Source organism: Struthio camelus, chromosome 1 (genome assembly GCF_040807025.1).
Source record: "Struthio camelus isolate bStrCam1 chromosome 1, bStrCam1.hap1, whole genome shotgun sequence".
NCBI lineage: Eukaryota > Metazoa > Chordata > Aves > Struthioniformes > Struthionidae > Struthio > Struthio camelus.
Window position 1 is genome coordinate 89,777,358 of NC_090942.1, and position 144,179 is coordinate 89,921,536.

Here is a 144,179-nt window from a genome sequence, read left to right on the forward strand (position 1 = left end):
GTGGAAGTAGCATCTGATCCATCCATGCTAGTCTGGGATTGAAAGTTTTTCTGTCTTCATTTCAGTCATGTCTGGGCTGTGAATGTTTACATTTTGGAGAAGATTTTATAGTTTTGTTTGTTTGTTAAGATGTGGCAACGTGCCTAGTAGAGGAAGGTTTCAAGAAGTGGAAATATTTTTAAGCATATAATGCACTCACTGCAAAATCCTGCAGCAGCAGCAGAGAGAGAACATTTAAATGCTGCCTTAAAGTTAATTCTCAATGCAGGATTCACCATTATCTCCCCTTCCAGCCAGTTAGATTTGAAACAGTGGGTTTGGATGGTGCATGTGTGTGTGTGCTGTAAGCCCAGGAACTTTGCCCAAACTTCTCCATTCAGAGCTGCAGCTCTTTAACTCTTGGCTTCCATTCCACAAGGAGGAGGAGGTTTGGGGGGAATATTCCATTACCATGAAGGGGAGGCACTGTTTCTGAAGCTATGAAGCTACTGAGCAAAGTAGCTAGTGCTCTTTTTTCCTGCCTCCAGCCCTATGGTAGAGCCTCACTCCTTTCTATGGGCCACATGCTCCTCTTGGTAGTAAAAAGAAGAAAAAAGGAAAACATACTTCAAAAATTTACTACAGAACTGAGCAAGGGCCAGATGCTGAGAGGAGCTGAGTACCTGAAATACCTCCTGAAGTCATTTTCTTTCAGAATCAGGCTGTGGCAGGGGCGGGAGGAAAGAGGTTTGTAGTAATTGGTGTCTAGAAACCCCCAGAGAGAGGATTAAAAAAGAAACTATGCTGTCTGGGAAGATGTAGGGACTTGTGTTATGCTGCATATATACAGAATTGCTAGAAGAGACTGTGGTATATGGAAAATAGCCGTAACTTTTTGAACTCAGAGATGTGACCCCATCTACAGTTAGTACTTCTTTTAAAAGAAAGTTAATGCATTCTTCAGTGCAGAGAGATGGCTAATGTGCATTTGTGCACGTGCATGTTTTATGCTGAAAGGAATCATGGTCGCTTTGTATTGTGAAGCTCATACTTCAAACCAAAGGAAGTTACCTTGGGATTACAAACCCAAAATTCCACTCTTTGCTATAAAAAAATTTTCTTTTGAAATTGTAAGCCACCGATTTTTGCCATATTTCCCATTCAAGCCTAGGACATGCTCTGCTTGCACTGTAGCTCAGAGCAGCTGCCATTTTCTGTCATTTTTCCATGTTGCTTGCTTTGCTAGTCAGGAGGGTAGGCAGAGTCAGAAGATAATAATGCATGCTTTTTCTAGCATCTCTCCAGATGCAGCACAGTGACATTTGCAGATTGGGTAGGTGGACTCTTGTTTATGGGCTTCCGCTAGCAGGAGACAGGAGTGACCCAGAAAGATGCTTCGAGTCCTTCGTGTCCCTACACTGGAAGCAGGGGTACTCTTCCAGAATTTGCCTCTTCCTGAGGATCCCCAGTGCACATCCAGGCCATGGCTGGGAATTAAGGCAGAGTGGAGGTTTGTTAGTACCTAAAAGCAGAGAAGCACCTCGCCTCTGTGACACTATCCTCAGCACTTTGGGGGTGCAGCATAGGTAAATAAATGCATGCTAACTTTAGTCTAGGTCGCCGCAGAACAATAGCAGATACCATACGGCAACATGGATGTCAGCAGTGCCACTGGAGACCCGCCAAGGATCACTAGTCCGTGCGGTTACTCCTGTGCTACAGCACTGAAACTCCTTGCACGGTCCCGTCAGGTGAGGCAGCACGGGCACCCTGCCAGTGCTACAGCTACACCCTTGCGTGCCCATCGGATTCCCCACCAAAACCGCACCGCAGGAGCACTGGGGCCCAGTTCGGCCCGGCAGCTCGGACTCTGCGTGGAGGGAAGTCCCGTCGGGGGCTCCCCCGCGGGAAGACGTTGGGGTGGGAGCAGCGGGAGCGGCCGAGGCATGAATCGGCGGCGGAGAGGGCGTGGGACGGGGGCGGCTCGGCACCCGGCTCCGCCCCGCGAGCCGCTGCTGCTGCCGGGGCCGGGAGAGGGGCGCCGGGGTGACCCCAGTACCGGAGTGCCTCCCCCTCCCCCCGCCGAGTGCGGAGTCTTGCAGCCGCACACGCTGCCCCTGTTCTCTCGCATGCTGCGCTAGCCTAGGCCTCTGCACAGGTCGTGGGGGGAGCACAGCGAGGGGAGGAGGAGCGCGGCGAGGGAGAGGAGCCCGAAGAAAGGGAGAGCGGCGGATCCCAGTGAGCGGGGAGGGAGAGGCGAGGAGAGGAGGGGAGGGAAGAAAGGATCCCAAAGAAGGGACTGGAGAGGAGCTAAAGGATTAGGGCTGCTCGCACGCCTCAGCCTCTGCGAAAGCTGCCGCCAAAGGAGCGCGGGCGGCGAGCGGGAGCCGCAGCCCCGCAGCTGTGCCCAGCGCCCGGGGACAAAGCGGCAGCGAGCGCCGAGCGAGGGGGCCGGCGCGGGGCCCCCGACATGGCGTAGCTCACACGGCGAGCATGGTCTTTGTCCAACTTTTCTGATGCCGGGAGGCAGCGCGGCACGGCTCTAGCGGGAAGGGGTCCTGCCAAAGCTGAGCAACACCGGGAAGAGAAGGAGGTGCTGCTGGAGCAAAAGGTACTGCACCGTGAGCCCGGCCGAAGAGGTGTGAGGAGGAGAGCACATCGTCTGGGATATCCTCGGGGCTCTACCGCCCTAGAGGGGGGAAGAGAGAAGAAACCAGGTACTGCTTCTGAGCACAATTAAAACTCCTAACGTTGTGGGTGTGTTTGGTTTTTGTTTTTTTTTTTTTTTTTGTTCGTTTGTTTTCCTTTACCGATGTCTGTGCTGTTTTAAATCTGTGTTACTGGGGCTCGGAGTGTCCAGGGAGCCCCTCCCCAGCCCACCCCTCCTGTCACGCTGTGTATGAGCAATGAGAGAAGAGCTGTATGAAATCAGGTCATGGCTTGCTGCTCGTGGAAATTACTACCAGAAGCAGACACTGTTCACGCATGCATGGTTTGTTTGGTCTGCTCCTTTGCTTTTTTCCATCTCTCTCTGACTCCTTTAGGAGCAATAGTTAAACACTGCTTTTGCATTCCCTGAAATGAGGAGGCAGGGATAGATGTGCACTGTGGTGTATACTGTTCCCTGATCTTGGTGGAATGATAGCAGGACTGCTTTGTGGCCCTTTCTATGGGCAGGGTTGTTTAATGCTTTTGTGGGGAACAGAAGGCTGCATGAGTGTTTGTGGCAGAGAAAAAGCTATGCTAACCTGTTTTCAAGGAGGTAGTAAAAGTTACTACTACCAACGCTAAATAAATCTGTGAATGTGGGAGGGATTGCTGTTGCAATGGGTAGTTTTAGCTTTGCCTTTCATGGATCTACTGAGGTGATTTCACTTACTCTGAAGTCTCCGTTGCTAACATCGCACTGATTTAGTTGAGGAGAAAAGTAAATTTCACCTGCCTCCCGCATAAGTTCTAGGAATAAAAAGAGTAAAGATAGCGAGGCAAATCTCCCAAGGTCAATGCAGGATGATTCTCCAAATCATCTTTCGTTAGCGGTGATACAAAGTTATGCAGATCGATCAGGAAGGAGAGTGAGAGGGCAAATGGAAACAACAAAGTGGAGATGGGGGGAATGGAGTAGCTGCTACCAGTCACATCTGTTTCAGAGACAGATTTGCTGCCTCAGCTGGGTTGAACAAGGGAGGCTTCTTTCCTCCTTGTTCTTACATCGATCCTTACCAGAAGCATGGAAACTGGACATGGCTGCACGTGTGTTTAATCACAGCTGATCCACCTGCCCCTGAGCCACATTAATACAGGATTGTACTGACTATTTTCAGTTTTTTAGCTTTCTCTTTTCCCACTTTGAAATCATTCCAGTGCTGAGGTTCCTTTAGAAGCAGAGAGGAGGTAGTCTGCAATCTAATAATCCTTTTTGTTAGATGTTACCTGATCTCTGTCCTGGGGAGAGAGGGAGAAAAAAAAAAACTCTTTAAAGTTTAGTTCCTAAATTCCCAAAATCCCTTGTGCCACCTTAATTTTGCTAGGCTTTTGGCAAGCCTCAGACAACTGCAGGTGATTGCATCCTTTCCTCTATTGCCTTTTGCACATATGCACTCTTAGGCCTAAGTTAGACATATGCAGTTTTTAATTCTTTGTCATATATTAGTCTGCCTCTCTAGCCTCTAAACATTCTTTCATGCTGTCTTCTGAGTTCCTTCCTATTTGTTAACGTCTTCTTGCACTGAGCTACACAGAACTGTAGGTATGGCCATGTGTTTTGATACTAGGGCTTTTGATACTGGCTTTTTTCTGCTGGGCATCAGACCTGTGAATCAAGCAGAATTGTGACCTCTTTAGCTTGAGCACTAAAACCTTGCAGAGAAAAACTTGTATCTTGCTTTATTCTGAGGTGCTCAGCTCTTCCAAGCTGTTATCTGGCAAGAATAGCTTGGGTTTATAGAGACCGTTTTTGGAGGGGCGTGAGGGAGGGATGGCTCTTTTCATTTCTTTTGCCCAGGGCTGCTACTGTCCTCACCTTGTGTCTTTGACTTGCAGGCTGAATCGTGACATGCTTTTGGGGGGAAAAGCAGCTGGTGTCCCCAAGGAGGCAGCTCCTTACTCTCCAGCATGCCTTGCCCCTGCAGGCTACCAACATGTGTCTGACAAAGATACCTGTTCCCACAGTCTGCTGAGGATCATCATCTTCATGCCTGTACAGCTTTTTTAGGGACTTTCCTCTTTGTGCCCACGTGCAGATGTCTGCCCCTTCTTTGAGATACTGAATGTGCACAGAATCATGCAGAGCTCCTCGTGGTTTCTCTCCCCTTACCTTGTGTGTTTCCATCAACAGAGAGTCCTTCTGTGGCCAGTTTGTCCTTCAAATAGTCTTCCCTGGCTACCTGCATTGTTAGGAGATTTATGCATGCTTTTCCTCTGGCCTCATGAATGCTTCCCTCTGTAGGACTGCTCCCCCTAAAACCTCCTCTTCCTTGTTATGCATACATTATCCTTCTGCAGCCCCTATGGGGAAGCTTCTCTTAAAGTTCCTGCAAATGAGTGCAAAAGTACTATTATTGCACAGCTCAGGTTGCACAGCCTATTTTAATATCTCCTTTCTGTGGCCATATGGAGTCCTATGTGTATATTTACTGCACACGCAAAAAACAGAAGATGCAAGAAGCAGAAGTTGGTATGTATGGTGAAACTTGATCTTTATAACACATTTTTGCCACACAAACCAAAAAAGGATGATATTGTAGAAAAGTGTTTATTCAAAACTCTCCAGATTGGGTGCTCCGTCTCATAAACATAAGATCATTTTTTTCAGAAGACTGAAAGAGTATTTTCTATGAAGAGAAAAGCGGACTAAAGAGAAGCTTGAGGAGGAAATTGATGAGCCTTCCTCATCAATTTTGCCTTTATTTCCTCTCACTTTTATTTTTAAACCTACTTTAATATCATGCTACTCTTGTACCTTGCTGTTAAAAAAGAAAATCTATGTTTGATCAGGTGCCTTTATATCATCTTGCAGCAATACAGGTTAAGAACATGCTTTTTCTAATGAGTGACTCCACAAATTCAGCAGTTTTCCAGTTCTTGAAACCTTACCATTAAGTTTCTGCATGTCAAGCCTTGGGCCAGACATCTCTGTTCTCTCTGTATTTGCTCTCTTTGGCAACTGCGCAACCGTATGGACTTCAGTGGGTGTGTATAAGTCTAACTTATAGGGGGTTATAGTAAGTAGTTTTGTTGATGTTGCACAAGCAGAAAACTCTCTCTCTCTCTCTCGAGTGGTGCAAACTGTGCAATGCAAACAGACCCCAAAAGAAGGGGGAAAAGGTCCTTAATTACTTATGTCAGCCACTGTGCTCTGACTCATGAAGAGCAAATCTACTATTTTATGTGGTCACTCTTCTCGCATTTGATTGATACCAGAAGTTGTATGTTTAACAAAGAGAAGTGAACCCACGCTTTCTTCTCAGAAGCATGGATTGTGCTTTCAAGAAGTATTCCTCTGCCTCCAGGAATAGCACTTTATTTTGAGTGCACTATTAATACATGTGCTGTTATAAAGGCAATTACATTTTGTAAAGATACTGGTGCAGTATTTTTTTAGTGGAAAATGCTGTCTTGCCTCAAAAAAGTCAACATGGAGAAGGCTGATTTTCCTATCAGGGAGGTGCTACCTGAGGACTGTTCTAGAGACCACTTCTGAGAAAAGCAGCAGCTTTGGGATTCAACTTCCTCCAGTCATTGGTTTCAAATTTCTAGGCCTTCAGAGACCCTTGAACAGTCTGATGCTCAGGGCTTGCATATCAAGGAAATTTTTGATCAGACCATTCATGCATGCGCACACACATGCACACGTACAGACACACAGTTAAAGAGGAGAGTAAAAGCACTATCCTGGGAGTAGAGAAGATGCTGGGTAGACTGAGAACACACCACTGTCTGCAAACTGTGTTTGCAAACAAGTGTGCAAAACTAGCCTTACATATGAAGCATAGGTCCTTAAGGTTTTGGTTTGCTTTAGGATGTAAATTCTCACCTGCTCAGACCTGTATATGGAAACATACACCACTTCATTTCCAGACAATCTTTTTGTTTTTTGTTTTTTTTTCTTTTTTTCCTCTCCAAACTTGCCATGTAAAAGAATCCTCTGCTGATTCGGCAGTTTCTAAGTGCAATTTTTCTCTGTACCATGTCTCTGAAAAATATTTCATGTGTGTAAATCGTGTAATTACATGCTGTAACCTACAGAGTGAAGACTACTAACTCTTTCTTACTTATTTCTGTTTTAACAAACTTTTGATTTTGCAAAGTGAATTGTGGAGTACTGATGTTCCTCCAAGTTATTGCAAGGCTTTCAAAGCTCCCTAAATGACCTGATCTTCCTCCTGCTTACTACAAGCACCCCTGTGATACGAATCTGTTTGGCCCAGTTGACCACTTTAGAGGTGCTATGTGGGAAACAGAAGCCTGTTTGGGGCCCTTTGTGTTAGGCTTACCACAGGTTCCCCCTCAGATCCTAAGGATGTCCACAACTGGAAGCAGGGTTCCTTGGCGGAACTTATTTTCTTCCACACAATCCTGTAGGAAAGTATGGAGTTTCACAAGAGGGGGGTATTATCGCAAAGAGATTTCTGGACAGGTTTTAGTTTGGAAATCAAAGCTTTGGAAAGTTTATCAAAATTGAACTTCCAAATGTTAAGTTTCACTCACTGCTAGGATCAACTTGATCTCAGTAAGCAGGATCAGAAATACTTTCTGAACCAGGGAAGCTGTTTTAAATTACTCTTCCTTGGCTCTAAGCCAGAAAGAAGAATTGCGAAAGCACAGCCGGATTGTGCTGCTTGCCTGCAGTTGTCTCCCAAATTGTCCCTTCCCTTGCTAATGTCAGTACGCTTTGAGCTGGTGCCAGCAGCAGTGGGAATACAAACATATACTAGCATTTTCACTTTTCAGTGAGTTTGCTAATTCTATTTGGAGCATATGTTGTTCATAAAGGGGCCAGAATATCCACAGTTATCAGTGCCATCATTATAGTGTCAGGAATGGAACAGGTCTGCTGGGGAGTGTTCATTTAATTACTGGTGGAAACAGGATCTTGATGGCCTTTCTCTCTCCAGTACCTCTCTGAGCAGTCCTCTGTGTTAGAAATCAGCAGAGTTGCAGTACGGCACGTTGAGGATTTGAGAGTCAGAAGAAATTGTGCTGACCTGTGTATATATTAGCAGTTAGAGGCTTGAAAGAGGGAGTTTTCCATAATTTGCATTTGTCTTGGCGTTGTGTTCTGCAGGGACACAGAGGTGGAGTTAGATGCAGAAAATTAATTTGCTTTTGGTGTCTTAGTATAGCACCTTTTTGCTCAGGGCCGCAGGCTGTACACCAAAAGGGCATCTGGTGAAGAAATGTAATGGGAATGATGCATGACCTGTGCTCCTTGTTTCAGTCAAAAGTCCTCCTAATGCTAACTTGAAGCATCAGCTTGGCAATTGCATATTTCTCATGAATAATTTTATCTGTGTTGAATTAGAAGCAGCTCTGGATGGTCTCAGAGAGAACTGCAGGTTTCTGAAACTCAGGAAATCAAGTCATTGACTAAATACATCTAGAGAATGGCTTAATATATAATGGCTTAAATACTACTAGAGAATGGCTTAAAAAACTGTTTCCTAAATAGATTTTTTTGATTTTTATTTTGACTCTTGAATTAATTACCAAAAAAGAGAGGGAGGTAAGGAAAAGAAATTAATCTTGGAAAACAGAGTAAAAATGAAAAAAAATTATTCCTTTAAAAGAAAGAATTAAGCTAGAGTGAGTTTTCTGGTCTTTGCTAAAAATGGCATCTACTAGACATCTCTTAACTGAAAGGATCAGAATAGAAACACCGTTGCAGCTCTCGTGCTTCTCGTGACTGGCTTTGTATGCCAGTCCATAACATCTTTCTGACTAATAGTGTTATGAACAGCTATGGGGAGAGAAGCCACAGTAGGAAGAGGGAACTTGGCCTAAAACCTCAGAAAGTTCTTTTAAAATGAGTTTTTAAATTATTCTCTTTAAAAGGCTTTGCTTTCTTTCCCAGATCATAACAGGTCAGTCTAGTGTTTTCTGCTATTTTTTCTGTCATGCTTCTGAACTGTGGTATTGAAATCAGACGGTCCCTCTCTCTGTGGCACTAATGCAAATGCACCTGGAGTATTTGTATTTGACTATGTGGACTTCAGTGTCAGGAACAGTGATGAATTGGGAGCTCAGTGAAGAGCAACAGAAGTGAGTAGGAGACTACACAGGGAGTTTATGACGTGTTATTAAGAGAGCTGCAGGTATTAGCTTAATGATGACCAAAAAAACACTGGTCCAGAGTATCTGCAGCACCTGGGAGACTGACTACTTATGGGATCCTAGGCAGTCTGGTTAAAGTAATAGAACTGACTCAAATTGCTCAAAGCAGGTGACTTCATATTCAATATTGAGGAATGTTTTCTTCCAACAAGGGACTAAGGAGATTGTAGAAGGTAGCCAAGAGGAAGCGGTGGAAGCCCGGTTGCTTGTGTCATTTAAAAATATGATTAGCAAAGCTCTAAGGAATACCCGGAGAACAATTCTGCAGTTGACTGGGAACTGTAGGCCAGATGTCATCTAAATAAAGATGCCCTTCCTCCTCTTTAGTTCCTATTATTCCCAGCAAGTAGGGGGAGGGACTACCATCCTGACAGCAGATCTGTCTTGGATCTGCTTTGTAGCAATCCAAGACTGGTAACCAGGGAGAGGAAGCAGTGTATGTCACTTAGTTTTGAAGTTGGATGTGACTAACAAGAGCAGTGAATCCCAGCATCCACAGTGAAATATAAGTGAGCCTTTGAGATGCAGAGGAGGCAGGATGAGCTCTTGAGACTTATACCTTATTGCGTTCATCCCTGGCACTAAAAATAACATGAACATGCATCAAAAAGATGTTACAAGCCTGAAATACCTATTTTTACCTTAATCCACTTGTTTCTTCCCTCTTCATCTTAAGACTTGTCCTATTCTCCCTAACTATTAGTGACCCATAATGGTCTCATTCCCTAAGGGTGGAAAGAATGAGCTAGAAATGCAGGATGAAGGAGGAGTAGGAGGGAAGGACCTGAGAATGCACTTGGCTGCTCTGCAGGCTCTTCCAGCGGCAAGTTCAAATTTTTAGTGGGGCTCTCTAACCTTCCTCCCCTACGCATGGGCTCCCTATGATGCTTCACTCAGCTGAGCTACTTGTCACACCTAGTCGCTCCTTTTCAGGTCATCTCTCTTTTCTTAGCCATCTTGATCTCGCTTCTCTTCATCTAGCTGCCATTTCTGCCTCACTGCTCTCTCAACTGTCTCTTCTTAGACATGAGCCAATTTTGGGCAACCTGATCGTCTAAATTGAGGTGGGAGTCTGGTATGAGCCTTCAACCAGCATGAATCATTAATTTAACCCTTTAAATAAATATATAGATGTCATTGATGAAAGATAAATGAAAATAAGACAAAGTAACTTGTTTCTGAAGTTGAGTAGGACCCTCATATTCTCTGTACTTGCTGCTCAGTTCAATAATTTGAACAATGAGATCAAGGTACCATGTCGGAAAGAAACTGAAGATTTTGGACTTGGAGACTAGAGCTGGGGAGAGGATTCCTGGAGGAATCATCTATTTTCTCACAGTTTTCCCAGAATAAGTAGTTGATTTCACAATCTCTGGCTCAGCGTTCTTACTATGCCCTGAGGGATTGCTACAGAGGAGTTAGCTCACTGGTTGTTGCTGCACAACACCATACACCTCCTCCAAAAATGGTTGTAGATAGACTATAGTTAGTGCTGGTGTGCAGTTCTGTGGCTCATCACCATGCAGTGCAGAATTAAGCTGTAGGGCCTTAGTGCCTAATGGGAACGTGAGGCTCTTACTAATGGTAGAGCAGAGAGAATTCCCATCTTGGCAAGCAGTGGTCATGTAAGGATGCTAGCTGCACCATGGGACTTTTCTTTGAGTCATTTTCTCCCTCCCTTGGAGCTTCCTAGTTTTGTGTATATATTTCCACATCAAACACTCTAATTTACATGCCACAGCTAAAGCTTGTGTATTATGTAGCCTGTTGGTGCAGTCAGCAAAATTTAAGGGAATCAGTGAGACTGTTATGTCAAGATCAGGGTAACAGCAAGTCAATGAAGAGGTTATGCTTCGGTGCATTCTGTCTTACTGTTTCACAAAGAAGCGTTTTGTTTGCTTCTCTTAACATGAATAGAAACAGCAGTGATAAATAATGCTAATAATTATATAGTTTTAAAAATAAAACTAGCCTCTATCTGCAAATGCTTGCGGTCAGCACTTCGAGAACCAAGCCGTATGATAGCAAGACATAAAGCTTATTAACGTGCAAAAAGCAGGTTCTCTGGAAAGCCTAGAACTGGCTCCTTGGAGCCAGAAAGGTGAGCTCTTTAAGTTTATAAGACCAAGCCTTTCTGTAGTCAATTTTGAATTATCAGTTTCTCTGTTGGAATGAAAGGCAATTTCAAAATGCTGGGACTCACCCTGCAACAGGAACATTATCTTTTGGCCAGCTGCCAGTGCTACCACCAACTCCTAATGGACAGCCTACATTTGAATACTGTGAATATGAATAACACATACATACTGCTTATGCCAAATGCTCCTTCCTGTAAAACTCTTACAGAAGAGTAAAATATATATATACATATATATATATATATTTAAATGAGTATACTTTAATACAGCTTGTTATACAGAGAGAAGCTAATTTAACTTTCAGAAAAACACCTGGTTTCCCTTTCAGCCGTCTAGTGTGTTGTATGTTGTTGGAATCTTAAAATACATCCAAAAGTAAGGCTTACAAAAAATCCTTATTAAAGGGCTTTGCAAACTTTTGTCCACAGAGAGCAATTTAAGTAAAGAAAGATATTCTCAGATATTTTTCCCCTCTATTGTATTTTTAAGTGCTTGTACATAGACCTTGGTTCATATATTTCCAGACATGCTATGTAAGGCTATAGTCTTAATTTAAAAGGAGGAATTGTGGAATGTATTAATATAAAATATTCCCTTTTTTAGGCTTGTAAGCTTTCATAAACCAAATCTTACCTTTGTAAGCCCTCCTCCCTCTTCCGGCCCCTGGTTTCTTTTGCAGGTCCTTGATAGGGCTTTTAAGGCCCTTCTGCATCTCTGCACTTGATTTGACCATGCAGATTTGCAGATGATATCCCAGACATCTACAGCAGACCTCAAGGTTATTTGTCTGATTTGTGGCATTGCTTTTCTTGCCATTACAAATGCTCTGCTTGCCATCTTTTTCATTTTCCATCCATCAGCAATCAGAGTTTTGTAGATAATAAGACATTAATTTCAGGGACAAAAGAAACAAAATCAGCATCACTGGAGAGATCAGAACATGATTTCAGAGATTTGTACTCTTTACGTCAGACTCCTTTGTCTGAATATTGCTTGTGGAAAAGTTTTTTCTTTTCCTTTCTTAAAGCCAAGATAGTATGCAAGTTTTTTGTTGGTATTTTCAAGCTTGTTCATATTATAAATTGTAGGTGTCGTTACCATACAATTACTGTGAAAAATGTCAGTATTACTTACACTTAGTTCTTGCCAGCTGTACAAGAAAAGGAAATGTCAATTTTCAAAGAATTTTCACTACCACAGAATTCAACTTCTTTTTACCTGGAAGTTGATAATGGAATAATTAAGTCAGATCCCCTTAACATAAAGTTCTGTGCTGAGAATTTTGAAAATAAAACCTTTTACATGCTACCTGAGAAAGATTTAATGCTGTGTCCAAAAGGCTGTAAATTACCCATTTTTTCCTCTCGAGTCTCAGTGCCCTCCTTTTGCATGTATGCTTTGACCTGTGCCAAAGGTAAATCAGACTTTAAGCTGAAAATGTCATGTTTATTTCCACTTAGACAAAATTACATTTCAAGGGCCTGTGCACTGTTGTATTGAGAGAAGTTTCGTGAGAAACATTAGGGTGGAGTTGATTTTTAAGAGCCCAGTGGAGCCATAGCCAGTAGGTACAGCTGTTATCCACTATTTCCATCAAAGAAGATAAATGCAATGGGCAGCTGCTTGTTCTTGTCCTCCCTTTTCTTTGGACAGTCTCCTTTATTTCTTATGTGAAAATTCAAATGGAATCCATACACTTCCTGTTATATTATAGGACAATTTCTATCAGGCAGGTGATGGATGATGTACACAGCGGTGCATTTCTTCACATATTTTGCTCTATAACATGTTCAAAGGTCTGGGGCTGGGGTTTTATTGACAGATTTTAATATTAAAAATTTTGATATGATTACTGTTTTTTTTTTTGAAAAAATATGTGAGGCACTTATGAATCATGATTTAAAAAAACTATCTAGTAAGTAAAATCCTCTTGAGGTGGGAAGAGATTTTATTTAGGAGCTTCAAAATATATTTTATTGTATTTAATATGCATTTCATTCAAATACCTAATAAGCATGCAGAAGAAAGGATCTGCTTTTGAATCTTCAGCTAAAAAAGAAAAAACACATTATTTGCTTTGTTTATTGCAATAGTATCAAGAGATCGGTGTCTGTCTTAGGCATGGCAGAAACATTTTGGGAGGTGTCAAGAGTGTCTGAGAAACATAGGGCAGCAGTGAAGCAGTATTAGCTAGGAAGATGAGCTGGGGCCATGCTCCCAGCTGTGAGGCTTGTCTATCCAAGTGTACGTGTCTCAGCAGAGAAGAGGAATTTAAAGGAAAGCAGTGTGGTTAGCTAAGTGCTAAACTGGCCACCTCTCTATTTATAGGGTGGGTTGGAAGAAAACACAAAGGCTGAGAATTGTCCCACGTAGCTTTAGGCGACACCTATGGAGTCACCTGGAGGGGGGAGTTTAGCTGTCCAAAGCTTAAAAGTTCATTAAAATAAGCACCCGATAGCTAAACTTAAAGATATTATTTCTTGACAGTGCAATTCATGATAAATTTCCTCTAGTTTGTTTGATCATTTGTTACAGAAGATCTGTAAAGGAAAATGGTCCTATCTGTGTCTTTTGGGATTCTTTAAAGTTTATAACAACAATCCAAATGCTGGTTTTGAATGCTCTCTAAAGGACTAAATGATCAAACAAACACATTAACTCCATAATATTACAACAATGATCAGTGTAGGGGGAAAAAAAAGTATGTTGTTATCCCCCCATTGGCTTCCTGTTCAGAGTGCGGAAAGACAGAAATAGCAGTTACTGTCATTATGGTCTACAAATGGAAGCGTAAGAGCTAGGCAGTGTTGTATCTGCGCTCAAAGTGTTTCACAGGCATTGAATGACAGTTTTTCACAACAGTCTCACGAGCTGTATAGATAAGATTTATCCTAGTGAGACTAGTGGCCCAGAGCCACAAGGGCATTTCAGTGGCAAAAGAGCAGTTATAGTAGGAGAGAACTGGAGAAAAAATAAAAAAGGGCCCCTGACCTGATGTATGACATTAGCATGATTCCCTGTTTATCCTCATGATAAAATGATAAATGATGAAATATTAAATCTCTTTTTTTTTTCTATTCTGCCTAAATACGATGAATCAATGTGCAGCACAAATTAATTGGCATAGTAGCTTATTGACTGCCCTAGAGGATGTGCTCATTTATCTCTTTTAATGCTCTTCACTGACAGTAATATTAGGCTGTTAAGAGTCACGGTGCAAAACGTGGAAGAGAAGACAAGACTGTGCCAGTAAAGTCTTTTAAAGCATTTTCTGTACCCTGAAGAGTTTTTGAGTTACCTTTCTTTTGCATCTAGATGCTTTGTGTGAGAAAGAAACATGACAAATATGAAGGAGGTATGTTGGATCAGGCATAGCAGAGGGAGGCTATGATACCCCTGTAATGATTTCTACTGGGAACTAGTCATAGAGGGATCGCAGTTAACAATGAATGGAGAAGAAATACTGCTCCTATGGATGGAAATAGGGTGATTTTGAAAAGTTCTTGGGATAGTTTGGAAGAACAGGTGTAGTAAAGAGTTCAGCATTGCTAGGATTTCACTTTCTACTAGTTGATCAGTTTAAAATACATAAAAGTACTTCGTTACGGAGAGTCAGTGTTTGTTTGAAATCAGTTGCCATGGAAGTGTATGTAGAAAAGCATCAGCAAGTTCAAAAAAAATAAATTCATTGCTCAAGCAGCCCTAGTCTTGTATTTGTGGATGCTGGAGGAGTACTGGGTGAATATACCACAGAGAGTGGCCAGACTTGCAAGCTTTCCCCAAGTATCATCTCTTCCTGCCACTGCTGGGCATGGAAAACTGTGTTAGATGGACCCCTGTTCTGTGCAGGGCTTTTCTTATGTTCTGAAATTACTTTGCACAGGAGCAGGAGAACTGTTAACTCTGTTGGCTTCACAGCCAAAAATACAACTAGTGATCTTCCTTACCAGGCTGTCAGGAACTCTTTTTTAAGAATTGATGGTTTCTTCCGTGTGTTGCCAGCCGTATTGTTTCCATTTGCCTCCCTGTCTCCTGGGAATGAGATACTTTGATGAATCCTGGAGCTAGGACTTCTACAGAGGAATGCAGGATGATAACCCCTTAGGAGCATCCTCTGCAGTGGATCTGTCAGCTTTTAGGGAATGGAATAATGGAGCTGATCTTAGGTCTCTTATAGTGATAGGTGGCTATGGGACTGCCAGTTCTTCCTGCTGCCTCTGTTCTGTTCTGCTAATTTCATGGGGAAATAACAGAACTCGAAGAAATGGCCACATGCCATTCCTGGGGAGGAGTCACCTGTCAGACCCTCATCTTTTCTCCGAGAGACTTGTGCAGTGCCCGAACAATTTTTGCTCTTTTTTTCATCCTAAAGGCATACCTAAATTCCTCCTACAGAACCCAGATAGGTGCATGGTTCAGGTCAGGGTTTGACAGCTATTGGTGTTGTCAGGTTCTGCAGGGGGTGTCCGTCAGAGATGAATAGGAGCAGTGTGGATTGCTTTTGGAGCTGTGGCCTCAGGTTGTCTGCATACTAGATTAGAATGTGCTGCAGCAAAGGCCTATCTAAATATTTCTGGGTGCAATCAAAAGGATTAGAAAGTGAAATGTTTTCTTTAAAGCTTAGTTTCAACAGAACCTGGGGCCAGCAGAGAAATAATAGAGTATTTCAAGCTATCGCTATCGCTGTTCTTGATCAGTCTCAAGAGTCCAAAGCAAACCTAGAGGACTAAAAGCAGTCAGTTCTGAGGAAATCCCTCTCAGATTTATCACGTGCCATGCTTTCCAGATGCTGTGTGGTTTTCAGCACTTCTAAAGTGTTGGAGATTCTTCCATTAGCCAAGGATGCTAGTGGAATTCCACATGCCCAGAGATGATTTTGAATCACTTATGGACGGGTTAACATAAGGAAGACTGACAGCTGGTACATGACTGGCAAATTCTATGTGATTGGAAAGGAGAGGAAGAGAATGAGACTTAAGGAATTTTGTTGAGGGATTGTGTCCACGGAAGGTATATTACTTCCTGGTTGGATTTGGAGGAGAAGAGAGGATAGGTGGATTCTGAGATGAGGAGAAGGGAGGATAGATAGATTCTGAGGTGAGGAGAAGTAATCTATCTAAAAGCAATCTTGGAAGAAATAACAAGCTGAGAAGGCCACAGAAAGGTGCCTGTCTGGGCAAGAGAGGAGGGCAATTTACAATTTAGAATGGATTGAGATTTCTGTTTAAGTAGTCTGTGGGGAAGGAGCAATAGGGGAACCAAGCAATGAAAGATGAGTGACTCTGAGTGTAGTCAACTCCTGCACACATCAAGTACTGGGGGGGAAAGCAGGGCAGTGGTTAGCAATTCAGGGGCCTGGCTCTCTTTAGTTCAGAGAGGCTAATGTTTCCCTCCTGCTCTCCCCTAAATGCTTCCATAATATTCTCTTCTACCCTTCAGGGCAAGCACAGTTTGGACAGCATCCAAACTGACAGATATTTACCTTTCAAACTGCTAAAACAGACCCCATTTTTTTGATTCAACACAATTTATTTAAGGAAGAAAATAGTTTTCCAGGCTAATCCAGACCATGGGTCTGTGCTGCCACATGAAGTGCAGTGCAACTTCACTGGGAGACAGGACCTGGCAGGGTAAACCGGACAGACATTTTAAGAGGGATGTGTGGGTAGAGAGGGAAGGAGAACAGCTGATTTCCTAAGGGCCAGAAATGATTTTGTGGATACTTCTTGGTAATAGGGTTTTATAATTTTATCTATCTTGTAATAGCAATCTGACTTCCTATTACCTAGCAATTTGAAGACTTAGACTGAGATCCAGCAGCTAGAGCATACCTGGGTTCTGTTCCGCGCTCTTCCACTGGTATGTTATGTGTCAAAGTCACTGAATTGTGGATTGTTTTCAAACCTTACATAAGTGAGTGAAGTCCCATTGACTGAAATGGAATTTTTCTTCTGTTGATTTGGCCTCTATTTCTGCATTTACTGGCCTTCAAAATGAATGTTTAAAAGTGCTCACCTCTCAGGATTTGGCTAGCCTAAAAATGGGCTTTTAGCTCATAGTATTAAAGATCAGGTGGGAGCACAGATGCTGAATATTTACATCCCTGTATAGAATGTTCATGTAGACATTAGCCAGTGTAAGCTCAAGTGGTTCAAGGAGTAAGTCTTCTGCCCTTTTCCTGGAGGACACTGTTCTATGCTCTGATAATTCTCCCTGTAAGGAAGGATTTTCTGATCATTCAACCTGAAATGTTATCCTTTTCATAGTTTCATTTTGTGGTGTTTCATTTATTATGTGGTGCTTACACCCTTCCTAAACTAGAACGCAGTGTTACCTCCAATTCTCTCATTTAATCTTTGTTTTTCTTTAGTCATACGTAACTGATTTTCTGTCTCCTCATAAATCATTTCCCTGAATCAAATTTGTTGCTTCTTCCTGAGATCCCTTATGATCCCTCCCTGAGTTCCTTATGATTTTCTGATATTTGGGGTGCCCATGGTTCATCTGTACTTGGTATTCTAGGTCTTCTTTAGGGGCAGTGGAGGAGAGACAGCAAGGCCTATCCCACTCTCTCCAGTAATTTATCCCTCTCTTCAGTAACATAAATCAAATTCTACTCCATTGCCTTTTCTCCTGCTCCCCAGAGAGCTTTCTTTTCTGCTTTTTCAAACTTACCTGAACTCCCGTGTGCTGAGTTTTCAGATAATTGCAGTGAAGCTCCTCCTTCTAATTACAACTCTTCCCTCCCCTACGTCGGCTGAGTTATTAAGTGATTTTTTCTTGATCTTGCCTGAGACGTTTGTCTTTCTCCTTAGCTACACCTGACTGTTATCCCTGAAGTGTTTATAATGCACAAAGAGCACCTAAAGAAACAAAACATACTGTTTTTCACATAACCTACATACTACCATAATATTTCTCTGACAGGCTGGGGACTGGGTAGATGGGCCCAAAAATACCTTGCTTAGCAAAAGTATTGTGCTGGGTTGATCCAGTTCAGTGCTGGATTAGGCTCCCTGCTCCTCTAGAGACTGTGAAGCCAGGCTTTGAAGTCAGGTTCTTAACAGTGTTTTGCTGTTGTTGGGTTTTGTTGTTGTTTTTTTAGTTTTTTACTTAAGATAATAAATTCGGGCTTAAGTTCTTTTCCTGGCTATAAAACAGACTTCCTTGAAAAATGCTCATCTATAATTTGTTTCCTCATCTGTAAGCATATTTATGGAAATAATGCTGTCCAGCTTTGAAAGTGTCGTATGGCCAGTTGTTTGTAGGGACGAACACCTACATCTGAAATGCAGTTACTTCTAGGGTGAAGTATGTTAGCAGTAAAGATATGTATTACCATAAATGGCAAGAGCTCTCCTGTCATGGATACTGCGCTGAAGAGTCCTGAACAGGTAAAGTGCAATTATGAGAGACAGAATTTGGAAAACCTGCAAGGGATTTGGAATGGAGACCTTCCAAGGGACTTTGCCAAAGCTGCAAAGGGTCAGGACTTAAGCCATTCAATAAGAACGCAGCTTATACTGTGAGTTAGATTAACATTGACCTGGGGAACCCCACTGCCACTAATGCCGTGAATGTCTCTGTTTGCTGGCAGCGTACAAAACAACTGAGACCGAAGGCTGGGGTGGGAGCATGTATGAAAGCACTAATACGATTCATACTGGGTCTGTGCAACTCTCTCTTCACCTGTAGCTCAGAAGTTGTATGAGGCGGTTGTATAAAAACAGCCAATTCTATATTATTGTGACCTGATTTCTGTTTCCACCTTCTGTCTTTTCTTAACCAGCGCTTCTGTGTGAAGACCTCTGTGCTTTAACTTGAGAAGGGATTGAAACACCCCAAGCAGCCTCTGAAGGAAGTGGGCTGTGATTTTTTTTTTGGAGATGGTGGAATCCACAGATAATCTTCATGGATTCTAATGTTGCCATCAGTGCAAGAAGAGTGGCGGGAATGGGTTGGCTGTGGATGGTCTGCTTCTTTCATCTAGTCACCTCCCTGGAAGGTAAGAGTAGATTTTTTATAATGTATCAACTTTCCAAACATCTTCTGCGGAGAAAAAGACGCATTCTCTAGTGTTTTTATCCTAGCCAGATGGGCTTTAAGTTAAACATCTTTCTATTTGATGGTTGCTCACTGTCTCATGAGATATGAAAGATATTAGTGTTGTTTCTAGTGGGACAAACAACCCCTTATATGAAGAACTTGTCCCATTAATGAGCATTTATACTAGTTATTTCAGAAGTGAGACAGTTTTGGAGAATAAACTCTTTGCTTCTGGCAATTAGGTGCTTCTTTATGCTTTGCATGTGTCCATTACTTGCGTTCCTGTTCTTGTACCATGTTTGTTTTGTGAAACAATTTCTGAAGGTTTATGCTGTTCTACATGGCAGCATCCAGTGGGCAGAAATAGGGAATTTTTGCATCTGCCATCTGAACCACTTGCCCCATATAATAGATATGAAGAGAATGCTTTGCGTGAACTAGAAGAGACAGTTTGTGATGAGCTAGCAGAGGAGAGGAGGGAGAGAATAGTGAAGACAGAGCAGAGAAAAGATAGGCTGGGAAGAAGAGAGGCCAAGAAAAGGGGAGAAGGGAGAACAGGTGGTAGGAGGGAAGGCAATAAATGCAGGAGCAGTAAGAGGGGCAGTATGGGAGAGAATTAGAGGATGGTAGAGATATTGTAAACAACCCTCTTGTTTGTTCCAAGAAATATCCTTGCAGCCACATGTGCTCACTGAACTGTACTGCTTTGTGATGAATGTTCATCTCTCCTTTTTAGAGGCTTTCATGTATGAAAGGAGGAAGGGAGAGGAACCCGAGGGAATCAGGGAAGGAAAGACCTGGAGGGAGGGAAAGGAGAGCAGGGGGAGTGGGGAGATCTGGAGAGAAAGAGGATAGAGATTGGGAAGAAAAAATGTCTTTTTTTTTCAGTAATTGAGAGGCAAGACTGTGGTTAAAACATTCCTTGCCTTAATAGGAAGGGAATAGAGTGGAGGGAGCTTGGAGAGAAGATAATCGATTGAAGGAGATTTATTATGTGTTTATTATGTGTTTCTTCTGAAATGGTAATAAAAGCCTCAAGAAGGGGAAGGAAGTGTATCTTTGCACTGAGATCCAGGGCTGTGTCACCAGACCTTGCCATTCATGATTTATCATGGAGCAAGAGGTTTCTTGTGGCGTCTTCAGGCCATAGGCTTCATGGGCTCATGAAAACTGCTGAAAGTGGATACCGTTGTAGCCCCTTGGCTTAACAGGGGACAAGCAAGTGTTATATATATATATTTTTTAATTTCTACCTTGTAGTTCGTGTCATTTCTGTGGGAGTATAGCATATAAGATTGTAATTGAAATCCTTAAATCTCTGCAGCTCTATTTATTGCAGAATTTTAAATGGTTTTTCAAAATACTACAGGTGTTTTTATGCCTTAGTGCAACTGATGGAGAAACTAAGATACAGAAGGGAGGGAAAACGCCTATGCACTCCAACTATAAAATAACTCATTTCTGTAGAAACTGTCATTTTCAGAATTCAGTGATCACTCCTTCAAGTTTGTAATGATGAAAGAATTTGGAGAACGCTGCATGATACAGCTTCACAGATCACATGCTTGAGTTGCTTGGATTAGAATGGGAAAGTGAAATTCTGCCTAGAAATCAAAAGGTACAAGTGCCTGTGAGCTACTGAATTGTGTTGGGGGGTCACATCTTTGCACTGTGACAGCACTGCGTGGTCTTAAGATAGCACTCCAAATCTAATTTGCATTTCAGAGATATTTGTCTTTGTTGTGGTCAGCAGGCAATGAAAAATTCTGCATTAGAAGGAAAGGAAGTCTGCTGATAATGCTGTGAAGAGCTTAGCTTTGCTGCAGACTTCCCCATAAGGGAACAAATAGGCCAATGGCCATTTTGTTGATTCATGATTCTGTATAATAGAAGTGTGAAACTTCAGATTTGGATTTAAGTTGAAAAATATAAGGAATATCAAGTTTGATCTTTGTTTTCTGGGAGGTTTCTTAGAAATCTTAGATGGTGCCTATAATATTTCTCACCTCTGAAGAGGATTGACACAGTGGGAAAAACCAGTCCAGATAATTTTTCTTGCAAGTGTTTCTCAGGCATTAGAATTTGATTTGGACGGTCTGAATGTATATCACTTTTTCTCTCAAACTGAAGGGTTTTTTTTAATTTTCCAGCAGTGGAAAAACAATACTGATAAAACCTTCATGTAAATGGTTAAGAAATGAAAGCAGATGCATTGTGGAGGGGGGAATAGCCAAAATCTGCAAAACATATTTCTATACATTATAAAGACAGAAAAATACTTCCTATGCAGAACACTTTCCAGGTGGGGTGAGGGCAGGACGTAGTGGGAGTTTAAACCTCTTCATGACTCAGAAGTAAAGAAGTTCTTGTAGGCAGTTTAAAATGAACCCTGGGGTTTGGGGGGGAGGGCAGTTATGCATAAAAAAGAATCCTTAGGCTGAAATAATTTGATACAGATCTAGTATTTGCATGTACTGATTTCACTAGGAATGAGCACGTCATCCAAAATTTTCCAGGTACGATTTTTAGACTAGAGAAAAACTTGCATGGGAAGAATGAAGTAAAACTTTTGGAAACAGAAAACATTTGTAACCTTGTTATTTTGACTTATATAAAAGGAAGCAATATTGCACAGCACTTCTCACTAAAACTATATTGCCCAAGTTTATGACTTTGTTCAAGAGTTCTTAAGGTTTTAGTTTGGGGGGTATTATTTTTGAGCTACATACTAGGTAAAAAGATACATTTTCCTGTTTTTGAAAAACATGGAAAGGCACAGAATTTTAATTTCTGTAAGGAGCTAAATTTGCATGTTATTACTGTTTACAGTTTAGCATTAAAGATTTTTGCTAAGTTAACTTTACTCAGTGTAAAAGGTAGGGAAGCATAGAATTTAAGAAAGTCTGAAGGGCTACAGGCAAAATAGCTGAAAGCAAGTCGTAACTTGCTAACGAAATACCTCTTACTAAGGCACAGTGTTGAATTTTCCTGTGGAATATTAGTTTTGGTTTGACTGAGTTATAAATGTTTACAGTTGCAGACACAAGCTGAGTTCATTTTGCTGAGCTTGTTAAATATATGCCAAAGTAATGATGTGTTCTGCATGTCTAAGTGACTACAGTTGTTTTACAGCAAACTGTCTAACCTGCAGAATGGCTGGACAGCCTTTTAAAGAGTCTTCTGGAAGTTCAAGATGTAGCGAAAAAGATATTTCTGCTGCTTCAGTAGCACCTTTTCCTAGTAAAATTCCCCCTTGGCAAAGGGGAACATGCACAGGAAAGATTGTGAGGTCAGGCAGTTTTATTTTAATTTTTCCCCTTCCTCTTCTATTAACTAGTTGATCATCTTGGATGATTGAAAATAATTTATTGATTGCTGGAATTGGCTTGGCACTGAAGTGGAGGAAAACCTGTATATTTTTTTCTTGAAGGTAATCTTCAGAGTCAAATGTGCCATTGCCTTTTGTTTTGTTATATGCAAATAAAGTTGGAAATGGATATTACTTCTCTTCAAAGGGAAAAAAAAATTTTACTTCTCTTGCTTGTGATTCACATGAGTTATTAAAATCCTAGCAGAGCTTTTCTGTTATGTTCTGCCCGCTTCTTTCCTGACACCACTCTACATGCCAAAATCTTTGCCACATGCTTGGGAAGAGGAAACTCCAGGAGTAGACAGATGGGAGATGGATGAGACTGGGCTGGATAGACTGCTTGTTTGGAAGGGGAGGAGCATCCAGGTTATCCCAAATGTCTGTCTCAGCAACTGCAAATAGATTACTGTAGTAATCTGTAGTTCCTGTGCTAGCACATCCTTGTTCCCAGGTATATGTCATAGCTCAATAATGAAACTGCTCAAGAGTTGCAGGATAGCTCTCACTGCTTGGAGGACAATAGAAGGCTAGTCAGGATGCTACTAAAATTGTTTATATTCAAAGCCAGGGAAAAGGAAGAGCTTTTCAGTTAAGTTTTGCATTCTTATAATAAGCAATAGCTGGGACTATGTGTTTCAGTAGAACTGTGGCAGACCCAAACTGACCTTTTTGATGTTTATAAAGCAAAAAATAAGCAGAAAAACATAAATAAACTTTAAAAATCACATCGTGCTGTCATCAGAAGCAACCAGTTTGATAGCAGTGGAATTATGCAGAAGGGTAAATTCTAGTGGTTGTTTGCACAATGAAGCCCTTAAGCAGGGAAAGAAAATATATTGTATTTCCAGAAAAGTTGTATGTCATTTGATTAGGTTATATATGCAAAGCTGAAACTAAGCATTTAATATCAACTTTTGTTATTCCGTGATTTCTCCTGCCTTAATTTAGCATTTCCTGAAGGATATAAAAGAATTAAGGCAGCACTTAAATCCTCTCAGTTTCCTAAGAACTTTAACAAGGGAGTAGGGAAGGCAAAGAGAGAAATGGATAGTAATTCACCAAGCTTAAAAGCTCTGCTACATTGCAAATAACTGTACCATTCCGTATCTTCAACCGGTTGGCTGACATTACTGTCTTTGACAGATGGTACATAACTCCTGATTGGGGTGTGAAAATTTCTCCATGCCGATGACAACTTTGATGTTCTGATAGTGTCAGCATTTTTCTCTGACATAGCAAGTAGTTAGAAACTATCATGGAACTCGCTAAATACATGTCCCATTGACTCCAGTTTGCTTTCTTGTTAACTGCATGCGAGTACAGAACTGATGAAGGAACATGCGTTACAGGAATGACTTAGCAATATTCTGCAGAAGATTTATCCTAGAAAAAATTCAGATTCATTTATCTCAAGTGGGTTGGGTTTGTATATGTGCTGTTACATAAGGAGGTATATTTTATAACTCAAGCTTGTTTGGTCATGTTAGATCATAGCTAAACTATAAAAAGATGTTTTTGTTACATAATTAAACAGCAATCTTTATATAGAGTAAGTAGGAACAAGTAGGGATTTTGAACTATACACAGCTAGTTTGGCTTGTTTTTTACTTGTTTAGTTCACTCATTCTTGAAAAATGAAATACTTGTTACAACTGCCTATGTCACTGCCATTGATATATTTATTTATTTCACCATGTTGCTGTTTAGTTTTGTAAGAAGTCTAGTATGTTTAAGGCTTCCCAAAGGTTTCTCTGTATTCTATTACAAGTGACAGCCCAAGTATATATAATTATATTTGTAAGGTTATGTGATAAAAGGCTTGTCTCAGCACACCCAAAGGAGCACCCAGAGGACCAATGATAGGTGTGGGAACCTGAATAACCAAATCATAGAAATGAGTGCCCTGACCTAGATTCTCCCAGGGCTACCACAGGAGAGTGATCGGCCTCATTTTTGGGGGATGAAATCCATAAAGATGAGTCAATGGGAAATGCTCTCTGGAGCACCTTTCAGACTGAGGGCGGTTACTACCCACAGGGTTACAGAACTTCTTATGGGATTCAAGGAAGAGCATTTGGCTGGCTGTTGTACAAAACTTACTATGGGTTGTTTAGGGGACAAACCATAGGCAGGGAGAGGAAGGGGTCAAGGTGGTTTGGGGAGGAACAAGGGTAGGAAAATAGAGGGATAAGGGGATAAAAGGAGCCAGTTGCTTGTAAACAGCTTGCTGATCAGTATGCTTGTCTTACAGTGCCCTATGCTTGATCGGCATAGTCTGTCCTGTCTTATTAAACTCAATTTTGTAGCCATTTTCCAGCCTTCTGCATGAGGGGGCTCTGTATTATGTGTGTGCATGGAAGTCTAAGTGCCAGCCACTGGAGCTGGACCACAAGTCATAGGGGCTCATGTGTCTACGGTGCAAGCAACTGGAGCAAGTGAGAGTACATATGTCAGTGTGTGATTGCTAGAAAGTATTGAGTCAGACTAAATTGGTGAGCAGGCTAAGTGCCTTAGGAAGCTAGGTAGAGACCAGAGTGTCTGTGAGCTGGCTGTTGGAGGGCCCAGGAGGTTCAAGCCAGCTACTAGGGACACTGAGTGTTCTGGGGGTCAGCTGAGAGACCTGTTTGTATGCATATGTCTCTGTTATTGAGCCAGTTGGAAGAGTCAGCTACTGAGGGGGACAGGAAGTCAAGGCGAACTCCTTGGTAGACTCCAAGGTCTGGCAGTTGATAGAGACACCCATTTGTATAAGTGTATCTCTCTGCAACTGGCAGCAAGACAATCCAAGGTCCAGCTAGGGGGTAGGCTGAGAGTCTAAGGCCGGTTACTGGAGAGATCCACATTGTATATGAATGCATATGTATCTCCTACTAACAGACCTTCATCCTGATCAGCCAGAGAGGGAAACGTGATGAGGCCATTGTTGCTCTTTGTGTTTGCATGACTGGTGAGTGTTTCTGTCTGTGTCGGTCTGTGTGGCTGACTCTATGTGTTTGTATGTGTATTGTATACATATGTTTGTGTGTGTGCCTATTGTGAATACGTACTCAGCCTCGCTACTGGTTGGTCCTGGGGGCATGGAGCAGCAGCAGCCTCACTTCTGTTGGGCTCCTGGATTCAGCAACCCCTAACAATGTGATTGCAGAAGCTCAGAGAATGTTTTGTCTTAGAAGGCATGCTCAGTCTTCCCCATTGCACATGCTTGAGGCATGGTTGTACAAGAGAGATACCTAGTAATATTTCAGTTCTTTTCAGGCACTCTTTTAAGCCAGAGGGTTTTGCTGCTCAGGACATTCAGCTGCATAGCAAAGCAAACTCTCTGCAAGTTATCTTGTGCCACTTGCAAAGGCCCTATCTTCCAGTGTACCTGTGTGCTGTAGATATTCAAAATGCAACTGGGCAAGGACTTGAGCAACCTGTTGTAAATTGGCCCTGCTTTGAGAGAGGTGTTGGACCAGATGATCACTACACCTCTCTTCCAGTGATTTGGTCATTGTTAGCACCAGCTTCTGGTCCCACAGACAAAGGGATTCTTTCTTCATCTTCTCAGGATCAGCTTTCTTCTTGGTGGCTCTTGTTTGGCTAGACTTGAGTTGTATGATTCCGCTTTATACTGCTCCACTGAGATGTGGACTGATGCTGAGGACAAGTTTTCTGCAATCCAGAAAGCTGGTAGGCTGTCTTTGCCTTCATAGAGGTTATCCCATGATTAGTCATCCTTGTGCATCTTGTTGCACCCAGGGAAACATTCTGCCTGTAACACAGGCACTAAAGTGTCTTGCTGAAAGTATGGTGTATCCAAGATCTGAAAATCATTAACATGTCTATCCTGGACAACCTGGTCTTAAAGTGGTAACTTTCAACCTCTGTCTAGTTAAGCCTTGTGTTGACATCACAGTTCAGTGCAGCCCAAGAGACTGGTTCATGGTATGACTGTAGCATGGTACCAACACAAGTCTTTGATATTTTTTTGTCCATCTTTGGTTTGAAAGAAGAGGTTCACTGTGAAATGAGAGTCAATTTTGAGTGTGTTTAAGGTAGAGTGTAAAGAATCCATTTGACTCACTGCTGTACGAGATCTTGTAGAAGAATTTAGGAAGCAAAATAGGGGAGAGTTTCGCATCAGCTTTTTTTTTCTCTAATTTCAACTAAAATAGCAGTCTTAAGAAAATGGATCTCATCATTCAAAAATGTAAAGTTAAAATGGGAGTCAAGGAAGAATTTTCATCATTTCGTCTATTTAAAGTCTCCAGATTGCTCTAATATCCCAATTATTGCTCAGTTTTAAGCTAGGGTGGAATGCTACTTGGCTGATGCTTTCAGGTCACCTGGTATTGTCTCTAGCAATACCAAGGACAGTTCTAGTCCTGGATCTGATCTAATCTCCATACCTTTCATTCTGAGAAAGTCAGAAAGGGTATAGTCCATTTTTCTTCCAGGCTAATAAATTCAGCTGAAGAGACCATTGCTGTTTGCACTGAAGGGCAGCAGAATTCAAAATGATCTGGCCTAGGGCACTGGGGATATGGACTGCTCCATCAGTACATCTGAGCCAGCTATGTGCCCTTGTGGCCAGGGGTTGTGTTAGGCAGAGTGTTGCCAGCAGGTCGAGGGAGGTGATCGTCCCCCTCTCCTCAGCCCTTACGGAGGCTGCATCTGGAGTACTGTGTCCAGTTCTGGGCTGCCCAGTACAAGAGAGACGTAGCATTACTGGAGAGAGTCCAGCGGAGGGCTACAAAGATGCTGAGGGGACTGGAGCATCTCTCCTATGAGGAAAGGCTGAGAGAGCTGGGCCTGTTCAGGCTGGAGAAGAGAAGACTGAAAGGAGATCTGATCAATGTATATAAGTATGTGAAGGGAGGGTGTTGAGAGGATGGGGCCAGACTCTTCTCCGTGGTGCCCAGCGACAGGACAAGAGGCAACGGGCATAAACTGGAAGACAGGAAGTTCCATCTGAACATGAGGAAAAACTTCTTCCCTGTGAGGGTGAGTGAGCACTGGAGCAGGTTGCCCAGAGAGGTGGTGGAGTCTCCTTCGCTGGAGATATTCAAAACCCATCTGGACGCGATCCGGGGAAATATGCTCTAGAGGACCCTGCTTGAGCCAAGGGGCTTGGACTAGATGATCTCCAGAGGTCCCTTCCAACCTTGAACATTCTATGATTGTGTGATTCTGTGAAAGCGAATCCACTAGAAGATCGATGATGATGACTAGGTCATCTTCCTAAGCTCCCATGAACATTTGGTTACAGAGCTGGAAACAAAGGTGTCCTAGCTTTGTGTCCACATTTATACTCGTAAATGAAATGGGCAAGTGAGGCCCTATGGGGAATGGCATAGCCTGGTACATGCCCATATGACTTATCTCTCTGTCCCACCCTTTCCAAAGAGAGGGGAGCCTCACCTGTCCTGCTCATTATGAGAACTCTGGCCCATGCTGTGAGCATACCTACACACTGCCTGCGGGAGTTTTTGTCTGACCAAAATCATGCCAAGCAGCTTGCTAGCTAGAGCACAGCATGACTATATACCAGTGCCCAAGTCCCTGTCTTGGCCCTGCTTAATTTACTAGTATGGATATAGCCTGTTATACTTATCTCAAAGCATGAATGTGTACTCTGGGTATATGGAAGTCCTCTAGAAGAGAAGTACTTTTTGTTTTGTTTTATTTTCTCCAGAGAGTCTTGTGAGGGACAGATGAAATTTTACCATGACTTGGGAAGGCGCAAAATACTCTTTTTATTTAATTATTTTTCAATATAAACAGAAATACTTCTGGATACCACTGGAGAGACCTCAGAGATTGGCTGGACCAGCCACCCTCCTGATGGGGTAAGCATTTCCCTTGTCCTTTTCTTGCCCCCACCACTGGTGGGAAGGCAAGTGTGTAGCCAATGAAAAAAGAGAGATGGAGCCAATGAGGCTTGTTTTATATTTTCTGTGCATCTGAATAATCTGAACGCTGTACATTGTGCAAAAACAGATTGTTAAGAGAGAAGATTATTGGGTGGGATACTACGGCCTCCTCCTTGCCCTCTTCCTTCCCCCCTAACCTGAGAAATACTCATGAGACCTCCAGTGTCCCTGCACACAGCCTAACTATGGTAGAGTGGGGTAGGAGGGACTTGTGCTGTAATATTTTGTCCAAAGGATAGTCTCTTGTTTCTGTTTCATTTGTTTGTCTTTTGTGTCTTGTCTCTGGAGATGGGAAAGATGAGGAAGGAGGGGTGAAGATGTGAACATCTGACATTAAGATCCTGCCATATGACAGGTTTGCATGGAAGCAGTCCTTCCTTACAGCCTTTAATAGCCCTTCTTTACAACGTCATACTTTGTCTTGTCTAGAGTGTTGTACTACATGTGCCAGCAGTGGGCTCAAGTCCTGTCATAAGTGTGGAAACCTTTTCCTCTAAAGGGAAGAAGAAGGCCTGTCCTGCATTTTTGTCACAGTCAAACACTGAATCTCAATTTTTACTATTTCTTCTTCTTTTTCTCCCATATATCCATTATAGTGGGATGAGGTAAGTGTCCTGGATGACAAGAAGCGCCTGATCCGAACCTTTGAAGTTTGTAATGTGGCTGAACCAGGTCAGAATAACTGGTTGCGTACTCACTTCATAGAGCGGCACGGAGCCCACCGAGTACATGTCCGCCTCCGTTTCTCAGTGAGAGACTGTGCCAGCATGCGTACTGTGGCCTCTTCCTGCAAGGAGACTTTCACGCTCTACTACCACCAGGCAGAGGCTGATGTAGCCTCTCAGGAGTTGCCAGAGTGGCATGAGGGCCCCTGGACCAAGGTGGATACTATTGCAGCTGATGAAAGCTTTTCCCAGGTGGACAGCACTGGGAAGGTGGTAAAGATGAATGTTAAAGTCCGTAGCTTTGGGCCACTCACCCAGCGTGGCTTCTACCTGGCCTTTCAGGACTCAGGAGCCTGCATGTCCCTTGTGGCAGTTCAGGTCTTCTTCTACAAGTGCCCAGCTGTGGTGAAAGGATTTGCCTCTTTCCCGGAAACTTTTGCTGGAGGGGAGAGGACCTCCCTGGTGGAGTCACCAGGGACATGTGTAGCAAATGCTGAAGAGGCAAGCACAACTGGGTCTTCAGGTGTTCGGCTGCACTGCAACGGAGAAGGCGAGTGGATGGTGGCCATTGGACGATGCACCTGTAAGGCTGGCTACCAGCCTGTTGATGATGAACGAGCCTGCCAACGTAAGTGACTTTTTCCCTATCCCTTAGGCGGCCCATTCCTTGTTGGATCTCTATGTTAGTATTTGGTATTTGCCTAAAGATGACAGATCTAGGAAGTAAAATCATTTCTCACAGAGAGCGCTTAGTAACAGCCTCCTCTCCTAAAACTTTTAGTGCTGCAGACTGAAGGTAGAGGGACCACTTCTTGGTTTTGAGAACATGGTTAGAAACTCCATTTAGGCCTTAGTTCAGGCTGTGACCAGAGAGAACCTTTTGGGCTACATCTGCAGAATGGGCAAAAGCTGTGACTAGCCAGCTAGTAGCATGCTTCCGCTTCTCCTCCAAGCTGCACCATCCTTAGAGAGGAGATGCCGCAGAGTGTGGAGCTGAGCCCGGAGCTAATATGTTCAACCACCATAATTGGCTCGGGCCCTTTGCTAGTACTGTTAGAACCAGTGGTAACAAGAGAGAAGAGGAAAGCCTGATCATGGGACAGGGAACATTCAGCAGGGATCTGTGAGACTGGGTGGGTAAGAAACAGCGGTGATAATGCTACTATCGTGAGACCTGTAAAGTGCTTTCTGCCCTGGGGCACATGGCGTTTTGTGTGAAATGGCCCTAGGAGGAGGTAGAATCAACTGCATATCACCCAGTAACAGTATAGGGCCAAAATCTGGCCAAACTTGAACAGCCGATCTAATGTCATGAATCTCTACCCATTTCAAGCTTAAGACAATCCATTAGACCAAACTGCTTTGTATGGTGCTTGCATATATATAATTTTGGGTATTGCGTGCTTCTGGTGATTCCTCAGTTTTGATACACAACTGTGATAAGACATCACCAGGATCTCTTAGCAGTTGAAAATATTGCTCCACCATGATTCAGGACTCTTAAAAATATTAAATGTAACATGGAACCCCGTTTCAGCTGCTGGGGCAGTTCTAAAGATGGAGTGTAATTTATTCAAATAAAAATATACCTAGGATGTTGAGAAGTAAAAATATTCTGGTTAACCCCCTCAGTGAAAAATATACAGTATAGTTAATGATTGTCTATATGTTGCCTTAAATTCCTTTTTCATTAAGTGATTGAGTCAAGCAAAATAACATTATTAAAGCACAGTACTCTGAAAGTCATGGAGTTCATTATGCTGGAGACTTACAAAGGGAATTAAATTTATTAAGTGCTTTTTATTTGTTTGTGCTTTAAGAATGGTTAAAATGTGTGTGCCTTTTTATCCTACTTATTGTTTTAACTTAGAAATAGCTGGAATACCAAATTTCATTTTTTCTTTCTCTTGCTGGAAGGCTTCTTGGCTGATTCAGGCCTTTTGTAGATCAATATACGTAATGCTTAACTTCAGTTAGTCCGGAGAAGTTATCTTAATTTATTTGAAACCTCCTTTGGGTTTACATCACCAATTTGGTTACCCCAGTCTCTTTCCTGTCAAATAATATTCTTTTCATTCTCAAAGCCTTTATAGCATAGGAGTTGGCTCTGTGCTTGGGATGTCCTCAAGGACCTAAAGCAGTCTTTTAACAGAAGTAGCTTGTCTGTGGGTTTCCAGAATTGGTGCTGGATTTGCTTGTTCTGTGATACGTGCCATTTATACTTGCCTTTTGTTGAATTTGCCATCTGATCTTATGCTGTCAGCTTCTTGCAAGTAATCTTCAATTGATGGTCGGTTTGATATGTGTAGCTTCCCAAATAATACTTTATTTTGCATCAGAAATGACCTACAATATCATTTGTGTTTCTAGAGAGGTTTAACTAGAGGGGCATGGGGTGGTACAGTGACATTTCTGCTCTAGTCAAACTGTGGAAAACAATGGAGCAAGTCATTTGGAGTGTGGGCTTTAAACACTGCCTTGAAGCTCCAAAGAGAAAGGGAGTAAAACAGTAGGAAACTACTGTCCACGAAAGAAGGAATCTGTTCTGCATGACTTTGAAAGACTTTTAATTCTTATTTTGTGCAACCGTACTACAGTTTGCAGGAATCCTGCAAAGATGCAGCCTCAGCTGAAGCACACTCAAACCCTGGAAAAAATCTGGGTGCAGGTGGGTACAGTGGTAGTGACTGAAGACTGAGTCTGCAGTGAAACCTACACTTATTATGTGAAACTGTTTCTTAGAATACTATTTAATGTACAGCATAGAACGGATGAATTTCTAGTAGCTAGAGGACAACTTATATGAACTGCAGGACCAAAATCAAATTACTTTAGCAGAAAGGTGGTCCCAATAGCTCCATTTTCTTTGGTATTTTTCATATATTCATAGCACACAAGTGGAGGAAACCACTGGAAGAAGTTTTTCAGTTGTCATGGTTAGTTATAAGGAAATTATTTGGAATTAGAAGGTACAAATTACTCCACAGCCTGCAGGACATTTGTTTATGGATCTTTCACTTTGAAAATCTGGTCTGCGAAATATTTTTGGTGTTTCCATTGTTTTGGTTTTTTTCATTATACTCTTTTGATAAGCTCATTAATTGTATTTTTCTTTGTTCACATAATTGAATTTCTCCTAGCAAAACCTTTGGGATCTTGTTGTTCTTTAATGCTTTAATGCAGGAGAAAGCCTGCTTAAGATTGTTATTTTTTTTATTTTCTGAAAGTATGCAGCCATAGTTTTCAGTGCACTGTGCATAATAGTATAGCAACTTTCTGAAAAGGGGATGCTTAAAATAGGATTCCTAGACCCATATTAAAGTACCTAAACATGCAGTCAACATCTGGCATTTGTGTTGATGCTGTGATATGCTAAGCATTTCTGAATTCCAACATGTTTGTTTCAGTGCTGCAACAATTTGACTTGCCATCAAATAGTTGGTAGTTGGTTTCTGTTTTGGATGCTGTTCAGACGAAGCATGCATTCCACAAGCTAGAATTTGATAGGGTTTTAGATGGGACAAACTGCACCTGCAGATTGTGTTATTGCCTTAAGAACAGTTGATTCACTTTAATATTTTCTTAACATGTTTTATTAATAATTATTTCTGTATTTTAGGTAAAGTATATGTAAATGTGTAAAACCTTAGGATTTTATGAATATAGCTTATTCTTACATCTTTCTTCAAGTAACCCTTTTAAGGGTTCTTCTCTGTTTTTAAGTGTTTATCTTGGGCAGTTTCAATGATCCTAAAATTACTGCTCGCTAAAGAACTTGTTTCAGTTTTTCATCACCTGAAACAGAAGCAAATTCTTTTTTGTCTTATTTTGTTTTTTATGTGTGGTTATTCTGCTCCTGAAATGATGTGTTGGGGCAGCTGTGGTTTATCTCAGGTCCTTGCAGATTTGTTCATTAATGACTTCTCAAGCTAGACTTCAATTAATGTATTTAAGAAAATATGCATACATTCGTAAAACATTGCTTTTTTTCCAAAATAACAATATAAAGAAAAACAGTTGCCATGTGCAGTATTTGCTTATATGCATTTCAGAAAACTGATTGATTTAAGTATTAATGATAGGTTTGCATTTTTTGAAGTTGCAGGATAAATATCATGTTGTTATTAAGCAAGCATTGATCATGTTGATGAGATAGCAAATTAATATATTTATTGTTTTTAATCTCTGAAAATAACAGGACACACTTGTAGGGAACTGGGTTTTGTCTTTCTCATTGGTTGATACTCAGGTACTTTCTTCCTTGCTTTCCTATACAGGCCAGTAAACCACTTCCACAGCAGGTTTAGAGAAGTTTCTTAAGATATCATGTGCTTCTTTGGACCTGCTTTTCCTGGTTTGCACACTTTTCTAATACCATCAAACTTGGCTTCAGCAGGATTTCTGACTGAATCCTGGAGTTCATACATTTTTTTGGTGCTCTGCTATTTCAATATTTCAAGCACGTTGGGCATTCTTGATGCCGCCCCTTATAAGGGGCAACAAAGAAAACTTTCTCTTTGTTAAACATTTCTTCCTTGAACTGTCTAAAAGTCCACCTTGCTTTTACTCATCCTTATATCTGCCTGTATGGCATGATCCCATACCACTGAATTCAGTGGAAGTTTTATCACTGATTTCAAGCTGCAAAATCAGGCAATTACAGAGGAAAGGATACCGTCCCATGCAGTGAACATGTGAGAGAGAAAGCGGACAACGGTCATACTTTTGATGGTAGATCATGTCCTATGTTATCTTCTCAGTGTATAGTGTTAAGAGCAAAAAGCTCAAACATACTGTGAAAACTTTGTATTGCAGTCTTCTGTTTATGTGCTTGACTTGCGTATTGCTTGTTGGTGTGGCCTCATGTAACCTTTTATGTCTGCTTCCACAAAAGAAAATCTTTTCTTCCTGAGCTACCTTCTAAGCTATTGCAGTTACACTTTAACCAGTATGCCCTCTGTGAAACAATTCGATCTGGCCTCCAAAAACAATTTTTAACCTGGGTCAACTCAAAGCAGAAAGTGTGTACTTTGGGTTATTGCTGCTGTTTTTTACATGATATGTCACTTATTAAGGACTTCTTGTTGTAAACATAATATTATAAATAAGAAATAAGTAGACTATTTTTACAAAATGTATTATGATTTGTATCTGCTTTCATTAAGTCATCATGCTCTTTCATTAGGATGGGCCAGATTAAAGAACAGAGCATTGTCAATTCTATATTGTTTTGATTATTCATACCGAAATATATGGCTTTTATCATATGATTTCCAAAATGCATGGTTTGGGGTTTGTTTATTAATTGCTAGACAGCTGCTGAGTTAGGACAGAGAATCTATAAAACACAGAATTTAATCTTGAGAGGCTTAGCCTTTTAGATGTTTGTCATCCCAAAACAACAAATAAGTCGATGCAGATCCACTGACTCGTGTGAAGTAAATGTGTGTCAAATCATTGGTATTGTACAGAGCTCATGTTCCATTCTTTGCAATGTGGGAGGCCATATGACTGTGTTTTCCCTCTGTTTCTAAATCTTAGCATGAGAGAGTAAGAATGAGAGGATGTCTAGAGTTGGAGTAGGTTCCACGTGAATTGTGTTCACTTTGGATACAGGCCCAAATGTACCCAAAAGTCACTTGAGTCCCCTGACGTTAACTATTCTCAAGGAGTCTCCCTAGAGACAACTTATAGGTTATTTTCCCTTGATTTTCCTCTGTGAGACCAGGAACTATTTTTGTATCTCAGGAAGAAGATAAATCAAAATCTCCTGCTCTGTATGCTATCACAAGTGAGAAGTGCATCTTGATATCAGTTTGCAGAGTCCTAGAACCTGCATCCCATTTTTTTTGAAAAACATCCATTTAGCCCAGTTCCTATCTCCATTTGTGGCTGTAAGTAGACACTTAGGAATAAGAGTAAGACCAGAATACACAATACTTCCACTGAACACTCCCAGCTGCCAACCAGGAACTTCCCTCTTTTTCCTGTGGCCATTTAGTTTCCTTAAAAGTCTTTGAGGGGCTTTTTCAATAGCTTTCTGGAACTCCAGGTACACAACATCAACTAGATTACACTTTTCCAGCGTGCATTTGACCCCTTCAGAGAGCTCTACAAGTCTGCAAAGCAGGGCATACCTTTACAAAAGCTTTCTACATTGACGTTGTATTTATTCAGCTGTTCTTTAATCCTACCTTTTGTTATTGTTTGTACTAATTATTCCAATACAGGCATCAGGTTTACGTGCCTGCAGTTGACCAAATCTCCTGTGGAACCTTAAAAAAAACATTTTAAAAAAACAGTATCACACTTCTCTCAAGAATTTGGGTATTGTTAGGACAGTGGTTACCCCCAACCATCAATAGTTATTTATTTCATCCCGGAGTTCCTTTAGAAGCGCCGGATGCATCCCACTTAGGCCCAGCAATGTGTCACTGCTCATTTTATCTCTTTGTTCCATTTTCTCTTCCACATTTGTTTCTATTTCAGGCCAACAGGAACCTAATAAAATTCCATATGAACAAGTGAGAAGTCCTGCATCTGGCAGGGACTAAGCCACTGTAGCAATACAGGCTGGAAGATGACTGCCTGTGTAATGGCTGTGCTGAAAAGAACCCAGGAATCCTGGTGGACAATAGTCGAAATGTAAATCAGCATCATGCCATGGCAGCAAAGTAGGCTAATTATGGCATAGCTGTTTCTCAAATATAATTTCTCCCTCCCAGTTTTACAAATAGCCAGTAAATCTGCCTGTGACTGTCTTGCATTGGAAATCTTCATGTGTTTCATAGATAACAAAGATGACAGCTCAGTTTATTGTTCTTTAGATTTCTTTGGCCTCATTTATAAAGTGCATCAGAAACAGCATCATATGTAGTGCACAGCCACATACATGAACACGGGAGATCTTCAGCTCTGCATGAAGGATTTTTATTTTTATTTTTTAACACTCCTCCATCGTCATTTCTAAAGGTTAGCAAAGCTCATCAGCTGGAGTAGCTAGCACGTATGCTTTACTGGATGATATGATTTACTTCGGTTCAAAAAAATATTTTGCTGTGCTGCAACAAAGATACTTACTGCCAAGCAGAGGGAAAATGAGAATGAGTAGGTGAGGAAGAGTGCTATCATGTCTCTGACAGTGGTCATTTCTATCTATTTCATGTAAATATAGAGGGAAGCTCATAGCTGAGCAACTGTTCCTTTCTGAACATCCTAGTGGATATTCTGTGTTATAAGGATTTAAGCATGAAATTAGGGCTTTATTAAAATCTGGTGAAATTTCCACTGGTGTAAATGGAACCAGCATTCAGGCTTTTATCTTTATTATGGCAAGATATATATCATTACAGATGTAACTCCTTTTATGTCAAGGAATTCTACAGGCTCAGCCTACAGAAGTCATCTGCCTCATCTTCTCTATTCAGTTCGTTATCTCCTATTCCTGCAATATTGGCCCCTGTGATTCTCACCACTTTTCAAAGTCTGTTCTGATTTGTCCTTCATCTGAAAAAGAAGTCTGCATGGTATATTTCAGCCAGGACTTGTAAATGCATTTCATACTACCGTGCTTCTTCTCAGAGATGGGGTAACTACCACTAATTAGTATATGCCAAAACACCAAATCCACCATTTTTTTTACATGTTCCAAAAGGACTTTTAAACTTGTGCTATACTTGGTTGTTAGACTACTCAACAGAAATTTTTATTTTCTTGGCTTTTAATTTTTATTTAAATATTCAGGATAATCTGAGTGCTGGGCTTCTTGCTGAGATGAGCTTAATCATCTGTTGGGTTAAGAAACTCAGATGGCATTTTGTTTAGTCCTACTCAAGTAAGATTGGTTTAAAAAGGAAATGCTTATTAATCTACTCTTTGCAATTGTGTTATCTACCATTTCATGTTGTGGTGATAACTCAGTATAGTTGAAGGCTTCAGTGCCTTTTTTGAAATTGGAAGAAATGGCAGAAGAAATGGCTGAAGAATGCTGAAAATGGTCAAATAGTTTTCAGTATGTGGAACTGTGTTTTTCTGACTGCATATAGTTGCTTCAGCAGTACCTCTTTTATGTGTTCCTTTAGGGGATGTACAGAAACGATTAAAACCATGAACATTAGGGAGCATTTTTGGAGAAATAACAGAATGGCAGCATCAATCCTGGTGATTTCTCTAGGGTATTTTTTAAGAAGTAGACACACACTGTGCCTTCATCATAAAATACCAGTATAGAGATGTTTAAAATTCAAAGATTTCTGACAGTGAGTGGTACAGATTATTTTTCAAAGAAAAGGATAAAAAGATGTTTCTTGGAACTTTTTTAAGGTAGGGTTAAGTAGCTCCTGAGCAAAGTACTACAGAGAATAGTCTTGCGTTGCCTCCAGAGAAAGGAATGGGATGATTTAATGAAAGTTATGTTCTGACCATCAGAAACTATCAAGGAAAGTAGTATGTCAACAGATCATGTTATTAAGTCTCATTGTTCCCCCTTATGATGCACCTAACTATTATTCTTGTCAGTATGTGAGCATTATAAATAGTTTTTAATAAATAGTTTAATTTCTTTTTAACATTCTAAATTTGATGACAAATTGTATGAAAAACTGAAGGCTTTATTCCTAAAGCTAATTGTTTTCTCCACTAAAATACCTTGAACTCTGCTGAGGAATAGTGGGCAGCTGGTGCAGATCTCAGGTCATGGATATTAAATATTCCTACTATAATAGAATCACATTTTATTCTAGCTATAACTCCTGAAATGTTCATGATGTTGCGCCTTTCCAAGCAACGCAATTTTGTTGCAACAAAATTCTTTGAAACAACAAAGACATGAAAAATTATAGCAGCATTTATTTCTTAAATCTCTTTTGGCTGACCATTAGTGTTTTGTGGGAGAAAGTTAGTACAGTAACTTCCTGTTACTTGGTGTAGTGGGAACTGAAATACACTGCATAATTAGGTGGGGAAATGAGGAGAAGCAGCTAGTGCAGATACTGCAGAGAACACAGCAGGAATGCTTGAATGCATGGAGCCAGCCCAAGATCAGTGTTGAGTCCAGCCGAAATTCCAGCTAAACACAGGCAGACTTCTGCAGTGCCACTGATGATGCCACAAATGATGTGGCTGCAAAGCCACATCATGTTTCTCAGTGATCTGGAGTCTAGAAGGACATAGAAGTTTGGCTTCATTCACACATAAGTATTGCTAGCTGGATAACTAGCCATGCAAAGTAGCCCTCAAAGAAATATAGCTATACTGTTAAAGTGCTGCCCCTGAGATAGTAAGCCCAGCCAGACCTAAGGCAGGTCTGGATGGCACTAGCTTTGTCTGCATCTGTTGCATGATTAATCCACAGTCCAGAAAAAATGCCAGTAAATAGTTCAGTATCTGCTACTATTCTTAAGCACTCTTAAAATATAGAAATTAGGCTTAGGAAATAAATATATATATTTTTTAAATCTATCTTTTAGATTCTTTAAGAGTCTCTTTTTTGTTGTGTCCAAGGAAAGCTGATATTCCCTTGCAGCCCCATTTTTGCAGGAGCTGGACAAAGATGAAAATGGCAAATAATTTATAGTTTGTAACTGAAATAATGAGAATCTACCAAAGTGCCAAACACGCTCCATCAGTTGCTTCCTGAACTTCCATGGGCAGCTTAGAACAACCAACAACAGCCAGTGAACCTGAGTGTTACAAGACATTTTTTCTCCTTGTGTTTTTCATAAACTATTCTGGCTTGATCCCCATTCCTGATCTCTTCTCCTGCTAAAAACATGTTGCTGTTCTGTCTGAATGGGGACACATTCAGCTAGGGTAGCCTGTGCTCTTGCATTTGTGTTATCTCAGCAGGGTGTCCTTTTCAGGACTTCTCCTCTGTGTATGTTCTCCCTTCCTAAGAACAGAAGGACACTGTGATGCATAGTTGCTACAATGTTCTGTATGAAATACAGAGCAAAAGTAATAGCCTGAGGGCAGAGCTCTACTGAAGATCCTACAGGGAACTGTTCTTAATAGTAGTAAGACTGAGGAATGAACCAGGGATAGGAGAAGAGACAAGTCCCTGTCTTTTTCTTCAGTAGAAGAGTGTGTGGGCATTGCCTGCCCCCTCACCATATGGATGCCTGTGGAGTCCTTCCTGGACCAGCTGTTACCTCTTTATCTAGTACAAAGAATCTAACAAGAAGCATTCAGGGCAGAGAGAAACCCTTCTTCTTTCCTGCCCCCTACCACAAATTAACAAATCCTTTTTCATTAGTTTCGTAAGTCTGCCTGCGGTATCTTACTATATGACCAGTTTCCCCAGCTAAATTTAAGAGTGAAACAACATCCAAGAGCAGTAACCTATCTAGGTGGTACAGGTTATAGTGTCCATACACTTTTGACTCTATCTGAGTAGCTTTTTTGTCTTGCAGAAGAGCCAGAAAGGAAAGTGACAGTTTACAGAAGAAAGAGGAAGTCTAGGGGGACTTTAACTCATTTTCTTCCTATAGATGTGTACAAACAAGCCATGCCTTGCCTTGCCTTGCCTTGCAAGGTACCCTGCAGCTGTAAGGATTTTTCATACAATGGGCCAGGAATGGAAAGTTCTGGGTGATTAGGCATCCTAAGCCACTGGTTTCCAGATTCTGTACTCGTAAGCTGTTCTCCCAAACTTTCTCACAAAGCTACCTAGGTTACTTACATGAAAATAGTTGTTCCTGGATTCCATGCCCACAAACCATTTTACTATGTAGTAAGTTTCTTGGGAATCACTGGCGACTGCTTATCATGGTCATTTCGCTAGAAGTCACATGAGATTTAAATTCTAAGTTACCAGATGCTTTTGAAAAAGGTACTTAGAATTTGTAATTACTGAAGTATTTTTAAAAATATTTCAAAAATGAGAATGTGGGGGGGAAAGAAAAAAGAAAAAAAGAAAAAAGAAAGACTACTCAATAAAGTGCTAGCTGACACTTCCAAATGGAGAAGGTGAGCCCTTAGTCTGAAACCTCACTGAAATAAAATTATTAAATTAATAATACAGAATTTATCTTTTTCCTCTCAAGTCCCAAATACAAATTAATTTCAAATCAGTTCCATCAGCTGTGTTCCATGTCTTTCTCCTCAGTCCCATAGCACTATCCGGTATGTCCTTTGCCTCACATCACTGAAAATGTGTCAGTTCCCTGTCAACGTACCACTACATCTGCCATTTACCCTTCAGCTATCCACCTGTTGTTTCTGTTTGACTTCTCCCTTCATCCAGCTGTGATGTCTGAGGGAGAGATAACAGCAGGAGTGTAGGAAAACCACAGCAAACTTGAACCGTGTTTAGAAAGGATGGAGAGAAGGGAGCTATTCAGCTTATGATGTTGAGGGAGGGGAAAGGTGCTTGTTCCTTTGTTGAAGGGATACCATAGACACTTCTCTTCCCTTCTTTCCCCAGATGTTTCTAAGAGTCTTGAGGAAGCAATAGATCTGCCTGTCATCTGTAGTAGCTGTAATTAGCTCTTTTCTAGGATGTAGGCGTGTGCGAAGAAGTCAGCTGGAGAAGAGGATTCTGTAAAATTGCCCTTCCCCTGTGGCCATACATGGTCCTTTCTGGTTGCAATAGGGACACAAAGCTGTATTGCTGGGAATTGCAGGAACTACTGACAGTGCACACAGATGTTTGAGGGCTCATTAAGGAAAATATTGCATGATTGTTTTTGTGTTATGAAAAGATATCTTTTCCAATCAGCCTAGTTAAAATTACTACTATTTTTTTAAATATATGCCGTAAATTCAATGTTAACATCTATACTGGGGCATAAGTTTCAGTAGCCTGTTAAAATATATACATATACTGTTAGTTAAAAAAATGCATGATAAGCCCTTGTTGAATTTTTATGAATTACAAGATGCTTCCTTTATGTTTGGAAGGGACCTGTGGAAGTCATTGCACTTAAAGCAAGGCCAACTTGGGTTAAGTCACTCAAAGCCTTTTCTAGTCCAGTTTTGGTTATTGCCAAGGAGGAAGATTCCACAGCCTCCCAGGGCACCTATTCCAGTGTTTGACTACCTCTACGGTGAATTTCTCCCCCCCCTCCCCCAGCATATATGAGTAAAATTTATCTTATTAAAACTTGTGTCCATTGCCTCGTATGCTACCAGTATGCACCTCCAAGAGGAATCTGGCTACATCTTCTTTATACCCTCCCATTAGGTGGTTGATGTTAGCAATAAAATTCACCTCCAACCTTCTGTTCTTAAAACTGAACAAATGCAGTGCTCTTAGCCTCTACGTGGTGAGAAAACGTCTTTAATTTTGAGGTAAACTCACATTTGATAATAATACAGTTTTGTGCTAGATTACCTATCTATCTGTCTATATGTATATATATATTAATTTCTTGTTCTTTTCATCACCTTCTAGCCTTATTCTGCCCCGGCCCCCCCCCCCCCCCCCCACACACACACATTTTGGTGCTTTTCAAGGAACTTGCTTCTTTTTCTAAACCCAGTGTTTGCTTTCTACTGATAATCCCTCCTTTCCCTACCCAAATCTTTCTTCTGTTGTTTTACCTTTTTTCTTCTCATAGCCCATTTCCTGGCTCTTCTCCCAGTAGAAACCTAGCTAGTAATTGTTCCATCTCTCCCTCTTTTACCTAAGAATACCATTCTCAGCTGGAGAGGAAATTCAGGAAATTCAAGCTGCCTATGTCCAACATCTAATTGCATGAATGTTATGTGATCTTCTACCAACAGTTCAGCAAGAAACAGTTCTCAGTCACTTCATTTGTTTTGCCTCACTTGATTTGATGCTCTACTCCTTTTCTGTTTAAAAAAAAACTCTTCTTTGTGTTTCATTAATTTTCTGCTGTCTTTTTCCCTCTTGACCAGCTATAGGAACTATGAATCTCTAGAACAACACAGGGCACTGTCCCTTCACTATGCCCTGCTTCTAACTCTGGCTAGTCCCACCTCATTCAGAAGGAGATGCAAGATACACAGTTACTGTGGAATAGCATGCAGAAGTGGGAAGTTACTCCTATTGTTCTAAATTAGTCATTGGCTTGTTTCAGTGGGGGGGAAAGGTTTATGTAAAAGTTCTTTTGATTTTTTTTCTGGTATGTTTTCTGCATACTAATTATGCCACCTTGCATTATAAGACAGTCATTTCTAGTCATTTCTGCTATAGTATTAAACCCTTCCCATCATCCTGCCCTCCATCCCTCTTTCTAGGTCACAGAATTGCAGAATGGTTGAAGTTGGAAGGGACCTCTGGTGATCGTCTAGTCCAATCCCACTGCTCAACCTGGGTCACCTACAGCATGTTGCCCAGAGGGCTTTTGACTATCTCCAAGGAAGGAGACTCTGCAGCCTCTCTGAGCAACCTATTCCAGTAGAAGGCGGCTCTCCAGGGGAGAGCACTGGGTGTTGTCTACCTTGACTTCAGGAAGGCTTTTGACACTATCTCTCATAGCATCCTCATAGGCAAGCGTGGGGAGCGTGGGCTAGATGCACAGACAGTGACCTAGACTGAGAACTGGCTGAATGGAAGAGCTCTGGGGGTTGTGATCAGTACTGCAAAGTCTAGTTGGAGACCTGTAGCTAGCGGTGTCCCCTGGGGTCAGTACTGGGTTCAGTGTTGTTCAAATTATTCATCACAGAGTGCACCCTCTGCAAATTTGCTGATGATGCAGAACTGGGAGAAGTGGCTGATACACCAGAGGGCTGTGCTGCTATTCAGAGGGACCTCAGTAGGGTGGAGAGATTGGCAGAGAGGAGCCTCCTGAAGTTCAACAAAGGCAAGTGCAGGGTCCTGCACCTAGGGAGGAATAACCCCATGCAGCAGTACAGGCTGGGGGTTGACCTGCTGGAGAGCAGCTCTGCAGAGAAGGACCTGGGTGTCCTGGAGGATAAGTCGACCATGAGCCAGCTATGTGCCCTTGTGGCCATGGTGGCCAAGGGTATCCTAGGCTGCATGAGGAAGAGCATTGCCAGCAGGTCAAGGGAGGTGATTCTTCCCCTCTGCTCAGCCCTGGGGAGGCCATATGTGGAGTACTGTGTCCAGTTCTGGGCCCCCCAATACAAAAGAGACATGGCACTACTGGAGCTAGTCCGGTGAAGGGCTACTCAGATGATTAAGGGCCTGGAGCATCTCTCATATGAGGAAAGGCTGAGAGAAAGGCTCAGCCAGCTGTTCAGGCTGGAGAAGAGAAGATAGATTACCTATCTATCTGTCTTATCAATGTGTATAAATATCTGAAGGGAGAGTGCAAAGAAGTTGGGGTCAGGTTCTTTCGAGTGGTGCCCGGCAATTGGGCAAGAGGCAACGGGCACAAACTGAAACATAGAAAGTTCCATCTGAACATGAGGAAAAACTTCTTTACTTTGAGGGTGACTGGAGCAGGTTGCTCAGAGAGGCTGTGGAGTCTCCTTCCTTGGAGATAGTCAAAAGCCATCTGGATAGAGTCCTGGGCAACATGCTGTAGGTGACCCAGGTTGAGCAGTGGGATTGGACTAGATGATCTCCAGAGGTCCCTTCCAACCTCAACCATTCTGTGAATCTATGAACATCTTTGAGGGACGCAAAATTGGATGTAGTGTTCTAGATATAGTCCTAAAAACAGTGCCTCTCTGGCTTATATTACCATAACTGGAAGGGTTTCATTTCTTTCTTTTAATTCTACAAATATAGCTGAAATGAGAAATCTTTCCAAATTAGTGAATGTGAAATCTTTATCAAGGCTAATTGATCCTGTTTACTCTTTATGGACCCCCCTTTCCACCAGATCTCCCAGTTGGGTTATCCTCTAATCCTGTTGTGCCCTGCCTTATACTATAGTAAGAGACGGAAGCAGATTGATGACTTGGAGAGAACATTCTGAATAAAGCTGTTAAATCACCTCCAATAATCACCCTTCACTTCCCCTTATTCTGCCACCTAAACCTCTTGTGCTGTTTTCAGCGCTGAGAAGGCGGCTGTGGGAAGCATGCGTATGTCTGAAGGAGTTGGGCAGCCTTCCCTATACATCTGGAGTTTTGGAGGACCAAGAACTGCCCAGATGTGCCACTTCTTCCCTTGCTGCCTTTTTTTGCATATTGGTTTTCTCTCTGCTTCATAGACCAAGTAGCTTTGGCAATTTAGCTGCTGGACTGTTCTTCTTCCTATACTATAATCAAAGCCCATCATCTTTCCCATGTGAGTCTGTTGCTTTAGAACTGATTACTGGCCAAAAAAACTCCAGATTTTGAAAGGGAAACGTATTTTTCCCTAAGGAGGTGTAGGAAGGAAATTCTCTTTGCTCTTGTCACTATCTCAGTCAAGCGGAGAAATATTTTATACTCTTGTAATGCCCTGCTATGTCCCAGCTCACCTCCAAATCATATCTGGGCACAAAAAGTAACAGTGTTACCTGCATTCCATACACTAAAATGTCTACTGGGAGTACAGGAAACTCTGTTTAAGCCTCTGTCTGCCCTTCTTCGTCCCTCTCTCTTTGCTGTATTGTATTTTTCTCTCAGAAGCTTTCTTCACTGCCCTTATCATCTGAGTAAGTTTTCCTTTCTATCTCTTCCTCTCTCTTGACTTTCTTGATTCCTGCTCTGTCCCCTCCCCATTTTCTTCATCCCCCTCTCACATTCACAGTCCATGATTGCAGCACTTTTCTGTGTCGTCTTTGTCACTCTTAGAAGCCTTTAGAAAGTACTCCTCTGGCCTCCCAAGTGGGACTTGTCTCCAGTGAGCAAATAAGCAAACATCAGCAACACAGGGAAGAGGGCTCTAGGGTGGAGCTGAGGAAAAGTGGGTCAGCGTCTCTGAGATGAGCTGTGCCCAGCTGAGCTGTAGTGGCACTTTGACATCATGCCAAGATACAAAAAAAAGACCAAGAAACGCTGAGAGAAAAGCTTTTGCCCACTCCGTACTCTGCCTTCCCCTTTCATACTAGCCTTGACTTAATGGGAAGTGGCAGCTTGCTCTGCCCCTTGAGGTGCTAGCGCTGCAACCCTTTGTCCTTGCATTGAATATTGTGAATCAGTGAAAGCTAAATCTGTGCTTTCTTGGAAGGTACTGGTGCCTGGGGAACCAGTCATGCTATCCCCAGTGAGAAGGCCTGTGGCTTAACCGGTGCTGGTGTTTTGTGTGAAGTTGTTCTTGTTCAGGCTTTCTCTGGGATGGTCCCAAGACGGTGAGGTTCACTAAAGGAATACATGCTAGTTCTGGTGAGGAAGGTGGGCTCCCTCCAGCTTCAGTCTTCCTCACGACTGTCTCCAGTGAGCACAGAGCAGAGACTCTAGGGCCACAGAAAGCAAATGTGATATCCTGATCTGTATTAAGAAGAGAATATAAGGCAAACGAAAACTGAAAAATCTCATTATGCTGTGAAATAAGGCATTTTGCAGAAACTAGTTGAGCTGGACTCTGTGCGTGTGTCCACATGTGAGTGTCCACATGCGCGCACACGTGTGTGGAAGCACAGCTCTAGGCTCACTGTAACTGCTGTACTATAAGAAGATAGCTTGTAAATATTTAATTTGCCAGTGGATTTTTTTTTTCTCCTGTTTCCTTCAGACTTAACCTTTGATATCCTATTTATAGAGTGATTGGATTGAGGCAATGCCAAAAAATGCTCCGCCTCATGGAAACAGTTATTTTTGCCATCTGTGGGCTAGTCATAGAGTCCTGAGTGCAGTGAGCTCTAGTAGATCTTACACAGTTTTGGAGCAAGGATAGAGGTACTTGTGCACATAACCAGCTCCCTGACTGAATGCAGAGGCAGTATCTCTTCAGCAAGGGTCAGTGTTTGGATGGAGGCAGAAGGTGTGTGACAGCTCCTGCCTCTGCCCATAGATGCCATTCTTTGGCTACATGGAGACCACTGTAGTCAGTCCCGCCTTCCTCATCAAGGTTACAAATGAAAAATATAAGTTGCTAGAAATTGTAAGTCATGGGTTTTTTGTTTGGTTGGGTTTTTTTTTCCATTTTTATTAGGAAGGTGGGGAAGATGGCACGTCTGTGAATCATCTTTAAGCTCTACCAATGGCTTTGCTTATCCTATGCAGTATAATTCCATTTTGCTGTTTTTCCTCTTGACTATAGGAGGAAGATATTCAGGAGAGGGGGCAGAAGTGGGGATTTCAAAGCCTGATCCTTTCTCTGTGTTTGCCACCCCTCCTAGAAATACCAGTATGAGCTCACAGACTTATGTATAACAGGGCAATCATTAATTTATGTCACTAAGCAATAGAAGAATAATCGTTTTGGAGAGATCTCTCTTCCTAAGTTGCTCTGGATTCCAGCTTCGATTTCTGTCTTACGAGCTGAACTGGCCAGGTGGGTCTCTGCCCTACTGGTTTTCTGTCTGTCTCCTTTGAACTCCTTTCCCAGGTAACTCCCTCGAAGAGGACCTGCCATTCCCTTTCTCATCTCACTTCTGAAATGAGATGTAGCATAGCAGCAAGAGCTTTCCCTTTCACCGTTTCCTGTACTTCCACAACCAGGTACATGTGTTGGAATCTCTGGCAGTGGGGCAGCCAGGATCTAGGCAGTTTGATTTGCCCACGCCTAGGGGAAAGTTCCAAGTGTAGCAGTCATGGATGTATGAAAAGTCTGTGTTCAGTGCCCTTCACAGAGGGCCGCAGACTTCTTTCTGATTCAGCATTAAACAGCGACCAGGACTTAACCGACTTAGCTCATACAAAGTGTATTTCCTTTCTGTTATGATTTGATTTAATGTAAACACCACAAACACCAAATACTGATGTGGTCTCTAATGTCTGTATGTATTCACTTAATATATGCAGAATCTAAAACAACAGAAGGCAAAATAGTGTGATCCCCACTGTCTGCGCCTTGCAAGACGTGATTTTGTTCTGTGTGGCAAACAGAGCCTGGCTTAATAGGCAAGGTGCAGGCCTGGGTTTAGGAGGGCTGTATGTGTTACCTTCAGCACTTTTACATCTTACATTATAGCTTGGGAATAATGCTACAAATTTAAATGGTTTTGAGATAGATACAGAAAATTTGCCAAAAGCTGTCTTTACTGTGAAGCATTTAGCTGTACAGGTGATGGTTTCTTTAGAAAGCATTCAAATGATTGATAACATCACCTAAACAAATTCCTAGAGATCAACAAAGATTTTCGTCTAGATTAAATAAAAAAAAAAGTGTTTCACTTTGCCTGGCCCTCCTCATTCTGTCCTCAGTGTTGTGCAAACATGTCTGAAGAGAGGATTGTAGCTCCTTTTCAAGTAAATGTGAGAACAGAAACCATTGTTACTGATTTACTGATTACTCTCAAATTATTATCTTAATCTCAGGGGTCAGTCTGAGATGGTTTTAGTGACAGGCCCTTTTCCTAATGCCTGTCTCCACTTTCATTTTAAATACCAAAAAATACTGAACAAATAAAATACAAATAAATACCATGCACCCCCCTCCCTTTTTTTTTTCCTTCCCTTGCCTTTTCCCTGTTCCTTCCCTGACTTCTTGGTTGTGAAAGTGGCCTTGTAAATCTGAAGTGAATCTTACTGAGTTGGTGGTCAACCAGACCACTAACTATTGGTCAGCCTGTGAGGCTGCTTGACTTTCTGCTCATGAGCTGAAGTATTTCCATGCTGTTTATTTTAGAAAGCTACTGCATGAGTAAGAACTTTCAAGGACAAAATGTTGCCTACTAATTGCTTTTTTAAATCCAGCTTTATTCAGAACTGATGCCTGTTTGTAACTAACTCATCAAATTCCACAGAAGTCAGGCTATCATCACCATAAATACTGTAATGGATCTTATGGCCCAAAGTGGCAAGGATTATCACTACTCTGTATAACCATTGAGAACTTCATAATTACAGTAGGAATTGAACTGTTATTCACTCCAGATGTCCAACTTAAGTGAAACTTCTTAGTTTTTATGGGACAGAGCATGCACAAGAGAGACCACCAGGGAAAACTAGGGCAACTATCCAGTCATAGGAAGTTCATTACACTGTAGAGTAATTTTCTTTTGTAGATTTCATGCAAACTTTCTCTCTAGTTGGTTTGCAAAGTTAAATACAGGACAAGGGAGTATTGAGACCTGGAGACACTACAGGTTCTTTAAATGAAGTCTAGTACTTTGCTCTCAATGGCAACCGCATCACAAAATTGCTTTAGAAACAGACCAAATTCCAGCCTAAAAGTTGTTAAGGTTTTTTCATCCACGTGTATTGAAAGGCTTTCTCAGAAGCCTGCTGCTTTAATAGGTAGAAGCAGTCTTCTTATTCAAACCTGTGAATAGTCATTTGTTTTCCTGCTGGTATTGCTCTTCAGCTTAAGTAACCAATTCCTCATTCTCTAAGTTTACATTTCCAGGATTACATTCAAGAACAGATGCTGCCTCAGCAACTAGGAGAGGGGATAGATAAAAAGAAAGCACATAACTAGGGATGCATGAAAAGCCTATCATTCTGTGCAGTGGCAGGGGAGGCAATGGTAAATTGTCTTTACCTGTTTGAGATAGCTCTTAATATCTAATAGCGGGCACAATGTATAGGTGCAAAAATTAGATTTACTCAAGCAAATTCCAAAGAATAATTTTAAGTATTTGATCTCTAGTTTGTGTTATGTGAGCAACTTTTCCAAAGCGTTGTCTGTACTATTGTACGGCATCTGTGGTATGAGCAGATCTGTGGTATAGCGTTATCCATTAGCAGACGCCATGTCCCCAGACATAAATCTGTATTCTTGCTGCATTGGTTGGTCGATTTCTTTTTGTTAGCAGTTGTTGAATGCTTCTGGTCATTTGGAGGGATTGTCCACAGCACTAATGAAATCTTGCATGGCCTTTTAAGTAATGTACATGCTCTGCCTTACATAAAATGGCTTTCTGCACTGAGACAGTGGTGCTATCACCACGTTCATTCCACTATATAAAATCTACAACACTGCATATTTGCTTAACACTTCTATCTGACCCCCAACAGTGTGTCATCTCTGCAGACCTCATCCCTACATCCCCAGGCTTAACAGCAGGTCACTGGTAGTCTTCAAAGTAAACAGCTGGGTTTATTTTTAAATAAATGTTGTTTACTAAATACCAAACAAAAATACTCTCTTCGTTCACAGCTTTGCCCAGCTTTCCATTTCCAGCTTTGCACACTAGGACTGATTCTACCTGAATTCTCTCAACAGTATTTGCAGGGCAAATATGTTTTTGTATCATGGGAAAAAAATCTGTTTCCTCTAAAAAATTCTGTTTAGCGTCACACAGACTGCAGGCACAGACTGCAGGCATTATCATCATCTGCTCATTTGTGTATTTTCACTACTGTGACTAGCAGCAAGGTCATTGACCAACTTGATGTCAGGCTCTAGGACTGAATGATTAAGAAACAAAACCATTCTCCAGAGTCTACCTTGGCAAGTGGAATGAAAAATGTCATTAGTTCCAAGCCTTGGCAAAAGCTTGAGAACATCTCTGATGCAAGAAAAAAATAGGTAAGATAAAGTATCTTGAAAGAAAATAAACATATTCACATTCAGTTCAGTATTTTCATGTTTATTGTAAATAAAGGAAGATCTCTGAAAAGTTGGTAAATTTTGGACAGGTTACTCTATGCAGCGTTTTGTGTGAGAATCACCCATTCATAATACTCATAGTTTCCGTACAGGTGCATTTGCCAAGAAACATGAGAAGGATATTCCAGATCTCTAGCTGTTAACAGAGTGTCAAATTTGAGAATGAAGGGGATATAATTAAAAAAGTGGAGAAGATCTTGCATGTTTTTTTTTTTTTTTTTTTTTTGTACATAGGAACATAGGGTCAGATTTTTCCATATGACCATGATTTGCCTTTCTGATGGATAAAGGCCTGAAGGGCAAAGGCAGCTGCTCTTTCCTTACCATCATCCATCACATGCAAAACTGCACTATCTTCTCCCCCCTTCCTTTCCATATGGCAATGTGTCACAGTCTGGACATAGTCATTTTCTGAGTGTTGGGAACAATCGCTGTCTTCCTGTCTAATGACTCGTTCACCATTATTCAAGTCCCTCTTATGATCTGACCTGTTTCAGGACTTCCTATCACAGCACGTGTGGAGGTCACTGCAGCCAGAAGACTTCCAACAGCAGAGATGAAATAATAACCTAAAGCTGATTGGACTTCACAGATGTTTTTTGGCTGTTATGCCTAGACTGTGGCTGTAACCTTTTCAGCTTTGTCAAGATTTACATCTCTACTGTGCCCACAGTATACATCAAAAAAATCCAGGATGGGCTTTGAAAACAGATGTTTCTCCAATTCCGTTTAGACAGGTTAGCAGATTTCCTGAGGAGCAGGTTCTCAGTCCGTTAGTCAGTACTAAATTTTTAAGCAAGGAAATAATGGGTAGGTTTGGAGAGGTGGACTTACCTTCGAACATGGTGTGGTGTTAGTAAGACTGTGGAGTTTTAGTGTCTGCAATTGAAAAATACATCTGGCCGGAGTACTTTTTGTCAGAAAATATTCATTTATTGAAGATAAACTTCTGAAGTATCAGTTTTGATAAACTTTTTTAGTCAGGAAGGCTTTGCAGATACAAGATTTAACTTAGTAGGATGCAGTGAGATTGGATTAAGGTAAAATAGACAAGAGCTAGACAAAGGGAAAAAATAGCCAAACAGAAGTCTTATCTCAGGTTTTAGATTAGATTACTGGTCTGATGTGGGAGATATGGTTAAAGTGCCTGCTCCAGAGTGTGCAGAGATTCAAGTCTGTCATATCTGAAATGAATGCCAGAACTACTCTCTTTGTGAGAAATAGTTGCTTGGATGCTTTTGTTTGCATTTTTAATTCCTTTCAAGAAAGTTATCATTCTAGATCTTATTCTGTAACAGAACTTCAGTTTTTTAAATGAAGATTACTAAACAGGAGTCATGAGATGGGGCAGGAATTGTGATTCATTTTCTCTGTCGTGCAGATCTAAACTGCTCCATTGAAAAGGGTCCTTCTTATTCTAAAATCCTTGAAACTGTGGTAAATGTCGTTCTGGTATCAACTGACATTTTAAAAGTAAATCCCAGCTTGGGAAACAAAATACATAACAATGTATGGTCCAGAGGAGGGGTTTTTGAGGAAAGGTGTCAGAGTCTTGAGCCTGAGAGCCTGGGCAGAGCTTCCAGAGCTGGCAGTGAAGAGAAATGAACATATACAAGAAGGATGACAGATAAGCAAGCAACTCTGTTTTATGTTGTTATTTATTTGCAAAGAGTGATGAATCAATGGCCACTCAGCATCTACATGATTTAGAAATATTTCCAAAGAATTATTTTTATCAGAGGTGGATGCTTACTGTCCTTCACCACACCCTACTTGCTTACTCCCGGATGGGTTAATTCTGCAGCTCTTGGAGTGGTGTGCCACTTTGGTGAATTCATTACATACCCTAGCTTCATATTGACATCTATGTAAAATAGTCTTCTCTTACACATTTCTCTCCAATATGTAACTTATTGGTATTTCCAAAGTTTTGAGTTGTTCTGCTTAGGATAATCACTGGAAGAATTCTTCTCTTGAGTGCAATGAGCAGCATTCCCATGCGTCTTCTAGAATCAGACACTCATCTGGGGTCTTTCTGAAAGTTTCCCCTTCCCTGGCGTTTTTCTTTATTGTGAACTAAACTAAGTAAAGGTCGGTCCATGAACTTTCACCTGAGCTGATTTGTTCATAAAATATTAAAGAGGTTTATCTATTTATATAGAAGAGCAGCTTTAGGAAACTTTATTAAAAAAATTGTAAAAGCTGTATCTCATCCTAGCACTTCAGTGTAAGATCAGAGCACCTTATGTGAGGTGATTCAGCACAGCATCTTTGCTGACTGTAGAATGTGCCTTACTGCCGTATTGTTAATAGGATATTATTTTTTCTGCAGTGTGTATTTTGTTCGTTTTCTTTCCCTGTAGGATGGATTTTCATCATTGTTTCAGCATGTTCCATAGGCATCTGGAGATTTAATTTGACTAATTTAGGAGGCTTCTATCCATTATTGGGAATTTCCAGGCCTACAGAGAAACAACATGATTGCTGAGTGCTACCTCTTCATTTTGATGCAGAATCTGCCATGGTAGCATCCATTACCTTCAGCAATGAGGCCATCTAAGACAGCATGAAAAAAATCCATTTTTGTGACTCTTCTGGGTGGAGGGAAAGAGGTGTGAATAACACCTGTAAATGTTATGACTGTTTTGAGACAGGTCACATGATCCTGCTCCTTGCCTTCTACAATAGTAATGCTCTTTGATGAGTAAGGAGAGGACAAACACTTCAGACTGCCAAAGTTATTTCTCTGGACTGATGCTTTTTCATCTGCCAGTGAATCAGCTTAAGCACCTATTCCCTTCAACAGAATAAAAAAAATAGTTTTGAAATTTTAACAGTACATCCCCTAGCCCAGAGCTGGCATCATCTATACAGCCATAAAGCAACCAAACCTGTAGCAGCTTCTCTATGTAAGAAGTTCTCCCTACAGCAGCAGCACGAGTTAGATATAAATAAGATCACATTCCTTGTGGAATCTGAATTAAATGGTTTCCTTCTCTTTCCTGTCTCATTTTCTTCCCCTTAGCCTGCCCCCTTGGTTCCTTTAAACTATCTGTGGGAGATGACCCCTGCCATCTGTGCCCTGCCCACAGCCATGCTCCAGTGCCAGGCTCCAGTGAATGTGTATGTCAAAACCGCTACTATCGATCTGCTTCTGACACTTCTGATGCTCCCTGCACTGGTAAGTATTTGGATAGAGTGTTTGAAAGCAAGGAGGAGGGTGATTAATGGCAGGGAATGTGCTTGTACGCTGCAGGGGAGTTCCGACTCATCCCTTCCCATGGTCCTTGAAGAAAGAGAGCAAAATTTCCCTTTGCTTCTTCAGCTAACTGTAGGGTATATCCACTCACTAAATGTAGATGAGAATCAGAAGTACAATGCTGATACATTGGTGACACTGTGAGAAATACTGTGATGCTGCAATAACAAACACTCGAAAAAAGGCGAAATTTAAGATGACACATGCAACCTTAAATGAGTCATTGCAAGTATGCATAAGATGCAACTTCTGGTGAGAGAATGTAAGAATACTAACTTTCTCACAAAATGCTAACCTCATTTCATATACAGGGTAAATGTGTTTCACTAAAGGAGTTGACCAGTATTTTCTTTTCTTTGCTATTGAAGGTGTGCACACAGTTCAGATATTTCTCTGAATTTTATTTATGGGAAATGATGAATTTTCTCATTGGCTTAGCTTTGATTCTCATCAGTTATGATTTTTTCAAAGTAAAGGTACTTTCTCAAAACCCTATTTGATCAAGAAGGAATAATTAACCGCAGAAAATGAAACAGGATAGATGATTAGCACTCAAAAATCTAGTTTAAATAATGCGTCAAACATCACGCATGAACTTTGGAAGTGACAAAGAAGGAATCCACTTCTTAAAGCAACTTGCAGTCACATTATGGCTGCAAAGTCAGATGCTCAGAAATTCAGAAATATGATCACTTTTCTTTCTGTAATCCCTTACTTTATATAGTGCACAGAATCAATCTTCAGCATCATCAAGCAAGTAGTAATATCTTTACTTCACAGCACTGATTTACTCCCTGAGCAGTTATTCATCCTTTGCACTAGGAAAACCTAGTATGTGATTATGCAATTAAAAACTGTATCATGGTGTAAATGCCGAGTGCCCAGTAAAGCTCACAAAGGCAAGCTTAATTCTGGCATTGCCTAACAACCAAATGCTTGATCTTATAACTATTAATTTTTCTTTTTTTTTAACAGAGTCTTCTGTGTGCAGTTTTTCCAGTATAATTTATTTTTTTAGCAACACTGGAAGTAAAGAGTCCCCAAGAAATTATAGCAAGTGAAAATACTGAAATGCTCCAGGAATGAAGTAGATGATTGCAACCTGAGAGATCCCCCACAAATACCTCCTCCACTTGCAATAATAGAGGGTGTCATCCATTACATTAATCAGCAGTAGGCAGAGAAAAGGCTTTGCCTGTAGGTTTCACAGATACTTGCTGATAATAGAGGAATGGTGAGAATGAGGATTCTTGGATTTCATTTCAGCCTCTGGAAGGAAACGTTTTGCTCATGTTTCTCTTGTCCCTCCCTGCTACTAAGCCCAGCCTCTCTATTATCCCTGTCCCTGTCCCTTCCAGTCTTGCCTTGTCTCCATGCCAAGGTTTAGCAGTGCCACACCGCTGATGTTTTGGTTTGAGTTGGTTTTTTTAACCTTCCTGAGCCTTTCCCTTTCTAAACCTCCAGTATCTTGTCCTATTCTCATTCCCATGCTATCTTCTCATCACTCTGCCCATTCCGCCTTCTCTTCACTGTCCATGTGCCAGCAGGGCAAGTGTTGGACACGCAGAGTAGGCAGTTTTCCTGCTCTCAAATTTTACTCCTGATGCCCCTCAGGAATCTAGCTAATGGCAGGAATAATCATAGGGGAAGAGCTGCTCAGCTTCTGCAATAGATGCAACAAGCTGACTGATGTCTAAGAGAATTCAGAGAAGTTAGGTGCCAAATGAGAGACTTTTAGAGGTCTCCATAGGGCAAAACCTTTACTGAGCTTGTGTAAAATTAAAACTTTGAAAGGTCTGGAGATTCCCTAACTATTGGTGTTTCTTTAAGGGAAAAGTAAAAGCCCTGCCCTTGAAACAAATGACACTTCTCATCCATTTTGTGTCCTTAAAATGTAATAGTGCAGTTGCACCTCAATGTCTGTAATTGTATGTTCAATGTAACAAAGAGTATGTTTTTCCTAACCTTGTTCTGAGACACAGCTGGAGAAGAGCAAGAGTGAGAAGAAGCAGCAACTTGTTCTTCTGTTCTTTTTCCCCTGCTTTATTTTCTACTCCCTCAAAATGCTGTCCCATTCTTTCAAAGGATTTTGATATTTCATTCTGTCTTCTAGGCATTCCCTCTGCTCCCCGTGATCTTAGTTATGAAATTGTTGGCTCCAACGTGCTTCTGACCTGGCGCCTCCCCAAGGACCTGGGTGGCCGCAAGGATGTTTTCTTCAATGTTATCTGCAAAGTGTGCCCAGCTGGGTCTCCAGGGCCATGTGTGCGCTGTGGGGACAGTGTACAATTTGAACCACGCCAAGTGGGCCTGACGGAAAGTCGTGTGCTAGTCTCCAACCTGTTGGCCCGTGTGCAATACACCTTTGAGATCCAGGCTGTGAATTTGGTGACTGAGTTGAGTTCAGAAGCACCCTACTACGCAACCATCAATGTTAGCACCAGCCAGTCAGGTGAGGAGACCCCTTTATCTGAGTCCCATTGTTTCCACTTCTGTGTCTCATATAATTTGCTTTTGTCTTTCACATCTTGCAACTTTGCCTCCTTGCTTGTGTGTTGTGCCCTTTTTTAATCTTGCCCTGCTAGTTCCGTGGTTTCACCTCTGCCCTTCTCTCTCCTGGTTCCCCCCCTTCATGTTGCTTCATTGTGTGAGACAGGGGACACTATCAGAGCTTGATGGGAGTTTTGTTAGCACCAGCTTGCCAGAGCTCTTAGAGAGCATTTCTTCATGCTTTCATCTTCTCTTCCTCTTCTTTATCTTCTACTCTTCTCTATTTTCTCTTCTCATACTTTGCTCACTCTTTCTAGCATTTTTTCCTCAGTTCTCTGTTTACTTTTCTTCCTTGTCTTTCTATTCTTTCAGTCACTCTTATTTTTCCATCCTCTCTTGTTCCTGTGCAACATGTCCCATTCTCCTTGTTTCAGTTCATATTCCATGGCACTTTAACAAGGGTATTGAGTGATTCATCAAATCTATCAACCTTTGCCTTACTGTATATCAAAGTAAGGAGATGGAAGATAAAAAGACAGACAGGCACTGTATGACGAAAAAACAATGTTCACATTTACTCATCACTGAAATACACCTGACCCTGGGATGGCACGTGTTAATACAGTACAGCCCTTTGAGTCATAATGGATATGAAAACTACAATTTTCACAACCAGTGGGGAGGTGTTAGCCTAGAGTTTGATAAAGGATCCAGAAGTAGAGTCAACGTTACTGTTTTGCTAAAGTTGTCCTGGGTTCTTCCACAAGCCATATATTTCCTTATTCTTGCCTTTTCAGCCTCACTGTTCTGATGAATGATCTTGGAATATTGTTCTCCTGTCAATATGAAAGGGGGATTTTTTTTTTATCTTTTACATGGTAGAAGTATTAGAATGTGTCTTAGAGTTGTAACAAAGATGTTGTGATGCAAGTAGCTAGGAACTAAGCCACATGGATGACTAGGAACTAAAATACTAATGGCTTGTGTGGACAGACAAGGGAGGGGAGAGATTAAAGGATCGAAGAGCCTGTCAGACTGATGGATAAGATACAGGAAGCTTTTATTATGGGGGAAAAGGGAGAACACTGTCAAGTGAACTCTGAATTTCTGTAAATATCCTATACAAGGACTGACTTACTGAGGCACCTGGAGAAATCCAGGTATGTATGCCTGGAGCATATAGGCGTACAGTTCAGCTAAATATCTGCAATAAGAGAGCGGGCATGTGTTATTCTTTACAAGCATGTATGAAGTGTAAGGGATGGAGAGGAATCGTATGCGGTTTACTGAAGAGGTTAGAATGAGATGTAAAGTGATGAAGAGGAGAAAGGGGGAGCAATTTAAACTGAGTGACAGAAAATAACTGTAAATATTTACAGACATGTAAACATTTAACTCATCCCTAATTAGATTCCTCAGTGTAGTTGTGGAAACTGCAAAACTAGGCTTCAGTAAAAAGCTCAAGAGAAATGCTGCAAAGCCAGATGTGAGCTGAAATAGTAGACCTAGTCCAGAGCTAATATCTGGATTCTGCAGAGTGTAGTGCTTTGGAAAGAAGGTGGAAGGAACAGTGCTGTTTGAGGGCAGGGAAGTGTTACAACTGGATCAGGATCTCCATTAAAGATCCTTCTATTTCTTCTATGCTATGGAAAGGAAGGGAACACGTATGCCAAGTAATTTCCTCTTGTTAGCAGATGCAGGATGTTTGACAATGGAGGTTTCATCCCTTTGGAACACTACCTGAGACACACTGATTAGCAGGGCATGGATAGGATACCTGGTCCTGTAAGAGGCTGCCAACAAGTGGCTGCTTTAATTTTGTTTACAGTAAGAGATATAGTTGGGTAATTCCTGTGGTAATTCCAGGGAATTTCTCTGGCTTCTGTTGGAGATAGACAGGTGTTCTATTAACATCTTAAAGAATTCTCTTTCTGCATGCTTCTCATCTCAGCCTCCTTCATCTATATCTGAGGTGAGTTAAGCTGGAGTAGCTGCTTCCTCCTCCTGCCCTGGAATCATCAAATCTACCCTCTTCTTTTGCTACTACTGGACTTTTCTGTCCTCTTCTTTGGCCCCTCCTGTTCCCCCTCAGTATGTGAAAGTGGTCTCTTGTGCGCTGAAGCAGTCTCAGGGAGGATAGCTTTCTGAAGCAGCAGTGTGTAACGAATGGTTGTTGCAGCTAGGTTCTTTGTGCGTGTGTGTGTGTTCTTGCTCTTCCCTGAGATCATTAGGCGTGAGCTTGAGATGAGCTGTCCTTGATTCATAGTGACAGCTCACGCTAACAAGGCCTTGGTTCCTCCATCATGTGGCCTGTCTCACTCAAGCCCCCCTCCCGTTCAATCTCTTCAGCAGCTTTTCACTTTAGTTTAGCTTCTTCCTATTATTATACATACAGAGATGGACACTCTGGGCTCTTATGTTCTAACAGAGACAGGGAGGGGACTGGAGGGCTTGGGGAAACAGAAAAAGAAAGCTGGGGAATGACAAGCTTTCTGAATGAATGGCCATAATATTACTTTGCTCTCCATTCAATTAAAGATGACCTTTCAGCCCTGGCAGCTTCTGAATATTCCTCAGACTCCTGCATCAGTCAGAGTTCTCTGACCTCTTTCAATTGCTGATCCATAAAATCCTCCTCCCCATCTTCTACCCCTTTGTTAGAGATATGTTGAGCAATATTTTGTCCTGAAACAGTTCTGCATCTTTTTCACCTGTTCCCTATTCAGTCTTCTTCATCTTTGTCTCCAAAACACCATTCCTCTAAGACTTTGCTTATACCTAACAGCCTCCTCACCCTGCTTCAAAGTACAATAGGATCCCTGGGTTACACAACCACATTTTTCTGTGATGCCTGTGTATGATGTCCCTCCTCTTCAGTGACTATGTTTCACAGCAGGATAAGAAAGGCTGGCACAGAAAAACTTGCTTTACTGCCATAAGACTTTCTCAGACTTGTTTGGATAATAATAATTTGACAGGCTTACTAAGGTAAATTACAAGAAGAAAAACTCTCCAGAGGTGAAATGAGAAAAAAGAGTTTCTTTCAGCTCAGATGTGACATGCCAAGCGTGTATACCTAAATGTCAGGATATGTGGAAAGATACTAGGAAGCCATTCCAGAGAGCATGAGCTGCAGGAAGGAAGGCTTTTCTGCAATTGTAGTGAAGTTATGCTTCTTGACAGAGCGGGAGCCTGATGCGGAGAAGCAAAAGGACTTAAAAAACAACTGTCATATTATTAAAAAAAAAGTGGCTATATTTTAATGGATTTTAACATCTCCAAGTGTATTAATCAGGGTAAACATATATCTTTTCTCCTGTCTCATGATATAATTCAGTTTTTCATTTAAAGGATCATGAAAATACTTCCTACGTGCGTAACTGTAACTGCCTGTCCATCTTTTTTTTCTTCCACTGAAGCATGTATCAGTGTCTTTTACCAGAGACATACTATTTGACTTATTCATCCAGTTAGTTATTACATTCCCAAAAAGCAGAGGGGGAGGCAAAGGCGCCAAAGGCTCAAATGTTGGAGCAAGTCCATGGAGATTTTTAAAAGAAAGCTTTTTTTTTTTGGGGGGGGGGGGGGGGGGATTGAATCCAGACCTTATAAGAGCTAGTGGAGGTGTATGAAGTTAAAGGTAATATGGCCAGGCTGCCTTGCACATGTGAAAAGGATATCTTTATACATAGCAGCCTTCTACATCAGCTGGATTCAGAGTAGTGAGGCTTGGCAATACTACAGATCTGCAGAACCACAGAAATCAAAGCTAGAGAGTGTGAAGACATGTATAAGAGGCTGGGGTGTAGACAGGGACAGCTATAGGTAGCGCCACACAATTTAAGAGAAGCTGCCAGAAGATTTTTCAGTGGAATGGTATGAGAGGAGGAAAAGACTTTAATGTCAAGTATTGTGTTGAGATTACGAAGGCAAATGGCTGAGCTGATGAGGGAAATTTGCTTGAAGATGCTTAGTTTCCAGAGTGAGGCACAGCAGTCCAATAGACTTACTTGACAGGAGCAAAGACACAGGCAAGGTATTTTCTTGATCAAAGAATAAAAAAGAAAGCTGTCAGAACCTATATGCCTTTGAGTTTTACCAGATTGAACATCCAGTAAAGCAAATGGAGTGTGAGCTCTCTGTCCATTGTCCATTGGATGAATTACACTAATTTCTAAAGTAACCATCTACTTGCTTATTTTTGATTCTGATTGCCAGCCCTGAGCAGTCACCTAAGGGCCCTGAGAATTTAACTGGATTATTTTCTTCTTGTCAACCTTATTGTCTTCAGTGGATTTGCCTAGGTGTGACTGGGACTTAATAAAAATGTTTGTGATCACTCCAATATAAGGATCTGTTCCAGTTTCCTCTCTGTAAGATGTCCTGTCTCTGCAGCATGAGCAGAGAATGAATGTGCTTGTTTTCACATTTCAGGTTTCAGTGATTGTTTAAATGAAGACGGAAGCTTTCTGACAAAGTGGAAATAGGAGGTATATAGGAAAAGACAGCACCTTGTGGTATAAAGGAAAATTCTCCATTGTTTATTAGGCATGATTGGAACCCCAGCAGAAACAGTAAGAGTAGAGATAATGATAGTGAAAATAACTAACCAATTTGCCTTTCTAAAGCACTCTTCATCTACAGGAGTTAAAGTTCAAGATTATGTTGGAGGAGAACCCAAGAGACTTTTACAGGATGGAGGTATTTTAGAGAAAGGGGCAAAACTAAACTGAAGTCTGTAGTAAAGACACACAGAGGGTAGTTTTAAAAAGAAAGAGAAGATGTTAAACGTATGGAGAAGGAAGTATTTCTGCTGCATTCTGACTGACCTACCCTCTTAACTTAACCAAGCTAAGATCCTCATGCTGTTTGCTGAGAAGATGAGGATAGGAAAGTAGCTGAGGATGTAAACATGGAGAAGCAAGAATTTGAGAGTGGTAGATTTAGGGGCTAGTATTAGAGAGGAAGGAATAACCGAAGGTGATCACAAAATGAGGAATATAGTAGGAGAGACAAAATTAAAGCAGGAGTGGGACAAGGTGGTTGTGTAAACAATTTGGATGTGAAAGAAGGGAAAGAAAAAGCATAAATACCTATAAAGGATTAACAGACTCTTGGTCTGAAGGGACAGAATTCAGTTTAAATCCCTTTTAAGCAACCCACCGTGATCCAGTTGTCTGAGCTCTTGTAGTTGTCCGTGAAGATCTAGTCAGTAGTGCTGAGTGAGTGATTCAACTGACCAGTCAGCTCCATTCAATTGTCCACAAGTAAGCATTTAGGGCCATCTGAGACACCCTAGGGTATCCAAGACATCTGTCCAGGGCAAGCAGGTATAACGTAAGAGCACAAAGAGACCCAGGACCTACTGGTATGGCATCTGGAGGACAGGTAGAATACCACAGGCCTCTCAAATATGTGTGCAACTGAACTGCACCTTGAGCATCTGCTTTAGAGCAAGCTGCATTGCTCATTAGGTTCCACTCAGTGTATTGACTAGCAATGGGATTCAGCTGCATGATCATAGGTAAATAGTGTCTTTTCAGGCACTGTTGCATAGCCTCTCTCCGGCTAGCTCTCTAGAGGGTTACTGGTATCCTGGAAGTCCTGTGTCAAATCAGCCAGCACCATATGGATGTCCTCATTCTCAGAGGATATCTCGAATAGCATTAAATGCCTATTTGTAAGAACTATGTTAAACCCTAGATCTCTGCTGACTGCAGGGCAAATTCAAATAGGTAGCATATAGGGAAGACAAAGAAATGTATTTTCAAGCTGAGCCCACTTAAAGAATCAGATAGCCAAGAGACTTCAGTGAGAGGATTCTTAGGGGCATCAACGTGCCTTTCTCAAACCTCACTGATGAAGGTGGAGAAGTCACACGTGTAGGGGAGAAATGAGTTGTCAGACATGGAATACAGAGATAATTTGAATAAGGAAGGTGAAAATGACATGATCAAAAAAAGGAGAATGTGTGGAAGAGAAAAAGAATTTGTATTTCACTTGAGTTACTCTGCCCACCACTACTAGTTTGTTATTTCCATGCTGAGTGTGACTCAGGAAAAGAATGGAGTAGAGGTCAAACAGAAAGGAGTCTGAGGAAGTGTTGCAGCCCAAGGTTCTATCTTAGTAGGACTGAAGCTATTAATTTTTTCCTAGCTTTTTCAGTCTGGTAAGATTAAAAAGCTACAGTAAACACGTAGGGTGGGTTTTTTTGGTTCTTTTTTTTTTTTTAGATCTACTAATTTCCTTAAGGAGGAGTTGTATGTCTGGAGCAATTATTTAAGCAATTATTTAAGATAATTTATTTAACTACTTTCAGAAAATCAGAATATAAGCTCCAAGTACAGATACTGGCGTAGAATGAACACATCCTTCATCAGAGTACTCTTGGTCATCATTTGTGAATGCGTTTTCTTTGTTTTAGAAAGGTTCTGCAATGTAAAATCCCTGGGTTACTTGGAGAGTCATTGATGTGAACTGGAGATCGTTTTGCAAGTCTTAAAAAAAGCATCTTCTTATGATTTCTGTTAAAAAAGTAGACCCAGCTGTACTTTATTTGTGCAGTAATTAAGTTTTATGATCCCACTCAGTGTTAAAGTAGCTCCTGGGAAGTAAAGACTTTGTAATTCATCCTGTGGAAAAGATGTGTCTATCAGGTCTACAGGCAGGTAGCATTTGTGTACCACCTATACTGATAGTAAGTAATCTTTTCTTAAAACATTTTATTCTTTATATCTTCAGTACAATTTAGTAAAAAAGGAAAAGTTTTCATAAACACCTTCATACACTGGTGAATTGCATTCATGAAGCTAAAAAACAAATGATGAATATGACCTAGTTTCCTTTGAACTTTGCAGAAGTCCCACTTCTCTCCCATCAAAAGCTTAATTCTCTCCTGGACTTATTCTCTTACTTAATGCTTGCAAACCTGAACTATATGGCCTCTTGGGTGATGGAGGAAATGCTGAGGGAGCTCAGCATAGACTTTAAAGCAAACTTGGGTTGTGTAACTAGAGCTATATTCATAAAGATTAAAGGGCAGCAGATGTATTGATTTAAGTGAAGATCTATTCCAGTGAACTTCCTAAATCTAGGGAATGCTGTTTCTTCTCAAGAATCTTTGGTGGTCTGCATCAGTGGGCTCTTCTTGTGCAACAATGAAGAAGCAAAAGCAGAGGAGGAGGCGTCCCCCTTCCCTTCAGATTCCTTCCTTCCCTAGCGTGCAGATTTTTAGGGTTGCAGGCACATGTTGCTGATCTGAGCAGATACTACCGTCACAGACATCAGCGTTAAAAGAAAGCAAAGCAGAAACTTGTCAAACCTTAGTAACGCAGAGAATGCAGCATTTTCAAGGTACTCAAAATATCTTAAATCCACCCCCGTATACTACTAGAAAAGATCCAGGAACATCATTGTATTATGTCCATCCATGTAGGAAAGTTGCAACCCAAAGCCTACAAAAAGTAGAACCCAGGAGTCATATTTACCTAGTGGCTGGACTGCTTTACAGCTTCCATTAGATGTTATATGTACCAGAATTTTCCACATATTTACTTAGACAAACAGAATACAAAAAGCAGTCGTTTTCCAGTCTTCCTTAGAAGTCTTATCTCACATGTTGCTTGCACTCAGTGAATAATAAAACCAGGCCCTGTGATTTCAGCTCTCAGCCAAATAACCAAGTGTCACTAGACATAGACCTAAAATGTCTCCATTGATAAATCTCATATGAAAAAAATAAAATGGCATGGAAGTGACCAGTGTTCTGTGATAAACGTTGTTAATAGTCTGCATGCCAAGAAAGAAAAACATTCATCTAGCACTTCTGTGGCAGCAGAGGTAGGGTACTTTGAGCATTGGCTTAAGGCAAACAACCTTAAACTTTATATTCCATAATGTATTACTTGGAGAGTAACTTTATTCAAAAGCTTGACATGAAATATGTTTGTATTCCACCCACAAATATGTTGACCCTTCAAATCACTTTCATATTGATATATGATTTTTGAAAGCAGAAATCTATACAACTTTTACTTGAAGTGGTGGGAGAGGTCCCTGGCTGGTGTTTCATTAGTTTTGTCCTTAAATAACAGACAAATGTGTGTATCAAAATCTAAAAACTCTGTCTCAGAGAGGTAGATTAAAGATGCTCAGTCTTGGATTAGTTCATACTTTTTTTATTACTGAGCATTTTTACTGGTTTATGCTTTTTGCCTTAAGAAGTATCTGCTTATTAGATGCATGTCTCTGAAACGACCACTTATAATACAGCAAACTCAGCATTATTCCAGGTATCCGCCCCATGCTTAGCCTGAGTAATGGACAAACCTGGATAATAGTGGCACTCTAAGATGCTGTGGAGCATGGTCAAGACACACATTGTAACTCAGGGTAAAGCCACTCCAGTGACTTTTTTCTTACGTTTCTCAGTATTTCTGATTCTTCTAGATGTAACCTGTTTCTATGTATAGTATGTCTGGGTAGAATGATGTCGTTTATTATTGGTCTGGTGCAGGTTTTGCTGTGCTTCAGTTAACTCTACATAGAGCCAGCTCAGCTGTCTCTTTACCTTTTGCAAAAGATAGTCTGTTGATGTGTACCTGAGAGTTGATAGTATATGTTAACATCAGAATGGATATGTACTGACTGACATATAGGTCAATGTCACTAGTTTATTTTAAGCATCCTGAATATACCTTTCAGGTAGGGGGGGAAGGCATGAATTTGGAAGAAATGAGGAGAGTAGGAATAAATAACTGTTCAGGGTAGAAAGGGAACAAATGGAAACAGGTGGGAGGGCAGGAGTGGAGAGTTTGTTTAACTGCGATCATTCTGCAAAATCTTCATTCAAAATTAGAGCAAAGGAGTGGGCTCTTCCCTTGCAGTATACCTGTGTATCTAGGGTTGCACTTCTCCCCTGTCCCATATGTCCTGTATGCCCATCAGAAAGATATCAACCTTTTAACAAGCATTAAAAGGTAGTGGAATCTTTCTTGATCAAATATGAACTGGACAGTTATCCTGCTCTCCTCACACAATTATTTGAATATAGTGTTCTTCATTTGTGTCTTAAACTCTACATATGGCCTTAGTTAGTTGTTGCCCTCTTCTGTCCTTGTCAGCAACATTGTAACGAGAAGGTGAAGCAGTTGTGCAAAACTGTTTAAAAGACAAGTAATTGTAAGAAATAAAAGGAGTAAGGGTGAGAAAATATTTGTGGTTGCTCTTAAATTACATTGTTGTTTCATTGACGTTTTTAATTGATTCCCACTTGACTGATCGGGTTAGAGCCTATTTGAATTGTGACTTCCAGAATAATTGTATCTCATTAATAAAAGCAATCACTTTATCTTTTTCACAATTAGGAAGGGAGAAGATGCTATTCTGCAATTTTTGATCATTTGCCAAAAGTCCTTGCCTTTCATTCCTACCATCTAGTACGTTTAAGTCTCTTCTGTAAAACCAGTAGAGTTGGCATGCTTTTCATTGGCATGCTTTTTCTTGAAGATTTCAGCGTTGCTGACAATGTTACTTCCACTGGGAAAATGGAAATGAGGGTTCCCTAGCTGTCTACCTGGACGTCTCATATCAACATGACATTTTGCCTGCAGGGAGAAAATAAAACTGAGAACAACTTTGTGGGCAGACCGAAAAGGCAAGCTGAAAGATTCTCTGTCAGTTATCCTCAAATATTTGTTTGGAAGTCTCTTCCTAAGAAGGAACTCGTATTTTTTTTAGCTTTAGCCCAGATATGAAGTGTATATGTTCCTAACATCATGTATATTTTTTGTAGAAATGGATTTTCATTCTCCAGAAACCTTCACTAGTAAGTGGCTGTAGCATCCATTCATCTCCCTTCCTACTCTGAGAAATTTTTTTTAGAGGAATTAAGTATGACCGTCTTTCAGCTAGGGGCCTACTGATATAAAGAGTGCTACCTGCTTCTGTTGACTTCAGAACCTGTGAATGGTGGCTCTAGGAGGCCAATAAAGTGAAAAGCGGGAAAAGAAAAAAAAAGCAGCTGGGTTGTAACTCTTAATTTTAGTTCACTAAGCAGTGTTTGAAATCATTAATCATATTAGCGTATTGTCTTCAATATAATGTTTTGTTTCCTTCCTCCTGATTTAATGAATTTCAGGTTAGTAAGAAGTAGTGGCAATTCCATGTGTCCCAAAATCTTGAAATGACTTTCAGACTTTTAGAATAGTCATCTTAAAGTGAATCAAAAGATTTCTAAAAACAATAGACACAAAGGTCTTACTGGCTTTTAGGTGCATGTTCCCAAAGTTCTCTTTTATGTTTGAGGACCAGATCCTTACTTTGGGCAAAAAAGAAAGTTGAAATTTTCCCACAATAATTAACATCTGCCACAGACTTAGGTGCTAAATATCATAATGGAATCATGAGAGGTGGCAGCTCCAGGTGGGTAGTATACCAGATTGGCTCATTCTCCAAAAGACAGAAACTTAGTAGGCCATATAAGAATAATAGAAAAACCATGTAGTTTTGCCATCCGGGCAAATGTCCTGCCAGGGATTGGCCTGGAATGCAGGATCTAGTCTTGAATATCTGGATAGGAATGTGAGATGCTTTCGTTCTCTATAATCAGCAGCTGAATTGGGACCAGTGAACTGAGAAAGGCTTCAAAGTCTGTCCCTTAAGTCACCAGTGTCCTCATCCTCCATCTTTAGTTTGCAACAGTGATCTAGAAACGAAAGGCTCCATTTCTTAGACAGCCCATACCTCTTTTTTTTTTTCCACAGAAAAAGAATTGTAATCTGATGGAGAAGAAGAACAGAGGTTCTGTGCTTTGTTTTCACTGTTACAATTCTCAAACCGTTTGTCCGAGGAGGGGACAAGTTTTTCCAAGTTTGTCCTAGAACAGGGCAGTGGTTCTGAACATCCTGTCAATGGTGGTATTTTAACTTGCATGTACAAATTGCAAATTTTAAGCCCAGAATAATGTCCCAATTACTTTGCAGATCATTTCAAAATTCATCTGTACTATCAGTTGGCTGCAGGATTCTTCATTTTCTGTCCAAATGGAGGTGACTGTATCTCCCAATAGAGTGAAATTGTGCCTGGATTTATTTTGCCTATTTTATGAAGTACTTCATGATGCAAATTAAGAGTAATTAAAGGAAGAGCCAAACTAGCATATTAGCATATCATAGTAAATATTCAGTTATCATTCCTCATTAAGGTTTTCCCTTTGCAATCTCTCTTTCTTCCTTTCTTTTATTCTAGTCCCCTCTGCAGTTCCTATGATGCATCAGGTGAGTCGTACTAGCAGTAGCATCACTTTGTCCTGGCCTCAGCCAGACCAGCCTAATGGGATCATCCTGGATTACCAGCTTCGTTACTTCGACAAGGTGAGCAGAGAATGATGCAATGCAGGCTGTGATGTAATGCGAGAAAGAATAGGAAAATCTTCTGTCTGGGAGACATCCCTGTGGATCAGGATGAATAAGGTGGAGAAAAGTGCTTTAATTCTGAGGGAAGAGCACACTGTAGCAACACTGAAGTTTCTGATATATGTATGATCATCCGTCCATCTGCATTTCCCAGCTTGGAACCATCTAGTGATGCAGACAGAAAAAGGAGAAGACACTTGTAGCTAAGCTAAAAAGCTATGGCTAAAACAATTGAATAAATTTAGCGTCAGTTGATACAGGTAACAGCAGAAGGAGCTGAAGTTTTTAAATGTGGTGTATGTTGGAGTTGGACTCACTGCAACATTTTATCATGGGTTGTGGAGTGATGTCCTGTGCCCCCATATATGCCTGGACAGACACCTCTAAGAAGTTCAGTGGGGAGGAGTGCCCTCTTTCATTCTCTAAGTGGCAGGTCTCAGTCACCTGTTCATGTGCTAGAATTAACAGGGTGGCAAATATAAAGTTGATTTCCACCCACATCTTTCATGACTCCCAATCTAACTGGTTTGAGGGAAGAGGTCCATAGGGCTGCTCAAACACATTCTCTGTCCTGATCTTTCACATGAACATATGTGCAGGGTTACGCAGGGCTGCTGTTTCTTCTAGCAGTAAAGGTGCCTGTAATTTATAACGCAGCCAGCAGCTTCCTGGATGTAGTTTTACACGTGTTCTCGCACTGCATTCTTCAAGGAGAGTGGATGAGTTTGGAGCTTGTAGAAAGCAGAATTTCAGAACAGGTTAGGGGATGCTTTTGGATGTTTTCAGCAAGGCACCACAGCACAAGATACTTTTGTCTCTCATTTTGTTTAGGTGAGGACTGAGGGGCTTTGGCAGACCTAGGGGGAACCCAGACCTAAGGGAATGGAGGGCAGCAGTGAGGAGCATGAGTACTGTGTGAGGAACCCAGGTCTGGAATAGCAGGTGGGAGAGGGAGAATCAAAGAATATTGGGCCCACATGAAATCTAGCATTCCTTGATGAGGAGAGCCAGTGGTGTGGGCAAAGGTCTCATATTCATTTTTGGTTATTGGCATTTGCAGGCAGATGAGGAGGATAATTCATTGACCTTGACTAGTGAGACCAACATGGCCACCATCTCAAATTTGAGCCCAGGCAAGATCTATGCCTTCCAAGTACGAGCTAGAACAGCAGTGGGCTATGGCCCATACAGTGGAAAGATGTATTTCCAGACGCTAATGGGAGGTGAGTGCTGCTGTTTTGTACTCAGACTTGCACAGACTCATTTTTCACTTATGTATGTCATTAAGTGTATTAGCTTATGCTCCAGAAGACTGCTACCTAACACTCCTACTTGTGTCATGTTTCGGTATACTATAATTTGCATATGCACGTTTGTTCACTCACAGAAACTTCACGCTGTCAGAGCATGTGGTTTACGCACTCTTGGCCTTTGGTACCTCCATATTCCCAATTTCTACTCCTTGTTTTCATATGCTTCTGTGCCTCTGACCAGGAAGGAACAGAGCGTGTCAGCAGTTCTTTTTAAGAAAATGTTACAGTACACAATGCTATACTCTGCTGTGGTTTGGTCTCCAGCTGCCACAGGCCACATTACAGCTAAACGTTCTGTGCAAGGACAGGTGGGACACAGGACATACGCGCAGAGCCTTGCCTTCCAACAGTATCACCATCCATTTATGCAAAGAGTAATGTGTCATCTTGTGAAACCTTTGGTCTGGGTCAAAGGTACTCACATACATCATCTACAGACTGAACTAAGAAGAGACAGTGGGTTCACTGCCCAAGTTTACAGGTATCTTGTACTTACATAGCTAGTCAGGTATCAGTGGATAAGGGGAGGGAAAAGAGGATTGGAGGGAATACTCGCCTTTCAGAGGTTGAAAGGGAAGCACTGAAAAAGCACAGTGACTGAAGGGAAAGAGCAATAATCAAATCAAGCATATGCTGGATAACAGGATTCACCTGGGAAGCAGAGGACTGGTGGGAATGGAATTATGGGTGAAAACCAGCTGAGTAGAAGGTAAACTCTAACATCCCTTGTCCTCTGCATTTTGTGTATGTGTGTGTGTGTCTCCCTTGCTAGGGGAGCGCTCGGAGATGGTGCAGGACCGACTGCCGCTTATCGTGGGCTCAGCACTCGGTGGTCTAGCCTTCTTGGTAATTGCTGCCATTGCCATCCTTGCCATCATCTTCAAGAGGTGAATTCCTTGACCTGCTCATGTGCCAGTGCCTGCACCCCAGAAAGTGGAACTTTTTTACCCCTGCTACATAACCCTTTCCCGAGGGAGACAGCCTGATCGACATTCATTCAAATGCCCTTGAGATCCCATTCTGAATTTAAAGGAAGATCCTGCCCCGTTATTCCCATCTGAGGTGCCTGTCCTTTGGTAAAACACTCATGTACTTAGCTGAGATTTGGCTAGGTAGCAATGAGAACAAAAGGGAAGCTTTTTAAAGCTAGCTCTCAATATTTATTTACATGAATTACTTCAGGAAAAGGACTGTAAATTAAGTCATAGGCAAGCAAGCAGAGAATGAAACAATGTAGTGAAGAAAGACTGGTGGAATAAGTATTTAGACCCACTTATTTAGAAGATGCTGAGGAGCTGCAAAATATCTTTTAATCAAGAAACATGAGAGACCATAGATCATTTGCTAAAGAAAAAAACAGCTGTACATCCCAGATGGTTCCATGTAACAGACTCAAATAAAATCTAGGTTGAAGAATGCAAATAGCACCTGCCATTTTGGGGAAAAAAAAGGGAAGATAAGTCAATGCAGAGATAGTCTGTGATGGCAAAAGAGAAGGACAGAATTTTTAAAAGACAGAAAGAGAAATAAGGGTCACTCACAGAGCTTTGCAGGGGTACGAAAGTAAGGAATGGGTGTTTTTGACAGCTGAAGAAAAGAAACAGTTAACACTCACTTCTTGGACTTACTGAGTTTTGAACTTTATCCCTTAGATTGTCAGTAGTGGATTTCTGTATCTTTGCTCTACTCTACCTCTAAACAAGAGGGTCTTTTTAGTTTCTCTTTCTGCTGAGCTAAAGAAAATTTTAAATTGCTTAACTTTAGAAAAGTGACATCTAGTTTCAGGTATTTCTTTTTTGTTCTCTTCCCCTTTCTGTATTGGTTTTCTTTTTCTATGTATATTCTATTTTATTATTTTTCTTTCTGGAAAGACAAGAGTTATCAAATATTGTTGTATTTACATTGTTTCCTCCTTTTGTAGCTTTGAACTGTTAAAAATATAATTTCTTGTTACAGCTGGAAATGTGATATTATGTGCACAACTCAATAAAGCATATATTTTTCTAAAAAAACTTAAACCTAAACTAGAATGAGTTAATATTACTAAAAGTGCTTTGGGGAAGGGTGTCAAAGAGATTCTGTAAATATAGCTACATAAAAAGAAATATCATAAAAAGTAGATTAATTTACACAGGAGGGAACATGTGCAATCAACAGTGGCTAAGAAAAAGCTGAGATATCAAATTCATGTTTTAAATTTGTCTAGAAGAGTAAGTTTGAAGATGTAGGAAATGAGGAAGGCCATATAAAATGAGTTTTTTAAAAGATTGAATGTATTTAGAGACAAATAAATAATTTTAACTTGTTTTTGCAAATTGTTAGTACACAGTGTCCTGCCAATATACAATGTGAAAGACTTATCTATTTAAGCTAATCATTTGTTTATTTGTTTGTTTGTTTGTTTGTTTTAATGATGAATGACCAAGAAAAAAAAATAATGTAGACCTGTCTTTCCAGTTGCAATAGCACATTTATAGGTCTTAGGTAAAAAGCCCCCTGCCAGTTTCTTCCCACAGTAAAAAGAACAGATTTTTAAGGTAGAAATAACTCCAATTATAGTATTTTAGTAGAATTTTAAGGGGAAAAAAAAGCCCCCAAGTAAGTATAATACACCAAATTTCCAGCAAACTGATAGGATTGGTCCTGTTAGTAAAGCAGAGTAACATCATGTTTCAGGAAATTCTGATTTCAGATGCTAATTGAATCAAATCGAAGGTCTTGTGCTCGCTCAAAAGAGGCGGGAGAAATGTAACCATGAGATGGATATTAAACAGTAAAGCATATGAGTTGACTGGAATCCATTTATACCACAGGGATACTGCAGGATACCACAGGTTTGATTTGGGATCTAGTCTAATTAATATGATTTAGAAAAGCTTGTAAGCTAGCATGAATTATACTTTTTTGGAAAGAACTGCAAACATTGCTGGGAACAAAGGAAGTGACTTGAAAAACAGAAAATATTATCAGCAAACCAAGAATAGGATGAAAGTTGGAAAACAGCTAGCTCGTGGAAAAATGGCTTGAATGACACATATTTAATGACAAAATTTGAGAGGACAAAATTTGAGAAGCGCCTATGCTGAGAAGCACCTATGCTGACTGGAAATCAGATGCATCTTTGCAAAAAATATTACAGTAATAAAGGCCATATCTTTTTTGATCTGTACACACAGAGATCACAGCATGGAACAGATTTCTGTCCATATGGCTCTGTGCAGTTGGTTTTGGGTACCATACTTAGGCAAAGGTTTGCCAGAGTAAATGCTATTAAGAGACTAAGAGCAAAAATAAAGAATTAACCTTAGGGCGGGGGGAAGAGAAAAGGGGAATTAAGCACATTAAGTATGTGAAATTTGAGTAAATGGCTCTTAAAAAGATAATATTCTTGAAGAATTTAAAAGGCATTGAAGGAGATGACTTAGGTTGGTATTGAATAATTTGTAGCAGTTGAATGAAATTAAGAGGCAAGTTTAGCCTACATAGCAAGAAAACTTCCAAGATAGTAATGCTAAACTACAGAGCTTTTTTTTTTTCAGGATAGTGCTGGAGGCCCTGTCATTTGTCATATCTAAACTGGGGTTGCACACAGTGCTGTTAAAAACTTCCACGTAGAAAACAAGATTGCATTGGTTACCAAAAGATGGGCAGGCTGGGACCTTAATACCCATCTTCCATCCCTGAGTTCAAGGATCCTCTGAGCGTTGCACTGGGAAGCCTATTCCAGCATCCTATGGGAGACTCGTGTGTGTGTTTTGACTTTCTTTTCCTTTATATCCTGCAGTAAAAGACGAGAGACTCCATACACAGACCGCCTGCAGCAGTATATCAGTGCACGAGGTAAGTGTTCCTGAGGAACAGATGACAAGGGCCTGTCTCTCTTCAGGACTCACTAGCACCCATTTCTCTCAAGGGCTGACTCTCGTGATGTTTTGGACTGTCTTCTCCACTGCAGGGCTTGGAGTGAAATATTACATTGACCCTTCAACCTATGAAGATCCCAATGAAGCTATTAGAGAGTTTGCCAAGGAGATTGATGTGTCCTTAATCAAGATTGAGGAGGTCATTGGATCAGGTAGCGTGAGAAACTACAGATTCTGAAGTGCCTTCTTGTCTACCTTGAGACCTGACAGCGTGCTGGCCTGAAATGGACCCTACCCTCTCTCCTGGCACATCAAGTCTCTCCAGATAGCTAAGCTTCATTTTTACTCAAATTCACCTTAACTTAATTAACCTAAGATGCTGGCCCCAAGGCAAGTTGAAAACACCCTGAGAAGACCCAGAGTGCCTCATTTCAACCCTGAAGATATGTCATAGTAGCCTGCAAGCTGGCTGAATTCAGAGCCTTCAGTAACAGCCCAGTAACCCTATTCCCAAGTAGTGCCTGGAGTTTTTCATATTAGAAGATTGTACTGCACAAAAACTAAAATTCTCTGCTGTGTTGCCTTACTTGAGCTGTGTTTCTTCCCTCCCTGGCAGGAGAGTTTGGAGAGGTGTGTTTTGGGCGCCTAAAACCCCCAGGGAAGCGTGAATACACAGTAGCTATTAAGACCCTGAAGTCAGGTTACACAGATGAACAACGGCGGGAGTTCCTGAGCGAAGCCAGCATCATGGGGCAGTTTGAGCATCCCAATGTCATCCACCTGGAGGGTGTGGTCACCAAGAGCCGACCGGTCATGATTGTCACAGAGTTCATGGAGAATGGATCGTTGGATTCCTTCCTCAGGGTACCACGAGCTGGAGTCCCCAACAACTGTTCCTTCTTCACCTTGCACTGTGCCGCTCTCAGATCTGTTAATTTCATCTGTCCTTCCTCTTGTCCTGTCTCTGTAACATCTCGATTGCTCTCTGCAGGTGCAATAGAAATATTAGCAAGTTACCAGATTAAATGTTTGTTGGGCCAGCACGGTAATAACGCTCACCCATCATATAAAATCTCTATACTCTGTTAGATCTCTCCAACTCAAATATTTGTTGATAATCAATACTAAATTATTTTCCTTTGCTCATGCCCCTCCAGTTACTATATACATGCTCCAAAGTTTGCCTTTCTAGTAATGTTTTTCAGGCTTTATTCCACTGAATCTTTTCAGGTGACTTCAAGTAATTAAACTTCCCACTAACTGTAGGGTTTTTTAGCACTCTCAGTTTTCAGTGTATTTTTTTTCCCTAATAGTGAAACAAAAATACAGATATTTCTGTAGTATAGATTCTTTCATTTCATTCTTTACTGAATCAGATGTTGAATCAATCACAACTAGCTTGGCAAGTACATTTGGAAGAGCACGTGAATCCATTGTATAGAATTGCATAGAACTCATTGTAAAGAGCAAAGTTGTCTTTGGATTGCCCCCCTTCCTTTAGCCAGCTCAGTAGGTAACAAGGCACAGAATGTCTAGGCACAGAATGCTGAAGGAAAATATAGTCACAAGATGAGATTTGTGTCCAGAAGTAGATTGCTGGTGTCTGACTTTATTAGAGGTTTTTTGCCTAAAGCAACCCATCCTCCTTTCTTACCTCCTGTCCTTGAACCTTCAGAGATTGGCTGAACTTAAGACATATGTACTCTAACTTCATGAATCCACCTTGTTATATTTCTCTTTGCTATTCCCTGTTGGCTTCATGTCCTGTAGTCATAAAAACCTTTATTTGCCTCCTCACTTGCAGCAGAAGGAAGGACAGTTCAGTGTGTTACAGCTGGTGGGAATGTTGCGAGGGATTGCAGCTGGCATGCGCTACCTTTCAGACATGAACTATGTGCATCGTGACCTTGCAGCACGTAACATCTTAGTCAACAGCAACCTTGTGTGCAAGGTCTCAGACTTTGGTTTGTCTCGTTTTCTGGAAGATGATGCTTCAAACCCCACCTACACTGGAGCTCTGGTAAGTTACCACTATGGAGGGAGTTACTGCTGTGCTGCCAGGCATAAATTTGCCCCGTGCTCCTCCTTGATTAGCTCTGTGTAGAATCTTTGTGTGTCCTTCATACCCACAGAACGTTCAGTAGATTGTGGTACAGAGTTCTTCTTTGGCATACCCTTTTTCGTTCTTCCTGAGACCGGAGAGAAAGGTGGGGTGGAGCCTTTCACCTTGGGACTGTCTGTTCCAAACCAGTAAAAAACAAGAATAACTCAAAATCTGATCCATTCTGCCATGTGAACTGAGCTGTCAGTACAATTCTTTGGGGAATAATGGTGAACAGGACAAACCCCATAAATTGAAGTAGGCGTTATCTTCCCCTTTCATCAATTTCTTACAGGAAGTATAAAGGACTGAAGGAGAGATTTAAGATTCTACTACTGTAGAGTCTACTGTAGGCTGTAGAGTACTACTGTACTACTACTCTCTGAGGAAAGATTAGTTTTTTCCTGTAAACAAGATAGATACCCATCAAATATATCCCTTGAAGGGGCTTACAACCAACCATCAAATGAACTTACTCTCTATAAAGTTCTGATAGCCATTATACATACCACAAAAGCAGCAGGAGTATAACAGGCAGGTTGAAACCAGCATTTGGTATGTGGGGGATGAAGAAGAATCCGGTAGCTGAAGAAGGAGACAAGTTTTAGGTGTATGTGCTTGGAAGAACCAGCACCTGAACTATAGTTCTCTCTGGCAGACGGGTTCTCTCTCTGCAAATGGGTTTAGATGAAAAGAGGAAGGAGTTAATGCTCGTCACTCAGTGTAGCTGTCCATGGTGTTACAAGTTGGGATTGTCTAAATGACTGTAAGACGTCCTAATGCTTGTGACTTTCAGGAGCATTAGATTATCTGCCACCTTGCAAATGCTGCCAAAAAAAAAAAAAAGTTATAAAGGTTAAATTCCATTACAGCATGGAATTTACAGTAGTAAGGGGGCTTGGCTCTAGATCTTCATCTGCATGTCTCAATAGAACAAGGTGGAGACCTTAAACAGCTTGAATTTAAAGCAGCAATATCTACGAGACGATGTTAACAGAGTTGGCAGCCTGTGGTCAGATTTGTGCCATGCTGCTGGCATCTGATCAGTTTGGTAACATCACTTCCTCACATAGCCCATATCTCACTAACTTTCTGATTGCTCTCCCACTGCTCTCTAGGGCTGCAAAATCCCCATCCGTTGGACTGCCCCTGAAGCTGTTCAGTATCGCAAATTCACCTCCTCCAGCGATGTCTGGAGCTATGGCATTGTCATGTGGGAGGTGATGTCCTATGGCGAGAGGCCTTACTGGGACATGTCCAATCAGGATGTAAGTTTTGGAAGCGGTGAGAATGTTCATCTGCCTCTCTCCTGTGTATCAATTTGAGTAGAAGAAAGTTATACACAGCCTAGTGACTGAAGCTTGTTTGTCTTTTGTTTTTGTTTTCCCAGCTGTGATCAAGCATTGCTCTTCTTTTCCTGCAGGTAATAAATGCCATTGACCAGGACTATCGCCTGCCACCACCCCCTGACTGCCCAACTGTTTTGCACCTGCTGATGCTTGACTGCTGGCAGAAGGAGCGGGTCCAGAGACCCAAATTTGAGCAAATAGTCAGTGCCCTAGATAAAATGATCCGCAAGCCATCAGCACTCAAAGCCACTGGCACAGGGAGCGGCAGGTAAGATGAAGATTTAGTGCAAAATAATAGGGCCGGTTTCTGGGTAGGCATCATGAGTAGAAGACGACAGTGAATCAGGCTGTATGGTCTTTATCCAGCCCTCTCATCTGAGACTGGGACCAATTAGGAAGAAAAAAAAAATGAGGGAAGGGACTGGAAGAAGAACTGTATTATCTGATTCACTTAGCGGGTGATCAAGATGAATTAGAAGTTGTGAGTGCTGCGTATGAGGAGAGATAAACCTTTACATGAGATACACTTAGAATGAATGTGAGTGAGAGACCCTAGGGATGAAAGGAGGGGGCAGCTCTGGGTGCAGCTACACAAGATATTGGAAGAGGTGACCAAGGACAAGAAGACTTTAGCTTGTGGAGGAAAGAAAATCTATAGCTAGAACTGTAATTAGAACTGCGGCTTGCATTCCATACTTTCCCATCTGCATTTTGCAGCCTGATGAAACCAGAGGCCGAAGTTCAGTAAAGGAGAAGTCTCTGGGGGAGGGGGTAAATGGAGCCAAGATTAGATGGCTGTCAGGCTGTTGGCCTGGAGGATTTTTCCCATGGATATAAAACCTTGGCCCACTGCAATGCAGTCCCTGAGTAGAGGAAAGGAGAAGTGCATAGTTGTGCTCTGTTTACTGAAAATTAGAACATAAGAGAGTTGTAGCTTTTGAACAGATTCGGAGGGCAGAGAGAACAGTGAATGCCATCTATAAACAGTGTTTTGTTTGCCCTTTGACTGCTATGTTATAATTTGATGGGTGTTGGAGCCCAGAAGACCCACTTCCTGTCTCATAGGTTACTGTTTGGGTCTAAGGACAGCATCTTGGAGAGGAGGAATGAGTCACAAAGGCAGAAGGATACAGGGTCTCATCTCTCTTCCTTGAAAACCTCCCTACTGCAAGTCCTTGCTCAGCAGACAGCTCTATACCCAGAAAATATGGCAAGGATCTGGGGCAACAAGAAGAGAATACACCTGAGAAAATATAAACCGGGGAGAAAGCATAAGCTCCTTGGGTTGGGTTGATTGTTTTTAGGCAGAAGTGGGGAGACAACTAACCTAGAAACAGGACATCAAGCTGGGACTCTGGAAATCAAGGCATGAAGAACAAAACCCATTGTCTTCCAGCATTCTCTGCTGTTCTGAGATTAAATTCTCTCTTTTTCTTAACTCTGAGCTTAACAGTGTGGTCAGCTGATAGTAACTTGGGCTTTTAGAACTTACCTCTTTTGCAGACCATCTCAGCCTCTGCTGAGCAACTCTCCTCCAGACTTCCCTTCACTCAGCAGTGCCCATGAGTGGTTGGATGCCATCAAGATGGGCCGTTACAAGGAGAATTTTGACCAGGCTGGTCTGATCGCATTTGATGTCATATCACGCATGACTCTGGAGTAAGTAGAGGGGCAGACAGCAGGAAATAACAGACACTGAGTTTTCTATGCAGAAAAGACCCTCCTGGAAAGTGAAAGTAGGCTGAGAGATGCGGAGTAAGAACTGTCTGGAGAAAACATACACATGAGAAAGGAGAGGAGAGCATAGTAGTTACTCTTTCTTACATCTTATTAGGCCTATGGACACCCTCCATACAGTTGTACATTTGTAATCTGTTTCTATAAGCGCTGTTAGAGGTCCTGTGTACACTACAAAACATATTGACAGTGTTATAGAGAGACTGTCACATCAAAATGTTCATGACAGGTGCCATAGGTAATAACAATTTTCAGGGGGATGTGTAGAACCAGCCATGCCGTATACGGTTGAAATGTTATGTAAAAGACAGGAGCTAAGAGAAGGAACATTCTTCCATTGCTTCTTATTGTATCATAACCTACCAAGTTGAGACTAAAATAGCCTCTTTCCACCCCCACTTCACATTTGCCAAGCAAAAGCAGAAACCTTATCAACTGTTTCTCACACAAAAATCATATCCACGCACACTGATACGGAGCTGCAGGGAGATGGACAGGGACTGTTCAAAACAAGAAGCTCGTTTTTAACACCTTCCACACCCTCCATTCTCTTGCAGAGATATCCAGCGAATTGGCATCACCCTGGTTGGTCACCAGAAAAAGATTCTAAACAGCATCCAGCTCATGCGAGTCCATTTGAATCAGCTTGAACCAGTTGAAGTGTGACATTTACACCATCCTCATTCCACCTGTCTCAAACTTCTGGGGAGATTCAGAAGGATTTTCGCTATAAGAAACAGAGATGGCAAGATGGTTCTTGGAGACTTAATGAAGCCAGAGTGTGCATTAAATGTCCCATTCCAATAACAAAATTTTGCCATGATTTGAGAGCAGAGCTACATATATGGTGGCATTTAAATGTGGCTGATGTTGTACACTGGGAATGGGTTGAGGGAGGGAAAGTTATAGTAATGTAGGGAGGAGTGGAATAATAGCTTGGACAGATCACAGGCACCTGTTACCTCTTCTCTGCCAACAAAGGGGATCAGACAACTTTATGAAGCTGTCAGAAGGCTTTTTCTGTGGCTGGGAGCCCAGCAAAGTTGCAAATACATAATAAAGGCAACAAAAAGTTACCTTTTTTTTTCTAAAAGAATGTCATCCTAGTGTGTGAGATTATTAGTCAGATGGCAATGGGCATCAGCCTATCACTTGCTACACCAGCTTGGTGGGGAACTCAAGTTCCAGGTAGTGCACGGTATGTGCTAAGAGATAAAACATGTCACTTGATAACTGTTCCAGAGGTTGAGAGTAAAGGGCTCAAAATTCCATGCTATTTCATGCACAGTTCTTGAATCAGCTCCATGATCCAGAAGGGATATGTACTATACCATTGTGCTGAGACAAGGAATGACAAGTCCTTAGTGCTATACAGCTCTCTCTATGGGACTGGGACAAAATGAAATGGTAAGGATTCCCAAAATCTATCCTTCTTGGGTCAGCTATTGGAGAGGAAACCAGGTAGGTTTTTGTTCCATCCAGCCTATACTTGGGAGGAAAGATGGAAGTTTCAGCATTCCAAATGATAAGCACCCAGAATTTGGGTCTTCTTGTTCTCTTCTGGTCCCATTACAGACACTGAAGAGAGTGGCTGAAAAATCTGAAGCCTTTTGCTATTGAAAAATGCTCACTTCTTTTCTCACCCTCTCCAGCTAGTGCCCTAAAATAAATACTGATGAACTGAACAGCAATGGGCACAGACTAGGTGTTGAAGATTGTTTTTGAAGAAAATGCAGACCTGCGGTATTCAACTGCAAATATGCATTTGGATCAAGGGAGGTTGAATCTCTTTCACAAGTTCTCATCAAGAGCAATCAGTTGTACAGAGAAAGGTACCAGTCCCACCAGTCAGTTCAGACCTTAATAAGAACGTCCTTGGGATCAACCATACAGTATGTTCTCTGGCAGTAGTGCATGAGAAAGACCAGAGGACATAGGTTATGTCTTCCTTCAGATAGACTAATACCTGCTTAAGGAGAGGTCTGCTTTGGAGAGGAGCAGAGCAGAGGCTTTCTGTGTCCCTGTGCAGGAGTATAAGAACATGAAGCTGAACTTGAGATGAAAACTCATAAATAATGCACTTTTCCACTTCACCAACCCCCATGAAAGGAAAGGAGATGGCTTTGTTTAGCAAGTCCCCCCTGAAGCCACTGCATACAAAGCTGTCTTCTTTGTGTCTAGAGAGGGTCACCGTGGCTGTTCTGATCTGTACCCATCTGTTGGCCCACTGTGAACTAGTCAGCAACTTACTGTTTTGTATTTCTCCAGCTGCCAGGCAGGGTTAGAACAGCACAACTTCTGCAGCTACTACTCCCGTATGGATTTAAAAATCCTCCAGTCAACTCAGCAATTGAAGACTGAGAAAACGTGCTTAATATTTAATGAAGAGTCCCATAATATGACAGGAGGTGCACCAGAACAGTTGCACTGGAACAGCCAGCACAGTTCAGAATCTTTATTGTACCATGCGAACAAGATATTTTTATTTTTTTAGTTGAAGAGGGAGTATTTTTTACAGTCACAGGAAAGGGATTTACTCACTATACAGAGGCATACAAGTAGTGATCAGACATTGTAGACCTCCTCTTCCTCCTGTTCTAAGGCAAGGTTTAAATGGCCTTGCATGCCCACAGTTACTCCGTATGGTATCTATAATATATGGTAAGAAGACTGAGTAATGTGCACAGGTATCAAGGCCCAGACCTTCCTGTGGGTATTGGGCATTTGTATGGGAACTCAGGAAAGTCACATCTGTAGTAGGAAAAAAACATACTGCAAAAACTGAAAACTCTCCTGTTACTCTCCTATCAACTTTTCACTCTCTGGAGACAGGAAGAAACTTCCCCTTAGGGCACACTATTTCATAATTATTCCTGATGAGGTTCCCGGCACTCGCCGTTCTGATGTCTGTTACTGGAGACTCTCCCAAACAGACAATTGGCTCTGCTGCAGCATGGCAATTCATGTATCATGCTGCCAAAGAATGCATCAGCCAAGCAAGTTCCCACCTAACTGTACTTAGGCAGCCAAATGAAATTGAGCCAGGAGCTGCATGTCAGTGCACCCCTGCCTCACCAAGTCATGGCTTGTTCATGTCACAAGTACGTCATGCTCACCCGGAGTGTTTGAAGGCAAATGCTTAAGCTAAGATTTTTGCACCCACATCTGGAATAATGTTGCAGAAAGGCCCAATGATGGTGTAACTTACATAATGATTTCTGTGGTGTTTGGCACACACCTCTCCTAAGTGCACGTGCAGATTACATGGGCTGCAGCATCCCTTTTTTATTTTGTTTGTTTTTAAAGTTTGAGGATGTAGTCTTAGTGCTTACTGTGACAGCACTATACTAGGGCTAGTTGGGGCAGCACCAGCTGGCTAAAACTACATAGCTCTGATGGAGAACGGAGAAAGTATCTATCTCTTAGTACAAATATCTTTAGCAGCTGGGACTATGTAGAAAGAAAGAAGCTGCTGTAGCTCCCCTGATCCCAGACAATTCATATTTTAGTAAGCTGAATGAAGCCTCTGTGTATGGTGGGAAATGATGAGCAGCACCAAGGAACTTACCTTTAATTAGCAGGCAGAGGTGGGGCTGTCCCTAGTGCTAGATCTGCTTTGGTCAGGGACTGCAGCCAGTGACTCTAATTTGGGGCTAGCATAAGTGAAGGGAACCATTTTGAATCCATCCTGAGCTGAGGCTAGAGGGGGCAAAGTAATGAGCTGTTCCCATGCTTCCCACACTACCACTCATTCATAACTAAGGAGCACCCTAAGGACAATAGTCACATGTAGATTTGAATCTGGATGTCGTTAAAAGGTAGCATAGCCGGGCAAACCTCACGTCCTGCTGAAGAACTACAGTTTAATCCTCTGCTTTCCAACCCTATGCTGAAGAAATGGCACCTTCCCCGGAATGTACATTATGCTCTAGCATAATGTTCTGTGTATGAAACAGTTCCACTTCAGTATTACTGAAACTGCTGCACTGAGATAATGCAAAATTAGCTGTGTCCATTTCTACAGCCTGTCGTTTTGCAGCTGTCAGACCTATTTAGAGAGGGATTACTCCCCCTGGTGCCCTGCTGCCTGAGGCACAGAAGAGAAGGCTTAACCACTCTGGAAAGTCCTGTAGCTTATATATCTTCTCTCCTTTTTTCTAGGTGATGAAAAAGGAAAACTCCCCTCCTGAAATATTCTCAGTTGGTATATGCGACTTGAAATGATACCAAGCTTTCTAATGTCTGCCATGGCCTTTGTTCCTTGAACAATCAGAGTAATATGGTCAACTTCAACCACTGTGGGAGCGGGTGCTGTCTCAAATTTGAGTATAATGGTTTGGCACCTATGCCTCAGCTAGTTAATGAATTTTGGGCTGTTAATAATGCCTCTGACAGCAGACCAAGTGTGCTTAGTTGACAAGGATAAAACTGCTTCGGAAAACTAATCTCTTAAAGTCAGGCCAAACTAAGTAAAGTTGGACTCTTTCTAGCTTACAATGGCACTATAAGTTAGACATGCTGTAGGCTAAAACTAAATGTTTAATTATATCCATGCAACCCACTTGTCTTCACATTACATTCTACTAACATTTATGCAAATATCTACTGTTGTCCATACATTTGGACAGCTGTAACAGATTGACCGTTTATAAAAAATTCTGTTGAACCACTCTGACTTTGCAAGCAAACAGAAGATTAAAAAAAAAAAAGAAAATTCGTTTTATTCAGAAAAATCAGCCAGATGCGAATGAGAAGGCACTAGAAGAAGCTATTTACAAATAGATCTATTAGTTTTACCTTATCAAAAGAACAGCATTTATAATATTTCCTAAGGATTCTACTATAACTTAAGTTGCAAAACTGTTGCTCTTATAACCTGCCATCTCTACAGACTCATAACTTTCCAAAAGGTTTCTCCTTTAGGGCAGGTATAATTTTCTCAGGCCTTGGTTTAATATGAGCGGGGGGAGGTTGTTTTGGAATACAGAGCAAAATCTTTTCATCTATTTTCAAATACAGTAAGAAGCAAAATAAAGTGTTAAAGAATAAAAATATTAATCAAATAAACATATGTGGTTTTCCCCATTGAAGAGAACTACATCAAAAAAGCAGTACTGACAGCTGGACTAGCTGCAATTTGTACTGAGAACCAATTTAATTAATTGATTGGAGAAATATTATTGCAAATTGAAAAAATCAGTCAATCAAACCTACCCATTAAGAAACTAAGTGTCAACTTAGGGACATACTTAGGTTCACATGAACAGCTGCTTAACTGCATGCACACAGATTTTAATAAGGATATAATGTTTATTGTTCAGACTGCTAAACTATATTTCTTCAAATTTAGGATGCTTGTTAGATCTCTCTGGGAAATAATACTAAGTAAGTTAATCAATGGACCATTCAGGTGACTTCTCTCATCCCCCATCAGGGTGCAGTACAATAGGCAGCTGAAATTTAAAGTTAGCCTTTAGTACTACTAACTTAGGTATGCTCCCTTTTCTCCTGACTGTGAGATGCCTTCTCCACAGAAAGGCTAAAGATAAGCTTCTGCCTTTTTTTTTTTTTTTTTGGGGGGGGGAGGGAATACAATTTAAATATGTACATGTATAAGGCTACCAGGACTTCCTGGATCATCAGATAAATCTTTTGCTATTTTGAGCATCATTTTGTATTATCTCATTTATAAACTGAAGAACTCGGACCTTAAAAGTTTTTTTAACTCTGATTTTGTGATGGATCATGAGAGTGTATCAGAATGCTACTGTTCTCACTGTTGAAGTCTTTCTTCTAGTTTCTAGACTAAATTCATTCATTCATTCAATTTATTCCAACTGATTTTGGTTCAGTTCTTTAGTTTACATAATGTTGTTTTCCATGCATGATTCTTTCTGATCAGCACGTGAGAGCAGTAATATCCCCTGTTATTTTATTCGTTATTACTTACCACCCTTCCCTTTTATTACAAAGTAATATAGAAGATTACTTTGTGTGACAAGCTCAAACAACATGAGATAATTTGGTCTTTTCATGCCACTGGGGTATCATTTCAAGATGCTTAGATAAGACATAGGAGCTGTTTAAAGGATTCAGGAGTGGGAGTGACGAGAAAGAATTGGATGATACTCAAGATTAAACATGAAGAGACATTTTCTAACAATAAGGGTTTATGTGGCTCTGATTATGCTGAGACATTTCCTTAAACCCCTTGTAAGCAGGACTATGTTCCTCACTTCATAATGAACTGTAGAGAAAAATATTGCACTTGGGGTATGGGAGTGGGACTGAATATAATGCAATAAGATTTTTAAAGCTCTTATTCCTATAACTTTTTTCCAGAGTGAGGCCACAGGCATCATGTGAGTTTCCTCTCCAACATGACCATAGTGGCAACAACCTGCAGTAAATAAATAAGTAAGAAAATAATAAGTATCTGCGAGATATTGGAGAATAGGATGGAGAAACAGTAGAGAGTGTCCTCATAACTGCAATATGATCAATGTATCCAAGATAAAATCTCCCCTCTAAGTACCTTTGAATTCATGAAATATCTGAATGTACTGCTCATCTGGTGAAGTTCCACCTTCACTCGTAAGAATTCAGTTCTTCCCTCCGTAAGCAAATCCACAATTCTCAAATGAACATGCCTTATGGGACCCCAGCTCTGCTCCTTCCAGACCTAAGAAGCAGTCTGTCCTTTCCAATACACTCTTCACCACAGGGAGTTATGTAGCTGGATAGTTTCCTCACTGGCACTCTCCAAAGCTCATGCCAATTATGGACCATCCTCCAGTGGGCTTTGCCCATCATGGCAATGAGCAAGTTGAGCATAAGGTGAGTGGCAATAATGGCAAAGGCTGAATAAGCAATGACATATGTGAAGGGTAGGTGCACTTCATAGTTGGCAGGTCCATCAAGATAGTGAGGAAGAGCTCAAAGATGCTAAAAAGTGCATGAGGTAGTTGCAGAAGTGGTCCCGTTCATCAGGATCCTGTGTCTGGAAGATGATGTAAAAAGCTAACAGAAAAAGAGAGGAGGAAACCAAACCAAACCAAACCAAACCAAAACAAAACAAAACAAAAACAAAGAAACAAACAAAATCACAACAAAAACGGTGTTATCATGGCCCTGGCCAGCATAATCTGATTGTCTCCATAAACTACAGCATCAGATTTCAGCCCAAACAATAGAACAAGGCAGCCATAATTCCTTTGTATGTCTACAGCCTCTTCAGTGAGCTCTTCTTAATGTCTTTAAGGCTCCCAAGTGCAGCATCCTTCTGTTGCGCTCTGATGGAACAATATTTTGTTACATTGTATGAAGTAACATGCTGATGGTGATGCAAGAGCTGAGAAGTTCTCCCTGGATCATCAAAGATCCAGTCTCATCACATTTTCCCTTGGGCAGCTGCATTTCAGTAGCTGAGTGGTCCCATATGCAGGTAATCAATCAAATCCTTCAGTCCAGAGGTGATAGGGTGACAATAGTTTTAGGAAAGCTGAATGCTATGCATGTCCTCACCATAATGTTGCCTTCTATCCCTGCCGGTTTGAATGGAGTGAGCCCCTTATTGTTGGGAATCTGGTCTAGGGCTTCCAGCTCTGTTATACGTCTCATAAGAGAAGAAGAGACTGTACATCTGGGAGGCAAAGGTCTTATTGGGCTGAAGAACCAGGATACGGAGAACATATTCCCTATAGAGGTCAGATAGAAAATGAGATCTTCTGTGAAACAATAAGAAAACAAAACTCATCTCAGAAATGACAGACTCTAATGTAGTCCCCACTCAGCTCCAGTAAGAGAGCGCCATTTGTTAGCACTCTGTACCCCGCCCATGTGCTACAAACACATCCCCTTGAGAACATAATGACAGCAGCTGCCAACTAAAGGCCTTCAGTTTACAAAAATAAATCATCGAAAGGGTAGTTTTACTGACCTGGAGTGGGTGCGATAGGCTATCAGTGCAAAAGCTTCTTTCATTTCTGATTTAGGAATAGGAATCTGGAGCAGAGCATTTCTCTAGCTAGACAGCTCTAGGATCATAGCTTCTCCAGCACAGATTATTTTCTCCCCCAGCATTTCCATTGGTATAGTTTATAACTTTGAAATTCCAGTCTTTTGCATTATTTTTCATGCACACAGTGTTGGGCCTTGCCATAGGGGACAGACTTGACTAAATTGAAACACTTTGTAACAGCATGGAGCAAATTCACAAAGAATTTTGAAATTCAGAAACTGCTTTGGACCTACAGCTTTAAAATGACTGAAAACGCAGCAAAGCCCTCAAAAACAGGGCTATACAGTCATGGTTAAGAGGGTGCCATAGAGGCAGCAGTGACGATAGTCCGCACAACCAGAGTTATAATTTATAACACATTTTTTCTCAGGCTTTCATCTTTATGCTTGTTAAGGAGACAGGAGTAGAAGCAGCCTTCCCTCTTGCTTTTAAGGGGATGGAGAGGATGATTGATTCATATAATGAAACATAAACTTTATAGCTGAACTGAAGGATAACCAAGAGAAGACCTAACTTCGTACAAACATCAGAAAGGACAACCAAGAAGGGTGAGGAATGGTTTATACTAATCTTAACTTCTATTTATAACCTTAACTCCTTCTTATGATCACTGTTAACAGGGCAAAATGGAACCTGAGTGGATGTACCTACTTAGCACTCATGTTTGAGAAGTTCATCGCGTATAGAGAAGCAGTGCAGGGCCTACATCCCACTTCAATCCCATTTTAGAGTGTGAGTAGGATGTAAAGGAGTGCATCAGCCTCATATTGGCTCTATTCACAAAGATGATTTTTTTCCCTGAGAAAAGCAGTTCACCTGAAATGCCTTTGCTTCAATAAAATGTCACTATATTTATAGTGAAATAATCAAGAGTAGTACAGGAAGTAAGCAAGCACACCCTCTCTAGCAGATTTTATCTGGAAAACGTCTAACTCTCTCAATTGTTACTTTTATTGAGGAAGTGCATGGAGAGATTAGTAACCCTCTTCTGAAGCTTTCCTGCTTTCTCATCTGAGTTAAACAGCTGGCTCAGTAGCAGATTTAGAACAGAATACTGAAAACTCCATGAGACTGAAAGATCTGTGATGCTAATTTCAGTAGGAGTGGATTTTAATATTATCAGGAAAAAAATGGAAGTGTAAGTCTAAGAATCCTTCCACAGAGTGCATGCATGCATGCATGCATATATATACACATCACAGATCTCTGACTGAAAAAGAATTGAAGGTTCAGTGGTAGTAAATTCCTTTCCTAAACACATTTGATTACGGTCACAGATAGTAGCATTGACAAATCCTAAATACAGTGGTTAGATTATTGCATACATCAACAAATGACATTCATTGCACTATTGCAGTTTATGTCAACTGACAATCCAATCCAGTAATATCTTAAGAGAAAACCTAAACTTTACAAAGAGAAGAAATATGAAAAGGAGAACATAAAATTTGGAGATGAAAAATAATAGTTCTTGTCTTGAGGTCTTTTCCACCTATCCTGAAGAGGTTTTCTGCTCTTGAAAGGAGTTTGACTGAATAGTACAGTAAAAACAATGATTCTCTTTCCTGCAATGTACCAGCCCTCTGATCTCATCTTCTCTGTCTTGCCAAATCCGGACAGCAGAGGAGTTCCAACAATTCAGAGTCAGTTCTTTACAATAGAAAGATAGGACTTTTGAGTCAAGAGAGAGCCTAACTTACGTTAACCAAACATATAGTTCCTCTTTACTTTTTTATTTTTTTTCTAGGAGCTTTATCTGTCCTAGTTTTAAGTGACTAGTGCTTTGAAATGTCTGTTAATTTCCTAGGGGAAATAGTTCATAGCCTGATTACTTACTATCAGAAATATTTCCCGATACGCAGCCTACACTTTTTCTTAGTAAATTTCACTCTTTTATTTTTTGTTAGATTTCCTGGGACCTTTTTAAAAAACTGTCCCAGTTATGTCTCCATAACTGTCATGTGCTTCAAATAAACTGAGATGACATGACATGAACACTATAGGAGAGAACAGGAGAAACAAATTCATTTACATGAGAGAGGAATTGAAAAGACAGATGACTAAATCACTAGTCTCTGTGCACTCTGAGACAACTATTTAATTTCAAAACAGTGGATAAGAAATTTGGTGGATATTTCGTATCATATTCTTTGAGACAGATATATTTTGAATGAACATTGTCATTGACACAAAGCCCTCTGCATTATTTTAAGGGTCAAACTGTGAAGCCCTGGCTGCTATCAGATATTTCCTTACACCGTGTATGAGCGCACGGAACAGCAGGTCCATTTGAGAAAAAGTCATGATTCAGCAAAAAGAAGATTTTTGCACAGTTTTCCCTTTTGTTCCTCAATTCATTGTTATGCTGGCTTTGGTTTGGTATTATTTTCCACATGCTTCAGAATTATGTATTGCATAACTGCATTCACAGTTGTGGTTGCTGAAGTTTTTGATAGCTGGCATGGAAGAGCCGATGCTCTTGGGCACGTGAGAAAACATGGTATGAAGTTTCAGATTAGTTAAGAAGCTGCTATAATGGGCGAAAGTGAAGTCATTAACAGTTCTTACCAGTATCATTATATTATGGAGCTAACACCCAGGATTAAAGTTTGGCACTTCCCTTTACTGTATCAGGCCATCTGCAGGCTCTGACAGGCATCTGCCCGTGGGTAACAATTAGTTCCAGTTTGGAAAATTTTAGTACAGAGACTAAAGACTTCTTCCTTTTTATTTTTTAATGAAGAATGATTTTCTGGAACATGGTTTCTGACAAGATTTGCCTTCCCTGGCAATTGTGAAGTGAGGAATTATGGAAGACTCACAGACATGCTGTTCAGTAGAGAGATAGCTAGAAAGAAGGAAGAAAAGGAGAACGGATGCAAAGATACCCAGCTAGCTTATTAAACCCTGAGCATGCCAAAGAAAAAGACATCACAGCAGTTTAGCCCACAAGTAGAGGAGCTTGTAACTGCTGTGCCTGAAAACATATCCAGTGGCCCGAGGACTGTTGACATCAGCCCCCTTTTCCACTATTGCCTTTAACAGACTGTAAATCTTTTTCCCCACAGCAATATGAAGAGCAGTCTCCCTTGCAATACACAGACAATCTCCTTGGTGTCCACCACAGCATACTAGAGGGCTAGAGGCACTTTAAGAATTAAAAAGCCATAACACAGACAGAGATATTTTATTAGTGAAAAAGTGAGAGAGATACTTGGGAAAATATAGGAGTTTCAAAGATTTCTGTGGTAATCAACATCAAACATGCATAGAACTGTACAGATGAAGTGCCTAATTTCTTTAAACTCTCTTGAAATCCTCAGCTCAGACTCTCCTCTCATTCAGTTGTTGGGAGTGACTTTGTAGAAGACATTCTGGATTTTCTCCTATGAGAAGGAACACAGGATCTGGCCTTGTGTTTCATCCATGCAGCCTTTTAATTTATCTTGGCCCAAAGACAGATACTACAACAGTGAAAAGAACTGTCGCTCGGAATGAACAATATTCACTCTCAGCATTTCTCATTAAAGTGTTTTAGTGCTTTATTTATTCCAACTATTTTCCTGTGCTTCTATAACGGTTTTACACTTCTGTGAAAGTGTAAAATTCTACAAACTTTACACATCTGTAACAGTTTCTATCCAAGGTTCTAAAAGAATTTTTTAAATGTTAATTCATCAAATTTTTCATTGGCCTTTGTTTATGGCTCTTAAACAATTCGCATTTTAAAGATGAAGGAACTGAGGCACAAAAAAGATGCAGAGCCTTGCAGGGAAATGACAGGGAAATCATCAATATCCAGGTTTCCCACACAAATCACGAGATTATATTCCTTACACTTTTCAACTTTAGATCAGCATGGGTTTCCTTCCTGGAGAGAAAGCAGAGTGTCCAGAGGTGTCATACAACAGAGTCAGAGGATAATAAAATATAAATTCTTTGAGTACATCATTCTTAGTGGCCACTTTGGATCCTGGGTAAGTCTCTAAATGGACTCAGATATTATACCATTCTGGACCATTTGAGTGTTCTGAGATTATGTCTTTTCAGTTCAGCATTCTTACCTGCCTGTAGCTCAGATGTCATTACTTCATTGCTGAGCTCTGGAGCTGCATCCATCAGAGCCTGAGAAATCTCCACGTTATCATAGAGGGCAGCCACATGAAGGGCTGTCTCCCCCAGTGCACCTAGAGAGACAGTATGAAATTAACACGCTCAGTGTTGAATCCCCACTATCCAGCCATCTCCACTCCACCCTGGCAAGTTCATTATCTGCTACAGGTACAGCTATGTGCCTGTTCTCCAAACATGCAGGCCTCAGATGTTTTCTTCTCATAAGTGTTTCAAACAAGGCTCACAGAAGAGGGGGCCCTACCTCTCTGATGAGTATCACAGCCTTTACCATCAAGAAGTTTCTAAATAGCCTGGACATCGTTAACCTCGGAGGCCTGGAGCAGGGGTGATTCCCAGATCCTAGAACAGTAAAAATTGCCCGTTCATAGCCTTACAGCAAAAGTGTTCAGAAGAAGCAAATTTTGCTGTATGAGCAAAACAGACTTCAAAATGGGTTAGAGTTTTCTGCTCTCAAGATAACAGACACTTCTGAAAAATGTCGAGACACATATATGAATGATCCACCTTTTAAAGATCAGACATTTTGCACAACCAGAAGATCTATGGTTCAGTTTTTAAATGACTGGAGAGCTGGTGAAAATTTCACAAAGGAGATATAATTCTGACTCAGATGGTAATTAATGGTTCCAGGGTAATTGCACAACATTTATTGTACTTGACTAGACTTCGTTAGAGGTGTCAAATTACCTTCAATTCTTCTACTACCAGGCCTCAGCATTTTCCAGCAGGCTACATCTGAGCTTGCATTCAGGAATTGCATGAATTCCTTGCATTGTTTCTGGATTTCCTTTCCAATTTCATTCTCGTCATCCAGTCTCATATAGACTGGATCATTGATTCTTATCAAAGGGCAGAATTCAGTAACACACTCCTCTGTTTCTGACAGATGGAAATACATGGGCAGAACACAACACTTTCTCCTTGACTCCTAGCCCTCTGCTCTAACTAGGAAACTTAGGTGGAAAAATAATCATAATTAAATATTCAAACCTTTCATCTTGCTCCATCCTAGCATGGGAGCTTCAGCTGAATACAATGCATAATGGTCCCTCTGGAAAGTTTGAAAATAAAGACATCATTGTTAATAGAAATAAATAATTTTAAGAAAAAATGAAAGTTGGCTGTATGCCCATTGTAATTATCTCTGATGCTGAGAGCCACAGGGGTTCTTTCTATATGCACCCAGCCAATTTAGTCTGCCAAAACGAAAAAGGGAAAAAGGTTCCTCTTCACCAGCTTATTAACTTAAAGTTAAATAAGGTGAGAGCCTAAGGAAATGTACTAACAGCATGCAGCATCATGCTTTATAAAGAGAGAATGAAAATCACTCCACCTGCTTTTAGTGGATCGATCTGTTCTTAAGAAAATGACAAGTCAAGCCTGAAGTTACTGGCAGACCTGCTGAAAGGGCAAAGTTGGAATAACAGAGGATCTTGCTAACAGACATTACACTGGAGCTGTGTGAGGTCAAAGAACTAAATTAAGAAAAGGGTAACGTCTCTGCTGACCTGCATCTGCAAAAGGGCATGCAGAAACCAAAGATGAAAGAGTAGGAGGAATGCAGAGCAGAACTGAAGTCACCACGTATTATGGTGAACACTTGCCCAACATTACCTGACACTGTGTAACATCTTAGGTAGTGCTGTCAGCTGCTCAGCTTTATGGGCCACACAGGACCTGCTTTATTAAAAATATAAATAGGCTGGAAAGGTTGTAATAGTCCCTAAATGGTTCAAAGCAGAAGGAAACAAGGTTAATCATGTGTATGTAGTTGAATGCTAGTCTCAAGCTTTGTTAAAGTTTGTGAAACACTAAAAGAAGGCATGGGGATCATCATTTCCCTTAAATCAACTGTGAGAAGTGGGTCCTGGTCCTAATTAACTACCCTAGAAAAAGGTGGGGGAAACCCTTCCACCTGAACCTTGCAAGTTCACTTCATATGTTTTGACTTCGTTTCTGTGCACACCATGGAAGAGGAGACTGCTCTGAAAGCTTTATTGCCTCTCTTTACCCATGCAGACTACAGTGACTCTGGTGATCAGAAAAGAAAGCAATGTGTACAAGAAAGAGAGCAGAATCTAACTACATCCTTCATCAGCAGCATAGAATAATATTTCAACAAGCATCCTTCTACAAAACAAGATAAGTACTCTAGGCTGAGATGCAGCTTGCTGTCATGCAGCTACAGAAGGCAAGCAAGATATGCAGCAACTGAAAAAGAAATAACTATCCCACTATATACCATTTTAGGATTTACCTTCAACCTGTAGTAGCCTCAGGGAACTGTAGAAGGAACAGTGAGTTCACATACTGCGGGTAACAGATGATGTTTATGAAATGTTTTAATGTTGCTCAGTTTAGCAGGTTACTCAGTAATGTTCCTCAGGAATGGTGGTGATTAAGCCTTGTAATCCTGTCCATTGGTGCTCCTAGAAAAAGAAAAGAATTAACTAAAGACATTGAGCTTTAATGTTTGCAAAATATTTGGTAAAATGTTTATCTTAGAGAGAGATGCCAGACTTCTGGATTCTTAATTATAGTTCAACTGTTCAAAATTAATTATATCGAAAAGGAGCAAGGTCAGTCTAGAAAAAGAGAACAAAAATCGTAAGAGTGAGTCACCGTATAGTATCTGCTCTAGAGAGTTTCTGGTCAGGGAAATAGCCAAAGCATTCTGCTATCGCAGATGCAAACATATAGCAGATAAACCAAGCAGGAGAAGACTTGGGCAATGCATGAAACTGCTTGAGGCTGCTGGCTGAAATCCAAGGAAGGCATGGCCCAGTGAACTGGAGGTTACTCTAAATCTAACAGAGGAGAGTGAGAAATCAGAGAGACCTGACAAGAACCAGCTAGCTTTGCCATTCAGATTGCATTTAGGCTCCTTCCAGAAACAGCTCTAGAAAGTTTCTGGGCACATTTTAAGTTCTCTGTAAAAATAATAATCCTAAATTTATTAATCTCCTGAACAGGAATTCCCAATCTCAAGATGCGTCAGCATCTGAACTTTTCTGTGAAGACACAGAGCAGATAACGAGGGGGAAAAAGTTTCCTCTTCAGCTAATATTGCCTAGCCCCAGCCAGCAGATCATCTGCTTTGCCGTATTTAAACAAAAGACTGTTACCCCATAAAGATTTTGTGAAGGTTCTTCTCGTCACCCAATAGCCTGAGAATAAGGTGGAAGACCCGAAACTCACTGTAGACCAACCAATTTGGAATTTTAGCAATAGAACCAGTAGATCTCTGAGATTAAAGTGAATCTGATGACTTTATGAAAGATGAAGTCTGAACTATATACAAGATAAGGAAGAAAACTGGAGGCTGATTAGAGGCTGAATAGAGGCTGATTAAATATCTGAACATGAAGTGGCAAGAAGAAAATAATGATTAAAGAGACAAGCAGGAAAAATTCTTTTCCCTCTCAGGAGAAGGAAATATGCAGGGAAGCCTGAAATTCTGAAAATGGCATCTCATTATAATCTGCAGCTGCCCAAACCTCCTATAGATAATCCACATTCATACTTTCTGCAAATTTCTGAAGTCCAGAGCAGTTATATTCCAAATGATTGTGCTTCTGTGCTTGAGATAATTGTTCCTTAGCCTTATAGAGTTGTAATTGTGCAGAAGGATCTCTCAGCATCCCACCTGAATCTTCTCTTTTTGTCTAATTATTTCACTTAATTCCTTGTAGTTTTTCAGGCCACCCTAAACAATTTCTGTATCTGTTCTGCTTCATCTACATCCAACTAATACCCATATAATACTGTGCATTCTTAGCACTGTTCTTTTGGTTATACCTATTTAATGGAAAGTGTATGTTTACATATATAAATATATGCACGTTTCTTAAATAATATGTATATTAACATAACAACTTGCATATATATCATCTAATTTTATACATACATACATACATATATATACACACACAAAGAGAGTATATAAATAATACTGACTTGTCTTTCATTAAAAAGTATAAAAATAAATAGTGCTAAGGATTTGTGTGTGTGCCTGCATGAATCAGCCTGACTGCATGAACATGTACTTCCCGAAAAAGTACAGAAAAGCACTAGGAGCTTCTTTAGAGAAAAAGACCTTTCTATACGTATATATCTTTAGTTCAGATAGATAGCTCTTTAATTCACTGTCTTCTGTCAAATAGCAAGGTCTAGGTCTTTGGGTACTAACTTTGCTACCTTCTGACATAAATATAAGTTTCTTTTCCTTGCCTAGGCTTCACTGACATAAACAGTAAAAACAAATAAGTGAGTGTTTGTTCTACAAAAAATATAATGGGGAAAGGAGATAGATGAAAATATATTTATTAGTTACAGTGCATAAAATCGTCAATATGTTCAGCTAACAGCACAAATTAAAACCTGAAGAACTGTAGGCACAATAACAAATAGGGGACAAAACATGTCTGGTAAGTCCCAGGGAGGATTTATTTGGGCTATCAAGAATTATTTTCACTGGTTAAGAAGGAATAAGATGGCTAGATCTAACCACACTGCTAGAAGTACAAAACTAAAGCTCACAGCAGACCATTCATAGTTTCTGCTATTGAGTTAGCTCAACCAAAGAAGGCGTTTTCTGGTCACAACACACCTGAGTTGAAAATGAAATATTCTCCAGCTGAGACATGCCCAGGATGGATCCTAACTAGTTGATTCAGCTGGAATTTTTTTTCTCTGTGGCCCTGCCCTGTGGCTCCATTCAGATTGTGGGTTTGAAGGCTCTAAGGTAACCAGCGATGCTGTGTCTCCTGGAAAAGGCCAGGTGTGAGATGGGACTGAAAGGACTATATAGGAGCCAGAAATAGGAGAGTCCGGGGAAACCTATTTGAAGTTTAGGCCCTTTTTCATGCACAGCGTCTTTACAAGGAAGAGTCATGAGACAGTGATTAAACTGAGAGCACTTTCTGAAATGTTACTTTCTGTATAGCACTTGTTGATCAATTTTGTAATATCCTAAAAGAAAGATATATCTATCTTAAAAGGCAGAAGAATCACAAAAGGCCGAAAATTGGGAAAATGTTGAACTCCTAGTCATCATGCACACAGGTATTAATAGTTCCTACAAGAACCCTAGAAGGTTCCTACAGGAGCTCTAGAAGGACTGCTCACAAGTGACATTTGAAGGAAATTCTTCTCTTGCTAACTTTGGAGACAACAGTATTCAGATTACAGTAGAATGGCTGAAGCTTATGACCCTGCGTAATCTCTTACCGCCCAAGTTCCACAAAGAGAAACATCGAAGTGCTGCAAGCCCCTCTAAGGCTCTCTCTATATTTTCTCAATAACTCAGAGCCAAAATAGAATCTCACTTGGAACTTGGAGTACCGAGCAACATGGTGCCTGGAATGCAATCAAAAAACAACCCATCATGCTTTGAAAAGCTAAATATAGCCTCACCTCCTATCTCTTTTTCGTAGTGATTTTTCTCCTTCACCCTATAACACTTTCAGACTACCTCTTGCATCATTCAAATGCTCTTTGTTCATATAGTTTTAGAAACTGTTTTACTCTGTAGTGTACTGACAGACTCCAATGCATGCAGAGACTAGCAGTGAAAACAGCTAGGGAGATGTTGTTCTCAGAGCTTCAAACATGAAAAAATTAATAACCATGAAAGAATGAGAAGCTCTTCTACTGGCATAACCTTCCAAGAGAAGTGTTAGAACCCCCTTGCTTGAGCCATCTTAATATGCTATAATGAATAGTTGGGCAGTATTGGCCAGTAACATATAAAGTTCTCTATCAGTTTCCAGTGAACTTACCAGTATGTTATCAGTCAATCAATCCATAAATCAGTTAAACCAGTCTGGGAGGAATGAGAATAAGCCTAGTGAGGCGTGAGCTGAAATTAATTCTTCTCTTGAAAGGTAGGAAGGACACAAAGGGAGAGTTTCTCCTTCTCTTCTTTTGCCTCTTCCTCCAATGCCTGCAACTTCCCTACAGATTAGCACTAGTATTTTGGAGCATGGAAGTCCCATGTACAGTTCAGATCCAAAGGCTGAGAATGTGTTACCTTCTCCCTACACAGACAGGAGTTACCTAAAGAAAACAGCCTTCTCAATAAAATTAGGCCAGTCAAAGGAAATAGAGGGCAGCCCGGAGCTCCTCACTGTCTTAAAGACTAATGGGCATCTCTCTAGTGTGTGGCTTGGTAGGAGGGAAGAGAGTTGTCCAAAGACAAAAGGCATTGACTGAAGTCACCACAAACAGCCTAGCTGAGCAATTTCTCCCTACTCTTTGTAAATATGTATCTCATTTCTAAAATACTGCTTCATACACATTGAGGCAGGGAACTGGTTCTTTCTAAAAGCCACCTGCAAAGCAGAAGAAAACCAAAATAAAATAACATGAAGCAAAGAGGGACTGTAAAAGGATCTCTGCAAGGTTTTTCGTTCTTTTTGGGTTTTAGGTGGATCAAAGCCTTTCAAAACTTTTCACAGTTAATATTATTTTAAAGTTAAGCTTGTGAAAATTATCATGAAAAATTGTCAGTTTAATTATATTTGTCATTTCTTTGAAACCTTTCATTATATTTTTAATCAAAATAAGTAAAGAATTTCTTTATTGAAATAATCATTTTATTTAACCATTCTCAAATTTGGGTTTTGTTTACTGGAAAAAACACATAAAATAGATTTAGAGACAAGTTCCAAAAAAAGGCAAGGGGGAATTGGGAAATTTAGTCTAGTCTGAATTATAGAAATATTTAGTGGGGAAGGGACCTCTAGAGGTCTCTACTCCAAACTCCTACTCAAAAGTAGGATTAACTCCAAAACCAGATCAGGTTGCTCAGGGCCTTGTCCTGGTAATATCTGAACAGGTCCAAAGACTGAGAGTCTCAGGCTATCTGGGCACCTGTTCCAGAGCTGAACCACCCTTGGCAGGGGGATAAATTATTCCTTATATCAGAATTTCCATTGGTACAACCTGTTCCTGTTGCTTCTTCTGCTTTTACTGTATTGTTCTGAGAAGAGTCTGGCTCCTCCATTTCTGTAGATCCTCCCCGCTTAGGTTTTCAATCATAGCAATTAGATTTTCCCTGGATTTGTCTTCTACAAGCTTCCCTCAGCCTCTCCTGACCTGCCACGTGCTCCAGCCCCCTAAATATCTTAGTGATCCTTAAATGTATTCCCTCCATCCAGGTCATCATCATTTCTCACTGGAGAGGCCATCACTGGACACAGTCTTCTAGGTGCAGCCTCACCTATGCTGAGTAGAAGGAAATAATTACTTCACTTGCCCTGCTGGCTATGTTTTTCCTAATACAGCACAATATGTAGTTAAATATCATTGCCACAAAGGCATACTGCTGATTCATGTTCAATTTGGTGTCCACCAAGACTCCTAAGTCCTTTTCTTCAGAGCTGTCCCCTGATCAGTCAGTCCCCAGACTGAAGTGAGGTATGGTGTTGTTCTATCCCAGATGCAGGACTTAACCTTTAACTCTCAAAGAGGAGATTTTTGTTTCCCTTCTACTTTTCTTTTTTTTTTTCAATCTGTTTTTCAGATATGTGACAATAAGTAAGAAAAAAGAGTTCTCACGTTAAATTTTTCAAGATTGTCCACTTCAGTGAACAAGTGGATTGTTGCTATCCAGTTAGACCAAAAAAGAGAATTTGATAAAAGCATGTATTCATCTTTCTTTGTATTTGCAAACCACCTCAATGAACCCCTTAGACTAGTTAGCCTTTTTGGAAAAGTTAGACCACATTGCTAGACGGAAGAAAAATTGTGGAATTGGACTATCCAGCACAAGCAATAAATGAGTGACTTGCTTTGGTAATAGATTTTTCTCAGACGACGAAGCAGCAAGAAATCTCCTCAGCAACAAGATGACTTTTCTGATCACTTGCATGTCTAAAGATCAATCATGTCATTTTCCTTGCTCACAGAAAGTTGACAATTCTCCCCAGTCTTTCTGCTTCCGCTAGAATGAATGTGGGAGTAGAAACCCTGAATCAACGTAGCTCGTAAATCATGTGTTTCTGACCTTTTCCAATTGTGGACTTCTACTTTCCAGTGGATAGATGGATCCTTTTGGAGTTAACTTTAGCCTGCTAACAGTAAGCTTACTTTTTTAATAACAGAGAGTAATTTCTTAATTCCTAGCCAAATTACAAGTAAGGCATGCACATATATACTCTAACAGAGTCCTGTTAGACAAGTTTCCTAGATCTCTACATTCATTCACCCCTATGTGCACATATCCAACCAGGAGATGTATATTACTTTAAGAATTATTCCAAATACTATGTAATACATTTTATGGCAGTTTCATTAACATTTTAATTAAGAGATATTGCATTTACTTAATCTTCACAAATTTTTAATGACAGGCTTTAAAATTTAATTTTAGGCTGTTTAGCATCATGAACATCCTGCTGAGAATGAAGAAGGGGGACACTTTAAGCACTGGGGAGTTACAAACAATTGGAAGATAAAGATAAAGTTGTACAGGCAGTGATAACTGCACCCTGAGGGCTGTTGTATTTTGAATTTGACTCAGTAACCTGAATTTGACTCAGATGGCCTTCTCAGATTTGGGGGCTGTCATTCCACATATGTTTGTTTAAATACTGTAACAAGGTCACAGTGATAAAACTTCAGGACCCCAAAGTCCCTCAGCCCAATCTTTCTTTCATTTAAACAAACAGGGGATCTACCCCTTGCTGGTAGAAAAGGTGCATCTTTCTACGCAACACTTCAGCGGTGGTCTCAGAAGTAGTGCCACTTCGCTTACCCATCCATCACCAAACAACTGCCTCATGACATACAGGTGGGACAGGCCTGGCAGCATCCTAGGCTCACAGGTTCACTATTGGTAAGAACGATGGTCTGCAAAAGATAAATGTATCGTTATGCCCAGGACACACAGCTAAGCAGGTTGGATTTTACATGGGTTTTGCAATAGGATATATATATTAATCAGTTTAATATTACAGTGCTTTAATTTGGTTTCCTCAAAGGATTAGTAGTAGTACTAAGCCTTAGTAATACTATCCCTTGGAAAACAAATCCAGCATTGAAACAATAGCAAATCTGGTGCCGGATGGAAATGGCACCAGATTTGGATAGATAGATGTGAACTTCTCAGGATTACAAACATTTTCTTTAAGAGTTTCACAGGAGTACACCTATTTTGCACAAAACTTACTTATGTTTCTTTCTTTCCTCTGGGCTGAGCAGATTGTGTAGATTAAGTTGCCTCTGTGTTGCCAAGGAGGCAGAAAATGCATCCAGGGCAATATATGTGGGCAGATACAATGCCTTGTTGGCCTGAATGGGAAGTCTCCCACCTACACAACTCCCAAAAAATGCAAAGATAGATGCAAAAATTCAGATGCATGAGAATAATTTTAATACTAATGAATCTATCTGAATTTGCTAACTGTCTAAAAAGGAATCCTGCGTTTCACTTTCCATGCAGAGGCTCAAGAGTTAGGTTTTGAGATGATTTTTTTTTTTTTTTTAAGAAATAAATCTAATTAATTTGGTCTGAGATAGGAACAATAATCTAACCTATTTTATTTTTAAGAGTAAAATCTGCAAAGAACATGCTGAACTGAGAAACGTCTAGTGTGATTCAGCGCGAAGGCTTCTATGTCAAATGACAAGTCAAGGCAGTTCCTCTTTTTGTGTCTCTGAACTTGAAACTATCAATCTGGACTATTATTATAAGATCTGAAGACAGTCTTGTGATAAGAATATAGTATAAATGCAAGAAATCCATCCTACTAAATGACCACAAGGTAGCAGCAGAGATCTGAGTGGAAAAAAGAAGGGCTTGAGGAAATTCCTGTCTGCCTGAAAAAGAATTTTTTTTTGATATGGAAGTCTCGCTCAGTACGTGAGTACAAGTAACGTTGTTAAGAACAGCCAATTTGCATACAGTTGACCTGAAAAATAGATGTGAAAGCCAATTTTTAGTAACAGACAAGCAGGAGACTTTGCTACCATACTCAGAGTACAGGACAAGTGTATCCAGGTGGCATGTAGGAAAGGTTGGATTTTATTTGTAAACAGTCAGATTGTGATGTTGAGTTCTTGATAGAGAAGCACACTGATTTTTATAGTGACATTTTGATGCTTAGTTTAAAAGTATATGCCACATCTCTTCTTGGATGCCCTGAAACATTTGTCTACAGACTCTTATATTGGCTTAAAACTGTTTCTAGAAATTTATCTCATATTTAAGAGGGATAATATTTTATTATCCACACACACTTGCGCTGGCTTAATAAAACTAACACATAATCTCATTTTAAAGTATATCAATGCAAATTTATGTTTAGAGAAGACATATATGAGTCATTCTCAATTCAATATAACTCATTTGAACTAGATAGATAGTAGTTATTAAACAGGCAGCTACAGACATCAGTCTAACCCAGTCTAAAGTCTCATTTTTAGCTAAACCATTTCTGTTGGGTATAAACCAGGCATAAGTATAAAATGTGCTCAGGCTTTATGGGGTTAGTTTCATAACGCTGGAATGCAAGTCCTACATCTGTATTTCAGAGAGTTTGTCCGTAAAGCTACACACCTCATTCGCATGCCCAGGCTTGACTCCACCCTGGCTCAGAAAACAAGTCTCCCTCATTTCTTTTGAAGAGGCTACTCTGTTGACTAACAGAGCCCCTGTAACAGAAAAAATCAGCCTTCTTCCTTTGCCTAATTTTATTCCATTTTCCTTTCTCTGCCATATGTTTGGTCCTTGAACCCCACAGTACAACCTCCTTCCCTGAGTACTTACGTACATCATATCCTACTAGTTATGTGTTCTGCTCTCCAGAGCTGATGTGTAACCAGAGAAGATTCAAGTCTCTTTATGTGTTACTCCTTGCAGCCCATTCAGTATTTTGGTCTTCAGTGTCCATTTTTTTTATGTTTATGACTAGGTTTTCAACAAAAGGCAGCCACTGAAATATTATATTCTGTGATGGCAAGATGACTATCTAGCTTACAAGGAGTATTACAAAGGCTACACAGGTGTCCATTGGCTCTTGGCTGTGTGTTTGGTAAGAAGCACCTATGCCTCAAATATTCTATTGTTTATTTGTATAGCTTAGATGGAGGAAGGGTGCACTCCTCAGAATTAAGCCGTCAAGTTTAGCCCACAAATGTTGAAACGTAATGATCTCCTGGATGAATGTCTTGTTCTATGTAATTATTTGTATTCTGAGGCACCCCAGGATCCTTTGAAAAAAAATTTTATAGGGTTCCTCACTCACTGAAAAAATCCTGCCACTTTGGGATAGAACACGTTATGTTCTTCTGTAACTAAAAAATTCATGTACATAAACAAGCAGAGGATTTTGGCTTGTTCTCAAGATGCTTAAAACACAATATTACCTCAGTGGCAATGGCAGAATGGAATGAGACAGATGATTCAAACTAATCTTAACATGCATAAGCTGCTGCCTGGTTTTTCTGCAATGACTCACAATATCAAGGACAGTTAGTAGACTTCTCCTTCTTGCAGGTAGGAGTAGAAGTATTCTATGTGGGTGATATCTATTGCTCTACAGCTAAGCTCTCTGTCAGAACTTATAGGAGCTGGCAAATGCTTCTCATTTTTGAAAATGAGACCAGTTGAAAATGGAGATAGTTCTTGCTGAAAATGCTCATTCAAAACAGAAAGTTATTTAATCCACATTTGTAATGTGAGAAGGTGATAAGTTCTCATGTCCTGCATAGTTGATGGACTGATGCTTTTCCATGAAACAGAGTTCTGCTTGAGAAGCAATAACAGAACAACGTAAGTTGTTCTTAATTTCTCAACCATAGATGCTTACATGCTAGCAAATGCAAAGTTTTGTTCATTTATAAGGCAGACATTTATAAGAACTGCAGCCTTGCTGTGCTCAGAAGCAGAGGTCTCTGGCCCTCAAGAGAGAATTTACATTTGCTGCACCAGAGTCATGTTTCTGACACAGAGTTAAGTTTTATTCTATCCAAAACAAAACACGTCTAGGCCAACACGTCAGAGATTCTGAGGTACAGTTACACTCTAATTTGAATCAGAATCCTACTTCACTGATTATCTGTGCTGAATATGTATTAGTTTGCAATCAGCTGTAGTAGCTGTAGCTGTACAAATGCCTTGGGCATTCATATTGCCTTAGTGAGAGAGAGTGTGAGCCTGTCCATAGGGGAAGATGCCCAAGTTGCCATAAGCAAGTAGTATACTCAGCCACTATATCTCTGAAAATTTCCATCTAGATGACCAAGCCTAGGAGAATCAGCAAGCAATATCCTTCAGATTCATATAGTTGTAGGCCCCAAACCTAGGGCAATGAACAGATCTGGGTTCCCAGCTATGGAATGTCTAATGATAGGAGGGTAATGCATGCCAGACAAACCCTGTGACAAGCAGGAATGCAGACCACACAGAAATGTGGACTAGTCACAGTGACTCCAAACACATTCTTGATGTACTCATAGCAGCTGTGGATGGTCAAGCTCCGCACAGCAATAATAACCCTCTTGAGTACAAGCCTAAAACTAGTGAAGGTGTTATACTAGCAATGCAAGGCAAACTCAGGCTCCTCATAGAAACCTCAAGCGCAAATCTAATGATAAAGCTTTGTATCCACTGCTGGCCATCCCAGCTAAAGAGAAATGACGTAGTCCCAACAGCTAACACAGTTCTCCCTAGTCCAACACTGTCATTGAGCAATGGGGAGGCTGGTCTGGGTTGCATGCACGAGTCATGCCAGCAGCTGAAGGAAGGCAAGAAAGTAGAAGACAGCTGATGTGCTAAACAAGGGCTTCATGCCCTCGAGGCTTAGCATGAGGGACAGGTTTGCAATCTTCAGTCTGTCTACCCTTTTGAGGATTGTTTTACGCTCCTACTCCCCAAGACTATCCATTGCCCAACCCTCAAAGAGCATGGGTAGCAGCAGCAGCAAGAGAGAGTGTAGCTCAGCAGTGAAACCGTTGAGCATGGCCCTTTATATAGTTTGTGGTGGTATGGTCACAAGGGAATTCATAAAGGAAATGAGAGAAGGCCAAATACTCTGTAGGAAGGTCCATGTTGTTGAAAAATGAAAAGGTAAAGAATAACACTCATGACAGAATACCTGCTAATATGTGGTACAAATGAAACCTGGCTTTGACAAAAATACGTAAAGATGTCAATGGCATGGCTGGAAGCTAGTGTATACTACTTGGCACATGGCCTATAGGGCATACTCCAATATAACTATGAAAAATAGTGCAAGGATTAACTTTCAGCACTATTGTGCTAAATCCCATAGAAATCAAAAAGAAGTTATTTTCTTTTTAAAACTTTAATGGGATTTTTTTGGCTAGAACTTTATTTGAGTAAAATAAAGTTTCTGCCTAAAGCTTGGGATACTCTGATTTGCATAGCTAGGCCAAGCTACTTTGACAAACAACTCATTTAATTTTAGGCAATGCATTTTCCAGTGATGTACTAAACAGTTATGAGAAAATTATTGCCTTTTGTTTTGAACAATCACATTAGTTATATTGTCTTTTAACCTTCTCCTCAACAGAACATACACTTTAACGCTTTACACAAAAGCTTATTTTGCAGAAGACAGCGAGGAAACCTTTACAAAACAGGACTCCCACTTTCAAATAAATATTTTATTTTTGCAGAAGTAACTGGATGAATTCTGCCAAATTCTGCCAAAATTCTCAAGCCAAATTCCAACCTGAGTAATTATATAGCTTAGCTATTTAAACACTTTTGTTTTGGTTTTATATTTTGTTTGTGCTAACTTCATACTCTGGACAACTGAGTGTTAAGTGATATTGGAGTATGTTCCAAACTCCAGGAAGCTGCTTTCATTTTATTAGTGATGTCTTCCTCTTTCTGACATGCATATCCCGATCTAAATTGTCTCAATTTGAGTGAGACTCAAGTTAAAGGAAATACGTATCAATGACTTCCAGGTACTTTACTTTCCAAAAATATGTTAATCAAGAGAATTAAACAAATATTGGAAAACCAAGAAAGTGGAGTTTAAGTCTGTACTCCAAACTGGACATTCAGCCTAGTACGTCAATGTGTACAACAGAAGCAAACCGATAATTTGTTTCAAATAGACCTGTCCCCCTCAAATAACTGGAAACAACTTCCTATACTATGTTATTTGCAGAACTAGGAATTTTGGACATTAACAATTTCACTTCACCGGGAACGTGCTTCTTTAGAAGCTTCCATTCACTTAACTGAGGAATTGACTGATTTGTCCCTCTCCTCCACACCTCTTGTCTGTTCCTCTCTTCCTAAATAATATGCTCAGTGATCTGGAAAACAGGTGAATCAACTTTTCAGAGCTGCAGAAGAAAGGGTAAAAGGGAAGCTCTAATACTCTTTTGCCTTCTCCTTACAGAACCATGAAGCTGCTAGCATCCTAAGGATGAACTATGAAAAGTCTATCAGATTAAAAGAATAAAAAGAGAAATGTTTTTCTTCATGGGGGGATATTTTGAGCTTTATTTAAAATTCTCAGCACCTCCTATGCCTCATAGACCCCCAACTGAACTTTCACCTGCATGCTATTTGAATTGCAAAGAACTGAGCAGACATAGACATAAAGTTTTCCCACCACTTCCCAATGGACATTTAATTGAGTTTTAGCCAATTAAAGGTACCGGATTCTCAACCTCTAGGACCTGAAGCTCTCAGCTTACTCAGGACAATGATGCAAGGCTAACAGATTTCCTCTCCATATTGTATCCTCCCACTATGTGAACCCAGTTTGATGGAACTGCTATGATATATTCAGGCTGCCTCACTGGAAAAGGAAGAGCTGCTCAGTGCCATTTCCTGAAGGGGACTGCTCTATGTGCCTTCTGTCTTAACACATCACAGCAGTATCCACACCAGTGCCAGGAACTTTAAACCTACTGCACTCTGTCTTTCAGTGGGGATCCAAAAAAAGGCAATCTTCAAAATGCCTCATGGCTCTTTGTGTGGGCTCCACAGCCCTAAGACTTCCATGACTTTGTTTTGTTCGTATTGCAATTCCCAACAACTGAGGTATGACGCTAACAGCAAATATAGCTATTTTCACTCAGAGTAGCTGAAAATGTTATCCTGCTAGCGGAGTTTAAACTGATGTGACTGCTGTATCTTCAGGCTTATTTACCTAAGCTTTAAAGGCAGCACTAATATCAATATAGGTGGGAAGACATGCTCAAAAAGCTGAGCAAATCTTGACAATTACCATACCACAGACATTCCTACATAAAATGGGGAGTTTCTTCACACTTTCTTGTTACACTGTCTTCCTTATTTTTGACCTACTACAGATCAAGGCTGATGCAACATTTTGTCCTTTGTTTACAGAAAATTAAACAGCTTGCTGCTCCAAAATTCAGCACACTCTGATTTCTAATCTACCCATTGAAATACAGAAAAAAAGCTGGAATTAGTTCTTTAACCTTTGGAGATAAGTACAGATTTTGAAGGATTTTGAAATACTGACAAAAATAAACTGATTGAGGAAGTCTATGGCAAAATGATCCAATCAAAATGTAGGCTGTCTTGGGTCTCCCTTTCCATCCTTGTGTTTCCCTTATTGCCAACATTAGTAAATATGCATTTGCACAGAAAAGCAATTTCCATCCTAGAAAAGCATGACTAGTGACTAGCTCGGCTCATCGTTCTGTGTGCTACTGCACAAAGAAGGGCAACAGACTGTGGGATTGCAGTAGTCTTCTCTTAAATTGTGCTCTGCAGCTGTGGAACCATGTCCTCAACCACAGGAGCACCTCATACCAAAATAATACAACTAGAAAAGGGAAAATCATGAAATACTATGGAGCAGGAAGCACAAATCTTATCTAAAATTAGTTTCCACTTTCTCCTGAATATTAGTTCTTTTAATGGGTAGATCCTACAGTAATGAAGCCACTCTCTAAAAGCAACAGATAAAACATATGACATTCTTTCTTTTTGTCGTATACAGTATTGTGACTAGAATCCTGAATTCTGTAACCTTCATGGTAAATACCTTTAACATGGTGTAGAGGATCATCTAAGACTTGTGGCGCAGCAATCGCTAATTCTCTTAGCCCCAACCACTAAAAGTCAAGATGGTATTATAACATATAAACCAATACCAAGAGATAGTCAGGACAAAGGCCTGTGGCAATGGCTATTTCAACCAGCTCCTCTGCAATATATGCCCCAAATTCTTATCCCCTCACTTTAGCTGAATACAACCAAAAAACTGTTCACTTTATTTATTCTCTTTTTAATATCTCAATTATCACAACTTGGTGCCATTTGATTAGGAAGTAACTTAATATGCAATCATCAGCGCATCAAGGTGCACATAAGGAATTATAAGAATGACAATGTTTGTATAAACAAAACACCTTACCTCATACGACTGGCCAGCTACATTCACACAAAAGCTAACATAGCATACAAGAAACTAAATCTTGCTTTCATCTGAAGTAATGTCCGATATCTTTAGTATACCTGTAGATCTGGTCTAAGTTTCTAGATTATTATTACCTTTTGTCATTTCAGCCAACAGAAATTATGATGTGATTCCTCTGGCCACATATAGGAGTCTAGTTTAAAATTAGAGGAACTGTGCTATAGATTGTAAGAGAAGGGAGGATGCACTGCAGTGGTAAGAGAAAGAGCAAAACAGTTTCAGCTCTAACATAAGAAGAGCAGTTTACTGAGGCTTCTGGACAAGGACTTTTTTCCAACTAGCTTAATAACTCTCCAGTTATTACGTCTCCGTACCAACTAACTGCCTTTTAGAACATAGGGTGTTCACCAACTTTGGCCTTTGCCAGGTCTGCATTTGCCCGGAGAAGAAGGAAGAAAAAGGACGAAATGGGCTTTATCTCTCTATTAGCATTCTGGCAGAAGGTGATGCTCTTATATGATATTCTGTGAACCTGGATAGATGTAGCTGTCCCTCCTCGTCTTGTTCCTTCCAACTCTTTATACGCACATCCTCTTCTCCCATCCTCACCTAGGCTGAGTTTGTGTTCACTCCTGGTTTGGAATAAAGAGTTATGGAAGGTTATTATCAGAATTTAAGGCCAGCAACTCTAAAGTCATCTAGTTTGACATTGTATCTCAGGATCTTATAATTCACTGCATACTCAAGGATTCAGCTAAATGTGTATACATGTGTATTCCGAAAATATTGATGATACGAAGAAATGGAAAATTTACTATTTCTTGATTTTTTCCCTAGTTTATCAATTCACTGTTAAAAAAGTACCACTCCCTGTGTTTAAAATTACCATTGCCTTAAGATGTCAGCACTGGTTCTTTTTAAGTCTTTCTCTGCTACTTTATGGTTTAAAATCCCATGTTTCTCCATCCCTTGATTCATTTTTAGGGTTCCCTTCAACAATTTTTTTTTAACTTTTCAGATCCTTTAAAAATGTATATATCATAGTCTTTCCCCTGCATAACTTTATTTATGCCAAAAGATTGCAGTATAGTTTTTTTTGTACAGTCTCACGTAGACTCTCCTTTTGGCTTCTTTGTCCTCTACTACCCCAACACGTTTTTCAGAGCCAGTGCTTCCCGCAACACCCACTCTGTTGCTATAGATAGTTTCCTTCCTTAATAGATTTAAAACTTTGGCTTTTGGCTGTATTACTTAAAAAAAAAAAAAAACACTCAAGAGTGAGGTCTATATGTCTATATTTTAATCTTTATTTCATTATTGCATCACTGATGACATATGGAACAGCAGGGCTAGTCTCAGCCCCTATGAGGCCCCACTCCACTACTGCACGTACTAGTCTCCCACAGATGATTATTTCTGAGATTAATCAGTGAGGCAGCTTTTGACTCATATAATGCTATGCATTTTTCAGCCAGGTTATTGTGTGGTATTAAAATTTAAAGTTGCATTAAGCCTTTTAAAAGTTATGTTAAGCCTTTTTAAAGCTGACCATCAATCTGTGTAGTTACCTTTCTAAACATAATTTAAAAACTTAAAGAATAAAATTATGTTTATTTCACAAGAACCATTTCCCATGGAACTATATGAATTATTATTCCAATTATTTTATTCTCTGTCAAGTGAATTGTATATCATTTGTTTTATTAATTTTCTTACGGAATGATATCATCCGTAAAAACTGAGTCACATCTTTGCTTCTTTGACACAACATAAAAGATCTTCCAAACGAATGAAATTTTCTTAATATTCCAAGGTTTATTTAAAATTAACATTAGCATAACAGAGATTTTTCCTTTCAGTTTCTTGGGACTAGGTGCTGCCTGTAACAAAGAGTAACAAAAAATAACTCAGAAACCTGGTTAGTTACACCCCCAACGACCATCTTTCTGATTTGTTCTTCTCCTCAGGACAATTTGTAAAGCATGAATAGTTTCATACTTCTAGTGAGATAAAATTTTCTCTCCACACTTGGTCACAAACTGGCATCCTGCTTCTTCAACTTTGGCTGCTTCCAGGTATGTTATTCATCTTGAATGCCTGTAAAGATGACCCACATATGTTCCTTATTCCTTTTTGCTAATCTTTAAATCACTCAGTTTCACACCAGGCTTGCAGTGAAATCTGAAACAGAAACCCAGGGACAAAAGAGCACATCATCTCATTTATGATTCTTCCATCTTCCAAACAAACTGACTGAAAAAGCAAGCGATACTCTGGTCCTAAAAGGCTCAGCCTGAACCCTTTTACCACACCTCCTGCCACAAGCAATATATTGTACTAGAAATTTTTATTTTCTTAAACCACATATTCACTATTTCCGATTGTATGAAGCCAGACTAGAAATGATTCCTTATCCCTCTGGAAAAAACAATCCATTCTAAAGTACAACAGCTAATGCCTGCTCTCAATTTGAAGCCCTGTAATTTATGTGCACAGGTGATTAATTATTATTTATATATATGATTAATTCCTACCTCTTTAAGTAGGTCACTATATAGATAAAGGTGAATTTCAAGCCTTTTTCTTCTCTTTTTACAGAAGTTTTACCACAGGGGCTGGAAAGTTTAAACATGCAGAAAAATAGTGGCACTCCTTGAGCTAGAATAATTTCAGATATTTAATTATGCTTAAGGCAAATAGAGCAACCAATGGAACTGATGTGTTTGAAGTTCCATAGGTTACCCTTTTGTTTAGTGAATGGAAAAATATCTCTATGTTCCTGTGGTAAAACTTCTGAAGAAAAAGAAAGGAGGAAATAAGGATGAAAATCAGACAAGATAGAATGTAAGAACAAAAAGGACAGGGCCTTGAAATCTGATCATTAGAATAGACACTGGCTTAATTTTATATCCATTAAATGATTCTGATCAAGTAGAATATATATCCCTTTCACACACTCGGACCCCAGCCCAGGCCCCCTTGCTTCATTTCTTCCATGCTGCATGGACACCTTCTGTGCCTCTCATGGTCATCAGGCTAGTCACAGGATTCGAGAGCAATTTAACTGGACTGTATGCTGTCTTGTGTGGCTCTCACCTCAGAGAGCTCACTATATATCTTAGACACATCAGTAACATCAAACTGTTACCTATTTCTGCTGCTAGTAAATGTTCTGTGCTCTGCTGAGGTCACTGGTAACTCCACGACTTCTTGATACCCTGAGTCTCCACTATATCGGCGTTTTAGCAGAGAGCCCCTGGATCCATCCTGGATTCTTTCATCTTTCTGGAAGAGAATCAGACACGATTTCTTTATACTTACAAGTATTCATAGAATATGTTGCTTATAACTGCCACCTTGGTTACAGTTCTCCTGGAGGTTACAGATTTCCATGTGGATGATCCATTTGATTGAGCACCAGAACAGAACAAAAATAAAAGTACTCAGGAAGACAGAAGTCTACCTCACAGAGAATTTTATATTTATGCTTCCTTTCAGAGAACAAAACTACAAAACTCCCAAAGTTCCTAGTATAAACTGCAATAGCATACAGACATTTCAGATAATTTAAGTAACTATTTAAAATATCTTCCACATAAAATTTAGACCTCCATCAAAAACTACTCTGTTAGTCTAGAATAATCAAACAACTTGCTTATAGTTTATATATTCGCAATGACATTAGCTATTCCATAACAAAAAAGATTGCAAATGACACCCTAATATTAGCGTCATTTACAACAGGAACTATTTTCTGAAAAGTGGTCCTGCAAAGTCCACACAGATTCTAATTAAAAACAATGTAAACAGACATGTGCCGACTGCTGATGGTATACCTTACACCAGCTTTAACAACCCTTTCAAGTCATTTCAGTACATCTCTTTCCAATGAAAATACATAACCTCTTGTAGTGTTAATACTTTTCTATTAGCCTTTCTGCTCATCACACTGAATATGCTGTGGTGATTCAGTCAGCATAAAATTAAGCAAACAAAAATACAATCTTTCCCTCCAACACCGTGCTCCTCCAAACATAACTACATGAAATTTAGGCTACATGAAACATCCGTACAAGGGATTTGATTAGAATTACTATCTCAGTAAATTCTTGTGTATTAGCTCTTCTACAATAGTCCAAATAAACTATCCGTTCCAGAACAACACAATTTTTTTTTCCAGAACAAACAAATATTTTGCTTTGGAAATGTACCCACTGTTTGACAACAAAAGGACATTTATTCTGTGGTGACATTACATCACTAGGAGCCTTTCAGGGATAAGCGCAGAGCAGATTATCCATCCATTTCTTTTCTATATTTTTTTGGCCATCTGGCCAAATTCCCAGCGTGGATAAGCTCTTACTTCATCCTTAGCTCCTGAAGAGTGAAGTAACAAGCCAGGTATTTTTTAATTGCTTTTTCATGATCCTTATCTCCACCTCAGGAGAAACCAGCATTGCCAGCACACTATATTAAATGTATTATTGGAAATAATAAATCTGGGGCAGTTCTTTAGAGACATTCAAGTAAATCTTGAAAGCGTGCTTTTGCTTCAAAATGAAAGGCAGATATGAATATATTATTGCCTAAAGTATTAATTGTGAGTGCTCTTGTACCTTCTTCAGAACTGTATAGCACAGGATACCAGTGGACATGGTATGCTCGACTAGAAAAGCCACTGGTCAGAACATATATATCCCCTTACTTCAGCTTTCTCAAAATCCATTTGTACCATTGTGTCTGGTGTAGCAGGGATACAGATTCACTAAGACTCATGCAGTGAGTAGGAGGAGACTCAGGGTTCCAGCAATGCATGTATCTTGTACATTTACTATGCAGACCTACTGCCTCTTTCTTGTTCCAGGAATACCTGCAACAGTAGAAAATAACGAAAAAATATACAAACTGATGAAAAACAGGGATCTGCCTTTCTATAATTACACCGGGAAGGTGTTCCTCAGTGTATGGGTGAAAGATACATTAATAACAAAAAAATTCTTTCTGATTTACTTAAAGCTCAGTTTGTTACTCCACTAAGTTTCCCGGAATAAATACCTGTATAGAGTCAATTCTGAGAAGTGATGGTAGACCCACCTTTTAGGGGAAAAATTGTTGCTCTGTGAAGAAAAACCTTGACATTTGAAGAGCTCTTTTCCAAAATACAATACAGCTAGGCTGTCAGTACAGTGTTTAGTGCTCTATTTATTCCAGGCTAAGTAGCTCAGGAGATAAGAATTTCCTCTCCCTGGAAAATCATTTCATCTCCAGTATATCTCAGTTTTAAAAGTCTCAGGTGTTGAATTATTTGAGAAATGCACTAAAGAGGAAGGATCTTGTATTAGGAGGAATAGAGACTGTATGACAAAAAAACATAGATGAAGGCACAAAATGTCTGTGAAGTAAATGGCTATCAAGAAAAACAGTATCACACTTCAAATATCTGACCTAGGATGCTGGAAGGCTCCTTCTTTTTTAAGAATAAACCTTAGTTTAGGTTAAAGTTGAGAGGTAATACTCCTAAAATAGGACTCAACCTTACCTTTGTTTCAGCCACAAGCTTCCTCTATGGCAAAGATAGTGGAATGTCACTGCAAGAACCAGGAGAAGCTTTCCAAATGAAGAGAATATCTTTGCAGATAACAATGGTATCCATTTGTAGGACCTCATGAGTATGCTGAGGTGCATAAAACTTGAAATCTTTCAGAAGCAAAAGTACTCAGCATGTCTTAACAAAGAGACTTAGGTTTATTCCAGTTAAGCTAATGGAAAACAGGGTTTGTTGGGGACAGTTTTGTAATTTTTTGTGAATACTTTATTTGCAGAAAAATGCAGTTTGGGTTATCTTAAAACTAATCAGGAATTTGGAACTAATTTAACAACTAGCTTATAACAAGGAAAATACAAATCATTTAGATTTTTTGGACTAAGGCACAAATAAGCAGAACTATCATGCACAAAAAATGAAAGAAAAGGAAAATTACACCTTATTGTATCACCCAGTCACCTTCTTTGTAGCAGCACTGAATTTAAAACCATACACTATATGGTTCTGAGCAGAATTTAAATCAAAGTCTCAGGAAATGGCTCTGACCAGACATCTACATGGTATTCCACATTAAACTCTTCTCAGTGTCTCCTAGTGGAAGACACTTCCTCCCTTTTTGGACTGGTTATGTTGAAACGGTAAAAAGACTGAGATCTCCTCTATCTGGAAGAATCTTAGAATTTGGTAATGTGAGCAGTCTCCAGCAGGGAAAGACACATCCTTACTCCAAATCAAGGATAAAAAAATACTAGGACCTGACTCTCTCACATTGCTGTGTTTGACAGGGACAGCTCATCTCTGTGAGGCTTATACAGCTCTCTTTCAGCTTTTGTTAAAAAAAGTAGACCTACTAAAGAAAATAATTATGGCAAGTAGAGCACAAAACTGTGTTTAAACAGATTTTTTTCCTTCATTTATTTCAATTCACTATAATTATTATGCATTACTGTCTACCTGATAAAATTCAAAAAGAAAAACAAACTGAATTTCAAACAAAGGCAAAAAGTCAGCTGTTTGTGTAGCCTCATGAGACAAGGGGGTGGGGGTGAATACTGGTCAAAAGGTCAAATGTTCTTCTCAGTTACACTTGGGCAGACTAACTGAGGTCAATGGGGTTAGAGAGTGTCACTGAGAGCAGTATTTAACCCATAAAAATGCAATTGCTCTTGGCTGTTTGCATTACATAATAAACCTTTAGATAAACCTGTTAGAAAAAGTCACTCTGAAAAATACAGTCATTTGCACTCATGACTACCTTGCTAAAACTTTATTAGCAGAGCTGCATTCCTCAGCGTGTTATCTATATAATCACCTAAAAGAATGTGCCAGACAGTTCTACATGAAATTCCAGTTCCTGCTAGGTAGTGGGGCACTTTTTAGATACCTAAATAAACAGCACCAGTATAACATGACACATGAACCCATCACTGATAGCAGTTGGCCTCACCTGCAACACGAAGGCATGTACTGTGGAAAAAATGTTATGCCAAAATCTAACACTTCATGAACATTTGAAGACATAAAAGCCTTTGGGAGAGCAATTCATTCCTATTTCTAATGTATCCAAGATTTACAGTATAAGTTACCACATATGATACGGTCAAAGCCTTTAATCAACAGTGACCTACTGGAAGGTATGAATTGGCCAAAGAGGAAAGTTCTACCCTCCAGATTGTAGGGATGAAAATGGGGAGAAGCAAAACAAGTTATTCAAGGCCATACACCAGAATTAAAATTCAGGGTTACAAGATGCTTGGGCAACACAAACTTCCTTACAACAAACAAAATGATTTCCTTTTTTATTGTTTGAAAATAGGATAATCTAACCATTGCTGTACTGTGCTGCAAAGGCAGTCCACCAGCTTAATGTTGTGTCAGAGAACATGACCAGTGATACATGTGAGGTCTTTTAAATGTCCATATCAGGATCAGATCCACCCATGGAGTATAAGAGGCAGTTAAATAAATGCTGGGGCTGGGGAGAGTGTGGAGGGATATTATGAAGGTCAACATAACAGCACTGATGATGGGAGGATTGCAATAGATTTAACTTTCCTTTTCCTGTTAGAGCTTCACCTTAAGAAGGTATATCTCAGACTATACAGTAGGCTTATGCTATTAACCACCCGATAGATGTAATATGCCTTTAAAAAAAGTAACAAAACTCTAGATGCTCTACTCTTCTTTTTTAAATTGTACTGTGCTTTTTGCATCACTCTGTGCTACAGCTATGAGTTCCATAATTAAGTTAGTTACACTTTGTGTAAAAAGTACTCTTTTTTTAGCTGGCAACATCTCTTTTTTCTTCTGGACATGAAGGGCTGAATAGGAACATCCTTCTCTCATTCGTTATTTTAGGATATCTTCCTTCCATATACATGCCCTCCCACTTATTAATCTTCTCTCTAAACCAAACAAATTCAGCACTGTCTCACGTGACAGTTTCTTCATGCTTTAAATTAGTTTTTGTGCCCAATTTGAGGTTCCCCCTTTTTTTTTTTTAAGATAGCGTAAGCAAGGCTGAATGCATCATTTCAGCGGAAAGCTATCTCACTCACTTACAGAATGGGACAGGACTGAGTTTTCTGAGGGATACCTCTGTGACTGTTCACTCCTCCCATTCAGCTCATGGCTGCCTCTAGCCCTAAGCATTAGGATACTCTTGTTTTTATTCTCTTCCTACTTTTAAATATTCTAAGATATAGAATAGTAACTGAATAAGGTCCTGCACCTAGGCAGGAATAATCCCATGCAGCAGTACAGGCTGGGGGTTGACCTGCTGGAAAGTAGCTCTGCAGAGAAGGACCTGGGAGTGCTGGTGGACAACAAGTGAAGCATGAGGCAGCAGTGTGCCCTTGTGGCCAAGAAGGCCAATGGTCTCCTGGGGTGCATTAGGAAGAGTGTTGCCAGCAGGTCGAGGGAGGTGATCCTGCCCCTCTACTCAGCCCTGGTGAGGCCTCACCTGGAGTACTGTGTCCAGTTCTGGGCTGCCCAGTACAAGAGAGACATGGCACTCCTGGAGAGAGTCCAGCGGAGGGCTACCAAGATGATTAGAGGGCTGGAGCACCTCTCCTAGGAAGAAAGACTGCAAGAGCTGGGCCTGTTCAGCCTGGAGAAGAGAAGATTGAGAGGGGATCTCATCAACGTGTACAAGTATCTGAAGGGGGAGTGTCAAGAGGATGAGGCCAGCCTCTTCTCCGTGGTGCCCAGCAACAGGACAAGAGGCAATGGGCAGAAACTGAACCACAGGAAGTTCCATCTGAACCTGAGAAAAAACTTCTTCACTGTGAGGGTGACTGAGCATTGGAACAGGTTGCCCAGAGAGGTAGTGGAGTCTCCTTCGCTGGAGATATTCAAAAGCCGTCTGGATGTGATCCTGGGCAATATGCTCTAGGTGACCCTGCTTGAGCAGGGAGGTTGGACTAGATGATCTCCAGAGGTCCCATCCAACCTAAACGATTCTGTGATTCTGTGTAATAACAGTGGAAATATTCTAATACCTCACTCCTTTCTTATTTTCAAACATTTTATTACTTTAATTATTAGCTTTTAATAGTTCATTAAATCAGTGCTAGAGAACATTGTGTGGTACTAGAACAGGAGAACTTAGAGGCAAGGTTTCCAGTTGACACCCTTCCAGTTATTGTATAATTACTGGCCCTCTGGACTTCAGTTTTGCTAACTGTAAAATGGAAACACAAAACTCAGGCCAAGTTTTATTGTCTTCACGTTTGTGAATTTCTTCAGATGCAAGCCATCACAGTTCAGTCAAATATAATTCCAGTGGCACACCCCAGGATTTGGTAGGACATATTGCTGATCAGTCCAGTTGTGTGGTTCACCTATTTGTCCATCCACAGGAAATTATCTTCCACAGGGCAGTACTCAGTTTCCTCCAATATTTCACACTAGAAGAGTCTACAGAGGCTGCTGTGCTAGCATTGTGAAAACTCTCTCCTTCTAACAAAAGGTTTTTCTCTCTTTTTCTGTATTCTGACCTCCCAGCTACGGGCTGGAAGAGCAGCAGGTCTTGCTGAGCATCTCCCCCTCTTCTAAATATCGTTTAAGTAGCACTAGCTCACTGAAGAGACTAAATAGTTTCTCAGTGGCTGATTTTCTTCCCCTAAGACTTTGCCTTTGGATGGCTGAAGATTCTTGTCATCTCTGTTATACTCTTCCCCACAGACAGAACAAAGTGAAAATGCCTTAAAATTTTGCCCCTTCCGCAAACATTTCAGTGGAGAATAGATGTAACAGAAAAGATATGCAATAATTATGGGTGTGACACATCAACTTTCTTGTTTCAAATCTGCCAAAGGGCAGCGTATGGCTCCCTCAGGACCATAATGATGGCAAAGGATTCCTAAGATCTCTGTTGCACTCTCCCCAGCAACTTTGAGCTGCTGAAGTCCCGGGTGTCAAATCAGCTGGGTTATTTTGCTGGAGTGCCTTTTGTCCTGGAGTTTGTCCTTAGCATCTCTGGAATGCCCAGTTCCTAACACCCAACAATATATGAAAGGAGGAAGTGCTTCCAAGCCACCTGGACGTAGCTGTTACTCCCCTCATCCAAGCTTATTGCAGAAAACAGGTTAAAAACCAGGTGGCCACAGCAGGCAAGAAAAATAACTGAAGCAAAAGGCAGAAGAGAACAGGATGTCTTGGATATACCTTTTTTGCTGCTTTGGGTTGATTTCATCCAGGCACCTAGCCTGAGTTCTCTCACCCTATAATCTGTGCAAAAGGGAGGTCTAGAGTCTGAGGAGCAGCCCATGGCCCTAAGGCAGGAACATCTCCTTTGTGCTGTGCCCTCTTCTTCCCCTTAGCTGAACTCAGCCTATCACTTCCATCCCTTTCTCCCTTTGATGCATTTCTGTAAATGACACTCTTTCTCTCCCTGTTCTACCTGGCATAGGACAACCTGAGTTGGAAACGGATATGTCTGCAGAAAAGGTCAGTGCAGAAGAGTGATAGACAGTTGCAGCGTTTGGCTAAGGCAAGCAACTTGGTAGAGTTCCAGAGATGGATACACCCTGATGGAGATTTGCTGAGTGAGAGAAAGCAAACACACACTTCTCCAAATTAATTCCTTATTAATGAGAAAAGGCTTTGTCTGGAAGCTATATGAAGTCTAATGTGTTCACTGACATCTTGTTTATACTCTGCACAAGGCTTCTAGTGCCTTTTTTTTTTTTTAAGAGAAACAACAGAGAAACAATTTTGAGAACAATGCCAAAAGTTGTCAGGGGCTGCTTTTGCCTCTCTTCTTTTTCCTTTCTTTCTTTTTCACGCATATTTTCTCCCTGCCTGCAGAAGAGGAAAGAATGGTAGTGAAGGGAGAATGAATAGAAAAGTTTGCTTGAAGCATTTTTGCTTTAAGTTCCAGGTGCAAACTTCTCTCTAGTGTCCCTTTTCCACCACAAGCAAGCCCACATGCATCTGCTTAAAATCTAGTCCTGGAAAACAGCTACTCAAGCCCTACAGCTATCCAAACCTATTCTTTTCTCCCTCTGTGAGTCATCAAACCAAAAGCATGGCAGCAAAGGACTCGTTTGCCTTTTCTCCATAAGCTCCCTTTGGTACAGACCTCCCTTATATCAATTACATTATCCTTGCAGGTACTTGCTATTCCTGAATGAAAATTTGATCATGCTAGATTAGTAATAAAAAAACTGAGGGCCCAGGAATCGTGTAGTCATTTCTTCTCTCTTACGCAATCCAGTCAAATAAGATCATGGGTATAAAAACCACATTAACTCAAAAGAAATGTATGAGGACAAGTTCGGTGACAGGTCTCTTGTTAAATAGAGATAGCAAAGCCACAATATGGTCCAGCTGTCATCATAAACCTTGGAGGGCAGCCTAATTCTCTAATCATGACCAGAAATCAAAGAAAACTCAATGTGACCCATAAGGCATTGAAGCATAGGTTGGAATGATTATAAAACTGCTGCAAGTTTGGCAGGCTGGCCTGACAGTGGCTTCTCAGGGCAGCCTGTGTACTGAACTGTGTGAGGCTAAACCCTACGAACTCAGAGTTTCACCAGCCTGACAGATGTAAGACTACCGCTTTCTTTTAAAGGAATTCCAGAGGGAGGGGAGTTATGGTGTGAGAACCTTAGTGGCCAGGACCATAAACTTCTATTTCCTTCTAGCATCAGGGTCAACCAGGATGAAAGAGCTACCTTTGTGCAAACAGATGAATGGCATTAATCAGGATGCCTCCAGCGGGTGCATACAACCAGGGGAGACAGCATGGGACATGGCTATGGAGGATCCTCTTGCACCTCTTCTGGGAAGCCTGTGTGCTTGACTGGCTCTCTGAAATGCCTGTATACCAATGCACGCAGCATGGGGAATAAGCAGGAAGAGTTAGAGATCTGTGTGCGGTCGCAGGGCCATGATCTCATTGCAGTGACAGAGACATGGTGGGATAGTTCACATGACTGGGATGCTGTCATGGATGGCTATGTGCTTTTTAGGCAAGACAGGCCAGGAAGGCGAGGTGGTGGAGTTGCTCTTTATGTGAGGGAGCAGCTAGAATGTATGGAGCTCTGCCTCGGGGTGGATGAAGAGCAAGTCAAGAGCTTATGGGTAAGGATTAAAGGGCGGGCTAACATGGGTGACACTGTTGTGGGGGTCTACTACAGGCCACCTGACGAGGAGGAAGTTATCGATGAGGCCTTCTACAGACAGCTGGAAGTAGCCTCACAATCACAGGCCCTGGTTTTCATGGGAGACTTCAACCACCCTGACATCTGCTGGGAAGACAGCACAGCTAGGCACAAACAGTCAAAGAGGTTCCTGCAGAGCACTGATGATAATTTCTTGACCCGGGTGGTGGAGACACCAACAAGGAGAGGTGCAATGCTAGACCTTGTACTAACGAACAAAGAAGGTCTAGTTGGAGAGGTGAAGGTTGGGGGCAGCCTTGGCTGCAGTGACCGTGAGATGGTGGAGTTCAGGATCCTACGAGGAGGGAGCAGGGCAATGAGTAGGATTGCAACGCTGGACTTCAGGAGAGCTGACTTTGGCCTCTTGAGGGACCTACTTAGGGGAATCTCATGGGGTAGGGCCTAGAAGGAAGAGGGGTCCAAGAAAGCTGGTTAATATTCAAGCGTCACTTCCTCCAGGCTCAAGATCAGTGCATCCCTCTGAGGAAGAAGTCAAGCAAAGCGGGCAGGAGACCTGCATGGATGAGCAAGGAGCTCCTGGCAAAACTCCAACAGAAGAAGGAAGTGTACAGAATGTGGCAAAGGGGACAGGCCACTTGGGAGGAATACAGGGACGTTGTCAGAGCGTGCAGGGATGCAACAAGGAAGGCTAAGGCCCAATTGGAATTAAATCTGGCAAGAGATGTCAAGGACAACAAGAAGGCCTTCTTCAAATACATCAATAGCAAAAGGAAGACTAGGGAAAACGTTGGCCCACTGCTGAATGGGGTGGGTGGCCTGGTGACAAAGGATACAGAGAAGGCAGAGTTATTGAATGCTGCCTTTGCTTCCATCTTCACTGTTAAGGCCAGTCCTGAGGAATTCCAGACCTTGGAGACAAGAGAGGAAGTCTGGAGAAAGGAAGACTCTCCCTTGGTGGAGGAGGATCAGGTTAGAGATCTTTTGTCCAAACTTGACATCCACCAATCCATGGGCCCCGATGGGATGCACCCACGAGTGCTGAGGGAGCTGGCGGATGTTATCGCTAGTCCACTCTCCATCATCTTGGAAAGGTCCTGGAGATCAGGAGAGGTGCCTGAGGACTGGTAGAAAGCCAGTGTCACTCCAGTCTTCCAAAAGGGCAAGAAGGAGGAGCCAGGAAACTCCAGGCCTGTCAGCCTCCCCTCCATCCCTGGCAAGGTGATGGAACAGCTCCTCCTGGAGGTCCTCACTAAGCATGTGGAGGACAAGAAGGTGATCAGGAGTAGTCAGCCTGGATTCACCAAAGGGAAATCATGCTTCACCAACCTGATAGCCTTCTATGACAGAATGACTGGCTGGGTAGATGAGGGCAGAGCAGTGGATGTTGTCTTTCTGGACTTCAGCAAGGCTTTTGACACTGTCTCCCACCACATCCTCCTAGGTAAGCTCAGGAAGTGTGGGCTAGATGAGCGGACGGTGAGGTAGATTGAGAACTGGCTGGATGGCCGAGCTCAGAGGGTTGTGGTGAATGGCGCAGAGTCAAGTTGGAGGCCTGTGGCTAGTGGTGTGCCCCAGGGGTCAGTCCTGGGGCCAGTCTTGTTCAATATATTCATCAATGACCTGGAGGAAGGGACAGAGTGCACCCTCAGCAAGTTTGCTGATGATACTAAACTGGGGGGAGAGGCTAACACACCAGAAGACTGTGCTGCCATTCAGAGGGACCTGGACAGGCTGGAGAGGTGGGCGGAGAGGAACCTCCTGAAGTTCAGCAAAGGCAAGTGCAAGGTCCTGCACCTAGGCAGGAATAATCCCATGCAGCAGTACAGGCTGGGGGTTGACCTGCTGGAAAGTAGCTCTGCAGAGAAGGACCTGGGAGTGCTGGTGGACAACAAGTGAAGCATGAGGCAGCAGTGTGCCCTTGTGGCCAAGAAAGCCAATGGTCTCCTGGGGTGCATTAGGAAGAGTGTTGCCAGCAGGTCGAGGGAGGTGATCCTGCCCCTCTACTCAGCCCTGGTGAGGCCTCACCTGGAGTACTGTGTCCAGTTCTGGGCTGCCCAGTACAAGAGAGACATGGCACTCCTGGAGAGAGTCCAGCGGAGGGCTACCAAGATGATTAGAGGGCTGGAGCACCTCTCCTAGGAAGAAAGACTGCAAGAGCTGGGCCTGTTCAGTCTGGAGAAGAGAAGATTGAGAGGGGATCTCATCAACGTGTACAAGTATCTGAAGGGGGAGTGTCAAGAGGATGAGGCCAGCCTCTTCTCCGTGGTGCCCAGCAACAGGACAAGAGGCAATGGGCAGAAACTGAACCACAGGAAGTTCCATCTGAACCTGAGAAAAAACTTCTTCACTGTGAGGGTGACTGAGCATTGGAACAGGTTGCCCAGAGAGGTAGTGGAGTCTCCTTCGCTGGAGATATTCAAAAGCCGTCTGGATGTGATCCTGGGCAATATGCTCTAGGTGACCCTGCTTGAGCAGGGAGGTTGGACTAGATGATCTCCAGAGGTCCCATCCAACCTAAACGATTCTGTGATTCTGTGATTCTGTGATTCTGTGATTAAGGTGTGTGTGGGGAAATATATGTGCTTAGTCTGTTTAGCTGCCTTCCTTCCTTCTCCCATGAGGATTTTTGCAAAGTGGGTTCAAGCAAGATAGGTTCACATCAGCAAGCTACTTCACACATAACTGCTCTGCTGATGGTTGTGACCAACCTTTCCTTTCCATTAAGGGCAGCTATAATGCTTGTATTCCCACGAACACTTTTTCAGAAATAACAAAAAAATAGCATTTGTTTCAGTTCTCTTAGCTCGTGAATAGTCTTTTGAAGAACCGTTTAATATCAAGGATTTGATATGGAGAAGGTGGGGGGGGGGGTAAGGGAGGGTAAAATCCTACAATGCCTTCCCAAGACAAACTCTCTCTCATCCTCTATCAACCATTTGTCTGTGAAACAACTGGCCCATTATCTTTACCCGGAAAAGACAAATCAGACACAGCATATAGACAGAATTTGCTTTCCTCACGGTTCAGCAGTCACCAAATCAAAGGACAGGCTTACCCATAAGAGGGCACAAAGAGGGCACATTTTGGATGCCACAGCCTTGGCAGCAGATTGGTGCATATACTAATGGGGAATTCCTGGAGATCAGTGGTGGGCACTGAAGCGCATTTTACAACATAGTGGTCAAACTGAGCATTACTCTGTTAAGTAAGATTACTCCAACATATATAGAGAGAAAAATGGGTTTCTGTCCAAATAAAAAAATTATGCAACAAATGCTTAAGAGATTGTTTGATTGACTGATTTTGTTTAAATGTGGGGGAAAATATTCTCAAATATCAAAATACTTTTCCAGTGTTTTCAAATAAATATTTCAATTACTTGACTGCTGATAGGCTTTTGTCCCTAAAAGTTAAAATACACTCTTTTTCTCCAGAGTTTAGATGATTCTGATTTGCATGACAAGGTACTTTTTTTTCTGTCAGCTCTTCCTTGTCCTAGAAACTTCAGTCTTGCAGTAGCCTTTTATATTGATTTGCTTGATTAAGGAGGCATTCTTTCTCATCGAGAATTTCAGTGCTTGGAGTGATGGAGAAGTCCTAGTGGGAATGAAAACAAGCAGCAAGATGCTAGTGAAATGGGATAACATATCTCTATGCAATACTACTGCTGGTGATCTAAAATATGTTCCCCCTCACTCTTGCAGATCTCAGAAATAAATATAACTGAACTAGACTTCTGATTCATATTAGAGTTTGGATTTAAGTGCTCACTCTTCTAGTGTGCCTCTATATCCAATACAATTAGTACTACTATAATATGTAAAAAGAACTGAAGTCGACTTGACCCCACCCAGTATATATTATTTATATAGGGGAGGGTGAGAGGGAGGAAAAGATGTTTCTTTTCCTCATTACACAATGCACTATATTTGTCTCAGGTGTTGTACTACTGTGTTTAACATTGATAGAATAGCAACTGTGCTGCCATATACTTCTGTTTCTTTGTGCAGGTCTATCTCAATTCCATCACATGCAGAATGAAAAAAATAATACGAAGTTTAATTTGTCCTAGTATGAGCAATTAGCTCCCAACCTTCAATGACAATCTCAAATAGCACTATGGTAAATTAATTTTATGACACCAGCAACTGTAACTTCGCTGTAGATAAGAGATGCTATGAAATGCTAAGAGTTATTGTGCAAGGCACTGAAAAAATATGGATTAATTACATATTGATTTTCCGGGCTGATGGTAAGAACTATTGCAGGGGAGGAAGAGGACTGGGAAAAGCAGGGAGTATGTAACTTTGTGGAGGTTACAGTTTGCACAAGAGTTAGAAAGGTAATTTAAGCCTTAGTCAGTTATGGTACCACCTTCTAACACTAACTAACCCTAACAAAAGTCTTCTCTCAATTAGGACTTCATCTTTAGTTAGCTAACTGAAGTTGAGAATTCATTTCCCCAGGCATTCCTCCCCTTCCTTCCATAAAAATACAGCCCAGAGAGAAAATCTGGTATTTGGGGATACTGAGTTTATTATTTTCTTATTCAGCTATTTCAAAATTTACCTTGGCTCTGGGAAGTGATTCCTAAATATGGAGCCTTCCCAGGATCATCTCTTCTATAGTTCTCTCACGGTTCAACTTTCTTAGCTGAAAATTAAAAATATCTTGTTCTACATTAACTATCAACTTTAGAGTTTCGGCCTGTAGGCTAAGAGGAAAGCAAAATTGCTCCAAATTCATTCATAATATAAAATAAAATGTTGCAAAATATGCTAGGTATTAAAATATTGACATAGAGTACTACTGCACTCTGGTGCAGTGACAGCTCTCACACTCTGATCCAAAGATTTTACATGGCAGCAAATAAAACAAATAAAATTATCTATTGTGTTGGTTCTTCAAAATCATATAGTAACGTCTCTGCTGCCTGAATGGATTACTGAATTTTTTTAAACATTGTTACAATGAATACCTTAAACATACAAACCTTTTTTGTTGCAATGTTTCAGACCCTAAAAATTAGAGAAATTTAAGAAATTATAAAAATGTATGAGAAAAAAAATCTTCTTAACTGAAAATAGAATTCCGGGAATAACAATGAAGTGAAGGTTATGTTTATTCACAGATCCTTGCTTGGGGAACTCAGCTACCTCAAGCTATCATATTGAACAGACAGAACAATGTTACTGGATGCTATATCATCAGATTTCCAAAAATGTGAAGTGCTAACTGCATTGATAAGGCTAGTTACCTTTGCAAACCCTGCTACTCTGAAGTAGAGGATGGGAAGCACAAACTAAAGTAAAATCCAATAGGATGAAGAGAGCAAGCTGAGCTAATGAAAAACACATAGGCAATGGAAGGATTTTGAAAGGCAGAAAGGAAACAAAGCCCCTTCAGAATGAGGAAAACATTCAATGATTAAGCAGTAGTAAAGACACAGCCCAGAAAAATTTAAAAGCAAGCAAACAAAAAAAATCTGAAGAAATAAGTTAAGAAGCAAGAATAAAAGTAAGAAATCATCCTGGAAGTAAATAGAAATACAGTATCCCATTTATGCTTTAGAGAGGTGGCATTTGCACTATTTTAAACTTTGATTTTACATGGAAGGTGGCTGTTCATTGTGAACATGAGCCTCATATTCCTCAGAATAATGTCCTGCATTAGAGTAGAGCTGGAGTGTGTCCAGCCATTTCCAGTAAGGCTCTCTGACGTACTACAAATCTGCTCTGCTTTCCTGATTGAAAAGTGGCACTAACTTTGAGATTTTGAAGCATTCAGCTCATGTTGCAAATCAGGCTATGGAAATGGAAGGACAAGGTGATTCTCCAAAGTGATACTCAGCCAGGCAATAAAGTTGACTTCCTTGTGTTTTCTACAATTATAAATTGTGTGAACATCAGTCATGAAACAAATGGACACTTTCAGTATAATCCCCAAAAGAAGGCAAAGTGATATCTGTTTAGTGATGTTGCACTTTCAGCTAGAAAGTGGAATTACTATAAACTTCCCCTATATGGAAATCGAAAGGCAAAACATGAAAGTTGAAATTTCACCCATTCTCTGAATGCTATTGTGTTTCTGGTTCAAAAGCAGGTGTTGTCTTGTAACGGATGTTTAGATGTTTATCTACAAATATGAAAAGATCCTAAGTTGGTGAAAAAATTGTTAAAAAGTTGATCACTTACAGAGGAATCAAAGCTCAAATGTAGATCAGTAATTCTAGCTACTTTCAGAAGTCTTAAGCAATCATTAACCTACAGTTACTGTTAGTTAGAATAGCATGTTTTAAAAGGTAACAAGTATCTTATTACAGCAAAATGCCACTAAGCACATGGGTAATAAAGAAAGAAACTTCCTAGAAGCTCAACATATTAGTCTTGATATAGTACAGAGGTATACATCTAATCTAAATGGTAAACATCTAAATGTTAAGAAGTCTGATGAAATTATCAAGTTCCCTCTATAATTGTGAGAGAGAAGTTTGCAAACCAGAGTAAGTTCCTGTCTGGAGCAGACAATCTCCCATCATTGACCATTGAGAAAACCTGATACACGAGCAGCTGTCTAATATTTGCATGGTTAAAGTTAAGGGAAAGTAACCACCTGCTGTCAGAAATGGACTTCTGAGTAGTTTTGGCTGGAATCATGCTGATGACCTTGTGTGCAGGAATACCTTGTGTTCCCTGGCCAGGCATTCATCTGAGTTTTCCATTATAATTGCTTGGTGATTATGTTTTTTATTTTCCTGCACTGGTTTATGAGATTTCTTCACTTTTTACTGTTGCTGGGTGATTTTAAAGCTTGTTAAGTTTGTTAAAGGGCTTATATGCCCTTTAACATGCAGTCTTCTGATACTGAGGAATCAAATTCAGTGACCCTTTCTGGCCTACAGTATATATAACTTTTATGGTTATGTAGTTTTGTAGATCCACTCATCTGTACATCATTAGCATCATACAGCTGGTGCCTAAACTTTTGGACTAGAAAATTATGAGTCTGGCTATATTATATCCACCATAAAGAAGGTAGTAATAACATTAAGTTTGCATGTGGTCAGAGAGTTGTCTTGCACACAATAAAACGTTTAGAGTGTTCTTGTATGGAGCAGCAACTGCTTGAACTAAGAATATGAAAATGAAAAAAGTGGCTGTTGAACATGTTGAGATTAAGTGCCCCCTGGAGATTCTGTTAAAAATATCTGGCCAAAGCGTCCATGACTCACAGCTTGGCACCAGATAGAACCAGTGATAGAAACAAAGCAGTAGCACCAACATGAAAAAGAATCACATAACATAATGGCATAGCATAACATCACATAACATAATGGCACATAACATCACATAACATCACATAATCTAATGGCATTTCTCAACATATCGACCATCAGTGTTCCTCAGAGGAAAGCTCAAGCTACATCAAATCAACTAAGGATGGTCAGTGTGTATGGGGCTCTATATTTTGGAAGCCTGGGCTAATTTTTAATCCAGGCCTTGGCACCAACCTGTCTTATGTCTGTGAGCAGCAGTGCTTCAATTTCCCTTTAGGTCCAACAGGAAAAGAAAGGCTTGAATAACAGTGGATTGTAAAGTACTCAGAGTTTTTTGGAATGAAGGGAGCGATGCATTGTCAGATTGGAAAATTACCAGTAAGAGACCTCACCCTCACCTGCAGCTCCTGGAAACCAAGTACCAAATTGCTATGTTAAGTCAGATGCTGGGGTACAAGAAAAGCTCACTCTCCTAGTGGGTATGCTAGTTAGTCATATTGTAGTCTAGATTAGCTGTCTACAGAGAAACAAATTAAAGATCTCAGTAAAGCTGGGCCACAAGACATTGTCCTGGAAGGTCATGAAAGGAAGATGGTTCTGTGACTGGAATATACCAGAGTGAAGAGAACAGAAATTTTCTATATTGAGGTCTAATAGAAGCCTCTCCTGCAACTTTGGACAATGTTTACATTCAATATTCAGGGATCTTCAGTTTTTGTCTGCCTAATTTGACAGACTCATTAACTAAGCTCCTTCCAAACTGTGGAAATTTTAAACAAGTCCTCTTTTAAGTTCTTTAAATATGACTATTGTTAGGATGAACAATTAAGTCCCACTTCGTAAGGGAGATTTCAAGTACTTTGAAATCTTTTCATGGTTCAGAATATGGAAATGTAAAATGTTATTGTCAAGACAACCTTGCCAGAAAAGAATGATCCATCTAGGTGAAATCCTGCTACATATTACTTGTTCCACTCTGGAAATAAAATGCAGAGGAAGAATTTGGGCTGGACTGACCAAAGGATTTGGTCTTATAGACTAAGCTATAAGTAGAACTCAGGAGTGCATGTCCAGCATCATAAAACAGAATTCTTCCCCTTTGTAAGCAATGTTTAATGCTTACAAAGCTCCTTCTGTTCAAGGTATTGAGGAAATTGCATGCAGAGGGAAGGCAATTACACAGAAACGCAAGACTGTTTTCTCTACTCCACTCTTCAACTGTCCGTGTAATAGCTCCCGTAAAGCAGAGAAGTGTCATGTTGCTTGTTAATAGGAAACGGCCAGAAGAACTGATAAACTAGTTAAGGTCACATATGAAGGGGTTATCTTCATCATTAAACCAAACTTCCAGGCTTCTCCCTTCTCCATGTGAGCATGCTAGCGTCCTGGTGTTAATTGCCATATTTCATTTTATGCTTTACCAAGGAAGTGGTAGATCAATTTTGTGAAACTGTGCTTCATAGCACTGAGTTATCTTAATGCCCTGGAAAATATGATTATAAAGGCAGAACTAGGCACTGATGTAAGTGATCAGCATGAGATTGGATTTGCATGGAAGGAAGGATTGTCAGCGCCGAATTTATTACTGAGACCTTCATATGCAAAATCCATGGTGTCATTGGAAGCATTTCATACGATATAGTACAAACGACAACATGAATAGCTACAGGAAAGACAGGTAGAATGACAATATCTAAAAAACTGCCTTTTTCTCCCCTTTTTTACAAAGAGAAATCCTGAATGAGTGATAATTTAATTTTCTGGATTATTACATATATTATTTTTATAAATGAATATGAATTCTTTATTTTTTATACAACTTTTTAAAACTGAGTTGAGGTCTACTCTTATATTACAGTGGGTTGCAAGGAATTCATGTTAGAAATCATGTCTGTCATTGGCAAAATTAAAATCCCTTTTCCATAATCTTACTCACCATTGATTTATATGATTGCATAACTAGTTTCTCTTTTTATTTAATGTTACAATCCTCTAAAAGTTATTAGCTATAAGACAGAAGAATATTCTATTATGATGTCATTTCATTTGATATGTTTTACCATCTCAAACCCATTGGTGACTCTGGGATAAAAGCACTATATAGACATAAAATTGGAGGTTCTATGACATATTTCATTTAGATGATGCTTCCCCCATCTCTACCCTATTTTGCCTGCATAATTTTGGCTAAGCTTTTCTCCTATGATGTTAATGGCTCCTGAGAAATTTTTATGCTACGCTGTAAATTTGCAGAGGATTTCACCAGTTCGGTGCATTGTCTATTGAAAGATTTCTACAGTGTAAGCAAGAAGACACAAATAAGATATAGTACAAGAAGTCTAAGTTTAAGGAAAGAGATTCTTTCTTGGGAGCAGAAATAAAGACAGTAATGTTTGAAAAAGTAGAGAGGGAATTTATCTGCAGGTGAGCAAAGAGATTGTCCCTCTTACTGAACAATCAAACCAAGTGAGAAAATGAAAATAGAAATATCTGGAGGCTAAACTCAAGGCTGTAGCTGAGGATGATGTGCTTAGATCTGGTGTACTGTGTAAACTAAGTACAGAATTCTTAGTTTTGGACTTTTTTAAAAAAAAGCAGGGGAGACAAGGCAGTTCTATATATATCTATATCTATATCTATATCTATATCTCTATATAACTCTATCTGTATATATAAAGGCAGTTCTTATATATAGCACTAATAAAACTTGTAGATTTTTCTGAATATTTATCCAAAATATTATTTGCTAATGGCCGTTATTTTAAAAAATGAAAATCTAGTTTTACTTTTTGTCTTTTGCCATTATTTTAATCACAGTAGTCAGCAGCTTCCAACATTTATACACACGCTCACATACACACACACACACACACACAAATTCTATTCTTTTTTCTTCCCACAAATACCTTTAAAGTTGTCTCCACAGCTATAACTGCTAATTTATTGACTTTAGCAAATGCATTTACTTTTATTTTGTTGCTCCACTCATCCATTATCATTTTATAGCATTCATATTTTTCCCTGGAGTAAAAGCTTGACTAGTACTCTCTTGTATTTCTTTGAAGTGTGGAGGTCTGAATACTAACATGATCTAACATGAACAGCTCCTGAAACTATCAACAGTAATTTAACAATTTATTAAGTAAATTAGGCAGCTATAACGAGAAAGAGGTTTTGATATGACACCACTCAGTTATAAAATTATTTGTAACAGTCTAACACCTGACTAACATCCACTTTTCACAGGTACTGAAAGAAAAAAATTGTGATGGAAGGTGAAAGCAAATTCATACACATGTACATACACACATAGAGACACTCACACACTCACAGGCACACACACTTTTTTGTGGGTGTAAATGAGACCCAAGCTCAGAGTCATTCAGATGCTTACCAAGGGATAATATTTTTAATTGATGTCTTCTGTAATAAGGTTGCTGTCCCTGCTAAGCCCTATCTAGGCCACCGAGAGTCACTGGTGCTTTGAAGAGTCAATAGTTTTTCTAGCTTATTGTTCTCTATTTCATTCTATCTCCTCATAGTCACTCCTCTCTCTTTAATGAGAAATCAGAGCTATTTTCCATTTCTACACCCTTCAGGATTTCTTCACACCTTTATTGTCACACAATGGAGTCACTGAGTTCATGGAGAGAAATATAAACAGCATGTCTGCCTTTAACCCCTCTGATCCTGTATTATCTTATTCCTTTATCTTTAAGATTTTTTAAGGTTAAGCCTTCACAGTACATCAGCACCATTGCTGAGGACTGTTTTCTTCTATTTATGCCTAAAGCAGGCAACATAAACAAAAAGCTTTGAAGAATCTGGTGTATGTAATAGAGTGGGTCAGTCCCCATGTTATAGTGTGTTAGGGTTTCTTGTCTCATTTGCTCCATATCTCTGGGAAGCATCTCTCTTTCACGTAGATACTGTTAGCCCTTGAGCTGGGGAAGCGACTTGTAGGAGGTTAAGCTTCCACTGCTCACTTCAACCATAGATCTCTGCAAAGGCTGCTGATCACGAGCTCCTAGTCACAGATGGAAATTTCAAAACATCTTTTAATCCTGATTCATTTACTTTTCTGTGGTACCAGTAGGAAAATACAAAATTTAGGCCAGGATTTCAAATATCTCTTTGGCCTTAGTCTATGTCCTTCATGCAGCTCTTGTGCAAAGTAACAGACAGATGGATTTGGAAAGTCCCATGGACTAGAATAATTCCCTGTATATTATAAATCTGATGATACCGGCACAGTATGGAGTAACATATTACGGTGCATTGCGATATGCATTCTACAGTACCTGCAGAATAACTCATTTTGTGTGAAAGATACTAAGATATTGTAGCACAAATGTGGAAAACAGATAGAGTAGGGATCAAATATGAGCAAGATATCTTATAGAAGACAGGCTACCTGTAGTCCATGTGGTCACACAAAATTTCATGTTTTTCTCAGGCAACCCAGTCTCCCTTTGCTTTCAGTACAGTACCCCAAAGATCCATTGTCCCTTTTCCCTCTCCCCTTCACTCCTTGTCTCCCAGATGGAAAGAATTCTTGATCTTCAACATTTATATTCTGGGTTGCCTTACTGTAGCCTTCCCAGTAATCCTCTGCATGCAGCAGAAGTTGCACAGTTTTGAAGAATCTACAAAAGGGGTGAAAACATTATTTAGAAATTTTTTAAGAGCTCTGAAGATTCATTGATCTGGCATAAATGTTGTTCTTCAAATTACGGAGCCCACATACCTTTCTTTCAGCATGGGAGCCAAAGAACTCCTACTGCCCTTGACTTTTCCCAGCTCCAATTATATCCTGGAAAAGATTGCAGGAATGAGTTGTATGTTTTATCAAACAAAAAACAAATCATACACACAGCTCTAGACAAAACTCAAGAGACACTAAGATAGATTCCTCTAAGCTGCCTGTTCATAAAGAAAATACTTCAGAAGAGTGTCCTTTTTTGCCTTGTTAAGATAGAATGAACACTGGAGCTGGCAGTGCACCCCATGGGTCTGCTGTCTGTATCAGGGGCACATCATTGTTCTGTTGGCACATATCTGCCAATGTTGTGCCCCTCCTCTTGGAGTCTTCAAGTAAAGGCTGTAAGAACCAAAGTCTTGCCCCACCATTCCAGTGGCAGCTTGACTAATAATTTTACTCCATTGACTGCAGACCAGAACTTCACTTGCTTATGCGTAAACATCCCATGAAAGTCATGCCTTCCTCAAGCCTGATGTTGATGACCTTTATATCTATGGTCTCCTCCACCTGCATCAAAGCTATATTTGCATGGATCCCAAGATTAAGGCCAAATAGACCATGGAGTCCTTGTTTTCCTGTGTCTTGAACTATAATGTTTTTCTAGTGTTGCTTTTATCTCAAAATCCACTTGCCTCATTCTTACAAAATGAAGGAGGGAAAATTGAAGGTGATATTTTTAATATTAATTTTTTAATCTCTGCAGGTGTAACTGCAGATCATAGTATCATTGGGTAGAAACACTACCCCTTCATCTCCAGTGGAAACACACATCCCTAGTCCCTGTAAATCTGTGGTCATACGGGTGGTATGTGAACAGAGTTCAAGCCATGGTCTAGAAAGAGCATTCATCTCCTGTGGAGCTGTTAGAGAAGATTTTCCTTATTTTAATGTTGACATAAAATCCTTTAAATCTGATCTAACCTTTCTGGGAATCAATTAACACTTGCCTTTTTATCCCTTTTCTCTCTTATTTCTTCTATTCCTCCATTTCTAGTTCTCTCCTTTTTTCTTTTTCATTTCCCTCATTTTCTCTTCTCGCATGAAGAAGCATGCTTGCTAGAAACCTGGAAGTCAGATGAATGGGAGAAAGACCAGTTATTCTAGTAAAGCAGTACTCTGAATCTACTGTTTTCCTGATATAGCAGATTGTTTTTTCTGCTGTTTCACATCTAACCCATCAATTTTGAGGCCAATTTCTAGACTGGGCTTGAAAGGATAAGAGATCAATTGCCTAGTCAGACAGATATCCTATATAACATCAAAATTTTGGGCCAAAGTGACTTGCCTTAAGGCATTCAGGAATTTATTTTTAAGGGAGGGTTCTTTGGGAATCTCTCTGGACTGTTGGTATTACTAATCTCACAGGAAATGAAAAGATAAATGCACTAAAACATGTGAGCTGTTCAGATAATATGGTAATACAATCTTAATAACACTCAACAAGATGGACATTTTTCTCTAAATTTTACAGAAGGACAAGATTAAAGTCATAAACTGGATTTAACGTTAACTCCATAAAATAATCTCAATGGCATTTTGTGTTCTCAAATTTAGATCTGAGCTACATAGATAATTTTCCTTTACATCAAAATGACCTAAACATACAGTTCGACAATCAGAAAGCCTTCTGAAAATATTTAGGTAGTACTTTCACTGTGGAGTGCAAGATTGTTCTCCAATACAGCAGTTCCTGCCTGAAGCAGTTACAGTTTTGAGCCCAATTTTAAATTATAATTTTATTAAATGAACAAGAGTTAAAGAATACCAACATGGAGGAGGCTCTTGTAGCTTCATGATGATTTGATGATGATGAACTTCAGCAATGAGGGTTTTTAGCTGCTCTCTATCTCTGCAGCAATGTAAAGAAGTACTGTTCTGAATGTGAATTACGAGTTTTAATTTCTTAATTCTCGGGAATTTGCTTGATTTCCCTGTGACTTAGAATTGAGTCTTTCCTCCTCCCTTTATTCATAAAATGTCCACATTGCTGTTTTGTTAAGCGATGTTATAAAAATATAAAACGATGAGGAGCCCATGAATTATAGCTTTAACTGTGCCTTGGCATGATCCAGTACTGTTGTGCAAATGGCACAGTGTCATTATTTTGGTGACAAAATCATTTAATTTATCTTGTTGAAGCGTGTCATTCTCCAGATGCTTGTACTGCATGAGCAAGTCAGCTTCGGACAATCAGAATATAAGACTGAATCTGAACTGTGGTATACTGTGCTAAGGGGCAAAACACTTGAGTGTTAGATCTCATAACATGCATAAACCAAGAAGTCAGGAAGTCAATGAAATAATAACAACATGCATCATGTGCAAGATTTGCATCAGCCTTCTAATTACTTTAATGAAGGATGAACATGCACATATAGGGTTTTTTTTCTTCTCTTTCCTTATATTTCTTTGTATGTCTCTGAATGCTTCCTTTCTCTTTGGTGTTGACATCTTCCCAATATTGAAATAAATTATATTCTTCATCCTTAACCGCCTTTGTAACCTTGTAACTGGGAATATTAAGTTCCAAATCACATGAGGTCTTGACCTTTACTCATTGTTTGACCAAACTGAACTAACTGGATCAATAAGATTTATGAAACTCTGAATGACTTCAGAACTTAGCCTACATAATTTAATTTGAAATTCAATCCATGAAATGTCTTTAAAGCACAGAAACAACTATGCACACCACTTACTTCCCTTTTATTCTTACGTGTAGCAGCACAACTCTAATGACTGCTTGATTGAAAATGGAAGCATGGGTTTACAGAGCTAATACCAATCAGTCTTTATCTTTTTTGTTTGTAGAACAAGCTCTTATGAGCATCTTTTCCTGAGTTAGAGAAGAGTTTAATTACACTTCCTGGTGTAGACTCTGTGGTCTAATTTGCAGGGAAAAGGATCAGTGTTCAATGCTCAAAAGCATCTTTTCCAAAAAGCAGACTTGTTTCTGCCCTACAAAATTAGATTTTTCTTCTTTCTGCCAATGAAAAAAAGGGAAGAGAGTTGTCATTATGTGTCACAGAACAAGAAGGAGGCAAGTAAACTTTAACACTTCCTAGATAAACTGCAGGTTGTCCTTTCTTTTCCTTCTTTTACCAGGAAGCCAGCCTTTCTGCTTTGTTACTTCTTCTTCCACCAGTTCTCTTCATTGTTACTTCTTTTTTTCCCCCCGCATACTCAAAACAACAAAAATAAAGACAGAAAAAAATTCTAAGGCCAAAATTTGAAAACTATGAGATAATAAGTCCTCCCTCCTCTAAGATGTAGCCATTTTATTTGATATATAATAAAACTTAATAAATGATATTACATACATACACCATACATATTTAAATAATCTCTCTCTAATTCTAAGTATGTAAACACTTAAACTCAGGTGCATAATGATGTCCTAATCTTCAAGAGCATTGAATGCATAGGAAACTCCTAGGCTTTCACTGAAACTCTCTGCTCAGCAATTGTGAATTGCTAAATTCTAGTGGCCTTTTTTGGAAATGTCTGCCCTCTGGCTTATCTATTGCTGCTGCTAGGTGTTATAAAGAAGGTGGAGCTGGAAGACAGATCTCTAATCAGGAATCACTGCTGATTTAATCTGACACAAGCAACAGATTACTGAGACCTATGTTTTCCTCAGTTATTTGCTAAAAATTATTTTAAACTGTTTGTCTTCTTTTACATATAACTTTTGCCAATAACTGTTTTATCTCAAACAACATTTCTAGTTAGTCACGAGAAACATAAAATGTAATTTAAAATGATGAAATTTGTCAAATAACATTTCTCATTAAGTCGTAATTTCTAGAGGCAAATGTCTTGGTCCACTGAGCTGGCATAACTCAGCAATTAACCTGGCAGAGGCCAACAGTTAGACCTTTTGTATATGTTAAGGATATCGACTCTTGTTATGCTTTTGTTAGATAAGCACAATTAGAAAATTATTATGAAAAATCCTCGTAATTGATAGAAACAGCAAAACTAAATTTATAGAAGAATATCTTCCTAGTAAATAACTATACCAGTCAAGAAGCAACAGCTTGAAGCAGTCCACCGAATGGTACAGATCAAATAATTTAGAAGATGCTCTCCACCTCATAAAATCATTCACCTCAGCATGAAGGGGAACAGCATGACTCTATCTTCAGGAATGCCTGACTGTGAAGGACCTCCAGGGATGCCTGGGATCAAGTTCATGCAGCCTGACCTGATACATTTAACATTCTATTTCTCCTAACTTCTGACAACCAGCACACTGTCAACAAGAAAAGGGAAGTAGACCTAACCACTTTTCTCTGTCTTTTCTGTGCATTAATAATCAGTCCTTCAGAGAGACGATAAACATCCAAACTCCTTCACACGGGTCCAGTTATTGCATAGTAATTCATGCATGTGTCCAGTGTGTCCTGACCTAAACCATCACAGCAAGTGATTACACGTGAATTTCAGTTCAGTTTTTAAATCATGATGACTATAACTTAGAAGCAATAATGAATCTAGCAGAAGGGTTTTAGAAGTCATTGTCACCTGCAAGGGACTGTTGGCCCAAAACCAGCTCCATGAGAATGTGAACAGCTTTCAGCTGATGCAGTTCACAAGCCAGTATATTAGTTTAAACTGCAGGTTTTGCATGGCTGTGATCTGAAACAGCTGGGAGCTGTTTCACACAGGTTTCTGTTGCTCCAGTTACAGGTAAAGAGTAGGACAGGCTGCTGGAGGCTGTAGTGTCTTAAACAACCACAGGTACGTTTAGAGGGTTTGTGAGTCAGAGGCCTCAGATTTAGCCATTGTGATTATTGGAGAAGCTGGAAAATAGGACATGAATAAGCCCTAACAAATAGATATTAGCATCAATATTTAAATCCTAATATTAATACTGTCATGGTTTGGTAGCTCATTCAGGTTTGTGAAATAATTGAGGCTGGTATTGCTGGATTATTTACTTTCTCTCTCACCCTGCTTGAAAAAAAGCTCTTCTTCATAATGTTTTCAGACACAAAGAGATTTTTTTTTTTAAGGAGAACAGTCTTAAAAGAATTGAGAGCTGCCAACGAGACTTGTGCCATTCTGGAAAACTTAAGTTCAAATTCAAACAGGATATTGGACATGAGCTGTGGCGTTACATTCCCCCCGCAAGCTGAAGGCTAAATGCTGTCATTAGCACAGTCTGAGAAAAATACCTAGAGGATCAAGTTTCACATTTGAGGTATATAGGGAACTCTAAGAATCCCTCTGGAGTCTGGGTATTCTTTAACTCAGTGTTGCCAGGATTTGGGTGGCTGCATGCATGCCTTGTGGAAGAAATGCTGGAGATTAGGGTACCTCATGGGTAGAAACATGGGGTCACGAGTATATGGGAATCTTCAGTATTAGATTGTACCTGTGCAAAGGTTTTGAAGGTCCCAGTGGCATTCAAGTACTGGATTGTGGTACCAAAGTTATTTTGTGGATAGAGCCCTTAGATCCTCTGCCAAAGGAATGGCCAAGGTCTTTATTACCATTTTCAGATCCCAATAAATCATTATCTTCATATTATTTTCCTCATCTTTTTGGGATATTTTTATTTCTTTTCTTCTCTAGTGATACTTAGAACCTGATCCAACAAGACTTGAATGTCAATTAAATGCAATTAGGCTATAACTTTGATATTACAGTGGGAGAAGAGTTTCCCAGTGTCTATATGAATAAAGCACAAAGGGTTTGTTTCCCAACATAACAGATCACCACTGTTTCCGTTTCTCCACATTTAAATGGTCATATACCACTTCTTTTTAAATTCTCCAGAAAAGAGTTATGTGTTATAAGAATAATTCCATGTTCTTCCTCAGCCACAAGTATAAAAGGATCTATACATCTCCCTGTTTATTTTTAAGAAATATTTATATTACAGTAACATATGGAGTTTTCACCCTGTAAAACCACCTACGTTAGTAGGATCTGAACTCATCATGGGCTGTTTCAATTACTGTCTAAAATCTAGTTACTAGAAAGCCGCAGTCCCTGACTGCATTCGCCGTGAGTATGTTTTCGGCACTCACTAGCATCTGGAAAAACATTTATTTTCTTCAAGGCATTTGGAAAAATACTTATTTTCCACAAATTTCCCATTGCTTTAATTTACCCAGGTGTGGTCAGTACAGTGTTACATCTGCAGACAGTCTGGTATGCCATCTTTCCACAGCTGTTTTAATAACTCTGAGTTCTTGTCCAAGGAATCTCTTCCTGCTCTGATATAGAGGGTGTATACCTTCTCCTATGATTATCTCCTATGATCTTACTGTTTACAGTTCCCCTTGACTGCACGTGGACTTATAACTCATCCAAGTCTTATTGAAATAAATAGATTACATTTATTTATTTATTTTTAACTTAGCTGTGGATCCAAAACATTGTATCTGTCCACACTGTTTTATTTTAATTACTTCAACCTAAGTAGCTGTGAGTAGAGTCTTATGACTGTCAACACTGTAATAAAGGACTTTCTCTATCATGGTGTGAATGATGATCATAAGTGCAATCTCCTCAACTAGTAGCTATACTGAACTTCACTTTGCCTCTGATCTGCTTGATATCTTTCCTCTCTACAGCTCCGGCAGAATGGGTGCTCAGTCAACTTTCACTCATTTCTGCTTGTTCTGTGTTGCTGAGTTCTCCAGGTTTTCATCCTTATACAGAAACCAGACTGCAGTGCTCCTGATTTCTGCTCAGATTTCACCAGCCCTCTTAGTTAGTCTTGCACATCTAACATTTTGCAAATAGATGTTCAGTGATAGGAATATATTCCCATGATCCTATGATAAAGTTGACTCTGGAACAGATTTAAACATCATTGACCATATGGGATGCTGAAGAAAGCTGAATTTCAGCTTTTGTGATCCATTATTATGTACTGGTAGCATGCCTGTGAATCAAACATTTGTGCATCCGTTAGGTAAACAGAAAGTAAGAGCACATTTGTGTGCTGAAGGAAAATGAAATGTGCGCTCGTCCATTAGTGACCAACCAGGACAAAGTTACATACACATGTAGTATGACGACATTACAATTGCTGAAGGAGCACCTTTCAGATTTACTGTGTCATCTGGATTCAGAAGAGCAGCCATAGAGCTGTAAACTCCAACTTACTTTCATTAAAGGGGGAAAAGAAGGAGAGAACAGTGGTAATGGTAAAAGTTTTTTTTTTAATGAAAAAAGAAGACCGAGGAAAAAGGTACAAATACTGAGCTGAAATGATTGCCTCATTTAGCACTAAGGAGAGATACTGACTTGATCATGGCCTTCTGAAGCAGCTCTGAAGCTAGTCTGTGGCTCCCCAATATCACAGAGAAAAAACTGGCAGAAAAGCCTGGATGACAAATGCACTTATCTGTGATAGTCTTCTGGATGACATTTACAATATTATTTAATAAAAACTGTGCCAAGCAATCCTTGACGTAACACTGCCAATTTCATCAGGACTTAACGTATTTCATGGATCTGAATTAGGGCTCAGAAGGCTAAGAAAAATCCCAGAATATTTTGTATCATTATGTAATAAACTTCTTTTAAAATGATTTTGGCAATATTTCTGTATTCTGCCCACTGAGTTATCTATGACTTGTCTTCTGCCCTTTTATCAGCCTCAAGTGACCACAGCAAGAACAGTCAGCACCAGCACATCCCCCTACTCACATGTGACTCTCTGAAACTTGGAGAAATAGACAAATACAAAGAAAAGAGAACACTGCAAACAATCAGCTAACTGGGCAATATTAACAAAAACATCTAAAGCAAAAGACTCTATGAAGTCCTCCAGAGAACTGCCAATTAATAAGTTGATGTACTTAACTACTATCACAATATAAGGCAGTATAAATCTTGTAGCTTACAAAATATATACTAAAGCTCTACGTACCCAAACTCTGGGGTTTATTTCTAATCACAGCAGGTGCATAATGTTATACATGGAAAGGGTAGTGCAGGTACATCGTAGAGATTTTTAAATAGGAAAATTTGTTTTCTGCTGTCTTCGGCAGTTCTTCTGCTGACTTTGGCAGTAGAATTCATAACACTAAGGTTTTATGAGTAGAAAGAAATGAGCACCTGACTAACAACTTTTTTTGTGCTCCAGGATAGCTTTGCTGTAATCCATACAGTGCCATAGATACTGCAATTAACTGTAAAAAGTTTAATGGAACATTAACCCTATGTACCCTATGCAATGTATTCATAAGTAATTCAGCTACACCAAACTCAGGCTGATAAAATCCTCATGCTGTGTTACTCAGCTGAGTGTTTGCTGTGGATAAATTAACATAGGATTTAAAGAAGAGGTAAACATCATCCTATTTATCTCCTTCCCCCTGAGAAGGCATGTAAGGTAAATAGCGCTAACAGCCAGGTCTAGCCTGTCCTCAGAGCACATGACCAAGCCCATATGCAGACATAGACTTACCTCGTACTCATTCAGACTGTTTGCACAGTAAATCATGCACCAATGAGAATTTGGGAAAGGGGGAAGGACAGACAGCACAGACCCGAGTATGCCCTTGTTTGGAGTATGGATGAGTCAGACACAGTTCTTCTTACTTAAACTGGGTAAAAGTGCATGTCTTTTATGGATGATACTTCCTAATTGCTGTATGCAGCAAAGAATTATGAGGTAAATAGGGCAGCCTGCAATTAGGAAGAGCATGCTGTACTTCAGCACAGGTCTTTGGCTTATCTGGCTTTCCAAGGGACAAGCCATCCTTTAGCTCATTTTGGACAAAATAGACGCAGCCAAGGTGACCTATCAAAATGTACATTAGAAGCCTTCAGCAGCAATAAAATATACCATTTTTCTTGACGCTTTGCTTCTATTGGTATCGCTTGTAGTATATCTGAGGGACCCATTCTGTATATTGTCATGTTTGTTATTGTGTATTTCCTGAACACAGGTGACTAAGGAGTTTCTTTTGGGAACACCACAACATCACTCCTCTACTCTGGCAAGACTAGTTGTTCAGAAAGAACAGAAGACTACTTTTTGGAGATAGAACAGAGACTACCATCAGGTCTGCTTGACTCATGTCAACAACTTGTGTTTATTTATTTTACTTGACATCATATCCCTCAAATCCCTTTGGTAACTAAGTGCTATAGACATGAATGGCAGCCTAGACCTTTTAAGTATGTAAGCCTTAGACACTTTGAAAATCTGCTCTCAAAACTTTAAATCATGTCCATATGCCCTAGGGAACACAGACCCCTTTTGCTGCATAGGTCAATAGGATAATTTACACAATGCCTGACCCACAGACTAAATGAGCAAAATCACATACAAGAACACAGAAAAATTTCCTTTTGCTTTCTCTGTGGCCTCCAATGAATTACCTAGGAATATCTTTAAACTATAGCTCCAAGGGAAACAACGAAACAAAGAAATTAAACACAAGCTTATTTATCTTCCATTTGGCACTAAGTGGCTGCCCTAAAACTTCACTTATGTGGAATTCTTTCTCCTTGCCCATGTAGAGTGGTCAACAGTCCAAAGCACAGCAGTCTTTGTACAGAAGCCTAGATGATGCCAAAGGAAGGCCAAAGGAGGAGTAAGAAGTTTGGCTGCAACATAGAAGATTGACAACTGTATCATCAAAAGATATCTGTGCAAGGTGGAGTGTCCTCCGTCACATGAGAGCAGTTCAGACTGGTTTCACAGAAACTTCTCCCACTCATCTCCATTAGCAACAAATAAATCACAGCAATAAAACATAGAAGGATGTGCAACAGGATACCGGTTCTTACCTGAAAAGGATTGTGTGACACAATCTTGGCTTTGCTGAAGGCAATAGCGAAGTATCAAGAGACTTCAGAGTAATCAAATTTAAAGTCTCTATTCACTGTAGAGGCTTTCAATACAAACTCTTAATTATGATTGTGGCAACACTGCATCTGGCATCTATGATTGGTACCCAAACAGGTGGTGGTGGTAGGAATCACCTGTTAGAGGGATTTATACATGTAGGATAATTTGGGAGATATTAATCTGTGCTACCCTGGATGTACCTGCATGAGGAACAGCTATGATTTTAAGCCTAATGAAGGAGAATATTTATTTTACCTTTTGGAGGTCTCACCTGAGTAGGATGAAGATCTTGAGCATGACTATGATGTTTTTCAAGAAGAAAATACAACAACAACAAATAGATGCCCATTCAGCAAAATATACCTTTGGATAGACAATACCTGATGTGTAATAAATATTGTGATGTCAAAACAATGTGACATTATTGATTCATTCATTAAGCTGATATCTGGCAAGGGTGTTCAGCCGTTTCGCAGTACTGTTTTGTAGATGATAGGCTAATGAGTGCACACCATAAGTAACCCTGACTACTCTGAGATTCTTAAAAATTTATTAAGTGGAAGGGCTACCCATACCCACTGCTGCCCACATTAAAAAAAATGCCATTGTTTTGTTATACTAAATCAGTGAGTCTTCAGTTAAAGTCTTGCTAAATTATTATACAGGTACAATGAAAATGTTTTCAGAAGGGTTTGATAAGCAGGAAGAACTGGCTGGGGATGTGATACTCAATGTCACATTAGGGAGTCAAGGGGAGTTCAAGATACTGAAGGGTGTGAGGAAGGAGAATAGCAGAGTATAGACCTCGCATTTCAGGTGAACAGATTTCGACTTTTTCAGGAAACCGGTAGATAGGACTCCAAGGGAGGAAGCTCTCATGTATAAAGGAGCTCAGGAAAACTATCAGATTTTAAGAACAGCAGCCTCTGGTTGCAAAAAGTGTGCATCCTAGCACTCAGGAAGACAAGTGGACACCTCAGTAGACTGGCTTGGCTAAGCAGAGAAATCATAACAGAGCTCCAATGCAAAAAGGCAGCATACAGGAAGTGGAAACAGAGTCAGGCTACAAAACAGGAATTCAGAAATATTGTGTGATCATGTAGGAATGCTGTTAGGAAAGCCAAAGCTGAACTGGAATTGATCCTCACAAGGGACATCAATGTCAACAAAAAGAGCTTCTATTGCTATGTTAGGAGTACAAGCCTGAACGACTGAAATGTTGGCCTATTACCAAATGAGGTGGGTGATATACTGTCAGTGAGCACAAATAAGTCTGAGGGACCCAGTGCCATCTTTGCCTCAGTTTTCACAAACAAGGTCTCTCAGGCCTCTGTGCTTAGCAGGAGAGTTCAAGAAGAAGAACTACCAGCACTGGATGAAGATTAAGTTAGTGATTACAACCTGGGGAATTTCAGGCAGGACAGTCTCACTTTAGTCTCTGGGAAAATCATGGAAAATCATCCTGATTGCTGTTGGACATGTTTCTAGGCACATGAAGGATAAGGTTATTGGGAAGAGTCAGCATGGATTTACCAAGGGTAAATCATGCCTGACCAATTTGACTGCCTTCTGTGAAAAAATGACTAGATTTGTAGATGAGAGGAGAGCAGTGGATGTCATTTACATCGCATTTAGTGAGGCCTTCAACACTGTCTCCATCAGTATTCTTGTGACCAAGTTAGTGCGTTGCAGTCTAGATGGGCAGACAGTCAGATGAGTAAAAAACTGGTTGGACGGTAAGGTGAGAGGGTACCGGCTAACTGGTCATTTTCTACCCATGTGGAGTACTGCAGAGGTCTGCCCTGGAACTTATCTTGTTCAGTATCTTTATTAGTGACCTAAAGGAGGTGACAGGCTGCTTGTCTATCAAGTTCGCAGATGATGCCAAATTGAGAAGACCAGTAAATACATGTGAGAGCAGGCTTGACATCCAGAGGAACCTAGACAGGCTGCAGAAAAGGGTCAAAAAGAAGCTTATGTAATTCAGTAAGGATAAATTCCAAGTCCTTCACCTGGGAAGGAAGAAACCCTGCAATGGTGCAGGCTGGGAATTGACTAGCTGGGGAGCAGCTCTGCTGAAAAGGAGCTGGGGAGTTTTGATAGATAGCAAGCTGAGCATGCACCAGCAGTGTACCCTGGCAGAAAAGAAGGTCAACAGTATCCTGGGCTGTACTGACAAGAGCATAGCAAGTAGATTGAGGGAAGTGATTGTTTCCCTCTACTCAGCATTTTTTAGAGCACATCTATAATACTGCACCTAGCCAAACTGGAGCAAGGTTAGAAGAGGGCCACCAGGATGGTCTGAGACCTGGAGCACTTGCCCTAATAGCAGAGGCTGAAGGAACTGAGCTTATTCAGCATGAAAAAAATAAGATTTCAAGGGGACCTAACACTATCCTTGCAATGCTTACGAAGAGGTTATTGACACGATGGAGCCAGGTAATTCACAGCAGTATATGGTGGGAGGACAAAAGGCAGTAGACACAAGTTAAAACAAGAGACAGTCCAAGTGGGTATAAGGAGAACATTTTTCACCATGAGGACAATCAAATGTTGAAACAGGTTTCTCAGAGGGGTTGTGCAGTCTCCATCCTCAGAGATTTTCAAGATCAGGTTGGATAAAGCCACGGGTAACCTAGTCTGACCTCATAGCTGACCGTTCTTTGAGCAGGAGCATGACCTCCTGATGTCCCTTCCAACCAGAATTATCTTATGATCCTAGTTCTTTAACTACAGGAATTTGTCCCAACAGACACTATGTCAAATGAAACAGATTGTACCTTATTCTGTCTGTGTTCTGTATCACCTCCTAAAGATACAGGATAAGACGGTTAGAGAGAAGATTCTCACTCATATCCATAGGCTTCTCTGGATAATTCTTTTTGACTTCATATGGCAACAGGATCTTAATTTTGAAAAATGAAACTCTCTTTGAAAGCTAAGTAAGTCATCTTTCCTCTTGTAGCTTTATATTCCATATCATGAAATGTGGAGCTATTCCAAACTAAATAGTTCCACCTGGTTAGCGTTCTTTTCTTGTCTTACTTTTCAGTGTCAAGATAATGGATGACCCATCACCTACCAAATGGTTAAATCATGTTTAATCACTTCTGGTTTTGTTTCATGCCTCTATCTTCCATGGAATCACATTTTAAAAACTCTCCTATCCTTGATGGGTTTTATTTTGTTTGGTGACATGTAAAGTCACCATTGCTGACTTTATTTATGCGTGACAGGGCTTTCCTTGTCCCAGAGGTGAAATAAACATGTAGGCTGAAAACACAAACAGAAAAGAGTTACTTGTTCCCACAGTGAAATTTATAAGTGAAGAAAATGCTGAGTGGTTAAAACTGAGTGATACCCACTTGTGTGTTTGTGGGTGTGTTTGCCTTGATCAAAAGAAATAGAAATAAATTAACCAAGTGCCTCCAAAGGTTCAGAAAACTCATTTCAAAAGGGAGCAACTCATAAAACATACTAATTAGAAAATGGAAGAGAAAGGTAGACATTGAATGTCAGCTGCAGATAATAAATGAGCAGGCTCAAAGGAAATACCGTATCCTACTGTGCAGATTGGCTCAGCTTCAGGAGGTGAACGCAACAAGACCTCTTTAGGAGTAGTCATAGTAGTATATGCAGGCCTCACTGTCCATTGTGGCTTTCCTTGTGTGTTTCTTGGTTTTGTGGGGTCAGAAACTGTTGTCAATGTTGTCAAATACCAACATAAAGCAAGTTGTAGCTCTTATGTCTCCTGCAACCAGCAGCTACTGCCCTTTCTTAAATATGTCTGAGCAGAGGCATCACATGCTCCTCTAACTGGTTAAGTGAAAATATGCAATTGGTGCAATGCATGTACCAATGCATGTGGTGGGTTGGATTTTTTTGATTCCAGAGCTGACTGGAACCTGTTGTGACTAGTACAGGGCAACTCATTACCTCCTCCCACACAGGTCACCCCTGCAGCTCCCAGCAACCAAAATCCTACCATTTATGCTCAATATAGAGCATTGCAGAGTTACTAGGCTCTGATATCTACCAAACATGTTGGGGACTTTCAGTGAACAGGAATTTAATGTAAGCATTTGCATTCAGTCATTTAGATACACTAGGTTTGGTGGTGCAGTTACCCAGGAAATTTTCCTTGATTTGGGTCACAAAGAGAATGACATGAAGCTATCTTTGGCTGATGCACCCGATTAGTGGAAAACATTAATTGATGAAGCTATAGTTGGAGGCAACAAAGAGTTGTATTGCCTTGACTGTTTACACTGGAAGTCTACTCTGTTCTCGTGCAAACAAAAACATTACACTGTAAGAATGTGAGATGTGAGATGCTAGCAATGTCCACAGTGGAAAGGGAAAGGTGGTTAGAGCTGCTAGATTACGCGGAAAAAAAGAAGTAGGAAAAAACTGTCATGTCTTTAAGAGAGCTAATAAGGAGTTGAATGTTTTTTCTTGTGATTCTGCTGAGCAGCAATTGCAGTACCCTTATGGAAAAGCTCTGCAAGTGTTTCCTTACATAGATAGCATGTAGAATGCTCCTGAGTAGAGATAATGTGACACTCAGTTGTGCAGTTTTGCTTGGTGCTGGCAGGGAAGAGATTTAACCT

At 40.4% G+C, this 144,179-nt stretch overlaps 1 protein-coding gene across 1 annotated transcript; it reads left to right on the forward strand.

Annotated features, from left to right (window-relative positions):
* The first annotated feature begins 1,925 nt into the window (after positions 1-1,925).
* On the forward strand, positions 1,926-78,258 carry EPHB6 (EPH receptor B6). The gene is made up of 17 exons (XM_009678087.2): positions 1,926-2,696; positions 18,739-18,954; positions 28,132-28,196; positions 28,877-29,573; positions 52,489-52,644; positions 54,836-55,174; positions 66,460-66,584; positions 67,687-67,849; positions 68,712-68,826; positions 71,724-71,779; positions 71,895-72,014; positions 72,419-72,666; positions 73,607-73,822; positions 75,022-75,171; positions 75,327-75,520; positions 76,756-76,911; positions 77,547-78,258. Exons 2-17 carry the CDS (start codon positions 18,861-18,863, stop codon positions 77,653-77,655), a joined length of 3,003 nt encoding a protein of 1,000 aa, XP_009676382.1. The 5' UTR covers positions 1,926-2,696; positions 18,739-18,860; the 3' UTR covers positions 77,656-78,258.
* Positions 78,259-144,179: the final 65,921 nt, after the last annotated feature.

Bases quoted from the DNA above. Each gene is read 5' to 3' on its own strand.
- EPHB6 (XM_009678087.2), top strand. From the start codon at position 18,861: ATGGATTCTAATGTTGCCATCAGTGCAAGAAGAGTGGCGGGAATGGGT. The intron at 72,667-73,606 runs GTACCACGAGCT...CCTCACTTGCAG, and splicing joins CGTTGGATTCCTTCCTCAGG to CAGAAGGAAGGACAGTTCAG. The intron at 75,521-76,755 runs GTAAGATGAAGA...CCTCTTTTGCAG, and splicing joins ACTGGCACAGGGAGCGGCAG to ACCATCTCAGCCTCTGCTGA.